Below are 144179 nucleotides of genomic sequence, written 5' to 3'. Positions count from 1 at the left end.
CACGTCTGCGTTCGGGTTATGCGTGCACTAATATCAAGTGAATCACGTACCGACACTGATTATGCGGTTGATCTCAGGTTGCGCGCGCACTCTGCCGCACCGCGCTGGCACCTAATTAGTTTTATTAAAAGCTCCAGCTACTCTGCCAAATACCTAAATATATCTAAAAAGCTACAGCTACTCTGCCAAACACCTAAATATATCTAAAAAGCTACAGCTAACAGCTACCAGCGTCCAACTTCTAGCTACCAGCTACCAGCTTCCAGCTTTCAGCTTCCAGTTTTCAGCTTCCGGCTAGTTTTGCCAAACATACCCTAAAATTAAGTAATAAATATTATAACCTATATTTTTCCTAAAAATAAAATAAATTGACTATAAATCAAGTAATTAACCTTTTTCGCTTATAAAATAGAATAAATCATATTTTAACAAACTTTTCGTTTAAGAATTTATAAACCGAACATGGCGGCCATCTTTTCTCATTCTTCCTGAACCTCATTTTAATCCTAGTTATTTTGTTATATAAGGTCGCTCGTTGAACTGAACCTTGTCGGTTCACTCGTTTAAGGCATCTTCGCTTATATACTCATTTCTCGCTACTTTACAAGTGAGTTTCTCACACCCCGTTTTTACTCTTTTAAATGTTTTGGGGTAGCATATATATTCTAGCAAAACACTTAGTTTTATTTAGCCTCATTGCTTCAAACTACAATTCACATCATGGACTTGTGTGTTATTACTTGCTTTTATGAATTATGCCTCATGTATGATTTGTGTTTATTATTGTTTCATAGCCGCAGTATCCTCAATATGTATGATCATACACTCCCTTACTATTTAGACTTTATGTCAAATAGAAAAGGGCCTCATCGATATTTTACATATTTCATTACTTGCTTGTTAATATGTATGTTCATGGAATTGTATGGTTTTTTATTCATATAATATTATATAACAAATTGTGGGAAATTCACTAACTATTTTTAGTTGACTTTTATTTTATAAATATGCTACGTACATGTATGAATGTGTGATGAAATTATCAAGATCAAAGACATTAGATTGCCTTAGGTTATTTTAAATTAAATGATTTAATAGTTAGTTTGCTTTGTTATGATGTTATTTCCATTTCAAACTTGTGTACTTGATATATAATATGATAATGATAATATGCTGCTTTAATAGTTGTCACATGTGTTTTGAGCAATCTATACATTACGCCCTGACATTTCGCCTCCGGTCGAGGCGTGACAAAATTAATCCTCGGTTGTTGCACGCAACCTTTGCAATGACGGGCTTTATACTCATTAATCATCTTGTCGGCAATTCGTTTGATCTTAAATACCCACTTTAGCCCAATAATTTTGCACCGTTTGGCGGATCGACAAGAGACCACGTTTTATTTTTCTCAATTGACTCGATCTCTTATTTCATGGCCCGTTTTGAGCGGGTGTTTCCTCTCGCTTTGGAATATGGCCTTGGCTCTCCGTTGGTAGTTATTACTTCATTGCCTCTTACTACCCCATCTTCTATCTGTTAACCGTTTAATCATAATGGAATCACACCTGTTCTGGTGGACATGCGGATCAGATTTGCAGTTCTGCTTTGAGCCGACCTTGGGCTCGTTTGGGATGTAGACGAGCTGTTCTGAAGCTGGTAAAATCTGTTGCGCATTCCGTAACTTCTTCATGAGATGAATAGGCTGGACCAGCTGTATTTACAGCTTCATTAGCTACAGTCGAGCTGCCAAACGGGCTAAAGACTGCCCACTTTCTATTTCAAAGCCTGTTGCTGCAGTTGGTTTAATATTTGGGCCTAATGACCGAGTCACCTCGGTGTTAAAACCCAATCCAAATTCAATTATAAATTCTTTTGGTTCGGGCTCGGTTTGTATTTTAACCTACTCCCAGCCTTGTTTTTTATTGAAACGAATTTCCCGACATCCATAAATTTTCCGGTGATTCGGGTCATATATTCGATAGCTTTTGTGCCCGATTTGGCTCCAAAGTGAACCATCGGTCGACTACGATCATCCAACTTCTTCTGATTAAATTTGGGTTCCTTGACAAACCCAACATCCAAATACCCTTAAGTGCTCGATTGTGGGTTTCCGAGTGAGCAAAGCTTTATACGGCGTCATAGCTTTAAACGCTCTTGTTGGAACCCGATTTAGGATGTAAACCACATGTCTTGCGGATTCTCCCCAAAATATTTGTGACACATGCATTGTTTTTAGCAAACACCGAACAACCCCGTTATGTTGTGGAGAATACATGGCTGTTAGATGTCTCCAGACTGCACTCATTTCACACCAGCTATTGAAGTCTTTTGATGTACATTCACCTTCGCAGTCTGTTCGGAAGACACCTCTTTTGAAGCCAACTTCGGCTTCCACCTCAACTTAAAATTTCTTGAAGGTCTCGAATGCTTGATCCTTCGTATATAATAAAGAGCACCACAAATAGCGGGATAGGTCATTAACAGTTAGGAACATATACCTATTCTCAACGGGTGTCGGTGGTGTTATCGGGCCACATAAATCACCATGAATCAACTCGAGTGGCTTTGTTGCCTTATACTTGGCTTGGTCCAGTTACGGTTTGCTCGTTTGTTTTCCTACTAAACAAGAATCACAAACATCAATAGTATGGGAAATTAATGGAATTCCATGCACAATGTTTTTCGTTCCTAAAGTCTACATCGCCTCAAAGTTTAGATGGCCCATTCTGGCATGCCATAGCCATGCCGGATCATCTAATTTTAACAATAAACAAACCTACGGTTAGTTCACGCTATCGAGCTATTTTATTTCGTGTTTTGATTACTGCTATCGTCGTCACCCATGGTGTTCGAACTTCTTTGTCTACTGTACCTGACTTGAAACCTTTGATCTTGTTCCAGCCCCACTCTTCTTGACCGAAAAGCAAAAATACAACCAGACCTTTGCCAATAATCAATTGGAGCTAGTGTAGTAAATTATCAAACCCCTCTATATCAACATAGCCGGACTTTTTTGTGTAGATATTGCTCAGTCATTTAATCGAGATGATTTGAATCTTGATCACAATCTTGAATAGGTCCGTCAGGTTTCTTGAACTCCTCCTGATGTGTAACAATTGCCATTTTCCAAACCCCAAAACCTTACCCGTTTAAAATTTTGGGTTTCATTTTTTGTTGTTTTACATTAAGAATTATTAATTTATGATTTTAACGAAGTCATGTAACGTCCAACTTTTCATTAAATGATGAATGATGGAAAGTTTTGTTATTTAACTATGTGTCGTTAAGTTAGTCTTGTGTTAAGTGTTTCGGAGTAGAATTTGGGAATGGGTGGTGGGACCCGTGAAACCCCCTCTATATAAGCCCAACCACTTCTTCTGTTCCTTTCTTTTTCTCATCCAAACACACACACTCAAGAAACACACACATACTTTCTCTCTAGCACTCGGATTTAAAATCCAAGCCAAAGAAGGGAAGAATCTCGTGTGTAGACATCATCAAACAACAAGAACACGTCTAGATCTACGTATTGTCCGGATCTGAACTTGAACCCGAAGCAAAAGGTAGGTTTCGGTTTAAATGGTTAAGTTTTATGGTTATAATCATCATGCAAACAGATATAATGATAGATCAGGTTGTAAAATGTAAGAAAAATATAAACTTGGTAAGTTATAACCTCTCGGGTGCACTTTGTGATAAAAAGGTGGGGTTTGGACTTTGAGAGATGGGTTCAGGATCAGGTGCATGGGGTCAGAATTTGTCAAAAGTTAGGAAAGAGTAAAAATCAGGTCCTGAGGAAGAGCCACAAAGTAAAATGGCTTAAAAATGGTAAAAGCGAAGAAAGGCAGGCATTTCGCTTCGCTCAGCCATGAGAAGCGAAACAGGCATTTCGCTTCGCTTAGCCATGCGAAGCGAAACGCTTCCATGCGAAGCGAAACAGTTTCATGCGAAGCGAAACGCCTCCATGCGAAACGAAACAGTTTCATACGAAGCGAAACGCTTCCATGCGAAGCGAAACAGTTTCATGCGAAACGAAACATCCCCAGCTCAACCCCAGCCAGGGGCGTTGCCCCTTGGACCTGCTAGGGGCTGCCGCCCCTAGACCCCGCTACCAGGGGTGCTGCCCTCGGACCCCTGTTAGTTGAGGGTGTCATTGACTTAGATATAAGAAGTAGTAGTAATTGATATTTGACACTCTTAATGCGTTATACAGTTAGCCGTGCACAGCTAAAGAAGGGCATTACTATTAACGGCGAGAGAAACCGACTTCAGGTAAGTTTCTAGCCCCTTTATCTGTTATGTTTTTGGGGCTGTGTGCATACTCCTTTGTGATAAGTTGTTAACACACTTAACTTAAATGGTAAGTGTATGATATGTGTATGTTATATGTACGACAAAGTATTGAATGTTATTATGGAATGTTTATACGAATGAATATGTACATATACGTATATCCATGACCGGAAGATATGTAAAGTATGCATGAATGAAAATGAATGTATGAACGAGTGACATGACAGGTATGGTTATTAGAGGCAAATGGATCAGACCCTAAAAATATCTGAGACAGAAGGGACAAGACCCTGATAATATCTAAGACAGAAGGAACCAGACCCTAATAATATCTGAGACAGAAGGGACCAGACCCTAATAATATCTGTGATGGTAGAGATAGAATAGCCTATGGTAAATTACAAGGCTTTATGAAAGAAAGTAGGTAAGCGTGTGTGCATGTATATAAAGTTGTATGAAAGAAGTAAGAGTAGATAAGGTATGAATACGTATCTTCGGATGCGTATGAGTAAGGATATGAATGTATTGTACGTTAAATGATTAACTAGAACTCACTCAGCGTAGCTGACTTTTAGTATGCATGCAGGCAAATAGATTGAGGCAGCTGGCTTGAGGAGGGACACATGGCATGGACGGAAGAGATTGGCATCTACGAAGAAGCATCAAGACTGTTTTAATTAATTAGTTATGAAAAGACAATTGTATGTTAAGACAAGAATGAATGTTTTGTAATGTGATGTTTGAAGTTTTTAATTATTCCGCAAAGTTTTAATTTACTCTGATTTTAGAATTGTGTTTGTGAGTAAATCCAACACCAAAGTAGGGTTACCGGGAACGGGGCCTTAGAAGTCACGAACTCCATTTCATGCATTTCGGTGTTTAAAAACACATATAAACAAGTCCATGGGTCGAATTTTCTAAAGCAACAAACTTGCAAGAACCCACGCGGACGACACCATTTGAAGGACCCACTTCAGCAAGCCGCACCGCGCGGTGGACCAATCTGCATACTAAAACATTTCGTTTTTCGTTTATCGGTGGTTTTGCTTATTTTTGGTAACCCGATTGGAATATGCCTTGGCATCATGCCTAAGCATATTCCATCGATTCCTTGGAATAGGGAACAAGAATTGTTCTAATTTCGTTAATTGGTGATTTTATTCCATTTTGGTCATTCTGCAATTAATTCATAATCAAACGTTTTTCTTGTTCCCTAAGGCCAATTGAGTAGTTAATGCAAAGCGTTTACCCTGAATCAATTTTACACTCAATTCGTGTTCTTTATGTTTAATTGATCAATTGCTGAACTGTTGACATTTAAAAGTCCAAGTTGTTCATCTTTCTAGGTTTGCCTGTTTCGTCGATTTTCCGTGTAAGTTGTAAATATGAAAGTTGTTTGTTTTATCATTTAAACAAAAGCCCTCAATAAATTTCAATGATTGATGGGGTTTAGTTGGTTAATTTCAATTTGGCCCGTTTAGGGTTTATGTTAGTCTGATATTGGGTTTTTCAAATTAACAATGAACCGACCCGAATTAGCTTCTGACTCTTGTATGTCGTATTCTTATCCATCTTTTCAGACATGTTAGACCCGAATCCGGTCCTATAACGACATTCGGGTGAGACACGAATCGACACTCGTTTACCTCTAGCTTTTTAAATAACTAGAGTTAAATGTTGAATCTTAATAGTTCTTGTTCAATTCTGTTTGATTTTAATGTTACTGTCACACCCCGACCAATGAAGGCGGAAACATCGAGGCGCGACATGATTGCTCATTGCACAATGACACTATAAAGTTACAATATTTAAACAACTTATTTAAATCCATATCATCATAAATAACACAACAATTGTTCATACAAAATGCCAAATAGATAGATAAACAAATAACTTGTTCTTTTATTTTCTAATATCCTAAAGCCAAGATAATAAGTTTCTTCAAGTAATCCAATCAAGCTAACATCAAACCTGTAACATTGCATAAAATAAAGTTTGTCAACACGAAGGTTGGTGAGCAATTTTCATAGTTTTGGACAATAAGTATATAGTATGAAATCCACAACTAGTATATGAAAACAATAAATAATAGCAACAATTTAGATAATAAAACCGTCAATAAGAATACATTGACGAACCGTCAATAAGAATACATTGACGACAATAATGAAATCGTCAATAAGAATACATTGACGACACATTTCTATATGGGGATACCATATATACTCGGAATTAACGTATGATCATACTTTGATGAGGCTACCCGCCTTAGCATTCAAGAGGCTACCTGCCTTAGCATTCAAGAATTTGCACATAATCATGTAAAGCATATAACACCAAATCGAGCATTTATTTAAGTAAACATATACAATACGTGTTGTGGTTTAAGACTCAAGTATAAATCCTTTGAATTTGAATAAGTATGCAATGCCACCCCCAAAACGAAAGATGGAAAACGGGGGGATGAAAAAGTACTCACATTAACAAGTAACTTGAAAGATAGTGTCGTGAATAATCGGAGAGATCGGTTTAACGAGCAAGACCTATATTAAACGGGTCTTGTGTTAGTAGGTAGTCTTGGAAGGGTTTAAAATAAAATACATGACAAATAAAGAAAATAAATAAAGTTTAGGATTTAAAATGTAAATATTTGAGAAATTAAAGAAACGAGTTTTGTAAAATAAGTTTACTCGAAACCGGGTCTCGGTATTCTATTCATTAGTTTTTTTCTTTTTTTTACTCAACCTGTATTAAGTAATAATGTGGGTTAAAATGCGATATTGCAAAACCCTTGGTTATAAGAATACCAAAACGAGGTTTAAACGAGTGTTCGGGTTTGTCGGTTCGAGACTTGATAATTGACCAAGCTCACAGTTAACTTCCCAAAATAATAAATGTTATGAGATAACTCAATAAAATCAAAATAGACTTAACCAAGTATGTAGTTCTATTGTGAAGAACCTTAACGTTCGTTAAGCGAGTATACGACCTTATCGGTTCGAACTTGTTATAAGATCAAGTTGGTTACCAACATGCCAAGTATGTTTAGAAATTAACTAAAATTGATTTAAAATATAATCTTGAAGAAAAATATGAGTTTTGGTGGCTAAAAACACACTTGTGTGTCTTAAGCGAGTGAACTTGGTTTAGTTCGGTTTTTGGTTCGGTCCTTGACTCGGAATAAGACCGAGGATGGTTACCCATACCCAATTACCATGGAACTTGTAAAATAACTTATAAATAATAATACTCAAGTTTTACATTCAAAAAGTTAACAATAAAGCTTTTAAACAAAAGTTCGGTTTTTGGTTCGGTCCTTGACTCGGAATAAGACCGAGGATGGTTACCACATACCCAATTACCATGGAACTTGTAAAATAACTTATAAATAATAATACTCAAGTTTTACATTCAAGAGTTAACAATAATGCTTTTAAACAAAAGTTCGGTTTTTGGTTCGGTTCTCAACTCGGGATGAAACCGAGGCTAGTCACCACATACCCAATACCATGGAACTTGACAAATATGAACAATAAACTAAAATATGTAGAAGTTAAGCAAGTATAACAAGTTATATGGTTAGATTTGTTAAATATATAAACAAGGACTACAAAGTCCTCCATGTAACCTTGCCTTACTAGCCCGACATTTCAACCGGCCGAGACCGGAGAAATGAAAGACCGAAGGTAAACAAGGAGTGTATATTACATATATGTTGTAACATCAAGCTTTAAGTATTGAGAAGTTAGTTAAAATGAAAGATTAGCTTATGAAGAACAACCTTAGAATTCAAGAATTTGAGAGAGAAATGAAGAAATGAGCAAGCACAAATGAAGAAGATGGGTGTGTATATATAGGGTAAGTTGAATGGGTCTTTCATAAAGGGTGTTTCATGAAAATGGGTTGGTTATAGACCCAAGAAAGCACAAACTACAAATGGGTCCTTCAAGTCTCCATTTTGGTAGTTTTAGTCCCTGGAGTTCGTTTTGAGCGTTTTCGGGGAATTTTAAGAACCGAAAAGGGTGTTTTTTTTTTATCCAACAACTATAAAACAAATATTTAACATACAATTCATCATTTTGATAATATCGAAAGGTTCGGGATACAAAACGGGTCGGGTTTACATTAAGAATATAAGTATAAAATAACCCAAAATTGACAAATGTCACAGTTACTACTTGTATTTAAAATTTTAGAATATTTTCATGAAAAGTCAGTTAGCTCGCTTATCTTTTGTTTTACTTATAACTTGAGTTGTACAACGTACTTTTTAGTAATTTTAGTTCATTTCATCTTAGTTTTAACTAAAGTTTATTATTTTGGGTTTTTAGGATTTTTCATATAAATTTGTCAGCTCGCTTATTTCTTGCACATTTACTTAATTTCTTACGCTCGCCTCATTCTAAGGTGAGTAATCAAACCCCTTTTTCATACTTTTATTTTGGGTGTTACATGCATACCACTATATTAAAATGTTTATGTAAAATGAGTCCTCAGCCACAAGTCTATTATTATGCGCTTACATGCATTTCTCAATTGATCGATTATATGACATTTGTCTATGTGTTTATTTATTTGTTGTTTGGCAGTTGGGCCAGCTCATCCTAATTTACTATAGTCATACGCCATCAGAGTAACCATACTAGCTTTAAGGCCAAAAGACACATTATTTGTTTAGTCAATTGGTTATTCAATTGTTGTGATACCACACCGCATATGAATTGTATTTTTATTACTATATCATATCAAATCTTATGCTTGCTCACTCAACAATTATGTTAACAAAAATCATAATTTTACGCATGTTGCCGGTAACTTTATTGGATATTTGAAGTTGAAGCTTGTAGAAAATATGCCTTAGGTTATCAACTGTAAGGCCCCGTTCCCGGGAACCCTACTTTCACGCTGGTTGGATTTACTCAATCAAATAATTCGGAAATTAGAGTTAATTTAAACATTTCGCGGAAATAAAAGTCAACCATTCATACATTACATAAATACTTTATCTTAAACAGAAATAACATAAGTCGTAAACATAAACATAAATAACACGTGACTATTCTTTTCTTCGATGCCAGTCTTCGTTTATTTGCCACGTGTCTCCCTCATGCAACCTGTCTCATCCTACTCACCTCATGCATACTAAGAGTCAGCTACGCTGAGTGAGTTCTAGTTAATGAATTAACATGCAATACATTCACGTCCATACTTATACGCGTCCAAAGATACGTAATTCGTACTTTACTTGTTATTACTCATTCATATATACTTTACGTACATACATACGTATTTACACACTTTCTTTCCTACTTTCCTAAGGTATACCGTAAACTATCCTACTTCTACTATCTCGGATATTAATAGGGTCTGCTCCCTCAATCTCAGATATTTGTAAGGGTCTGGTCCCTTCTATCCTAGATATTAATAGGGTCCGGTCCCTCTAATCTCAGATATATTATTAGGGTCTGGTCCCTACTACATCAGATATTATTAGGCTCTGGTCCCTTCTATCACAATCTCAGATATTATTAGGGTCTGGTCCCTTTGTCTCGCTTAACCATACAACCATACATGTCCCGTCAATCGTCCATACGTTTACTTCATATGTTTCCTATCATGCGTGCATAATTTACACTTCTTTCAATTGCATATATAATGATTATATTATATAAGCACATTCATACAATAATTAATAATAACATTCAATAAATAATCATACACATATCATACACTTATCACTTAGGATAAGTGTATTAATTATCACATAGGAGTATGCACACAGCCCCGAAAAACGTCACAGAGAAAGGGGCTAGAACTCACCTGTAGACGATTCCTCTCTGAATTAATAGTAATGTCTTTCTTTAACTGTGCCCGACTAACTGTTAATAACGGACATATATTAATCCTCTATATTTGTTTGCTATTTATTTTCAAAAGTTAACGGGTTTAACTTTTAAGTTAACTGAACCGGCGTGTAACCTTCTTTAACCGTTTATATTAATTTAATATACTTGGTATTATCTTATTAATGAACCGTCTTAATTAGTTTGCATTCTTAACGACATTTGTTATTATCGTATTTAAATTTTTTATTATATTATTTCATTACTATTTTAGTTCACATTCTTAACTCGTCGTAAGTCCTCGTCTTCACACTTTGCATTTTATATATATATATATATATATATATATATATATATATATATATATATATATATAAAATATTTCATAATTTATCTTCCGTCCGTGCGTTTCTTTCAATTCCTCCATTGATATGACGGGCTTTTATGTTCAAGTGTTACTGAACGGATCCCATCAATCCTCGGTCCTAGCATAAGGTGGGTTGCAGGTTCTAAACGAGTCGGGTCTCAAGTTCGAGTCTCATTTAGTTTCTTAACATAAGCTTATTATTATTTATTACTTTTACTTTTATTACTATTTATTATTATTATTATCATTATAAGTTTATCATTATTATTATTATTATTATTATTATTATTATTATACCAAACACCCAACCCCCCTAACCCTTACCCACCCCATCACCATCCTCCCTCCTCCTCTTTGCTTTCTTTTTTTCTTTCATAACCACGGCCACCGCACCTCCGTTGCCACTTCCGATTCCGGCAAGACTAAGGGGAACAGGGAATATACATCAGTTGTGTGGGTTTTATTTGAGTCGCATCAATCTCCATCGCACGAGGATCTCAGACAAGTCGCACGCAAGGGATTCGCGTGAAACAAGTCGCACCCAAACGATTCGCATACCAGAATTCGCATCTCAAAAAGGTTCGCATCCAGATGATAGCGCGAATGGGTTGGATCGATTCGCATCGGAGAATTCGCACGTCAGATGATTCGATAACTAAAATAAAATTCGCGACATTTTATTTGTTTATTTATTACCGAAACGAGGACGTTACATCAACGAAATGAAGACTATTGTTTAAACTTACATAGTTGTTTGGTATTTGTTATTGAACATTTGTACGATATACTTAGATTTTATTCCAATAAAATAATTAGATATTGATATTTATTTAATAATGTCTTATGAGCTACCGAGCAATCAGTCATTCCCCGGCATAGTCCGCCGTGGGTTAGGGTGTGACATGATGATCTATGATTCCAATTCCTCGTGTTTGCTTGATCGACTTCTGTTCTTCATATCAACCCATTAATTAATCAGACCCAGAATCTTGGATCGATTAAAGAATTCTTGGTGGCTGAATTGTTGTGATCAATTGATCGCTACCTGGAACAAATTCTTCCTGGTTCTTGAGGTTTGCTCTCCTACGACGACGACGATGATGATGATGATGATGATGATGGATTGACCGGATCTTATGCTCTGATACCAATTCACGTAGGTGACTTGATAATTAGTTATTAATGAAAGATGTTTGGACTCAACTGTCTAATATTTTATTATTTCAAGAAAACTAACTCAAAAACTTGAATTACAATCCATACTCTAACTCGGTATTTATAAGCTAACCTCTACTCGTTAGACTATAACTAGGATTGCTAATAAAATAATAAATTCAGATAACTAATCCAAACTTAATAATTATCTTTAATCCTTAACTAACTTTACTTGCACTTCGAGACTCATTCCTTGCACCACGAGTCACATATAATTAAGACTCACTCCTTGCACCACGAGTCACATATAATTAAGGACGGTTTAGTAATTAATTCCAACAATATTTCTTTAGTTTTAAATACCTCCTACATTGATTTGAAATTTTCAATGCACAACACTTGAAGCGTTTGCATTTTTCCAACATGGAGTCACACTTGATAAAGCATCACATCGAGATATATTAAACTCTCTAAAGGCTAACATTTGTAAATGGGTCAAAATGGGATGGATTGAGCTGACACGCGCATTTTTTATTCTAGCTTCAATTTGACAAGTAGTCAATGCATTATTAATTATACAAAATCAAAATATTATCCCAAAATTACAAAGTACAGGATTAAAAACAAAACATAACTAAAACCTAGAAAATGCATTGTTAATAATCAAGACACCTGATGTACTACACTTTGATTTTCAAGACTACACTCGTAACTCGGTGCATTCTTTCATTTTTCAGTTTCATGACCAGGCCGGGACTCATTTTTGTACACACTGTTAGAAATATTTATGTGGCTTTTGACCATTTGACATTTATATGGACTAAATGTGTGTAGCCCCATAATAAAGGTATCTAATTTGATGAGAGTTAATACTTTAAGGGGTTAATATGTAAATATGGTGGTTAAAAGGATTGTTGAGTCGTTGCCCTAATTAACTGTCATCATCATACGATCGTTCAATCATCCATTCATACGATCACTCTAACAAAACTCTATAACACCATAATTCAATCCATCTTAATTCAAGGGCAATTAGACTCTTAATCTTGATCATCATCATGGCATCATCTTCATCAAACACTCAAAGGAATCAATCGTCTCCATCAAGTAAGTATTACAACCCATTATTTATGATAGATTAATTTGGGACTTGTAGAATTGGTATCATATATTGAAATTGATTCAACATGTGGTATCAGAGCCAAGGTTAAAGAATTTAATCAATTAAAGCCAAACTTGATTATAGCATGTGACTGAAATTAAAATATGTTCTAATTTCTGTTTTGGTTACATACGGTTTTATGGAATATAAAGTTGAAATTGGTTCATGATTTTGTGAACTTATATTTTAATACTTAAATCAGACTTATGTTTCAAGAATCGAATGTTTTGATATTCAAAAGGTTGAATTAATTCCTAAATTATGAGAAGTGGGAACGGAGGATGGCTTTCTAGAAACTGAATTAAAACAATTCATGATTTTCTGTGAACATACAAAAATTAATCTCAATCTAGTGGCTATTAAAATTGTTGATGAATTATATCATTATTAATTTGAAAGTGGCAGGTAGACACATAATGGTACTGTTGTACTGATAGCATATTTCAAGCGTGACTTACAAGAGTTTGAAGTGCTCCGTGGCAGTATTTCATCTGCCTTCATTATCAATTGCAATTGCATGTCGGTACTTTTTGGTGCTTGGTTTCCGGTTTCGTTGTGCTTTTGCATAATAAAATAACATCTTCCTCAATTGTTGCACCATTTTCTTCACACTGCTGACATTTGTTTGGTTTTTTCAGGTTCAATTGCATTTGGTTTGGGGTTTTGTGTCTGCTCCGGTGAGTACTTTCTGGTTATCTGTTCTCTTTCTTACTTAATTGAGTAAAGTAGGAGTAAAGTAGGCTGTCATTTGTTGTACTCTTGTTAATTTTTATTTAACAAGTAGCCATGGATAATTAACAATTATTTAATAATCTATGTATTTTGGGACGCTGCAAATTTCAAAGAAATCAATTATGTACAGTGAGTTGATTTATTTCTTTTTCGTGAGATTTGCAAAAAAAAAAATTTTTTTTGTTTCTTCAGTTTTCGTTCCAACTAAAATTATTTAATGATTCTTGGAATACAAATTAATGGAAGATTGATTTTATTCAAATATATTGTTTCCATTTAAAATGGCATGTACTTTAGTTGATTTGAGTGATCAAACCAATGGGAGATTACTCAAGTCAATATAAGCACTAATATTAAGCCATTTAATATACATTGTTTAAATTGTCATTCCATGAACCCAACGTGAATTGGTTTAACAATTTAAATGATGGAAATAAAAATATTTGTTTCATCTTACCCAACGGTATTTTGAAATAAATATGTTTAAGAAATGATTTAATATAGCATTTTAAGTTCAACTGTTAACAAAACCAACGAGATGTTAATAGTTGAACATGATGTGTATTTTTATTTTATTTTTTTACCTATTATTTGGTGTTAGTAATAGGTCATTATTTTACATCTGATATGTTTTATTTTGTATCCTAATTATGTTTCGTATAGTCATAACTGAGCATAATAATTATTCTTTTCATGCATCAGCATCTACCTTACAATCAGGTTCTGGTTATTTGCACGGAATAGAACCTTTGAACAGAAATAACTTTGGTACTTGGATAGAACAAGTTAAGTTGGCATTGGGATTCATGGACCTTGATTATTCTTTAAGGCATGATGCTCCTGCTCCTCTTGCCGATAATTCGACGGCAGAAGAAAAGAAAATTCATGATTGGTGGGAGCGTTCTAACAGAATGTCTCTTATGGTAATAAAGAACTCAATCTCTCCTACCATTAGAGGAGCCATTCCTGATTCGGAAAATGCTAAGGACTACTTAGACTTGGTTGGAGGATCAATTCAAAGGTACCTCAAAAACTAATGTTGGTATCTTAATTCTTAGAATGTTAACTACCAAATATAACGGGATTAGTGGTGTGCGTGAGCATATCATGATGATGAATGACATGGCTAACCAATTGAAAACTCTAGACATGGAAATTAGTGAAGGTTTCTTAGTTCACTTCATTATGACATCTCTCCCTTCTCAGTTTGATCTTTTTAAGATCAACTATAATACTCAAAAGGAGAAATGGAAGATGAGCTAATTGATTGCCATGTGCATTCAGGAAGAAGAATGCTTAAAGCTAGAAAAACATGATGTTGCTCACCTAACCACTGTTGACTCCAAGAAGAAAAAGAGCACATTCAAAGGCAAGGGTGAAATGGGAAATAAGTCAAAACCCAAAAAATTCTCTACCCCTGGAGCAAGTACTAGCAAAGCTAAAGGCACTCCTAAATGCCGTTTCTGTCACAAGATAGGACATTATCAAAGGGATTGCCCAAAGTTTATGGAATGGCTAGCGAAAAAAGGTATTGCCCCAAATCTTATGATTCATGAATCATTTAATATTAATGTTCCCTGTAATACATGGTGGTTTGACTCTGGTTACACTGTACACATTTCTAATTCTTTACAGGGATTTCATACAATAAGGAAGTCGGGAAGAAACCAGCGGATGGTTAAAGTGGGAAATGGCTTGGTTTCTGAAGTGGAAGGCGTGGGGACTCTTTCTTTAGTTCTAGAAGGAGGCTTCATTTTAAATTTACCTGAAACTTTATATGTACCAACTATTACTAGAAACTTAATTTCTGTTCCTAAACTAGATCGTGACGGATATGTATTTACATTAGGAAATGGTAAATGTATTATTGGTTTCAATTCCCGCAATGTTGGTTATGGTCTATTAGAAGATGGTGATCTTTATAAATTACGTTTAGATCATAATTTTTTAGAATCCCTATTGTCTTATAATGTAGAAGAAAACTTCGTATGTAAAAAGAGGAAAAGAATTATGGAGTTCATCTAAATTGTGGCACCAAAGATTAGGCCATATTTCACGAGAAAGAATGAATCGTCTCGTGAAAAATGAAGTACTACCAAAACTAGACTTTTCCGATTTTGAAGAAAAATGTGTTAAATGTATTAAAGGAAAAATGACCAAGAAAAATAAGAAAGGTTCCACTAGAAGTACAGGATTACTTGATTATATCCATACCGACATATGTGGTCCTTTTCTTACGGGTATTGGAGGGCATAAGTCGTTTATTACTTTTATTGATGACTATTCGCGTTATATGTACTTGTATTTAATCCATGAGAAATCTAAAAGTTTAGAAACTTTTAAAACCTTTATGGCTGAAGTTGAGAATCAACTAGACCGGAAAATAAAGGTTGTAAGATCAGATAGGGGTGGGGAATACTACGGCCGACACACCGATGTTGGACAAAGCCCGGGGCCTTTTTATGAATTTTGTAAGAATCATGGTATAATAAATCACTATACCATGCCCGGGACTGCTCAACAAAATGGTGTAGCTGAAAGGCGTAATCGTACTCTTATGGATATGGTACGAAGCATGTTGGCTAATTGTGATCTCCCTTTATTTCTTTGGACTGAAGCATTAAAAACAGCCGTCCACATACTTAATCGGGTTCCTTCTAAGTCTGTCCCCAAAACTCCATTTGAACTATGGACAGGAAGGAAACCTAATTTAAATTATTTTAAGGTGTGGGGATGCCGGGTGAAGCTAAACTATATAATCCTCATTCCAATAAGTTAGATATGAAAATTGTTAGGTGTTCTTATATTGGATATCCCGAACGTTCAAAAGGATACCGATTTTATTGTCCTTCTCATTCTACCAGAATTGTTGAGACTAGACATGCTGAATTTCTTGAGTTTACAAACTTGAGTGGGAGTAATGGTGGTAGGCAAATAAATCTTCAAGTAGAAAATGAAGAGGCACCATTCAATGACATACCGGTGCCCATTAGTTAGCCACTTGAACCACCTAATGATTTGCCGGTTTCTCATAATAATAATGTTACTAACACTGAGAATCCATCTACATCAAATCCATTAACATCTCAAGAGGTAAATGAAAAAGAGACTCAAGAACCGCCATTAAGAAGGTCTTCTCGGCCTAGGCGACCCATAGTTTATGATGACTTTGTGACTTACCTTCATGAGACTGTCTTTGAGTTGGGTAAAATAGATGATCCAACTACTTTCAAAGAAGCCATGAATTGCGACCAATCAGCTAAATGGTTGAGTGCCATGGAAGATGAGTTGAACTCAATGAAAATAAATAATGTTTGGGAACTTACTGAATTGCCAAAAGGTTCTAAGCCTGTAGGTTGTAAGTGGGTCTATAAAACTAAATAAACCCTAATGGAAACATTGAACATTATAAAGCACGTTTGGTTGCAAAAGGATATACTCAAAGAGAGGGAATTGACTATCAGGAGACTTTTTCTCCTATGTCAAGAAAGGACTCTCTAAGAATAGTTATGGCCTTGGTAGCACATTTTGACTTAGAATTACATCAAATGGATGTTAAAATTGCATTCTTAAATGGAGATTTGCATGAAGATGTGTTTATGAAACGACCTGAAGGTTTTGAGCCTAAAGGAAAAGAACACTTGGTATGCAAATTAAATAAGTCAATTTATGGGTTAAAACAAGCGTCTCAACAATGGTACATCAAATTTGATGAAGTAATGAAAAGACATCATTTCATTAAAAACCAAGTAGATCAGTGTGTTTATATTAAGATGAATGGGAGTAGATTCATCATATTTGTGTTGTATGTTGATGACATATTGCTAACAAGTAATAACTTAGACATGTTGCATGAATCCAAAAGATTATTATCTGCTAATTTTGACATGAAAGATCTCGGTGAAGCCTCTTATGTGATTGGCATAGAAATCCATCGAAATCGATGCATTGGGACATTAGGACTTTCTCAAAAGGCATACATTGAGCGGGTACTTAAAAGATTTAATATGGAACATTGCACTCCCACTGTAGCGCCGGTGATAGTTTTGGGTCTTATCGGTGCCCTAAATCAGAGGCAGAACTCGAACAAATGAGACTCCTACCATATGCTTTTGTTGTAGGAAGCTTAATGTATGCTCAAGTTTGTACTCGTCCCGATATCGCATACATAACTGGCATGCTAGGTAGGTATCAAACAAATCCTGGCCTAGATCACTGGAAAGCTACTAAAAAGGTGTTGCGATATTTACAAGGGACAAAAGAGTATAAGTTAACTTATAGAAGGTCAGATGATCTTGAACTCATAGGCTATACCGAATCTGATTTTGCGAAGTGTAAGGATGACAAAAAGTCTACTTCGGGATACATTTTTATGCTATCAGGTGGGCCCATTTCATGGAAGAGTCAAAAACAACAATTGACCACTACATCGACAATGATGGCAGAATATATTGCGTGTTATAATGCCACGTGCCAAGCGATGATTCTAAGAAATCTTATTAAGGGACTCAAAATTGTTACTTCCATACAGAGGCCTATAAGAATGTATTGTGATAATAGTGCAGTCGTGAGTTTTTCAAACAGTAATAGCTCAAGTGGTGCTGGACTATATCTCGACACAAAGTATTTGTTTGTGCGAGAGAAAGTGGAAGACCAAAGTGTTATTTGTTGAATATATTAGCACACATGACATGTTAGCGGATCCACTTACTAAAGGTCTACCGCCCAAAATATTCAATGATCATGTAATTAATATGGGCTTTAGGCGAGACCTTTTATGAATGTCATGTAAACAATGTAAACACGTTTAGGATACTATCTTCTTAATTCACTCAAATGTAAAGTTTGTCTATATTTCTTAATATATGTGCACTATAATGTTTATTTTAGACAAACGTATTCTTTACCACATAACCTATAAATTTGAAGATGATATCATTATCATAATTGATAGGGGTCTTTGTATTAATAAGAATGCAACTGACTGTATCGGTTTGTTTTGATGTTATCATAAGAAGGTTTAACGAAATTACCTAATTTTATTACTTGGCCATTATTAGTATTAATTTACATGTGTATATAGTACACGCATATATAAATGTTTAGTAAAAATGGTCCAGCAGCCAAGTGGGAGAATGTTAGAAATATTTATGTGGCTTTTGACCATTTGACATTTATATGGACTAAATGTGTGTAGCCCCATAATAAAGGTATCTAATTTGATGGGAGTTAATACTTTAAGGGGTTAATATGTAAATATGGTGGTTAAAAGGATTGTTGAGTCGTTGCCCTAGTTAACTGTCATCATCATACGATCGTTCAATCATCCATTCATACGATCACTCTGACAAAACTCTATAACACCATAATTCAATCCATCTTAATTCAAGGGCAATTAGACTCTTAATCTTGATCATCATCATGGCATCATCTTCATCAAACACTCAAAGGAATCAATCGTCTCCATCAAGTAAGTATTACAACCCATTATTTATGATAGATTAATTTGGGACTTGTAGAATTGGTATCATATGTTGAAATTGATTCAACACACACTCTTGTTTTGACTGTGGCATCAGCATTCTGCAGTTCGGAAGCTTTTAAAACCATCCATGTTTCGTGGTATCCTGTCCAGATCCGTCATCAGCAAACATACGTACCCGGGTCCAACTGGTTCAACCGAAGCATAACAGACCAGTGTGGTTTAACCAGCCTGCTCTGGTTTAAAAGACCATGGTCCTATCTAACTATCCTTCCAAATTTAAATCCCTGTAAAATATCAAATAAAAAAGTGAAAATTGGAGAAGTATTATCTTCCAAGAATAATTAACATATATGAAAACTTTTCAAATGTATATTTCAAAAGATTACCTCTTGTATTTTTGTTGTTATAAAGGAATTAATGCCTTCCCCAACATTAAACGACCCAAAATCTGTCTCTACTGTTGTTAGCTTTGGTGCAATTGAACGACCCTCGGTGAAAACTCTTATTTTTAGGCAATTCATGATTACCAATCTATCTAGTGATGGGAATGTAAAATCCGGATTCCCTAAGCAAAATCCCGTGAGACTTGAAAGATTTTCAAGTTTTAAGGACTTTAGACAAGGAAACTTAATCTCACTCACTTTGCCATCACAATCTTCTTCTTCTTCTGCGTTGACAATGGCCTTCATATTCCAGCAGTATTCTATATGTAGCTCTTGGAGTTGCATGACACAACCAACCATGGAACATGTAAAAACATATTCTAAACCATGGCGACTTCTAAGAGAGAGTTTTGTTAGGCTTGGAAACTCCAATATTCTCCACTGGTTGCTCTTCCATATGTACTTCAGGTTACGCAGAAGATATAAATCAACTTCTCTTAGCTTAGGAAACCTGACAATAGTTTGTGATTCATTGTTTGTGTCTTCCAATGCTACTTGAAATACCCCCTTCACATGCCAACAAGCATATGCATGAATTGTTTCAAGCTTTTGTAGTTGTTGCAACACATTGCATGGAAAAATATATCTACGCATGTACATGGCATTCAAATTGCATTGGGTCAGATTATGAAAAGACCAAGTTCTCCCTTCTGAAATAATAGGAGTTGAGTTTGTGCCATCTAAACATGGGGATGGTGTCTGCAAAGCCAAAAAAGAAACAGAGAAATTCATGTATGATTCAATTTCATAAGTAGAAATAATTTGTTGGATGATGAAGAAGACTGCATTGATGGCAATCCACTCCAACTAGATGTTTTTGTTGTATTGTGTTTTTTCCTCTCATAAAAATAACTTTTATACGTAAGGGATGATAAAGCAAATTAAAATTCTGGTTCAATGTATTATCCATTTATTTCACAAGACATTCTATGCTTACACAGAAACGTACTACTATATATCCTTGTGTCTCATACTTTTACTTCGGTGATTTCTTATTTAGAAAATGCGAAAAGAATAAAAACCACTTATACCTAATTTATTATTAGATGGTGTAAAAGAAACAGAAAGAAAGAAAAGAGAGAGAGCATACCTGATGCAACATGGGTGTCACATGAAAGTTAAGACCACTTTCAAGATTATGTTTGCCTAGCTCTGAGTGTATGTACTTAAGCCTAGGTGTTGTCGACTGACCTGACGTGAATGCCATGATTTTGGGGCAATTTTTGATCATAACATAATCCAATAATGGCCATTGGAAGTCAATATTAACCCCCAAGAAAAAACCTGCAAATTTTGGTAGATGGTCTAGTTCCATTGATTTCATATGAGGAATGACAACGTCCTTAGATGATGTTGATGTCTGCTCTCCATGGTCTTCCCTCACAATCACTTTGATTGCCTCACAATTAGTTATCGACAACTTTTCGAGTTTCTTGAGGCTTTCAAGTGTGGAAAATGTGCATATGTATTCCAAGCGCTCACAACCATCAATATTAAGTATCTTTAGGTTTGGAAGTTTATGCATAATAATATTTCTTGGTATTGGATTTGCAATTGTAGTATCAGCGCTTACTTCAGAACTACTAGGACAACCAACAATTCTGTTAGTGTTGATATCTTTAGTTTCAAATACCTCCTCCATTGATTTGCATCCTTTTATACTTAGTACTTGAAGGTTTTGCATTCGTCCAGATACATAAGATGGAATCACACTTGACAAAGCATCACATCCAATTATAAGAATCTCTCTAGAGTATTGGCATAAAGACCAAGAAACAACATCCACTTGAGAAATCTGTTGAAAAATCAATACAAAATTATTTAATTAACAAAGTTAGTTTAACAAACCACTACCCACTGCTTCATAATGTGGGTATTTTTCGGGTTAGTATTGGATATCAAGGGTGTTTTGCTTTCATAACTGATCATTTTGTTTTAATTAGCTTAGTTGGTGTTGGAAGAAAAATGATCCATTTAATGCAATTTGTGTGAATACAAATATGCATGTGGTTCATATGTTTATGGAACTACAAACAATAAAAAAATTAATGATCGTATCTATTTTGCCGATTAAATACAAAGGATTGGCTAACAAAATGTCATAAAATAACGAGTGAAGGGCAAGGAAATAAAAGAATGAAACGAATATATGTTTAAAAAAAACTTAGTTGAAAAACTAGAAAACATACCTTAGATTGACCACCACCAATATGCTTGAGATTGTGCAAGCAAAAAAGCTCCAAAATATCAAGATGAGGGAACAAAATGGTATATGTGTGGGCAGACGTAGAAGTCGTCATTTCTTCACTTATATCTAAAACAACTTCATTCATGCCATCACAAAAGCTTATGTCGACCTTTTTTAGGTTGGAAAGAAGTTTAACCATGAGAGATGTAAGCAAGTACTTAATGTTTTTACATTTCTTCAAACAAATGGTTGTTAGGTTTTGGAATAAGGATGATTGTATGCGAAGAATAAAGGTTTCATTCCAATTGCTACATTTCCATACATGAGCCATGTTTTGTTCAAGGTAGGGAAGTAACATTAATGGTGGTTGAGTTGTTACAGATTGATCTTCATTACTCGGACCCTCAATCTCAAACACCACCTCCATCCCTTGAAAGCTGCTACACACAATCTTACGAAGGTTATGGAAATTGGGTGTGATCTCATAGGATGGTAATGCAACTATAGAGACAAGAGCACCCACTTTTGATATATCTTCCTTTGGCAATATGATAATCTGCATTGCATGTGATTAGCAATTTCCCTCATTAATAGATCTTTTCTTTTTTATATGTATATACAGTTTTGAATTTTACAAAGATTATTCTGATTTGGGCGAGAGATAGTAAAAGACCTAAAATTTCTAATTATTTCCATATTTTCTTATTTTGGTCTCAATGTTTGCTCAGATGCCCTTGCTTGTGAAAACACGTACATGAATTCTAGTAAACAATCATAGGGTTTTCGTAAAAAATCACCGTCATGTATATAATATTTATTCTGTCATGCATTATCTCAAAATTAGTATTAAGTTTGTAACATATCCAAAAGTTACACTATACGAGCAAAATTTAAAACTGTAATAAAATGATGAGATGAGTTTGGCGAAACGAGAAATCCATAGAAAAAATACGAAGTTAAGATATGATTAATAAGCAACATTTAGTTAAATAAATGCACAGAATTTGAGTCATACCTCTTGCTCTTTCGTAGTCTTGACCGACATATTCTGCACATCCAAAAATACGGATGTACTTAAGTGCTCTCATCTCAAAATTGGCAGTCGTAGGTGTGAGTATATTTCGAAACTTCTCACAATGTTGGATACATATGGATTCAACAGCTTGAAAACCATGGGCGAGGTTACCGGAGTTGTTATTTTTAGCATTTTTTATCCTCCATGCCTCTCTAAGGCTCTCACAATTCATCACAACAATTTTGCTCAGGCTTTCGTTGCTGCTAAGTTGCTCATTTTTACCCAAGTCTATGTTGAATAACACTTCAATGAAACCACAACTTTGAATGATAAGCCGTTCTAAATGACCAAGTAATCACATTGGATTGCTCGGAAAAACATTTACCAGACTATTACAGTCACTCACATTAATCACTCTTAACATGGAAATGTAGTTAACCTCCTCCTTGCACGGCCATATCTCCTTTAGATGGTTCATTCTACTAATATGTAGTTTCTCCAACACTGGTACCTGCATAAAAAAGCATTCATTGGTCGATATTGACTTTCATCACAAGAAAATTATAATAATATACCGACTTATAGCACCTAATCAATTTATAATATCAAAATAAAACACATTTACCGCTACGTTAAATAGTGGTTGTTCCGCAGAAATATTAATATTACTCCCTGGAAAGATGCCAGTAACATGCTGAAGGTTTTCAAGATCCAACTCCATTAGTTTCGGGAACTCCACAACATTAGCATGGTCACACAAACATACAAGCTCTGGTAGATTCTTCAAAGACAGAAACTTTAACTTGTCGAATTTGATCACCTCTGCTCCCCTGTTCTCATCATGTATCACTGCTTTCAAAACACCGCACCACCAAATTCCGAGGCTCTCAAGGTTCATCAAACCTTTTGCCACGGGAATTGTAAATAGGTATGTCAACTCTACACAGTTCGAAATACGAAGTTCTTTTAAATTGCAAAAGGAACTTTGAGGCGGATTCGTTAAAATATCTTCAAGATAACTCATATCATTCACTTGCAAATAGAGTATCTCTGTTCTACCAAACAACTCATTAATTTTGCATTCAAGAAGTTCCCTGCTGCTACTCGCAAGTACCAATGTATTTTCTAACGAATATACGTCTTTTAGTAGACAACCCATAGATATCCTGAATCTTTCAAGTTTCTCAAATGACACATATGTCTGTTGGGCACAATTCTCGGAAAATTCGACCTCTAATGTAGAAAGTTTCTTTGAAAGCATAATCAATTCATCCCAATTGGCATCTGTGAATCTAATAGCAGGCCCTTTAGAAACTCTCATATAAAGCTCTTCAAGTTTTTCCAAGTTTTGAAAGACACCATCTTCAATACAAAGGTCAACACATCCCATCAAATCAAGTAACTTTAGCCTTTTCAGCTTACCTAATTTGGACGGTAGCCTTTTGATGCCACAATCAGCAAGGACTAGTACTTCTAAACTAGTAAGATCTCCAAGAAAAGAGATATCAGCATCCATCGACGGGCATGAACGAAGAGATAGTGCTCGAAGGTTGGTCGAGTATTGCGGAAGAAACGGACAACGCAAATTTATATAAGCCACAACCTCAAGCTTTTCCATCCTTGTATAAAAATCTTTCGGGAAATTGAGTTGCTTATTCTCACCCATTAGCATTTAAGAGTTTAAGGTTTGGGTGGTTAAAATCTTCAATAAACTCAAGCATACCTCCACACTTTAATAGAATTCTCTCATAAGACTCGTCTTTTTTAAGTTGCTCATAAATACTATCACCATGATTCACAATCAAAGCTTGCTTAACTTCTGAAAATTTGCATAAAGTAAAATCACGCACGAGATCATGCATTTTCACAAATCCTTCGTAGTCTTTAATCAGTAAGTTTGAACATATGAGGTTGTCAACACAAGTTTTTACCCGACTTCTTGCTTTTGCTATAGTATGTACATTCTTAAATTGCTTCAATCCCCATCCATATCTCAACAAGTCCTCTATATTAATATTATAGTCCTCCGGGAATAAGCCACTAAGAAGAAAAGTTGCTTTATCATCCTCTTTGAGATTCTTGTAGCTAATCTCAAAAATGTTATCAAGGATACGAAACTCTTTGTTCTGTAAACGATAAACTGTATCTTCCCATGCATACTTTTCCTTATTTCTTAGAGCACATGCAATGGTAGTTATAGAAATAGGCAAACCACCACATCTCTTTATGATATCTTCTCCAATTGATTCAAAATCACCATGTGGTACTAGCCCTACAGTTTCCCAGAACAATGTTTTTGCTTCTTGTTCTTTTAAAATCTCAATCCTGAAAATCGAAGAAGCTTCAATGCCCATACGACTGCAAACAGTTTCATCTCGCGACGTTAATAGCATGTTGAAGCCACTTGGCAAAGGAATTGATAGTCCAATATCCTTAAGGTTGAACTCCTCCCAAACATCATCCAAAATTACCAAAATCTTCTTTTTACCCTCCTGCGACACCCCCTCAAATATTTTCCGGAGACGCTCGGCCCTTGCATCTATAGTTTCTTTAGTTAAAGTATGACTCATGTAATCTGAAATAGTTTTTTGAATGAGAATTGGATTGAGATCTTTCCCAACAACCACCTTCACAATCCAATTAAACATTTTTCTATCCTCGGCATCTTTCTTCAATTGTTCCATCATTATGGTCTTGCCTACACCGCCCATTCCACATAGAGCCATCATTCGTGCCTTATTATCATTTGATTCAAGAAACTTTAATGCATCATTGAATATCAAATCTCTGCTTGACTTGCTTCTTTTTTGGGTGCCATCGTCATCAAGAACTGGTGCAGAGGTGGATGTCCTTTTGGAACTAACCTTACCAAGAGGTATTTGTTCATTAGTCCACTCGATTTTAGATTCTTCATACATGAGACGGTCTATATCCTTGAGAATATTGTATGATCTTTTTCCAGCTTTGTATCTCATCTTCATTTTAAAGCATCCAACCCCAACAATTGGAATTTTCTCCGTCATCTCAACTTTAAGTTTTTCAACTTGTGCCAACCATTTTGGTACATGATGAGGCACCACTAGGCGCTTCGCATTATTTTCCATTTGTCTAGTACGCATATCGCTTGCTTTGTCATCCAATAGTGTCATTTTTGCATGCATGTCTCTAACATAATTTGATGAAGAAACCAGGAACCCTAAGTGTCTCTTAACAGGGACAAGCAAAGAATTAAAAATGGGAGTAACAATTGCAGTTACAAAGTCCATTTTCCAGAATTGTATCTGCAGTTCTATTTATAGAACAATGAAGTAAATGAATTGTTGGTTAAAGTAGGTGGTAATGATATATAAATTTATAAAAGGTAACTTTGTGTTCTATAAATGAAATCTGCAAATATTTATCAAGAGAATCTAGTAGAGGTTATTGGTGCTGATTCAAGAATTGTGTGACCGTTATGTTGGAGTTGTTAGCTGTTGAATAAAGGTCTGGTCTTGGGGCTATTTTATCTCTAAGTTTTGCAGTTTATATTTACTATTTGATAGGCTAGTTTGTTATTTGATTAAGTCTTTGTTTACGTTATGTATTTTGCCTATTTAAGGCCCTTTGCTTATTCAGTAATATCATGAATCCATTCGATAAACACTGTGCCTTATCTATTTTGTTATCATCTTTGTTTCAGCAGATTGGCATCAGAGCTAGTCCAGGTTTTGATATCAACTTGATCGTTCCCTTTAATCTCACAGTCAACTACCTCACTATCATCACTTAAAACCTAACCCTAATTACTCTAATGGCCGTCAACACAAGTTTACCCTCTGCCCCTCTTCCAATCTTCAAAGGAGTTGGTTATGAATTTTGGAAGATCAGAATGAAGACTATCCTGATATCTCAAGATCTTTGGAATTTTGTGGGTACCGGATATAATGAAGCAGATGGTGATCGCCCTAGGTTACGAGGGAATAAGAAGAAGTATGCAAAAGCCTTGTCCCTAATCCAATCCGCTGTGCATGATGAAATTTTCTCTCGTATTGCAGGAGCCTCAACGTCCAAACAGGCATGGACACTCCTGCAAAACGAATATCAAGGTGATTCTAAAGTTCAAATGGTGAAGTTGCAGGGGCTTAGAAGGGAGTTTGAAACTATTCAGATGAAGGAAGGAGAACCAGTGGATGATTTCTTGTCCAAAGTTATAAAGATATTTAATCAAAAACGGTCTTATGGTGAGGCGGTAACGGATCAAACAGTTGTTGAAAAGGTGCTTCGTAGTTTACCGGTGAGATGGGATCATGTTGTGGCTGTAATTGAAGAGTCCAAAGATCTAAGCAGACTCTCGTATGATCAATTGATGGGATCATTGCAAGCCCATGAAGCTAGAGTTAATAGAGGGGTTCTAGCTCAAGCTCCTGTTGAGGAGCAGGCATTTCAAGCAAAAGAAGAAGAAAATGTTGGATTGTTTGTACGAGGAAGAGGTAAAGCACCATTCAGAAGCCGAGGAAGAGGCCGTGGAAGAGGTGCTGGACGAGGAAGAGGACCGGTCCAATGTTATAATTGTGGTAGGATTGGTCATCTGATTAGAGATTGCTGGAGTGAACCCCAAGCAAGTGCTGCTGTTGAGGGAGAAGGAGATGATGATGAAGGCCAGTTAAACATGGCAATTGAATGCCCTAATGATGATAAGGAAAATAGTGTGTTTATGGCTCATGATGAAGTAAGTCGAGCAACCAAAGATGTGTGGTTCTTGGATAGTGGTTGTTCAAACCACATGACAGGACAAAAGTCCTTGTTTGACTCAATTGATCTCTCGAAGAAGGTGAAGGTTCGTATGGGAAATGGTAAGAAGATCCAGGTCGAGGGAAAAGTTGTTGTGAAACTCGAAGCTATGGCTGCAAATTAAAAAATGATAAGTGATGTTCAATTTGCTCCTGAGTTGGACTACAATCTTTTGAGTGTAGGACAACTAATGACAGCCGGTCATAAGTTATTGTTTGATGAAGGGGTATGTATAATCACTAATAAGAAGATTGGGAAAGTTGTTTGCACCATTCCTATGTCAAGTAATAACACCTTCCCACTTGATGTTAAGAAAACAAATAGTGTTGGGCTTTCATCTATCAGTGATGAAACGCTCACATGGCATTTAAGATATGGTCATTTGAATGAAAGGAGTTTACATGATTTAAGTACAAAAGTCATGGTGCATGGGCTGCCAAAAGTGGGGCGCTGGAATGTGTGTGAAGGGTGTGTTGAAGGGAAGCAGACACGTGAAGAGTTTCCTCAACATGCTTCCAGAACCAAAAACTTCTTGATCTTATCCATGCTGATATTTGTGGACCCATGCCTGTTGAATCATTAGGAGGTAACAAGTACTTTCTTTTGTCCACTGATGACCTTAGTCGGATGACTTGGGTTTATTTCTTGCATGAAAAGGCTGAAGTCTTTGCCAAGTTTAAGGTGTTTAGGGCAAAGGTTGAAACAGAAACTGGTTTGAAAATTAAAGCACTAAGATCAGATTGTTAGGTTGCAGGCATAAGAAGGGATCTAACCGCCCCTTATACTCCACACAAAATGGAGTATCTAAAAGAAAGAACAGAACTCTTGTTGACATGGCCACAAGTATGTTGCAAGAAAAGAACCTTGGCAAAGTATTATGGGGAGAAGCAATAGCTGTACATCAGAAATATGTCCCCAACACGTGCAGTAGATGACAAAACTCCACATAAGGTATGGTATGGTCGTAAGACCTCTGTTCATCATCTCAAAATATTTGGTTGTGTAACCTATGGTTTAAAACCTAAACAAATGAGAAAGAAGTTTGATTCGAAGACACGAAAGTGCATTTTTATTGTCTACTCACCAAATTCAAAGGCTTATAGACTATATGATTCTATTGCTAGAAGTGTTGTGATTAGTAGAGATGTCACTTTTGATGAATTGGCCAGATGGAATTCCAAAGGTGAAGGCAAGCACGAGTTAACTGATGATCTTATAATAAGTATTGGTGGAACAAGTAAGAGTTCAAAAGTTGATGAGATTCCTTCAATGCTTGACACAGAAGATGATGAACCGGCCAGTGGTCAACTCAGTCCCAAGTCACCTATTCCAAGTTGTGTGAATGAAGATTCAAGTGCTACCCCTGAAAGCAAAACTCCTAAGGTACGGTCACTAAATGAACTCTGTGATTGTACAAGTCCCATGCTAGATTATCAAGCCTGTCAATTTGCCCTTTCTTCTATGGAACCAAGTTCTTTTGAAGAAGCTGTTGGTCACAAAGATTGGGTGCAAGCTATGAAAGTTGAGCTACAAGCCTTGAAAAAACACAACACTTGGTCCTTAACCGAGTTACCTGAAGGGAAGAAAGTGTCACACCCCAACCTAAGGCGGAAATGCCGGGGCATGATCCGATTGCTCACAGCTCGAAATACTATCATAAATATAAATGACAATATCTAATTAATTATTTCGTTCAAATAATACACACAATAATCAAATACAACCAAACAATTCAAATAAATAAATACAACAAGTCTAAATCCATGTATGTCTTCATTATAATCCTAAGGTCTTTCTAAGTGTTCATCCTTCGACTCAGGCAACCTGCATATGCGTAGAAAATGGAGTTTTGTCAACAAACATGTTGAGTGAGTTTACCACCAAGTTTTGACACCCAAAATAATGTTAATATAATAAATAAGAAAAACATAATAAATGCGGTAATGAAATCAAACCATAAGCAAATAAGTTGTCGACTAAACCATTGCCAAGCGAATCGGGCGCTGGTAAATCAACCATGAGCAAATAAGAATAAGACCGTTGTCAAGCGAATCGGGAGGTGGTCAATAGAATGAGAACCCAATACATGGGAATATGCGGGACCTCTCCGAACACGAATGCGCACATAAACAAGTAAGCACATAACAAGTAGATTTGATTAATCACACACAATTACACGTTTACTATTTTTTATATGTATGTATAAATAGATATGTATGGATAGTATGATATACGCATATGTCCCCAAAACGTTTGTGAAAATTGAGTAAAATAGGGGAATGATAAAACTCACCTTAGATTAAAGGCAAGTGAGTATAATTAAGAATAAACGAGTCAACGGATAAGCGAGTCGTCCAATACGCGTCAAACGCGATAACTGATCAGAACCTGAAACTTTTTGATATGAAACTATAAATAAAAACGAACTTAATTCCGCTGGAATCAATCCAAATGGATGAGTAGAACGCTAGTTATGTTGAATTAAACGTTTAAGCGAGCTGGTACTGACCAGAATCCGAACAGCGAGTCGGAAGTCGGGTTTTGGGTAGTAGCCTTAAATTAAGTTACGAGAATAAAAGTCTTCTGGACCGAACGTTGAATCTGACCAGAAGTTTGAGAAAAGGCAACGTCAAACTTGTTGACTGTTTACCCTTTATTGGGTTTTAAAGCAATTTACCAGTCAACACCCTTCAATCACCGAAATTGATTGAAGGTTATTGACTAGGGAATATGTATGAACGATTTTACAGTTTACAACTTACCCGGGAAGTGAAAGGATTGACGAGAAACGGAAGTCAGAGGTCCTAAAGCAAGCAAAGTCAACGATCAAGTCTTGTATCTTTAACGAATATGCAAAAACCGAAGTGTTTGCGAGATGGAAGAGGCTAGTGACGGCTAGAGGAAGTGGATTAGGGTTAGATTAAAGTTTACAGCAGGGAATTATGATGGGTTTATATAGGAAAACATAAACCGAACTAAATATGGGCTTTTTGGCCCGTTTAAGCAAGTAAATACGATTTAAGGAAAGAATCATTGAAATATCCATAACGATCTGATCTTGGGCAAGGGAAAACGAACTAGGAGTTGTATTTTAGTTATATGATGTTTACTTGGTCCTTAATTCACTCAAACATGCTTAAAATAAACGATTTATACCATAAACGAACTAGAAAACGAAATCAAGTTTAAACGATCTGTGCAGAGGGTTCAAGGCGGCGCGCGGAGGTGAGGGAAAGGCCCACCGCGCGGCGATCCGGGGATGAGGAGGAGAAGTTTCATTTTTTACAAGTTTAGTCCCTATACTTTGTTAAATGAGCATTCCTTGAACTAGTTTTTGGTATAATTTGGTCTTGAATATTGATTGAAGTACAAGGGCCTGAAGTGAACATTAGGAAACTTATTTACTTATAAATATTTGATTTTGATTAATGTTAAAGATAAAAAAAATGATTCGGGTCGGGTTAATCGTAAACGAATATGGGTTTGAAAAATCCGAGATGTTACAGAAAGCAATTGGGCTGAAATGGGTGTACAAGGTAAAATTAGCAGCCGATGGTGAAGTACAAAAGTATAAAGCACGTCTTGTTGTAAAGGGGTATGCTCAAGAGTATGGAATAGATTATGAAGAAACATTCTCACCTGTAGCGAGGTTTGAAACAATTTGTGTGATAGTGTCTCTAGCTGCTCAACAGGGCTGGGAACTCTATCAATTTGATGTAAAGTCGGCCTTTTTGAATGAGCCCTTGAATGAAGAAGTCTATGTCATGCAGCCTCCCGGTTTTGAACAAATTGGGGAAGAGAATAAAGTATATATGCTACATAAGGCTTTGTATGGGCTAAAGCAGGCCCCTAGGGCTTGGTATGAAAGAATTGACAGCTATCTTCAAAAACAAGCATATGTCAGAATTCAAAGTGAGCCAACGGTGTATGTTAAGAAGGTTAGTAATGTTGATCTTATCATTGTGTGCTTGTATATTGATGACATTATTTACACGAGTTCTTCTAAGAGTCTAGTGAATGAATTTAAAGAAAAGATGATTATTGAATTTGAAATGTCTGATTTGGGTAAGCTTGCTTACTTTCTTGGGTTGGAGATTATTCAAAGAAAGGATGGAGTGTTTATATCACAGAAAAAATATGCAAATGATTTGTTGAGAAAGTTTGGCATGGGAAAGTGTAACACAGCTCTTACTCCTATGAATAGTGGGGAGAAGTTGCAAGTAAATGATGACTAGGTTCAACATGTTGATGAAAGAATGTTTAGAAGTCTAGTTGGTGGGCTGCTGTACTTAACTCACACAAGACCTGAGTTAACCTATTCTGTTGGCTATATTTCAAGGTACATGCAACCTCCATCAGCATGTCATCTTGGTGCTGCCAGGCGGGTTTTAAGGTATGTTGCGGGGACCTCAGATTATGGGATTTGGTATGAAAGAGGTAAGAAGATACAACTAGAAGGATATACAGATAGTGATTGGGCAACCTCTATTGAAGATAGGAAGAGTATATCTGGTAATATGTTCTTTATGGGATCAGGTGTTGCATCTTGGAGTTCAAAGAAACAAACAATTGTTGCATTATCATCTACTGAAGCGGAATATGTAGCAGCTACTGCGGCTGCTTGTCAAGCGGTGTGGCTGAGACAATTGGTAAATGAGTTGGGATTCAAACAAGAAGACGCAACGGGTATTTATTGTGATAATGTGTCTGCCATTTTCTTATCCAGAAATGCAGCTATGCATAGTAGAAGTAAGCATATTGATATCAAGTATCATTACATTAAAAGTCTGGTGGCTAATAATCAAGTGGTGCTAAAGTCATGTTATACTCGAGAACAAACTGCTGATATGTTAACAAAGGCACTAGCAATGGATCAGTTTTGTTATCTGCGTGAACGTTTGGGAGTTCGAAAGCTTGAATCAAGGGAGGATATTGGAGCTGATTCAAGAATTGTGTGACCGTTATGTTGGAGTTGTTAGCTGTTGAATAAAGGCCTGGTCTTGGGGCTATTTTATCTCTAAGTTTTGCAGTTTATATTTACTGTTTGATAGGCTATTGTAGGTCCCGAAACCGGATCCGACAACGAACGGCTTTGTTCTTGATAAACTCTCGAGACGGGTGCGGTGAAACAAACGACCGAACATAAATAATATAACGATAAAATAAAGAAACGATCTCGTAACCGGTACAAAATATTCATAATATTAAACCGAACCGATCCCACCCAAGGTGAGCTCCCCTTGGGTGGGTGAAAACACCATACAAAACACACACAAGAACTAACTACAAAGTCCCTATTTATAGCTAAACTAAAAACATTCTAGAAGCATTCTCGTTAAACTTGAACGCGTGTCGAAGTTCTCATCTCATGGTCCGGATTTCTCTCCGACATTAATTATTATCTTGACCGTAAATATATAACGGGTTTTGTCATTTGATATCGCAAGTCACTTAAATTGGCCTTGCAATCACCCCTTGACTTGTGATCTCAAAACTTTGTCTCACCGTGTCTCGCATCTTCACAAATCACCCGATAAATCGATGCCTCTTCATTTCAATTTACCCCCTCAAGGTATGATCCACCTATATTTAATCTTGAAGTAGTTCTCGCTTCTTCGGATCTTAAGTTATATATAGGCGTGAGATGAGCTTGAATATCCACAAATCGATCTCGAATTACCGGATTCAATGATCAAATGAACAAAACTTATTAATTCGTTCAAAGTTCACCTTTCGGATCCAACTTCTCGAACGCCTTAGAAATAACAAGGTTTGAACACGGTTAAACAAGACGAAACCCGAACAAATTTGACTTACTTCAGTTTGTCAATCGGACAAAAACTCAGCCAAAAATAATTGTTGGCAGCCCAAAGCATGACAAGCCCAGCATCTATTTTAATCAGGCCCAACCAAATTTGATGAAAATAACATCCACTCAGAACTTGACAAGCCCAAATCCAACAGCCCATCTGACCCAAAATAGAAAACCTTAGCAGCCCACATGTAAATGTCATTTTAATCAGAGACCATAGCTTCCATATGGTCAGCCGCCACCTTCAAGAAATCACCGGTCACCTTCCGCCGGAAAACCCACCGGAGATGTCACCGGATTCCGGTTCTCATCCACCGTACACCACCACCCTTTCAAATGCTACATTCTCTACAGCCACGCCACCACCACCACGGCCTCTGCGGCCGCCTCTACCACCACTTCTTTCGCCACCACCACTACGTTCTAACGCCACTGCTACCATCTTCTACCACTCATCTGTCACCGGAAATCTACTGCCGGAAAACCAGAGCGCGGTCACTTCTTAAACACCATCATCAACACCAACCACCTGTGAGTAAAAGTTGTTGGCCAAAGAAAATGGTGCAACGGCTGACTTACCGGAAGCATCACAGCCACGCTACCGAGTCCGACCATCAGATCCGGTATCCACCACAAACTCCAAGGTCTCACCATTAAATATACATATCGTTGTTTTCAACCATATCGTTGTTTTCAACCATTATATTTATTATAGTTTATATAAACTAGTATATAATTTGTGTTTTTTTTATATAATTTTGGATTTGTTTTTTCTTTTTACTTATAAAACTAGTATATCATTTTTATATTTGTTATAAAAAATTATCTATTAATATATATTCTTGTTTCAAATTTAAAAAAAAACAGAAAATTCGCTGAAGCCACCGTTTGCTTGAACCACTGCAGGCTCAGGCGGCTTCAGCGAACATCTAGTCGGCACCGCATGTCTCAATATTATGGGATGAATTCGAAGCAAAGCCGGCTTCGAGAACTAAAAAAAAATTGAGGCCGAAGACGAAAAAATTTTTGGCCTTAAGTAAAAGAAGTTTTTGTTGGGTTTAAAAATCAAATTTTTTTAATGAGTTTACTTAGTTATAATTTGGGTTGTGTAAAATTTTTGTATAAAAATAGACTTAAATGTCTCAAATAAGATTAGAACTCACAACCTTTTGGTTGGGAGTTATACCCTCTTGCCACTAGACCAAGCTAATTGTTATGTTATTGAGCTTGAACTTTAAATATACATATCGTTTTTCATAAAAAAAACATATATTTTTTTATTTAAAAAAAATTGGGCCTAGCGGGGTGTCGGGCCTTGGGTCATCGACCACCCAGCCCCATCCTAAAACTTTATTTTATACCTTGATCCCACCAAGTCTAGGAAAGAAATTGTAGTCATCATCATCATTGGATGTCCTTAACAACCAGTCTCACAATCAACATAAAAAGGATAAATATAGCAGCATGTTTCAAAATAAATCAAGTGATGGAGGTTTGATCTTCACCCCACCCCACCCCACCCCACCCATTTTACTCTGAGGCGACCACTAGACTTTTAGAGGCCTTGGGTGAACGAAGATTTATTGCGTACAAAAAAAAGTTGATATAAAACAATTTAAAAGTAATTAAAATATAAAAAGAAATTGAGAATGATTATAAGACCCAAGAACGTAGATGTCATTTTACTTACCATTTTATAGTGACATTAGCACCATATAATACTCATTTCACTCTCTTTCATAATATCATGAAAATAATCACCAATTTATCATTTGTCTCCTTCTTCAAATTAAATAATAATTTTATATATTTAAAATATTAAATAAAAATATAATAAAATATAATATTACTTTTAAAAAACATTAAGTTACATTTAAAATATTAGATGAAAAAACAGAAAATTTATTAAATTTAAAAACATTAATTTACATTTTAAAATATTAAATAAAAACCATCATATAAATTTAAAAACATAATATTTAACAAAATGTTTTTCCTGTAAGCCCACTCACCATCATCATCTTCCCTAAAACCCACCCATCGCCACCATCAGTTCGCCACCAACGGTCTTACACCACCACTAGGGGTGAACAACTTAACTGCCATAAGTTTAACCGAACCATAATCGACATAACCAAACCGATTTAACCGATAACCGACATAATCGATGGGTCAGTTTAATAAATTTTTAAAACCGCCAAATAAGGGTCGGTTTTGGTTAAAGATAATTTCAAAACTATCATAACCGAACCGACCCATATATTTAACCAACAATATGTTTGGGATTAACTTACACCAAGCATGTTGTTGGATTATATCATTTTGATGTTTTTGGTTCAACATTTGTTATCAAATCAAGTTGAATTTCATTGTTGGATTATATAATGTTATTATTTTTTTGAATATTTGGTATTACTATTAATGATTATATACTTTGGTATATCATGTCGTTTTTTGTAATAATTAGTACCAAACTTTTAAGCCCAATTATATTTTATTGGTTACGGTTAACCGACTCACTATAACCTACAAAACCGATTAACCATAGCCGCCATAATGGGTCGGTTATAGTTATGGTTATCTATTAACCGACATATCGGTTGTAGTTATGGGTTTAACTCAAAACCGTCCTAAACTGACCCATACACACCCCTAACCACCACTACTTGAACAGTCTTTAAAAATCCTTGTCTCCGTTTAATTCCTCAATTACGTTGCCGGAATTCACCATTTTTCAATTTCTTATGTCATCAAAAGTTCAACAGTTTTTTGACAGTTAAAGATGAATTGGTGGTAATTGAACTTAGGTTTGAAAATAATAATTAAAAAATTAAGGGGGCTGGAGAATTTGAATAGTGATTTCATTGTTGAAATTTCCACAAAAATTTCTTGTCGACACCGTCCGTTACCTCAGCTCTTCAACGATAAAACGATGTACACACCCTCTAGTTTAAAGTAATAAATATAATTTAAAATTCATAAAAGTTATGTATATTGGCTTGTCTTAATCATGACTAGTGTGGATCGTTGCCAGCTGTTTTTTACAGCGTTGTTGTTGCCACATGTGGGATAATTTTGTTCGGTTCGATCTTGATGACGTGTCTAGGACAGACACGGGGGGCGTTGCCCCTCTTCCGGTTCATGGAATAAGTAAAATAACGTTAAAAGTTGTGGTATTTCACTTTCGCCCCGAGGGCTCCCACTTATACTACACCTCTCAGGGACATAGTTAACGCGAGCTAATGACTCTCGCTTACTAGGAATTCCTCGTTTAACACCAACAATTGCAATGATCTATCTCTATCATGATGAAATTTCGTATAGATAAAAAAGCAAATAATTTTGTTACGTAAGAAATTAGAAACAAGAGTTTTAAATTAATAAAGATTTGTTAGGAAATTGTAGATTAAAGAAAACAGAAAATTCGGAATACAAAGTTTTGACCTGGTCAAAACATGAGTGAATCCGGTCCTTTCTTTCTCCATTCGTGAACCTTGGTTGACCGTTTTGACCCTCGGTAAAAGCCTTTACGATATCGCAAGTGTTAACCGCCTCCCACCTACAGACCATGATGAGACTCCGACGGCACTGATTCGGCTCAATCCGGCGACTGTTGGTGTTTTCCGATTAGATCCCAGGATATTTTTTTTTTTGTATTAAACTAATCTAACTTCCTGCATACTTATTTCTTATATATCAATAATTTTGTTAACAGCTTTATAATGACAGAAAACTAAATTTTCTTGTAAAATTATCATTAAGAGCACCCACAACGGGTCCGGGCGAGCCTTGTCCGGTTGATGAGGTCCGAGAAAGCGGACGCAGAAGTAAGCCACTTAAATACTTCTAATAACGGTTGCCGATAAAAAAACACTTCCTACATATTTCAAACTTACGCAAACAATATTTCTCTTATACACTAAACACTTCTACACACTTCAAACATTAGCTCTAGTATTACTATTACTCCTACTTTTGAAATGCAATTTATGCAACTAGCTTCAAAGCAGTTACCGGAATTGATGTCCGATGAATATGTACTTAACAGTCAAGCAGCAGTTTTTTGCCAAAGCAGGGTCAAGTTTTAAGCGTGCAATGGGGAAACACAAAGAAATAAACAAGGGTCGTGAATATGGCGACTATCATCTATGGAATGACTGCTTGTCTCAAATCTGGCATTCCCTGATAACTACGTTAGACATCAGTTCGGAATGCGTTGACACTATGTGAAGAAACACTAATCGACCCCGGGCAGATTACGGATAATCTGGGGGTTAAGTAGATGTTTCCCACGAGGGTTAGGTCCGGCAAAGATGGCTGTTCTTCCGATGACCTGCAAAACAGACACCGTGAGCTCGTCACTGAGAAGGGGGGGTACCTCCTTGTGACCACCCTCCGGCGTGAGAATCAGACTAGATTGCTCTTGAATATAAGTGTATATTAAGAGAAATAGCTAGAGAGAAGATATCAGATAATATATGAAGATATAAGATAATGATACCGTTCCAAGGTGTTGGAGTATTTATAGCCGAAGGTAGGTTTCCAAGCAGGTACAGCCGGCTGAATAGTATTCCTTTTCGACCAACTGTGGGCTACGCACATGCCATGCTAGTGGTTGGTGGGTAGGCAGCGGCTGATAGTGACATGGCCGGCTGTGTACTATTCCTTTTCCACCAACTGCAGGCTATGCACGTGCCACGACAGGGGTTGGTGAGTAGGCAGCGGCTGATAGTGACATTAAGTACTAGAGCGTGCTGCTCGTCGTACTGTTGTCAGTGAGCTGTCGCAGCTTTGGTCAGATCTTTTGTCCATACCTTGGCAGGTATAGTACAAAAGATCCTCCAGTAGCGTACGGACTGGCTCATTTGGGCGGGAGTTTTCCCGGCTTTGGGCGGGAGTATTCCCGGCTTGCTCATTCCTTCTTCAGGTGACATTACTGAATTATTTGAGAGTTAGTGCCTTGTGCATGTAGCCTTGCTGTGCGGGTAGCCTTCCCTGATGGCTAGTATCCATAGCTGCGGGAACAGGCGGAGTACGTCACCATTGGGAGGCTTTTCCTGCGGGAACAGCTTGCGTACTGCGCGTAAGGACGTCGCGTCTCTGAGCGTGGTGGGTCATGCGGATCCAGTTGGTCTTTGCGCAGACGTCCCTCTTCAAGGTGAGTCTTGCGAGTTTGGTCTTTGCGCAGACGTCCCTCTTGAAGGTGAGTCTTGCGGGTCCAACTGCGCAGACGTCTCTCTTTGAGGTGAGTCTTGCGGGTCCAACTGGGCTCTGCTGGGACCTACCTCTTCAAGTCCCCCCAGTCCAATGTTCTTCTCATGAATTGTTAATAAGTAAGGTGAACTTTTGGACTTAAGCAAAGGGTTTTGAAAAGGGTTTGGTTTTAAGGTCTCCGCGGGGATTCTTCCCGCGGGTTTCCTAATGTCACGTGCAGAATTTCCCACTGTTCTGCTTGATCTTTGGGTATGATGCGGGTAGGTGTGTAACCTCCTCGCAAGTCGGGAGCGTTGAGTTTCACTTGTGTAGATTCTCCATGGGGTTTTGGTAGTTTTAAACATAGTGATCAATTATGTTAAACAACCAATTCCATCTTGGAGCTTCCAACAATCTAGTTCTCAACGTTCCCGCTATGCGGGGATGTTATATCCCTTTCCGCAAGCATGGCCCAGAAGATCCTTCTTGGTTTCAATTCCCTGCGGAGTGCTAAGTATGTGAAGGGTTTCGCCTTGACACTGTACCCGCACTCGTCTTATAGTTACTTTACTTCCAAGGTATTCCTGGCTTCAATTCCCTGCGGGTGCTAAGTATGTGAAGGGTTTTGCCTTGACACTGTACCCGCACCCGTCTTATAGTTGGTTGCCGAGGTATTCTTGGCTTCAATTCCCTGCGGGTGCTAGATATGTGAAGGGTTTTGCCTTAACACTGTACCCGCACCTGTCTTACGGTTACTTGGTTACCAAGGTAAGGGGGTATAGTCCCGCTTACTTTTGAATCTTTTTGAATCTTTGAATCTTTTTGAATCTTTTTGAAATTCGAAGAGTTGGTGAAGGATAAGAACAGTCCAAACTGTTGAAGGGACGGTTGCGTCGTCCGACGGTTTCTTCTGACAGTTTCAGGACGTGCAGGAAGTTATGGCGACGTGACAGTATATGGTCATTCCAGACGCTCTTTCAGGCGCGTGGGCGCGAGTTTTCGGGCGCGTGGCCGCGAAGTTTACGGCGCACGTCCTGTCGACAGCTGTTGTCAGCTTGCTTTTTCCACGTGTCATAGTTTCATTGCACCTGCGCTTTTCCGTCTCTCCCGCATTAAATTCATCGCATTCATTGCGATGAGTATATAAAGGGAGGAGAGGATGCATCTCAATTCACAGTTTCACTTCATCTTCTAAGCGATTTCCGGCGAATACTCTAACTTTTGTCGAGCATTCTCCTGAAATCGTTCCTTTCCATCCTCCGAAACATGTCTTCCATTCGTGATCCTGAGGCTATTGCCGAGGAGTCCGACGTGTACATCGAGAACCCGACGTCTGACAAGGACGATAAGAGTACTGCTGGGGAGTGCCAGTGTGCTCTTTCCGTCGACGTTTATCAGTACATCGTTAGGAAGTTCATGCTCGAGCCCTTCGAGCCTGAGTTTCCTGAGCCTCACCAGACGGTGTACGATGCCCCCAAGGGCAAGATAGTGGTGTATGCTGCATTCTTCATCTATGGGAATCTCAGGTTCCCATTGACGAAGTTTGTGTACCGTGTTTTGGAGAGACACGGTGTACACCTAACGGAGGTGCACCCGATGGCGATCGCAAAGGTTCGCCATTTTGAATGGGAGTGCCATATTCTGGGCGTTGAGCCCCGCGTCGACCGCCTGATGACCTTCTACTCCTGGAGGTGCATCCAGGGCTGGTATACCTTGGTCAATCGGATCAAGGGTTTGAAAATCTGCGCTACCGAGCGCAGTCTTCGTTCTTGGAAGCGGGAGTTTTTCTATGTCTCCGCTCGCGTCGTCCCCATTGCGATGACGTTCAAGAACGGGAGGGCGCTCCCTAGCCTTCACGCCTCCAATTACCAAGATGCGGAATGGTTCGCCAAGATCTCCCAGATCCAGACTCCGGTTTACCGCTTTGCGGAGTCTGGGATGGTGATGCTTGGGATGAGCCGGGTATGGAAGGATGCTTGGGATGAGCCGGGTATGGAAGGATGCTGGGGCAGAGGCGCCACAGATTCCTATCGTCCTCGAATACGGTTTGAACTCTATCCCTTACGGTATGCTTCATATCTTTTTGCTGATTTAGGGTTTTTCTTCTAACTGCTTTTCTGTTTATTTTCAGAGGGGAACAATTTGCAGTCGCTTCTGCAACCGCGTGAGAGCGGTGGTCCCGCTCGGCTGGGTACTCGTGCTCTCGACGAGAACGAGTTGCCCATCTTGGAGCAAACGGCGGATAGGTTCGTGGAGGTCTACCCGCCGGGCCACGAGATTCTGAGTGCCACGCGGCCAGGTAAGGGTTTCATTAACCTCGCCCTCTTCATGCTCAAACCTCTGCTGGAGTTTCTCTAATTTTGTCATCTTCTGATGAGGAATCCGCAGACGGTCCTTTCTTCGTGAGGAAGAAGAAAGCTGCCGGCGTGAAGGGCAAGGCGAAGGTTGCCTCCACTGCCGATCAGGGGAACCGGTCTGAGTCGACCGAAAGTGAGGAGGCGGCGGGGAACCCTGGTGGTGGTGAGACAACTGTGTCGGAGGTTGAGACAGCTGCCACCTCCGCGCGACCAAGTTCTACGACGGTGACTGGCGTGAAGAGGCCAGTTCCATCGGGTTCGTCCCCGCCCGTCAGAACCTTCAAGATTAAGAAAACTTGTAAGTACTTTTTATTTATCTTACCCGCAATTGTTTTCGCCATTGTTTTTAATATCTTGTCTTCATGCAGGCGTGGATGTAACCGCATTCCAAAGTGATGCGGGAAGGAGCAGTTCTGGACCCACGACGGTAGGTTTGGTCAACCTACCCGAGGCGATGACCCAGGCAGCTGCGCCTATTTGCAGCATTGGTTCAGTTGCTCATCCCGTTGAGGCAACTGTTCCAACTGTAACGTCCTCTCCGCCGGCTGTCAGTGCCATATTCACTGCATCCTTCACTGAGCCGGCGGTGATTGTTTCTGCGGGCTCCGCAGCGGCGGCCACGGTTGTGAGTTCACCTCCAGTGAGTTCACCTCCGGTGGTCTGTACCGCGGCGGCTTCAACCGTGCCTCCGGCACCGGCGACTACCTCGTCCCCTGCCGGTTCAGCAGGTATGTTTGGGGCTTCTAGCCAATCTCTGCCTCCTTCCAATCTGCCTGACCTCTTGGATGGATATCCCTTAGGTTCGGGTGATGGGTTCGGCGGCTACCGGCCTGTTGTCGACCCTACAGGTGCGTAGGGTTATTTTGGCCTCTTTTTTTTTTTTATATCATCTTTTCCTAACTGTTTTTTGTTTTTACAGTGTCGGATTCCAATGAGGTGTATGTTCCACGGTGGAACATCCGCCGGGGAACAACCCTTCGGACGGCTGTGGACTGCGTCGAGTGGGCGCGTCACGCGGCCCCAAGTGGCGCGTTGGGAGAAGCCACGTCTAGCTACCAGGAGGGTAGGCTGACAAATGAGCTTCGGATTCTCCTCGCCCGGATGCAGCCGCTCGTCGAGTTGCTTTGTGAAAACGACAAGTTAAAGGCGGCGCGTATCCAAGAAGTGGCTCAGGCGCGGGTTATCCGGGAAGAGAATAGGAGACTTTCCGCCGTTGCTGCGGAGAAGGAAAAGGCCTTCAAGGCCCTCGAGGTTGAAGTTCAGGCCCGTCTCGAGGCCCGTTCCAAGGCTGTCCAAGCTGTTAACGAACAGCTTCGGTTGGCTAAGGAAACTGCGCGGAACGCGACCGAGAGGGCCACCAAGGCTGAAGCTGTTGCTGAGCCTCTGCGCGCCGAGAATGAGGAGCTTAAAGCCAAACTAGAGAGACTCCAGCAGGCTCATGATGCCTTGGCCATGGAAGACACCAAGAAGCTTCAAGAGATCTTGGACCAGAGGGGTATGCTTGACCATACTGAGCGTAAGCTAAAGGGCGTTGAAGAGGCTGCTGCTAAGGAAGTGTTGCTTGCCAACCTTAACAAAAGTGAAGCCGAACGCGCCCGTAACCAAGCTCAAGCTGCCCTCCAAGAGGCTCTGATCACCAAGGAATGGCTTCTACGAGAAGCGTTGTCGCAGGTATGCGTAGCTTCATAATATCTTTACGCTTTTCTTTGTACTTAGAAAAGGTTTTGATACTTTGTATTTTTTCTTGTTGTAGGTTGTGCATCGGATCTTCACGAACACATCTTATGACGATGCCATGAGCGCAGCCCTCAACGCTTCCCATGAGGATGGGGAAAAGGCTGGTTTCTTGCTTGGTCTGGGGTTTGTTGAGAAGGGCATCCCGCCTTCCAACTTCCCTCTTTATGACGTAGACACTGAAGCTGCCTATGACCAAGCAGTGAACCAGTATGCTGCCTTCCCGCATCCGGTGGTGGAGAAGGTGAACGAAATTGCTGTTGCTGATGATGGGCTAACCATTCTCAAGACTTTCCTTGAACCGCCACAGCCAACTGATGGTGCGGGTACAAGTGGGTTTGGAGGGAGTGGTCCTGAAGTTTGAACCTTGAGATCCCTTCCCACCGTTAGGATAGATTTATATTTCTGTAGGCGGGTAAATACCCGGCCATTCTTGTAATGTTTGAATTTTTTATAAAATATAAATGTTTGTGCTGGTAGGACCGCCAATTTCACTTGATGACTTGCTTTATAAACGTTATATGACTTGCTCATGCATATTATAGCTTAATTTGGCACTTGTTTTGCCGCATAAACAATATATGATTCGCTCGTGCATACTTTAGTTTAACTTAGCAATTTTCCAAGTGTTTTGAATAAGTTAACCGTTTGACGCGCGGTTGTCAATAGGTTAGTGTTCAGTTTCCTCTATCATGATTGTGCGGGTAGGACCGTCACTTTCATTTAGTGGGATGACCAATCTTCACCTATAACTGACCTGCGTGAAGGTTTGCCGTTTTTTGTGTTTATGCGGGTTTTGCTGCCGTCCACACGCAACGACTTCCCCACTTATTTATGCGGTGAATACCGGCATATCAGTGTTTTGAATAAGTTAAACCTTTCGACGCGCGGTTGTCAATAGGTTAATGTTCAGTTTCCTCTATCATGATTGTGCGGGTAGGACCGTCACTTTCACTTAGTGGGATGACCAAACTTTACCTATAACTGACCTGCGTGAAGGTTTGCCGTTTTTTGTGTTTATGCGGGTTTTGCCGCCGTCCACACGCAACGACTTTCACACTTATTTATGCGGTGAATACCGGCATATCAGTGTGGAAAGTTCATAAGTATACATGTAAGACCATCAGCGTCAATGTGATAAGTAGAATCATTTCCATTAGAAGTGGCTCTGGGCCTTTTCTTTACAAGTTTGGAATTGATCTACATGCAACCTGTGTAATTGAACTCCCTTCCATGTTCTTAAGATGGGGGTGTCATCGAGCCTTTCGAGCCGATATTCACCTGGTTCGGAATCTCGTTGTTTACGCAGTATGTAGTCTCCAACATTGAAGCTGCAGTTTCATTCGTGTTTTCCCCAACTGGGGTTCTACACGCATTAGCCTGCTCAGCGTTCATTACGCCACGAGGTGCGTGAGTTTCCTCCCGCGTTCCTTGGTTTGAAGGTTTCTTCGAAATTCCTCGGTTGGAAGTCCGTTTCCTTACGCTTCCCTTTCGCCCTATGGCGAGGGTTTGCGTCGGTGTCGGATTCCTCCCGATCATCGTCCGAGTACTCGCACTCAGTGCTCATGTTGAGCTGTTGTCGAGTGCTTCCAAATTCGTCAGCCTGTTGGATGGAACGTAAGCGTTCGCCCAACTCAGCTTGGAATTCCTTCTGACATGCTTCCGCCCACGCTTTAACTTGTTCAAGTGTTTGGCGGGGGAGCCTCGTCTGTTGTCTTTCTGCCTGGGTATTAATGAATCCCAGGGGATGATTGTTTACTGCACTTGCCCCGGCTTGGGTACCCGGGGTAGTGTTCGTAAAATTTACTGCACTTGCCCCGGCTTGAGTAACCGGGGAAGTGTTCGTAAAATCTGTGTACTCGCCGGTGTTTCTCCCAGTAGCTGGGGTTGTGATTACCGGGGTTTCTTGGTTACTCGCTGGCCTTGGGACCGGAGTAACGTTAACCATCTTTCCAGAAGTTTTGAAAAAACTGAAAAAGAATAAGTTCTAGCTTTTATGCACGGATGGCGCTAATGAAGAAACGCTAATCGACCCCGGGCAGATTACGGATAATCTGGGGGTTAAGTAGATGTTTCCCACGAGGGTTAGGTCCGGCAAAGATGGCTGTTCTTCCGATGACCTGCAAAACAGACACCGTGAGCTCGTCACTGAGAAGGGGGGGTACCTCCTTGTGACCACCCTCCGGCGTGAGAATCAGACTAGATTGCTCTTGAATATAAGTGTATATTAAGAGAAATAGCTAGAGAGAAGATATCAGATAATATATGAAGATATAAGATAATGATACCGTTCCAAGGTGTTGGAGTATTTATAGCCGAAGGTAGGTTTCCAAGCAGGTACAGCCGGCTGAATAGTATTCCTTTTCGACCAACTGTGGGCTACGCACATGCCATGCTAGTGGTTGGTGGGTAGGCAGCGGCTGATAGTGACATGGCCGGCTGTGTACTATTCCTTTTCCACCAACTGTAGGCTATGCACGTGCCACGACAGGGGTTGGTGAGTAGGCAGCGGCTGATAGTGACATTAAGTACTAGAGCGTGCTGCTCGTCGTACTGTTGTCAGTGAGCTGTCGCAGCTTTGGTCAGATCTTTTGTCCATACCTTGGCAGGTATAGTACAAAAGATCCTCCAGTAGCGTACGGACTGGCTCATTTGGGCGGGAGTTTTCCCGGCTTTGGGCGGGAGTATTCACGGCTTGCTCATTCCTTCTTCAGGTGACGTTACTTAATTATTTGAGAGTTAGTGCCTTGTGCGTGTAGCCTTGCTGTGCGGGTAGCCTTCCCTGATGGCTAGTATCCGTAGCTGCGGGAACAGGCGGAGTACGTCACCATTGGGAGGCTTTTCCTGCGGGAACAGCTTGCGTACTGCGCGTAAGGACGTCGCGTCTCTGAGCGTGGTGAGTCCTGCGGATCCAGTTGGTCTTTGCGCAGACGTCCCTCTTCAAGGTGAGTCTTGCGAGTTTGGTCTTTGTGCAGACGTCCCTCTTCAAGGTGAGTCTTGCGAGTTTGGTCTTTGCGCAGACGTCCCTCTTGAAGGTGAGTCTTGCGGGTCCAACTGCGCAGACGTCTCTCTTTGAGGTGAGTCTTGCAGTTTTTTGCCAAAGCAGGGTCAAGTTTTAAGCGTGCAATGGGGAAACACAAAGAAATAAACAAGGGTCGTGAATATGGCGACTATCATCTATGGAATGACTGCTTGTCTCAAATCTGGCATTCCCTAATAACTACGTTAGACATCAGTTCGGAATGCGTTGACACTATGATAATCAAAGAAATAGCACACACACACACAAACTGTGTGAAAGATAAATTGAGAATTAATCTCTTGTTGTTTATTCAATAAAACGGAATAATGAAAACTGTATTTACAAGGAAAATAAATAGGAAAACAAAGCTGAAAACTAGGGTCACTAGTCCATTACTCCAACGTTCTATTGCCTATGGAATCGCTAAACCTTGAACTAATACTAACATCCTTCATACTTGGATAAGATAAAAACAATTAAAATAAAAATATCAAATAATTTAGATAAGGCCCCAAATGAACACGGGCAACAACTCTTGATCAGAAGCACAATAGTGGAAGATTGCAAATTTAACACTCCCTCTCAATCTTCACTTGAATTAACCCCAACTTGCTACAGAACTTCAAAAGCTTGGTACTTGAAAGGCTTTTAGTAAACACATCTGTAACTTGGTTTTCGGTATCAACCCACTCCATACGATATAGGCTGGTTCAGATCCTTGAATAACCAAGACAACCACATGCACTCTTGGGCAGCCATGGCTACTGCCCTATACTCCGCCTCCGTGGTCTAAAGAAACACGGTTGGCTGTCGTTTGCTACATGATGCGTACGTGATGAGTATGAAAAGTTTGTTAGTTTTCAAAAGATAGCTTCACACAATGTCTAGTTTTAAAATTATAAAAATGATTTTATCTTAACTAAATCACACACAAATAGGCAAGTGTACATATATACCGTATATGTAGAATAGTATAGGTAAGAACCAAGTATCAATCCACGGACACACCTGTTTGATTTTTACTACTAAATCGTTGTAATTATTTTAGCTAGAAGCTTGGTTTTAAAAAGCGAGATGCGAAAAAAAACGACGTAGTTTAAAACAGAAGCGTGAAGCGTCAGGCGCAAAAGCGAGAGCTTTTCGTACTCGAGGCGAACACATTTATATAATTTTTATATGTGTATATATCATGGTTATTTAGCATCTTGACACATGATGTAGCTATATTTAAGCATTATATATGATTTAATATATAAACTACCTATACATACGACCTAAAATAGCATATTGTACAACATTTAGATGCTTAAAAACCACTTGTGTACGAAAGGCGAGCGCCTTACCTTAGCTTTAGGTCGCTTTTTGCCTAAAAAGCTCGCCTTAGGCTCGCCTTTTGAACATTGTTAGCCTTGACTAGCCTAAAGCGAAGAGACCCTCGCCTTAGGTCGCCTCTCGCCTCGGCTCGCCTCAGGCGCGCTTTTTTAAACCAAGGCTGGAAGTAAACATTATAGTAATCTTGGTTTGACAAGTAAGTTTTAAAAGAAATTTAAAACCATAAATTAAAAACAATATTTTTGGGTTTTTATATTTTTAAAGAGATGATCAAGGATAAAAGTGTATCATCATGGTTTAAACTCCTCTTAACTTGGTTTTACAATTAGTTAGTAAGCAAGGGATATGAGCTTGCTTAGGTGATTAAATGTGAGAATAACTTTTTATTTCTAAATCATGTTATTCCATGATAATTAAAAAAAGAGATATGTATAACTTCATGATCTCCACTAAAACATCATTTTATGTAAGCAATTGGTTTATATTAAATATTTATAAGATAGCTTACTTTTAAGATGAGACAACCCCTTAAATTACTAAGTGAATTGTCCTTGGTATTTTAGTAAAATAATCTTTGTATTATACTTAAAATACGAATTAAGATTAGTTAAGTTGTAAAGGATCAACCTTGAGTTATCAAGTATTAACCCACACAACCCTTGGGCAATTATAGAACTCATGTAATAACCATCCAAGAGTTGTTTAAAATAGGTTGTGTTGTACACTCACTTGACAAGTAATCAAACCGAACCGCATGTCTTTTTCCCACCATATTCATGATACTTATTCTTATAACCATACCGATTTCCACCTTTTTGCTTGTAGCCTGAATTGAATTTGGTCGTGCCGCTTTCAACATACAAAGCCTCATCTTCTGTTTTGTTATAGATGTCTTCAATTGCTTAGCTAGGGCTTCTTGGCTTGCCAAGAGATTCTCGAATTCACCCAACAACGGTTGATTAGGCTATCCTTGGGTAACACCCCGACCTTCGGCGCAATATGCTGGGGCGGAATATGTCAGGGCGGTACGTACAGATTGCTCACAAGCTCATGACACTATTAATGTGATAAATACAATTACTTCATTTCATTAAATCACAAGTACACAATTTGGCACTAATCAAATAACAATACAATAACTTTGTATTTCATTATGATATGTTTCTAATAACCTAATGGTCCAACTATCTAGTCTTCAATCCTCAAATTAAACTTTAACTTACATCACGTTTAAAATAATATATTTTGTCAACAATAATGTTGGTGAGAATTCATAAAGTTTTGCATATGTATGTAATACGTAATGTGTAAAATTCACAAGTCAAGATGTAATGCATCAATCATAAAGTAAAAGAAAAGTAAATACATGATATTCCCGTTCGCTTGACATAAGTCAAATCTATTAAGGAAGCCCCGTTCACCGAGCTACTTGGAGTATAGATAGTGATAATCATACCGCCATTTATAAACAAAGGGTGAAAAATGGGCGGCGCATGTACGTCCCGTCGGACCCTCCCACTTTGCGTTTGAGTATGTGTATGAGTCTTTTCCACTAACAAAAACAGTAAACAACTAGCATGTAATCACATAATTTACAAGCATTATGATATTAAACAAATACATACGAGACACATATGTGAATTTTGGTTTACGACATGAAACATGAAATAACAATAAAAATTTATAACGTACTACACCCCAAAATATTAAAAGACGAAAAAGGGGTTATAAAAACTCACCCATTAAATAAGCGAGACGAGCAAATAAGTGAAAATGGCTTTGAATGAGTGAACCGATAAAGTTTGATTCAACGAGCGACCTTAGATAAATAAATAACTAGGATCAAAATGAGGTTGAAGAAAATAAGAAAAAGGTGGCCGACATATTCGGTTTATAATTCTTAGACGAAAAGGTTTGTTAAAAAAATATTTTTTTATTTTATTTTTATTTTATTAGTTGAAAGAAAAAAAGAGTTAATTCTTTGGTTTTAAGTTGATTTATTTTAGCCATAGGAAAAGAGTAGTTTATAATAATTATTAGTTAATTTAAATGGGTTCAGTTCGTTTCTGAACTGAACATTATTCAAGAAAACGATTTGAACGAGTGGTTCGTTTTTGGTCAGATACAAACTTGGTTTGAGTCGGGTTTATGTGTAACATGTTTGAAATGGTAAGTTGAGGTGAGATGATAGAAAAGTTTAGTCTTGTTTATTAGTTTGCAAAAGTTAATTTTTTTTAACATAAAGTTTTTATAACTGAACATTAGATGGGCTGACTAACAAACTCACGAATATAAATTGGGTTTGACAATAAGATTATGACCAATTTGTGTTTCAAAATAAAGACAAACATTACCGATGATTGATTAACGAAAGAGCAAGACTTAAACAATTTGACTTTTAATAATCAAGCCATAGACTTGAACACCAAAAGAGAGCTAGAGCATGAGTGAGAGTTAATTGGGTTGTGGTAAATGATTTGAAAAGGTAGGATATGAATTTATAGTGCAAGAGTCGTTAATAACAATGTTTGACCAGATTAATTGGTCAAGCTAGTCTTAAGCAAGAGTTAATGATAAAATTAAATGGTTTGACCAAAAATTGATGAAAGGTAAATATGCTATATATTTGAATATAGTTTAGGTGAATTAAATGTCTTCTAAACCAAGTCAAAAGGCAAATCTTATAGACAAAAGTCATGGAATTGGTCAAAATAAATAAATATAGTTGAATGTCATTCAAAATATCAATTAATCATAATTGGTGAAAGAATAATAGTTGAAAATGTAATAAAAACATAAATGAATTGAATTGATCTTGACTTAAATTTAATACTTGAGATAACAATATTAATAAAGCATCGTGATAAATCATAAACAAAATAATGATCATATTCAATAAATTAACCGTCTTTAATAATAACCGAAAGTCCAAATTACATCAAACAGTTTAACCGGGTTGCATTTCGGGTTTGAAAATTAACGAATCTTACACCTTGCACCACGGCTGCGAAGCTCATGTATTCAGCCCTCAACCCATGAATAATGATGCGCTTCATTCGAGCATCACCAATCACAGATTGCTGGTCAAGTTCAGCTATCTCCCTTCAAAGGGTCTTGACCCGGTGAAAATATTATGCAATCGATAGGTCTTTTTTGTGAACTTGACAACAATTCATTCTCCAAAAATTGAAGACGGGCATCATTCTTCTTAGACAAGACTCTTGCTAACGTATCCTAGGCTACTTTGGGGCTCGTTGCATCTTTGATATGATCAATGATTTCTTTCTCTACCGTTGTCTTGAGAATAAACATAGCTTTGCCGTCACTTTCTTAGAACTCCTTCTGGTGTTTCACGGGAAGGCTGAACGGTGTCATTCCCTTGTACCACTTCCCAAAGATCTTGTCCCACGAAGAAAGATATGTAGCTCAGGTCTTGTAATTCTGATTATTTAGTTTCTTCACACCACCGATTAATTGCATGTTTGACATCTTGAACGGAAGCTCTGGTACCACTTATAAACAAAGTAAGTTGAATCAAAGCTGTAGGTCCCGAAACCTCGAACGGCTTTGTTCTTGATAGGTGCTCGAGACGGGTGCGATGAAAACAAACGACCGAACAAAATATAAAGATAATATAAAGTATAGGAACAATTTCGTTATCGGTTAAATATTGATATATAAAACACGAACCGACCCACCCAAGGTGAGCTTCCCTTGGGTGGTTGTTTACACCATAGAAACACACACATAAAACTAAACAAGTGCTCTACTTATAACCAAACTAAAAACATTCTAAAAGCTCTCCTCCATTGAAGCTAAACGTGCATCCCGAAGCTCTCGTTTCGTGTCCGGTTTTGCTCGCTGACATTAAATATTATCTTGACCATAAATATATAACCGGTTTCGTAATTTGATATCGCAAGTCACATTTTGGCCTTACAATCACCCCCTTGACTTGTGATATCAAAACTTTGTCAAACCGTGTCTCGCATCTTCACAAGTCACCCGATAAATCGAAGCCTCTTCGTTTCAATTCACCCCCTCAAGGTATGACCCACCTATATTTAATGTTGAAGTAGTTCTCGCTTGTATATACGCATGAGATGAGCTCGAATTTCCACAAATCAATCTCGAATTACCGGCTTCATTGTTCAAATGAACAAAACTTATTATTTCGTTCGAAGTTCACGTACCTTTCGGATCCAACTTCTCAAACGCCTTAGAAATAACAAGCTTTGAACACGGTTAAACAAGACGAAACCCGAACAAATTTGACTTTCTTCAATTTGGTCAACCCGAAAATAAGTAAACGACTTACTCGGCTAAAAAAATTAATCCTCGTAACTGGCCTAATTAACCTTATCCAGCAGCCCAAAACAATTAGTAATGGGCTTTCCATTTCTTGATATACTTAAAGCTCAAACATTAGGCCCAATTAGCCCAAGCCCACAACAATTAGAACAAAAAGAAATTATCCAGGACACTTACCCAAACCCTAGCATCACGTGTCAGCCGTCACCAAGCTATGGCCGGCCGGAAAACTCACCGGAGTTCAACGCCGCCTGAAAATCTGACATGCAGAGTTCATCTCCATTTGTTGCCCGACATCTTGCCACTGGCTACCACCCTTAGACTGTGAAATAGTGGTTTGATCTTCGGCGCCACCGGGAACCCAGATTCCGGCCACCAAAAAAACTCCACAGCCATCGTCATGACTCCCACCATAATTACGGCTTCCTCGCCGCCTACTAACAACCGCCGGCCTCCACCTTTTACCTCTCCATCTTACACCATTTGCCGCTGCCACCTTAATGACCGCCTTAAACACCGGAAAATCGTTCACCAAAAAAAATTCCAGTTCTCAACATCTCCAAAAGTCGGAAACCCGGATTCCGGCCACCGGCCACTGTCTTCATCCCACAGTTGCAACAAATTAGAGACAACTGACATTCACCAAATCTCGGAGTTTGATATACATCTTCAATCTCTAGAATCGTCGCCGGAGAAGAACCCGGCTCGCCGGATTTTCGATGTATGACGAAACGGTTCCCGAAACGCCCGGATCGGGCACTTATAGATCCCGAACAACCGGATCTACAAGGAGAATGCTTTAAACACGCTTATTTCCCACTTTATTTCCAACTTTGTTTCTAGATCTAGAAACTTTATTTTCTAACATCAGCGGGTTTAACGTCTCGGTTCGGGTAATAGCGGAAATAGAACCCGAATATCAGGAACAAAGTTGAATCATAAGATTCGACCCGCTCTGATACCAATTGTAGGTCCCGAAACCTCGAACGGCTTTGTTCTTGATAGGTGCTCGAGACGGGTGCGATGAAAACAAACGACCGAACAAAATATAAAGATAATATAAAGTATAGGAACGATTTTGTTATCGGTTAAAGATTGATATATTAAACACGAACCGACCCACCCAAGGTGAGCTTCCCTTGGGTGGTTGTTTACACCATAGAAACACACACATAAAACTAAACAAGTGCTCTACTTATAACCAAACTAAAAACATTTTAAAAGCTCTCCTCTGTTGAAGCTAAACGTGCATCCCGAAGCTCTCGTTTCGTGTCCGGTTTTGCTCGCTGACATTAAATATTATCTTGACCATAAATACATAACCGGTTTCGTAATTTGATATCGCAAGTCACATTTTGACCTTACAAAAGCAATAGCACACAAACACGAACTGTGAGAAAGATAAATTAAGAACTAATCTCTTGTTGTTTATTCAATAATATGGAATAATGAAAACTGCATTTACAAGGAAAATAAATAGGAAAACAGAGCTGAAAACTGGGACCACAAGCCCATTACTCCAACGTTCTATTGCCTATGGAATCGCTAAACCTTGAACTAATACTCACAGCCTCCTTCATACTTGCATAAGATAATAAACAATTAAAATAAAAATATCAAATAATTTAGATAAGGCCCCAAATGAACACGTGCAACAACTCTTGACCAGAAACACAATAGTGGAAGATTGCAAATTAAACACACTATTCTTTAAAATTCTTAAGGATTTGCCAGCAAATTATACATACTTTCAACAAAGAGTAGATGTGGTTGGTAGAAAGGGTCTTTCCTCCATCCAGAAATGTACACATGCTATTCGTTAGTTGGCATATAGCACGATAGCTAAGCTAACTAAACTGATGAATGCATTGGTGAAAGTATGTCCATGAGTGTTCGAAATTTTTGCATGTATGTTATCAAACTATATTCAAAAGAATATCTTAGAAGGCCTAACTAGAGTAATAAGATTCTGGGTTTTGAAGTTGTTAGCGATTAGGGTAAATGTTCTTGTAACCGTTAGATATCACTAGCGTAAGGGTTTGGTTTCTTACATATTTGTTTGATAAAAAAAAAAAAGCCTTCAATAAAACATCATTCATTAGTACAGTATACTTCAAACATCATTCATCATGCAAGAAAAACCATTATTACATATGTTTATGTATCTCTAGCATATATAAATATATAGATAGCAATCAAGAAATATATCTAAGATTTCAACCCTTCCATGGTAGTTAACAAGAAAACCAGATCATGAGGATTAACAACAAACAATCTTTCAAAATTCTGAAAAATCAGTAGCCCATTTCAGATCATCATCATCATCATCTTCATCTGGTAGCATGAATCTTACCCTTGGCCCATGTTGTAACCGCGTTTTATCAGGCCGGTTCTTTTTCAAGCAAGGTTTCAAACAGCCATCTCTACTAGCACTAGCATCATTGCTAACTTCCCCTAACCCGCACCCTTTTTTTCGTGTAGGAAAACAACCAGAACCAGCAGCCGCAAGAGCTTGATCATCAGAATCATAACCACCATCTTTGATTTCAGCGTGTCGATTATTTTGTTTCTTGTGTTTAATATTATCAACTGGGACAATCTGGTGGATCAAGAAAGAAGTGTTCACATTCTCCGTCTGATGAATATTATCAAGTGTTAGTTTATTGACAGCTTTGTTGTGATCTGGTGTGTTGTGACGGCTGCAACGGGGGCCTTTAGATAATTTAACCAAACGATAGACTGTATGGTAAGGAACTATGAAAAAGACTTTGCCCGGTCTCAGAACTGACTCGGGCTTTACCACAATGGACGGGTTCCTGAAAAAGTCTGGTCGAGTTACGCAGTGTCTTGGGTATCTTTCCATGATTTGAGATGCTTTTATCGGGTGTTTGTAGAGTTCAACTCTACCGCCAGCGCGTATAAGTTTTAGCGCTTCGGTTTCTTTAGTAGCTTTCCCCATATCTTTAGGTGTGAAAGTAGAAAGGGGGAGAAAGAGGAAAAGAGGAAGAATGGGAGTGATTTGATATCCTTGTATGGTGAAGTTGTCTTATTAAGACAAACTTGGGTGGCTGATTTTACTATGTTAATGATCATTGAACCAATCAAAGGTTTTTTTTGTCTAGTAAACATTGGTTCTAGTGATATCTTTAAACGTTTGGTTATTATTAAATGAATGTAAAATCGGTGATAATATTAAAAGGGTAAGGATTTTTTTGGAAGTGATTAGTCAAAATGGTGACATTATTTTAAAATATTTTAGTGGGTAATTTGTTACTTAGAAATATTGATCCTCTATGCTGAAGTTCTCTTATTAAGACAAGGTTACTGATTTTACTATGTTGATGAATCATTGAACCGATCCAAGGATGTTTTGTAAACCTTGATTTTAGTGTTGCCTTTTTTTTAACGACCAATACTTCTAATCATGTAATGACGAAATTACTCTTTCAGGACTTGAATCCATGACCTCCTGATGAAGGAAGACCTCCATGACCACCCGACCAAAGTGATGATGGATAGTGTTGTCTTCTAAATGTTGGTTCAAGATAACTTATGATATTCAACTTTGAACGAAACTGTGGCATACACGCCTTATTTTGAATTGCATCGACTCAGTTTTTCAATCGAAGATACCATGAGCGCTTGTGGCATTGTGTGGTCGCATTTATAATTTTCAAACTAAGCGAACACAAATATTTGAATTCAAACTACTTAGTTTACTTATGTTATTTACTATTTATTTATTTATTTTTCTCATAATTCTACTAATATAAACTAGCCCCAACTTAAACCGAGTTCGAAACAGTATCTTGAGCGCTAATTCAAATTTGAATTCATTTTCAAAAAACCTTAATTCGAGAATTACCCGATCAGACACGTCCCAAATAATTACCCACTCTGATATGTTACCCAACCTGCCTATTTTACCACATCTAGTTCCATGCAAGAATAAAAATAGAACTCAAAGTCCTTGAAACCAGAAGCCCAGAAAACTGGATTTGTAAACTAGCAATACTCGGATTCACACTGAATTTGTCAGCTTGTTTGTCTTCTAAACAAATGTGAAATGATTCTTCCAACAATCTTGATGTCGCAAACTAATAATACTTTCAGTTAAACTTATTTGGAAGCGGTCTAACTGCCATGAACGCGTCAATCATCTGCAATACAACAAAACGGTACACAACAATTTTATTAAAAAATATTATTAAAAAAAAAGTAACACAAGTTCATGTACAGATACCTCATCGGTCACGGCTGCCCTTGCTGCCTGGTGTCTTTCCACCAATACTGTTAAAACATCGATTAGTTTCTTCTTAACTTCACCTGTAAGCATGCGTCCCGAACCATATTCCTAAATAGTAAACAAAATAGTATTATTTTAAAGGTGAGCAAACCTTGCACATATATAAAAACTTAAAAGCATTGATAAATAGTTGTTTTACCTTCCTAATATGTTCAAGTTCATCATCGTCCTCCAAGAAGAAACTAAGGTATTTGAAAGGTATATCCACCTACACAAAATATTAAATTATAAATGTTAAATAAATAAATTTACAAAATGCTTAAAAGTTATAATAAATGTTTAAAATCTTTTATAATAATTTTACAAAAACTTGTGTTACTGTAATGATATACTTTTTGTAATCCTCACATTAATTATTTTTATAAAATCAAAGCCCAACCCGACACGCGTTAATAAATAACCCATACCGACTAGACTCATTGATATTACCTCGAGATTTGCTCCATACTTCCTATGATTCTCAACAGAATCTTGCCCGCCCGAAAAAGCAAACTTGTTTACCTGTAAAAGTACATTTATATAGTCACGTCACCATTACTAAATATACGTGTGTGTAGAGATTCACTACAAACACTAAACTATTGTGAGAACAATAAAACAAACCTATATCATTTATTCTTTTATTAATGATTCATATTTTTGAATATTTTACTTCTTACATACAAATGTCTAAACCATTAAATTAACCTATCCATGCATTTTTTACTTTTAAAACATTTATGACTTTCACATGTGTAGGTTCTATAAATAAACATAAACTGTTAATAACCATTTTCTTATATTTTAAAATTTCCTAAAACTGAAAAAATGAATGATCTGTTTTGTCTTCCTGTTCTCACAAAAGAAATTGTGTTCTGCATGGAACCCTCCTTCAAATAAATGATAAAGCTACCCTCATATAAAATTAAATATATACAAATGATAAATTATATGATTGGTTGTTAAAAGTTGTTAAAGTATTTGAGAGTTGTGAAATGAACCTCATCCTATATATTTAATATTTAATATAAAGTAAGATAAAGAGAAAGTAATTTCAGACACCTTGTCCTTAATCTTCTTTGGAGAGTCGGTCACATATATTGCAGAATTTGGATCACCAGCATTCATTTTGCCTGACACTCCCTGAAACATTTAGCAAAAAGTAATCATATTAACTCACTGACCGCCGTTAGCAATTACAAGCTTTTTAAATCTATGCGAATTGCAAATATAAAAGCTACAATATTAACTAAGGGTATGTTTGGTTGGAGGTAATGGAATGAAGGGGGAATGGAATGGGAGAAGGAATGGAATGGACTATGGAATGAAATGGATCATTACATTCCTTTGTCTTGTTTGGTTAACATATGAGAATAAAATGAATTATTACCTTATGTTGTTTGGTATCCAAAAAAAATTGTGGGAATGAAATAGAAATAATAAAAACACTTATATCTCAAAATACTTTTTACAAATAAAAAATAAAAAAAAACCCTACAAGGCGATGGTGGTAGCTCCGGCAATGAAAATGGTGGTGGTGGTCAGGCGGCAGGGTTGGCGGTGGTAGAATTGGTAGTGATGGCAATGGCAGTATAATTTGGTGGTGGTGGTGGTGGTCAGGCAACGACATTGGTGGTGGCGGTGATGGTTAGGCAGCGGCGGTGACAATGGTTGCGATGGTTACGACGACGTTGTTGGCAGCGGCCCGTAACGCTGGTGGTAAGGTAGGGTGGCGGTGGCGGTGGCGGTGGCGGAGGTAGTAGTGGTGCCGATGGTAGTTGTGGTAGTTGCTGTTAGGTGGTGGTGTTGTTGAGAAAGTATGGTGAAGGAGGAATGGAATGAAAAAAAAGAAGGGGGGTGGGAAGGAATGGTTTTGATGGAATGGGATTCCATGTGTAATGGATGATTCCATTCCCTTGAGCAACCAAACACCACTTTTTTATTCCCACGCAATGAATCATTCCATTCCCCCTGTCATTCCTGCATACCAAACGCTACCTAAATGTACCTGAAGAGCTGGAAAGAATGATGACTCAATTAAAGCAGGCTTGTTATAACCTAACCGGGGAGCAACATCGCGTGTCATCCTGAAATAAGGATCCTGAAGCAATCACCAAGCCAAACTCAATTAGACTATTAAATTGATGGTATAAAAGTTTTCCTTCTTTTAAAACAACTTTAACTGAGTTAAATGATAACTCCGATGTTTATATATAATTCATCAATAACATAATCAACTAAAGGTAGCAAATTTTGACAGCGGGGGGGTTGAGGTTTGAACCTGATCAATTGCACATGGAATCAAGCAGCGAAGATTATCTTTGCCAGAAAACAAGTGTGGAAATGAACTGGGAAATGATGGAACAGCCTGCAGAAAAAGCATGTTAACAAACCTTTCAAAAAAAACAACTTGAATACTTTTTCAACAAGTTAAAGAATGAAAAAATATAGTTGACTGACGTATAAGCCAAAAATTGGAAATACTGACCTGGACTGGTGGAAAACTGATCTTCCCAATATGATCTTCACCGGTGAAACCGAATATACCAACAACCTGCATAACTCCATCAAAGAACCTTGTTAATATCAAAAGCCTCCAAAATGACATCTTAGATACATTAAAATAGCGGAATTATAATTGTTTCACTAGAAATAATCACCTTATTGTATGTGACACATTTTGCAACCCTCACCATGTTCTCATAGAAGGCACTGCACAAAAGATCCTCACATCATAAACTTATAATATATTATCATATACAGCATCATGCAACTATAGAAGATTGAGATGGTTTTCGATAAAGATAAAAGAGTATTGAGTTATATGCAAAGTATATATAAATCATATCTATGAATAAGTAAACTTAACTTGTAACTAAAAATCATGATGTATACTACTTACCCTCCAACAAAATCAAAATCTGAGAAGATGAAGGTCCTTGAAACATCAAACCCGCAAGCAATAATATCTTTTGCATTCTCACGAGCAAGTCTCTTGCTTTCTTCAACTGTAAGATTCTTCCACATGCATTTTTCATCATCTGTTAGTTGTATCACAAGTGGGACCTTAAAAGCCTCCTGCAGATATCTGCAAAGTATAACAGTACATTTCACTTTATTCTCATTTGCCTATGATTCAAAGATTTGGAATATTATTTAGGTTAAACGTACTTGGTGAACATGAAAGGAATAAGATGCCCCAAATGCAAGGCTTCAGAAGACGGGCCTCTGCCCGTGTAAAGATAGAACTTTTCACCGCGTTCATAAGCATCCAGAATCTCATTGAAGTCCCTGTTGATGCATACATGAATAAATCCATCAGTTGTTAAATTTTTAGATTCGTATATTAGGGCTGGATAGCTTGAGCATTCGCATAATCATATCTTATTTCATCAATTATCAGCAAATACAGAAAAGGTGGATAGTTTTCACTATACCAACACTATACTCAATTCTAGCTCGGGCTTGTTTATTATTTGTTGATTCATTTTAATTATTTTAATACTTTAAGAAAAACCTTTACAAGCCTAAGCTTGGCTCGTTTTGAGCTCTTTTCTAAATGTCTCGTTCATTATTTGTTATTAATTAAACTATACACATTTTAAATAATTTGTTAAGACCACTATTAACCTAATTATTAACACAATACACAAATATCTAACTTTACAAACTTATGTTAAACATGTTGAATGCAAACTTTGATATATGATAAACCTACCTAACCTAATCATTAGTAACTTCCTAAAGCTGATACAGTGAAAGAAAATTAATAATAATAATAATAATACCTGTGAGCAAAGAATACGTTACGGCGGAGAAAGATGTGAGGAGAGCGTGAAGTGAGGCGAAAAACTCGATCAACGAAAGACTGATCGAGCCTTTGGCAGCCGAACTGGTCGATCAGTTTCTCGTAATCGATCTTGCTTTTGGAGGATACTTCCCATGGATTCACCACTTGTTCTTCTTCATGCTCTGTTTTCCTACCATTCTCCATTGATTTTGAATAATAATAATATTTGGGTGTGGTAAAAAAACCCAATTACGACTTTTAACTCTATTTATGTTGATGTCTAACCATGAGACGGTTAATCTTTAAATGCTCAGTAGATGAAAGGTAAAACCCTAAGCGTAACTTTTAACTCTATTTGTTGATGGGTCTGGTCTAACCATGAGGCAGTTAATCTTTACATGCTCAGTCTTTTGTTAGTTGTCTCCTGCTCAACAAACAAAATCCAATATATAATTTGAATTTGGGGTTAATCCTAACCAAATTTCAAATTCAAATATATGAACTTGGAGCAGAACCGACCCGGCCCAATTCTTCGCACTTGAATTATACAATTCTTTATTATTTAAAAATGCATATTTATTTATTTTTTTTGTTTAACTGTTTTGGTGAATTTGAATCGTTAACTATTTGAATTAAAATTTAGTTTAAAAAAACTTGAATAATTCAATCCAAATAAACAAAAAGGTATCAAGTCAATGAGCAGCTATGGTCGGACTAATATTATATATATCAAAAATTAACTTTAGCTTCTCTCATAAATTTCACTATTTATGAAATCATTTCTTCTACAACTTATACGTTGTATGCCGACTAACCACTATTTGTTCTTATCATAGCTTTGTTATTATCACTCTATGATTTGTCCCTTATTTGCCAACTTCCCCGGCTATTTATCTCCCTATATACCCTTTTTCTCTTTTTTCACCAACCTTCACCGGCTGTTTCTCTCTATGCATACTGGTTTTTACCATTGTTGAACAATATTTAGTATACCATAAAGTTTGAACAAGAGGAAAATGAACATGTAAACTCATGTGTAATAGTAAATACTTTATAAAGATAGCATATTGAGAGGCCCTTTTATTTCTGAAACAAAATGAATACCAGGTTTTTGTTGTGTGCATTCATGTCGCATTTGGTTAGCGGAGAGATAGATGGCATTTATATTGTCATAGTAGATTAAGTAAATAAGCTTGAAGTTTAAGGAGTAGCAAGTGTCAGAACTCAGAAACCATGATAGAAGGTAATCTAGTCTATTATATATTTTTTAAACTTACCAATTCCTTTACCAAATTTACAATTAAACAGTAAACACCACGTCAATATACAAAGGATTTCAATAAAATTCCAATTCAAATTTCATTTTCAATTCCTCCAATGAAAATATGAATCAAACAGCCCCTTTGTGAACAAACATTAGATTCTCATGTCATAAAGATCACTTCATGGACCGTCCTCGATTCATCACTTACAAATTTCAACATCAGGATCATGATGCTTTCACAATTCACATAACCAAACAACAATATAAGGATTACCATGAGGCAAACTGAGTATATAATGGTTCAAAACATCCAAGTATAATTCAACAGTAACAACAAAGCAAAATAATAAAAGTACACTATTTATTCATAGACCCTGCTTATCAACTTTCAGACACAAAACAGACAAACCGAATCAAACCGTAGCCTGAGAACCAACTTCCTTCCAAATCTTCACCCACTCAACCATATTACCCGCAGCATTAGCAAGCTCGGGATGCGACCCCTTCTTAATAGCTGCAGCCATTTCCACCACGCACGCCTCAACTGTAACCGCATCTTCTGACAGCTTCAATGTCTGAAAAAACGGAACCAATTCCTCCATCAGCTTAACCCCTTCCCACTCTTTCTTCAAACTATCAATCGCACTCCCTCGTTCATTCCTCCAAACATACGGGACCCCAGTTTTCACACCCAACTTCAAATGATCGCACACCACTTTCACCACAAGCCCACACCACACATCCTCCATTGTCTCCCACCTAACCTTCCCTTCTTTCGCAAGCTTCAAAGCCGGCACAATCGCGGGCCCCACCGCTTCACGGTCAAAAGCTATGTTGACCCCACTCATGGGCATCAATGACCCCTTGGGTACAGTCAGAACCGCATCAACGTATCTGTCATTTCTCAACTCGGGCTTTAAAGATTGAGTCGGTGCATCAAGGTCCGCCAAATTAAGCCAAAGCCCGCATGAAAGAACACATGGGACCCCAGTTCGTAGGCTAAAAGGGTAACCACGAACAAAGTCGGATCCTTTCCTATACGGGTCATAAAGGGTGTTAAAAAAGAAAGGTGTTGCGGGTGTTTTAAGGTTAATAATGTGTTGGGTGACTAAATCTACTAAATCACCATTGTTGTCTTTAGCGGGAGTGCAATCGTCATCAATCGATATTATGTACTTTTTCTTGGATACAAGGTAGCCAAAATACCTACAAGCGTATCCAGAAAACATGGACATGTTAGAAGGAGGTATTACCTTCTCTATGTCGGATTTGGTGTAGGTGTCAAAATGAAAGCCCTTTGGGATCTTGAGTTCATCTTTGAGGCCAGGATCTTGCACGATTATTAAATGGAATCGGGAGAAAACAGGCCTCCAAGATTCCAAGAAAGAGGTGAGGTCGGAATTGAACGCAGCTATCACAATATCGACCTCATTTTTATCAATGGTAACTTGAGACATATTGTGATGTACAGAAATTAACAAGCTTTTAGTCGAGTCAAAGAATGAGATCCAACAGTGTTCGGTTTTAAAATTTGTCGGAGCACCCTGTCATACGTGTTTCAAATGTTAAAAAGAGTAAATTTGTTTAAAAAAATGTAGGCTTGTAAGCATACCAAACGAATTCGTCCGTTTAACTTTAACCAAACAAACGATTGAACATGAACAATTAAACGAACAAGGTTTTCCTGTTCCTTTTCGTTCGTTAAGAAAATGTACATGTTTGTGTCTGTATATGTTCATTTGCTAACAATATAAACAAATGGTTCACGGACGTAAACAAATAAGCATAACCAAACATAGACGAACATAACCAAGCAAAAACCAGCTTTAAGTAATTTGTAAAACAATGTATTATGTCTAAAAAGTTATAAAAACTAAATACGCTGTAACAGGCCAAACAATTTAAAAAGAATATGTTAACGAACGAACTTAAACAAACATTAACGAACATGAATGCACGAACATCAACAATCTTAAATGAACAAACGAAAATCAACAAACTTACATGAACAAACGTAATAAAAATTTCACGAACATAAATGAAAAAACAAGACATACATTCACGTTCGTTTGTTTAGCTGTTCATGTTCGTTGGGTTATTAAGTAAACAAACACAAACAAACTCCCCGCAGAACAGTTGGCCTAAAAGAATGCAAACTAGATTGGAGTAGGACTTACTAGTGGGGAGAACAGGGGTCAAAGTAAGCTTGATATTAAGTGCTTGGATCAAAGAAATAATTTCTTCCTTCCCGGTTGCAATAAAAATCTTCACAATCCTCTCGGTTAGTTTCCCAGCCTTGAGGGTTCTCTGGAAACAATAAGTCATATGCTTTAGGGGTACGGTTCCATCTAAATCATACTTTAAATGCCAGTTGAAAACTGTAGCATTGACACTTATTTCTTGGCAAACTTTTGTATACAATTTATTAACATTAAAATAAATTGATGGCAGTGTGTTCAGTCAACAGGTTTCTTAAACCTTGTATTTATTAAAAAGTACACTTTAAAAACTGTGAACACAGGTGCATAGTATTCAAGTTAACCAAAATTAGATTTGATCTTATTTCGTCTACATTGTATTTAATTGATATGGATCAGAAAATATGATCATAGAGAAAGGCTGTTGTGTTCCATGAATCAAGAATTAGATAAGACAATCTTAAATGCGATATTAGTGTCTGGTTAAGTGATTCATATGAATTGTAGGGTTTATGATAAGCAGAGGGTGTAGCATATAGACATATTGAATGTTAAACTTAAGGTGAAGTTTATTGAGGAAAACAAACGGATGCTTGCGTCTATGACTTGAGAATTGATCATAAAACTAGGGCAATTTTACAAATTCCACTATAATAGCATCCAAACGACAATAAAGTGGCAGGTAAACGAGCAACTAGCAAACGCAATCATAGTTTAGAAATGGCGATGAATTCATCAAATACCTTGCAATTAATAATATTATGCATAAACACAATCCCCCAAAATCGGTGTTGGCAGGCATATTGGGTTTTAGGTCAATAATTCATCTGTTTAATACAACACAAAATCCTTTTTCTATATCAATACTGTATTTTATTCTGATTAATTTCAATTAAATACAACAATTAGATAGTTGATAACAAGTAACAGATAAGCATAACGAACATAAAAATAATAATATCAAATAGTTAGAAAACAAGGTCAACAGTAATGGATTAAGTTGATCGGAAAGAAGCGATGATTACTACGAGATCTATAATAACGGAATGATATAAAAAAAATACCAGGAATAGATCGATGAGGATGTGTTCAGGAAGAAAGGAGAGATCTGAGATGTTGTGGAGATTGGAAACAGCAGCGTCAATGGCCAGTGAAAGCAGAGAAGGTGGATTCATTCATTCAATAATATTATTATTTCTCGTAATCCCCAATCTTAGATTCTATATTTCTATTTCTATTTTACGTTTCTTTTCCCCAATTACAAGAAATGAAATTCATTACTAGCCGACTTTTCCATGACCGGGTGGCTTTTCGGTTTCGATAAACTCGCTGTATAGTAAACGAAAGAGAAAACCTTTAAAATATAGTCGTAATGTAACTAGAAAATATGTTTTATCACTGTTTTTTATGTAATGTCTAAACTCGCACTACCAAGTCTGTGTGTTGTGACAGATACCAAATAAAAGACATAACCCAACAGATATAACATGTTTGACTAATTGGTTGGGTAAATATGTGATTTTGTAAGCTAATTAAATCAAAAACTAATAAAAAAGGAGAGAGAAAAAAGGAAGCAAAAATACACCAATAAAAATAGAAAAGAGTTCGAGTGGGTTTAATTTTATTTTTTTAAATGGTTATGTATTATAAACAAGACTTTCAAGCTAACCTAAAAAGAATTCAAGTGGTATCGTTAGTATATATAATGTGGCATTCGTGATAAAATCAGGCTTACCTTAGTATTTACACACCTTATTCGTTTATTGCATAACAAACAAACGAATAACCAAACGAGACTGGTTATGACCCGGATATCCCGGTGGAGCCATCTATAAGTGATACACGTGTATAAGAAGGTAACATATTCATTTTATGGCCTTAGTACATAGCAAACCAGTTAAATGAAAAGATATTCATTTAACAATACGCTATGACCTTAAACGCTAAAGTTAGTTCCAAAACAAGCATTGTATCATCCGTTAAGCCGAAAAGGACTTACAAAACACTTATTTGGGATGTTTTAAGTGATTCGTGAAAGTATTTTGGATTTTTACAACCAAATAGTATTTTTTCTAAATTTACAAAAATTTAGCCGAAAAACACTTGTTTTCGCGCTGTTTGTCGTACCAGATATATTTTTCTTGCCAAAAACCAAACCCGAAATAAATTTAGACTCGGATTTCACGTTCGGAGCACATAAAACGAGGCAAATGGCCCAAAGTGGGGCCCAAGAGGGGCCATAAAAGTTCCGCCCGCCAATGTTGAAGCCCACCCCATTTGTTATATCTTTCACCCTAAGCTTCTAAACAAGATATTTTGGCACAAAAACCACTCCTTAGCAACTGCTTGATCTTTTCTTCAAACCCTCCAAAAAAAACTTTAAGGTAAACATCAATTTTAATCACTTTAAAGCTTGATTTAAACATGGTTTTCACATAAAATTGGAACTTTGATTATCAAAAATTATATCTAACCATGCAAAAACCCAAAAAGCGATCTATAAATATATTTCGATCCTAAACATAGTTAGAAATCATAATCAAACATTTTTTGGCCATAAACACGGATTATGAGGTTTAAATCGTGTTTTTACGGCTCAAAAACTCGGTTTGAAACCCTAACCGAAACCCTATGTTTCAAGGCTGGATTATTGATGATACATGCTTGGTTTTGTGATATAGGACCTGTATTTACTCTGGCTAGAAGTCTAAGAACCCGGACAAGCAAGTAAAGGGTCAAAACAGTCGAAAACCGCAAAGGTATTACCGAAACCCTCGTTTAGGGGCTGTTTAGGATTAGATTGTGACGTGCTTGTTGTTGGCCTATGCAATTTTTCAGGGAAATCAAGGACCATATGAATGAGTCCTTGCCAAAATTTGGTAATTTTTCGATGATTCGAGAATATTTGGCGAATTTATTACCGTTTGTTAGAGTTTATTTGGGAAAAATACTTAAACTACTTGAAAAATTATAAAATTTTGTGGATAACTCAGTAAATGAACCAAATGATCACATAAAATTTGGGGTCCATTGGAGAACCTTAGCTATGTATTATGGATTCGCGTTTATTCGAGTTTTAACGATCGTTTTTTGCTCAAAAATATAATTTGGCAAATTTATTAAGTTCTAGAAATTTTACAGGGTATTTTGGAAGTCATTTTGATCACTCAAAAAATTTATCGAATTTTTAGGAAATCGTTTGGTATAAACGGACGATTTACCGGTTAAAAATAACATATAAAATGAATTTTTATAAATTAATAAATCAGTAAATATAGCCAAAAATATTTTTATAAAAATATACATATATTAATTAGTAAGTTTATAAATTGTCGTAATTTAACGATAAACGGATAATTAATTATGTTAATTTTAAAGTTAAATAAATTCAATTCTGATAAAAACTGACAGATTTGGGATTAACGAACCTGTTGAACTATCAGAACATCAAGAGTGGTCAAATATCATATTTTTTTGTTAACTGAAATTAAACCGAACATTTTGTGAAAAATCCAGACAATTCGGATGAATTATGCACGTTTTTTTCCAAACTGGACTGAATAAACAGAATTAAGCCCTGTAGCGAATCCAGACATCTAAACTATGATTTTTCTTTATAAATTTAATCATTTTATCAACCGAAACTTTTACCCGAGTGTATGTGGTCATACCTGTTTTCTAAACGCGTAAACGATCAACTTGGCCCAGCACGTGAAACGGTGAAACTGAGCCAAGTTCGATTTTAAACAATAGACATTGAAAAACGTCACAATCTAAGACTACTGACATGTTCTGGACGTGACAGCTATACCCAGACTAGATATACAGCTCGGTTTAGTATGGAGACTATAATAATAATAATAATAATAAAATATTAATATTATTATAATACTGATTTTAGGAACTGAGCAATAACAAGTGAGACGAACAGCGAACTGATACCATGCTGAGTACATAATATACAATGAGTTTCATGACCCCTCTTTTAAACTGTTTTACGAACTTTTAGGGTGAAAAACATATTTATACACACCTATCTATCTGAAAACAATTCATGATATGAATTATCTAAGTGTTAATACACGAGAAGTCCCCATAAACACAATGATTGACTACGAGCTGGTAAAATGTGAATAGTATTGTTGATTGATAAGTTAGATTGAGATGGTACGAATGCCGAAACATTATGAAATAAAACATGACTACATGTTTACACAAATACGCGATGTAGTGTTATGCATAGAAAATTGGAGAATAACATGGTCTGTAATCGCCATGGGAATAACGTGGTCTGTGAAGGCAATGGGAATAACGTGGTCCGTGATGGCCATGGGAATAACGTGGACTGTGGAGGCCACGAGATTGACGTGGGCAGTGGAGGCCACGTGGTACAAACGAACAGCCGAGGTTTCACCTGTGGCTTAGCATAAATTCATCGCATGCATACAAACGTACATACATACATGCGTATATACAAACTATGATTTTTATAGTTACGCATAATTGATTTACTGAAACTCGTGAAACTCACCAACTATTTATAATTGACCAGTTTAACATGCTTTTCAGGTGTACGAAAATTGGAATTTGATTGATGATGTGCTACATGTTTTGGACTGTGGTTGATGCTGAGTAAATAGATGTAAGGGTATTAGTAAGAAGTAAACAGTTTAGCAGACTGATTTTGATTGTATCACCTAGTTTGTAAACAATTTTAGAACAATGTAATATATTGTAAATTAGTTTTTAATATTTGTTTAGGGTTAGGCTCAAATAAGAAGCTTGATTTTCTTAAGAAGGCTAGAAAGGAGGGTATTTTAGTCTACTACTTTAATATTAAAACTCACGTACTTTAATCTCAAAACCCATTTACATTAATCTCAAAAACCCACTTACATAAAACCCACTTATATCTTCACTCATCTCCTACAACCACCACCACTTCACCGCCCACTGCCACAACAACCGTCACCTACCGCCACCACCTCGACGAAAAAATCTCTGAAAAATTCACCGGAAAAGTCGTCGGAAAGTCACTGGAAAACAATCTCCGGGAAATTTCGCCGGAAAATCGCCAAAAAATTAACCGAAAAGTCGTCGGAAAACAGTCACAGGAAAAGATCACTGGAAAACGCCCGCCGAAAAAACAATATAGAAAACACTAGGAAAAAAAACACAATGTAAAAAACACAATGGAGAAAACACTATGAAAAAAAAAATACAATGACAAAAACACAATTGTATGACACAATGTAAAAAACACAATGGAAAAAAACACAATAAAAAATACAACTTTATAACACAATTTTGTAAAACACAATTTCGGTAAACCACAATTTGTAAAAAACCCACTATTTTTTTTTAATTTTATATAACAATATGGTACTCATATAAAAGATAAAAAAACACCCGTTATTATGGTGAATTTGTTTTTCAATAAAAATGTAGTTAAAAAAAGTTATGAAAATTTTAAAATGATATGGGTATTTGACATGTGTCTTGTATGTGGAAAGAGAAAGTCAACAAATGTATTATTCCTTTTATGCCTTTCCCCGTATTTCACACTTGATTCCCCCTAAACTAATCTCAACTATCCATGTTTAAAATCAATGAACTAGATTACTTCTAATCCTTCATATGAAAACCATATTTCCTGTTATAACCTAACCCTATTTCTTTATAAACAATGTGGTTGATACCAGATGTGCTTGTTATATTACCGTTTTACGCTTCCGCATTTGCTAGTCGGGGTGTGACATATAATTATTCTATTTATATAATTGAGCAATATATGGTTGTTTTTCTTTATTAATTTTAGGTTTTATAAACATAATAATCCCCAGTTGCATTATTTTTTATCATCACTATTTTACGATTGTGATTCGTGATTGTTAATTCTAGTGTTACCAAAACCAAAATATATAATTGCACCTTTCATGGTTATTAACCGTGAATGTGAAATAAAAAGGGTGAGATCGCATACGTTGCTAAAGTAGTTGTGACATGTTCACTACTCCTTCATTATAACTTTCTTTATTTTCCTCTTAGTTCAATGACCCAATAACATTATCCTTTCTTTTCTTCGTGTTTTCCAGGCAAACTTCCCTTAGGCTGTTCATTATGGAGGGGTTTTAAAGCCCCTCCACGTCATCGTCACGTAGGAAACAGGGCTTTGAGTCCATAATGCCTCGCTATGGTTTAAAGTCCATTTACTGCCCCATTACACACACACATGTGTGTGTGAGAGAGAAAGTGAGGCCACCCCTCTTGAGCACTGGTCTTCGTGATCCCCCCCCCCCCCCCCCCCGCAGGAGCGCGCCCCCCTAACGTGTACAATGATGTGACAAAAATAGTAACGTGGACTGCTTATGTGGTAAAAATTTATTTTTAAATTAAAATTAAAATTTTCTAACCAAAAGAAACGAATCGAACCACTTTTTTTAAACAAAAATAAATTAACCAAACTATTTTGTTAACAAAAATAAATGAATCGAACAACTTAACAAAAATAAATGATCCAAAATGCTTTTCTAACAAAAATTAAATGAACCAAACCACTTAACAAAAATAAATGAACCAAAATACTTTTATAACAAAAATAAACGAATCGAACCACTTCTCTTAACAAAAATAAACGAACCAAACTACTTTTGAAGAAAGTCAAATCAATGAAATGAATCACCCATTTTAACAAAAATAAACAAGCCGATTTTTAAGAAAAATAAACAAACCCAACCACTTCTGTTTACAAAAATAAATGAACTGAACCACTTTTTTTTTAACAAAAACAAATGAACCGTACTATTTTTTAACAAAACTAAACGAACTAAACTATTTTTTTAACAAAAATAAACGAACCGAACCACCACCATCGCCGTCGTTCTAACATGAACCACTTCCATCCCAAAACGCATTCTGACCCGAACTCTGTTGACCTGAGTTTATTTTTAATTGAAAAGTAGTATGGTTCTTTGATTTTTTTATTAAAAAAGTGGCTTGGTTTGTTGATTTTGTTAAAAAAGTGGTTCGACTTGGTTCTTTTTGTTAAAAAAATGGTTCAACCCAAATTACTTAATGTGATTGGTTGATAAATGAATTCAAACCAAAATTGAAATTACTTCCCTTGTAATTTTCCTGTGTCAAGAAATTGAACAATCCTTAAAAAAGTACAAATTTCATCACATTTCAATCACCCCCCCCCCCACATTGTTCCTCTCGGACAACCTATGTCCCGCCACCCCAACCACCTAGTCACGTCTCCCTCTCTACCATATCCATGATGTTAACTTCCCCACCCTCTGTGCCCCCATCTACGGAGGCAATCGCAGTCGTGGTGTCCAAGGCGACATTGGTAATAAGACTATGTGTTGTTGTTGAAGCCGACGTGTGAATTCATCCAATCATATTGTGTCACGTGGCGCTGACTAGACCCAACCCTTCAACCCTTGTTGGTAGCGCCACCAGTGAATTCACCATATTGTCGTTCGCGCCAGCTAAATTCATCCATTCGCGAGCCAATCCATCAATTTTCTTCCTTTAACCTAAGCGAGCACCGTCGCCTAGGGTCGCGGCGCCTGCTCGCGGCGAGTGGTGAAGCGAGGGTGCTGTGGTGTTCGTGGCCGATGTGGCTCACGCCACTTGTTGAATCCGGTCGCTGTTTAGTCTGTTCGTATATACTTCGGTTGGTTAATTTAGTTGTTTTAATCGTTTATTATTGGAACTTTGGTACTTCATACGTGTTTATTGTATTTCAGGTCACATGTGCTTAAAGTGATTAATTTGGGTATGTACGAGCATGGGATGAAGATCTGGGATGTCCAACATGCAAAACGAGATGGAAAATGGTTCAGCTGGTGAAGCCACCCATCGCGTATCGCGATGGGGTGTGAAGACAAGGCTTCGCGATACGCAGTGCCATTAAAATAATTTAAGTCCGCTGACTTTTGGTCCATCTGGTATCACGATGGACCAGGAGGGATACCCATCGCGATATGCGATGGGTCCCACAGACGGGAAAACTTAGGGTTTTAATTATAATACATTTTGACGACCCTAATCGTGATTAAGGCGCTATCCATGATCTATATAATCAAAATCGAAGACCGAGAGATGACGAATCACGGCTAGTTCCTTCGAGTCATACCCGGGATGTATAGTTTATAATCTTTCAGTATTTTTCTCATGTACTAAAACAACTAATTGTAAATTTTTTTTAGTTAATCTATGAGTATTGATGTTTAGTATGTCCGTGCATTCAGTCGGTTTAGGTTTTTGTCGATCAGAACGATTAGTTTGTCGGCTGCTATAATAATTGCTAATAGAGTTGTGTTGACTAGTTAATTGCAAGAAAGCATACAATTGCCCTTAGTTAAGTCATACTGGCAGGGACCGTTTGATAACCAGTGCCATGTGTTAGTGATTATGGATGCCTAAGGTTTAGCTCGCTAATCAATCTTTAGTTGACTTAGGATAATTAACTTGTTAGGTTGCATGAGAATACTGTTAATTGCTTATTTGGATTACCGGGTGTGATTTGCTTTGTTTATTGATTGAATCTTTGCTTAATTACTTGTTTACTATTAACCCAAATCAATTGCTAGTGTGATCAGGACTGTTGATAGTTTACTTCACATGTCAGGAATTGTTTTCACATTGCACTAACCAGATACTCCTCGTGGCTCGACACCCTACTTACCCTGACTAGTTTAAGGTGATTAGGACACTGATTATTATCGTTTTTGACTAGATAGCGACATTCTAGTATCAGTCGCTCGCTAACCACAACACATAGTCTAAAGATGAAAATTTTATAAAACCAATCGAATGATTTCTCAATATAGAAGTTGGTCCAATAAATATGTTTTATCCTTCATCTATTAGCCAACTAGACCTGAACCAAAAAAGTTAATTTTTAACAATAGACAATCAACCATAAAAAACTTTTATGCCCAATCAAAAAGATTCTTAAGTCCATCACTAGCTAAACCATCCGATGCAATCAACTTATCCAACACGAACTATTAACCATGTCATGAAACTCTAGTTAGCAGTCCAGCTTTCCCGTGCATAGTTTCTTTTATGGGTGTGCGTGGTGTGGTTTGATGTGGTTTTGGGCTACAATCTGTCACACCCCAATCCAGGGCCTAGAAGTGTGACCATCAGTTGGTACCTGTTTTGTAAATATATCAGAGTAGCGGGTTTATTTTAGCGGGAGTCTTTAAATATTATAATATTAACTTACATTATCAAAACTACTCAAAAATTAAACAACCGAGTTTCAGTTTTAGAAAACCGTGATATTAATTATACAAGGATTTGTAATATTAAAAAACGAGCCATCTCGAGCGATCTTCTATAACTCCAATCCTTGTATATCATCTATTATCAACTAGTTACCTGTAAGGGTGGGAAAAACACGTCAGCTATATGCTGGTGAAACGTTGACTCGATAAATCATTTATAACAGTCGTTAAATACAAATATAGTTTTCTGTTCACAATCTCAGCAGGAATGCCTGTCCATTCCCGGGATTTGTACCACTGCCCTACACACACAATTCAAAGGTTCCCCGAGTACATAGCCCCTGTTCGGAGACAACCTTCCCCTAGGCTATGTAACCCTGTTGGAGAACCGGTTATGACTGACTTGGTTTTGTATGCCAATTATCAGTTATGCTTGGATCCAGACACATGTGTATTCGGTCTGAGTTGCCTTTTATTATCTATTTTGTATTATAACGGTTTTAGAGATTATATCTCATGCAAACATTTATCAGACTCTTTGTAATAAACAACCTGTCTATTACAAGAGTAAAATCAGTTCAGACAGTAAAAGGTTAACGTGTTCACCTTATGTTATCAGTAAGAAATATCAACCTCCTTGACTTCAGTATGCTATTAACCTATATTCATAATAGGTATGCATAAGTACCTAGTTGGTATAATTCAGCAGACTTTAAGTCTGTTACAGTTTCAGCAAACCCGAGGTATGATCAGCAGACTTGAAGTCTAATTCAGTTTCAGCAGACTCTTAGGTCTGTCCTAACCTTAGTATCGTTATAGTCGTTTTATGAAAATACTTTGAATTTACATATGACGTTTGGAATAGCACGCTTTGGCCTATTAAAGGATATCACGTTGGCAAACTTCTCCAGGTAAGCAAACGGGTCCCGCGGTTGATTGGGGTTTGTACGAATTGCTTTCCTTAGGCAAGAAGAGTCTACTAATGATACCCCCCTTCCAGTTACTACATGCCCGTCAAAATAATAGTTTTGATAACATTACTTCACGCGGAAGCAACGTCTTTGCTTTATAAAACATCACTTGGAAAATAATTATAGTTTAACGACTATACCCTTAACTAAGCTATATCTTATGTATTTAAAGTAACTTAGTAAAGTAACTTAACCTTAATCCTACCTTAATCGGCTTGATGGAACTTAAGAGCTAAGAAATCAGCAGCGGTTCGGCTTGTACTTCGTTTATATGATCGACAGCTCGTTAAACAGCGTAACGACACCTCGTCTCTTCGCAAAAACAGCCCACGGCACCTCAGAACTCTCTTGTACGCTTACCAAGGTTAACTATGTGAAATCTAAGGTGAAAATGGGATGAAATGGCTTGAACCCGTAGCTGCCCTTTTATAGGTGAGTTTTGCAGACCATCGCGTAACGCGATGGCCTTTTCCCCAAGGCCGTCGCGTAGCGCGACGCCGCAATTTACCAGAGGCTGGGGTTACTTAACCTGGTCATCGCGTAGCGCGATGAGACCAGTGAGTTTCTTCGTCGCGTAGCGCGACACCTACATTTTTCTTGAATTGTGTGATTCTCTGTCACGTAGCGCGATGGAGTTAGTCAGGAGATCATCGCGTAGCGCGATTGATCTCAAAACTCAAATTTTCATTTTCAGTCCTTTAACTTTCAGAATTTACACTTTTAGTCCTTTAACTTATAATTTTGACATTTTTAGCCCAAAACTAGATGGGATATTTTCAAGGTGTTACATAATCAAACCGAAAACCAAAACTTCGGTTTTTAGATTTTTTGAAACCGTTCGGTTTCGGTTTTCATTTTCGTTTCGGTTCGGTTTCAGTTTTTTCCCATTTGAGTTTGAAAATTTTAAGCCATAAAAAAGTTGGCAAAAGATTGAAAAATAATTTTGTTAATTGTTAACTAATAGACTATTATACATTTGACCAAAAATATTTGAGTTACATGTATTTATTAAATTCTTATAAATTACTTAAATAAAAAATTAGAAAATATAAAAATTTAGGAATTTGGTTTGGTTTTTTTCAGTTTTTATTACATGTAAAACCAAACCGTTAGTTCAGTTTTTACAAAAATATAAAACTAAACCATCGGTTTTGTTTCAGTTTAGATTTTTTGGTTTTTTCTAGTTTTGAATCGGTTTTTTCAATTTATTGCACATCCCTATTTTTTTTTAATCCAAACTAGCGTACTAAAAAATGTACTACTTTTAGTTATAAAAAATATTAATTTATTTTATAATGTTTTTAGCATTTAGGGTCCATTAAAAGAGGACAAGGGGCAAAGACCCCATCACACGCCCCAAATTCACCCACCCTCCGGCGACGTAGACGGAGACCAAATCACCACCAACATGGACGACGGCAAGCCACCAATCACTCCGGATCAACACAAGCTCCTCAACCTCAAACAACAACAACAGTTCCTAGACACACAACCCCACCACCTCCAACAACGCATGCTTCTGCTTCAACAAATGCAACAGCAGCAGAAGCTACAGCAAGCCATCTCTCGCTTCCCCTCAAACATCGACGCCCATCTCCGTCCGTTACAACGTCCTACTATTAACCAACAACAGCAACCTAATAATAACCCTAATTTACAAAACCCTAACCCTAACCCTAACCCCATGTCGTTGAATTCGCAAATTAGACCGGCGAATCGGACGCAGACGCAGACGCAGACGCCTCCGGCCAACCAGACGGAGATGCAGATGGCGTATCAGGATGCGTGGCGGGTTTGCCATCCGGATTTTAAACGCCCGTTTGCTTCGCTTGAAGATGCGTGTGAGAGGTATGTTTGTGTTGTGATTAATTGGGGGTTTTGGGTATGATGGTTGAATTTAGGAGATTGGGGTTAAATTTGGATATATATTGATTGTGATTTGATGGTTTTTATTAATTTTTATTACAATATAATTCATGGGTTTAAATATTTACGGTTTGCTTTGTATTCTATGCTGTAAAGTTTATGGCTTTATGTATGTCTAGTGAGTTATGAGTAGTGTCAGGGGCTGTTTATAATTGGTTTATTGTTCGTTTATTTTTTGTTTGTTTTCAGTTGTTCGTTGACGGTCGATAGGTGTCTCTATGTTGTGTGTGTGTGTGTGCGTATACATATATACAACTCAATGTGTAAGTTGTCACAAAATGCTATTTTTAGACTATACGATTGAGTTTTGCAGGAGTTGTTGAAGTTGTTTGAAAACTGTAATGTTAAAGGATTCCGAGTCTCTTTCTTTTCTCTTTCTAGTTTTTTGCACGTCACGCTCAACACACCTGACACAGTGACACACAAATGCTGATTGATTCAGAGTCACATTATATTCAATGCTATCGTCATATTTTCCAGGAAATGAGATTTAAAGACTTTCATCATTTTGAGTCTACATTCAGTTTTCAGACTTCCAGTTTTTACTAAGCAGGATTATTGATTGATTATTACATCATAATCAATTTCAGTCATTTAATTCTGCTCGAGTTACTTGTGTCAGTCACATGGTTCATATTTCTCTTTTCATGGTTCTGTCTGAAATATTATTCTCTGTTGAAATGATAATTATTTCTCAATCATTTAAATTCTTGTTTTTATTATTCTTATCTTTTTTTTAAATAATGTTATCACTTTAACTTCTGGCTACCGTGAATGTGCTTTAAGTCAATTAAATTGGTGTTTTCTTTCAAAGTCACATCTCCTTCCTGCAATTTGTGATTTGTCTGAAACCTTTCTGAGTTACTCACTTCAGCAACTCCTCTTCACAGAGACACAAACATTATTTTTGTTGTTTTTTGGTTTAATAAATATTCGTAACCTCTAGGCTTAGTTTAGATGCATGTGATATAAAATTTTAAGTTGGGTGTGGGAATTAGATGTTATAATTGTTAACTGTGAAAGACCTCAGCTAATCTGATTTATGAGCAAATTGATCTCCATCTGATTTTTATGCATGAAACCGAATCAGCAACATTTGTGTTTTGTTTATAAGTATTTTGTTCTTTTATTGCATAGCTATGACAGATTGTATTGAAGCATAATTATGTGCAGTTAAACTTGAATATTGCCCTTGTAGGAATAGCTGGTGAAGTATTTAGTAGAAAAAAACATTCCCTCAAAGTCTATTTAAGTTTGTCAATTTGTTTATTGTATAAAAGCCACGAGAGTACACACAAAAAATAAAGTCAGCATTAAATCTTATGCAACAGTCTAAGTCAACAGAACTAAGTGTTTAGGGCCTGTATATGCAACTGGATTAGGATATAAAAACTGTGTTGTACACTAAAAACCTGTAATTTGCTGTTTCTATGCATGTTGAATATTAAATGAGCGTTAACGAACTTTTTCCTTAAAAGGTTCTCCAACAATCATATCACATCAGGCAGTATATGTAACTAGGTTCTAGGTCTAGGAATGCAGTTAAAGGGCCCTTCTGTTTTATTTTGGGATGTGAACACCCGTGGGCCAGAAATGGCTGATGATCGGTCAGCAGAATGAACTCTGTTTCGTTAGATGTACTAGACATCTCTGTTTGCATATGTCCATAGATTTTCAACTATCTCTGATGGTGTAACATATTTGGTTTATCGTCAGCTGCTAAACTGTTTTCAGTGAGAACCGGTTTGGTTTTTAAGGTTTGGAAAACCGGGATCATGGTTTGGTTTACGGTTTGGAACTGGCCGGGTAAACCAAACAAGCTGAAAATCTAAAATATATATATATATATTTTTCAATCTGTTTGATTTGAATAAAAAATAGGATAATTTTTTATGCATAGGAATCTAACAATTAGAATACATATAAATACCTTTAATTATAGCATGTATATGCTATTAATTTAACCAATTTCGTGTTAATAAATTTTTTCACTTTTCTTTGTTAACTCCTTAATACGCAAAAGGTAAAATGTTTAATCTTTTTTAAACCTACTATTTTACTGAACCTTCGAAGATCTAATGGCCTGATTCATGCTAAATAAAGGTGGCCCAAACTGGCAAACTGCCAAACCCAACCCGACTAGCTTTGATTCGTATTGAATTTGCACATTCTGCGAGTTATTTATTTACATAATAAAGATCTTTGGTCTAAAACGGTGAGGTCAACTTAACTTGCTTTGACCTGTACCAAGTTCACACATTCTGCAAGTTATAGTTATGTGCAAATCAATAGACGGTTCACCTTTTTACTGCCTAAAACTTATTTGTATCTTTTCATATCCCTCCAGGTTGTTACCATACCATGTAGTAGCAGACTATGAAGCCGAGGAAGATGATCGAATCCTTGATTCTGACACCACGGGCCAAGTTTTATCGCGCACACAACAATGGGACCAAAGCATTGCCAACAAAGTCTCAGAATTCACAGCTACTTTCGAAAAACAAGTACTTGCGTTCAACATCATTTCAAGAAAACGGGCCATCGGGGAGTTCCGTTCAGAAGAAAGATTATTAATCGAGCAAGCTCTCGTTCAAGAGGAAAGACGATCCTTACTCGAGGCAAGGGCAGAAATGGAAAAACAACAAAAGGCAGGCCGAGAAGCTAATATGAGGATGGCAGCCATGGCTCAAGCAGAACAGGCTCGTGCTGAGATGATGGCTAGGGGACCAATACGGGCCAGTGCAATGGGGTCAATGGGTGAGCAAGAACCGGAAGTGAATGCTGAAGATGCGATGGAAGGATGGAATAATAACGGGAATGGTAATAATAATCAGAGAGACGAGAAAGAGCCGTCTGAGGATTTCTTGAATGACGAGGAAAGGGAGAATGGAGACGTAGGGATTCAAAGTGATTGGCGTGAAGGAGATGAGTTTGACTTGAATACAAGATAAAAGACTTGTATTATTATGCTTCTATGCTATAAAGTTTTATTAGATTGTTTTATGCTTATGTAAGTCTTAGTGATATACTCCATATTGAAATTCTTAAATGCTATGCCATATATCCGTGTTGCATTAGTTGGTGTTTGGATTTGTATTTTGAAAACTAATTGTAGTTTTCTATGTTTATTTATTAAGTTTGTTACTAGCTTATTATTTTATATTAGGGATTTTTACATATTTTCCCTTCCTAAACATTTGAAATTACATATTTTCTTAAAATACAAGTTTTTAACGCACAATATACAATGTTTTTTAAGCATGGTTTGGGAAAATATGTAATTTCAAAGTTTAGAGAGAGGAAATATGTAAATGCCCATTTATATTAAAAATGTACCGGTAGTTTATTATATTTGTTTACATTATTATTTGGTTAAGTGGTGGGACCGATGGTTACTTAATTGCATTGATGTGTGTTGATTTCTTTGTTCCAACAGTTTTGAACAAACATGGAAAGATAACAAAGGCACATATTATTGATAACTCAAGTGCTGAAATATATTAATTGGAATAAAATTTCTGTTATGCATACTATATGTTGTGTGAAAAATCTGGATTGGATAGTATAAAAAGTTTGATGGAATGAGAAAACCTCAAAAATTGAATTAAAAATGAGTCAAGAAATAATTAAAGGGAAATCCCAATATGATTGGTCAAACTTTGAAAACTAAACATTGACACGTTGAGCTTTCAAAAACAAAAATGATAAGTGTAAAATAAAAGGTGACTTTTGTGCAAAAAAGTATGGACAAGCTAAGATTTGAAACCCGGCTTCAAAGAGCCACATGCCAATTCTCTGGTGTGTACACATGAAATGCACTTTTATAGAAAATTTTTTTCACATGACCGACATTTTCGCACTAAGAGTACATGTTTAATTTTGGGATTTGAAAAGTTAATGTTTATTTTGAAAACTTTAACTGATCATATGTTTATGTTTGGGATTTTCCCTTAATTAATCAAATGCTTACAACATGACTTACCCGTGTTCAGCGGGTCATGCATAGTAATGTTATGACTCCAAGATCAGCAAATATGGTTTTTAAAAGATTGGGTTTTGCGATTCAAAAAGGGGTAGCGGCGCAGCTTGTTGCCCGCTTGCCTTCTGTTTCGATGTAATCCAATAAACAATTAATACGGCAATTATTGTTTAAAAAAAAAATTATTTTACTTTAAATAACACATTCATTACAAAATTTAGAATACACAATATTGACAGGAAAACAACAAATTATAGAACTTTTTGCAACAATTCTTAACTGTGGCATTTTAATTATTATTAAATTGTGCTTAGGATACAAACATTTGATGATGGTACAATCTGGCACAAAATTATTGAAAGTACAACCTATAATCCTCAAATAAGCTGCATAGAAAATCACTCAATGAAATAAACTGTAAAAGTAAGAACATACACAAACAATATATCATTTCAAAACAGATGCAAGGTGCAGAAACTTAGAATCACACATTAGCTGCAGCATCCAAAGCCAAGATGGTGCTAAGATTCATCGGTGACATGTAGTCGGTTGAGCCCGTTAGAATTTGTCGAACAATGATCCTGTTCGCTTTCTCTGATGGATGGAAAGCATCCCAAAACGCATATATATCTCTATTGGGACACACGTTTGATAGCGCGGTGCATAGACCAATCCCGTTGTATGGTCCTTGTCCACAACATGCCACCTTTGATGTAACAAACCCTGCTCAACAAAATAAATATTATCTTGATTGATGCTTTAAGACATGTTTTTAGTGAATAATTAATATGTAGAAGAGCTCAGCTGAGTCTATACTCCTCTCATTTATTATTTATTAATTATATAACTATTATTTATATATTCTTATATGATTATAATTGTAATTTTTATATATAATAAAATATATATTACTTAATTATTTTTATCATAACTTTATATATAATCTTAATTATTTTGTAAACATATTTAATACATTAAATAAATATTATATAAATAAAAGGCTCGTTTAGGTCTCCAAGCTGGCTCTAGATATGTGAAACTTGGGCTAAAGCTCGTCTATTATACAAGCTTCAATAAAATCTTGAGCTCGGGTTCAAGCTCTTTTAAATTCGGATATATTTAATTTTTTCAGCAAGCTAATATCGTGTATCTCACGGCCATCTTGGCTCGTTTACACCCTAAAGGCGAAACCAGACTTACCATATCGTCCGGGGTTATTAATGAAATCGATGTTGGATTGTCGAATATTGGCGCCAATAAACACAGTGCTCCCAATCTCACTATTGAGGCTGTCAAGCATTTGTTGGAGTTGAGGGTTAAACAAACTTGCTGCTCTTTGCAACTCGGGTGCACAGTTACCATCTCGGCTGCGTTGGGCTAGTTCTGCTGGCACACATCCCAATGGTCCGGTTCCGGTCACCAAAACCCTTCTTAATCCCAATTCATAAAGTCTCTGAATTCATTAATAGCAAGATTAATATATTTTCAACAATTTAGTTGATTAGAAAAAAAAAATATTAACATTGACAAGATTGTAGCACATGGAGAGTTGCATATATGCTACTAAAAGTCCTTAGCAATGAAGTATGATATTGACATACACAACTACCCCTAACAGATTTTTGCAAATTTATATCAATACCATGGATGAATTATAATATAAAGTACTCAAAGTTGACCTATAAATGGGACCATAACACTTCATTTCAAGAAATTAAGATAACATATTTATCAACATGCATGGGCAGTAATTATTATGAGCCCATACATAACATGTCACAAAAGAAAATATATTTATTAGAATGTTATCTAACTTTTATGAAATAAAAACTGAACTGAATGACTATAGGCGAAAATAACTGTATTTACGTACCGTCAAAACTTTGCGGTATTCAGAGATCAAGTAGACAACATAATCTGGAAGAGAAAACTGTCTAGATCTTGCTGAGAATGGGACTAAATAGTAGTTGTTTACAAAGTCATTGCCTCCCAATGTGATAAGTGTCAAAGCTTGATTCACAAGCTGAAGAAACACTAAGTGACCCGGTACAGATTATAGATAATCTGAGGGTTAAGTAATGTTTCCCACGAATGAGGTCTAACTGAGAAGGCTGTCCTTCAGGAGACCTGCAAAACAAACACCGTAAGCTCGTCACTGAGAAGGGGGGGGGGTTCCTCCTTGTGACCACCCTCCGGCGTGAGAATCAGACTAGGTTGCTCTGAATATAAGTGTATATTAAGAGATTGCTAGATAACTGGATAGCAGATGATCTTACCATTCCAAGATGTTGGAGTATTTATAGCCGAAGGTAGGTTTTCTAGAAGGTACAGCCGGCTGAATAGTATTCCTGTTCAACCAACAGTGGACTATGCACAGGCCATACTGGTTGGTGGGTAGGTTACGGCCAACAGTAACAAAGTCGGCTGCACTATTCCACCAACTGTAGATTATGCACGTCCTACTTACTGTGGATTGTACGCAGGCCATGCTGGTTGGTGAATAGGTTACGGCCAACAGTAACACTATTCCACCAACTGTAGGCCGCGCATGCTCCTCAGTAAGGGTTGGTGAGTAGGCAGCGGCTAATAGTGACAAACAGTACTAGAGGGTGCTCCTCCTCGTCCTGTTGTCGATGAGCTGTCACCCTGTGATTGGCTCATGGGCTGTTCTGGTCAGATCGTCTGTCCTATCCATACTTTGGTAGGTATGGTACAAGAGATCTTTCAGAATCAGACTGGCTCATTTAGGCGGGATTGTTCCCGTCTTGCTCATCCCTTCATGTGACTACTGAAGTAGCTAATGTCTTGTGCGTGTAGCCCTGCTGTCTGCGGGTAGCCTTTCCTGATGGCTTGTATCCGCAACTGCGGGAACAGGCGGGGTACTTCACCATTGGGAGGCTTTCCCTGCGTGTTCAGCTTGTGTACTGCGCGTAAGATCCTATGAGCATGGTGGGTCCTGCGGGAGCAGATGGCCTTTGCGCAGACGTCCCTGCTCCAGGTGAGTCTTGCGGGACCAACTGGTCTCTGCTGGGACCTACCTCTTCAAGTCCCCCCAGTCCAATGTTCTTCTCATGAATGTTTAATAAAGTGAGGTGAACTTTTGGACTTTGAGCAAGGGGTTTTGAAAAGGGTTTCTAGTTTTAAGGTTCTCCGTGGGGATTCTTCCCGCGGGTTTCCTAATGTCACTTGCAAAAATTCCCGATTTTTTTGCTTGATCTTTGGGTATGATGCGGGTAGGTATGTAACCTTCTCGCAAGTCAGGAGCGTTGAGTCTCACTTGTGTGGATTCTCCTTGAGGTTTTAGTGGTTTTGAACATAGTGATCAATTATGTTTAAACCACCAATTCCATCCTGGAGCCTCAAACAATGTAGTTCTCGACGTTCCCGCTATGCGGGGATGTTATTTCCGTTTCCACAAGCATTGCCCAGAAGATCCTTCCTGGTTTCAATTCCCTGCCGAGCGCTAGGTATGTGAAGGGTTTTGCCTTAACACTGTACCCGCGCTCGTCTTACGGTTACTTTACTTTCAAGGTACTCCTGGCGTCAATTCAATGCGGGTGCTAGGTACGTGAAGGGTTTTGCCTTAACACTGTATCCGCACCCGTCTTATAGTTACTTTGTTGCCGGGGTATTCTTGGCTTCAATTCCCTGCGGGTGCTAGGTATGTGGAAGGTTGACCATAACACTGTACCCGCATCCGTCTTATGGTTACTTGGTTGCCAAGGTAAGGGGTATTTTCCCGCTTACTTTTGAATCTTTTTGAATTTTGAATTTTGAAATTCGAAAGGTTGGTGAGGATAAGAACAATCCAAACATCTGAAACGTCGTGTGACGGTTTCTTCTGACTGTGTCAGGACGTGCAGGAAGTTATGGTGACGTGACAGAACATGGTCATTCCAGTCGCTTTTTCAGGCGCGTGGGCGTGTTTTTTCGGGCGCGTGGCCGCGAAGTTACTGGCACGTCCTTTCAACAGCTGTTGCCAGCTTGCTTTTTGCCACGTGTCATAGTTTCATTGCACTGTCGATTTCTCTCTCCTCCGCATTAAATTCACCGCATTAATTGCGATTACTATATAAAGGGGAAGAGGGTTATTTGCAATTCACACTTTCACCTCTCTTCTTCTTCTTAGTGATTTCCGGCAAATACTCCCCTTTTTCAGGCAAGCATTTTCCCGAAATCACTTCTTTCTGCAAAAATGTCTTCTCATGATGCTGAAGCTGTAGCCGACGATAGGAGTACTGCTGGCGAGTGCCAGTGTGCTCTACCTGTCGATCAGTACCAGTACATCGTCAGGAAGTTCATGCTCGAGTCTCTCGAGCCTGAGTTTCCTGAATCTCACCAGACTGTGTACGATGCCCCCAGTGGCAAGATCGGGGTATATGCTGCATTCTTTGTTTATGGAAACCTTAGGTTCCCATTGACAAAGTTTATGTACCGTGTCCTGGAGAGGCACGGGGTGCACCTGACCGAGGTGCATCCGATGGCGATTGCCAAGGTCCGGCACTTCGAGTGGGTGTGCCGGATTCTGGGTATTGAGCCCTACGTGGACCGCCTGATGACCTTCTATACTTGGAGGTGCGTCCAAGGGTGGTACACCCTGACAACCCGTATAAAGGGTTTAAAGATCTGCTTGACCGAGCGCAGTCTCCGATCGTGGAAGCGGGAGTTCTTCTACATCTCTGCCCGCGCCATCCCCATTGCTATGAAGTTCAAGAAGGGTCAAGCGCTTCCGAGCCTTCATGCTTCCAGCTACCAGGAGGCGGAATGGTTCGCGAAGATATCCCGGGTCCAATCTCCGGTTTACCGGTTTGCGGAGTCCGGGATGGTGCTGCTGGGGATGAGCCGGGTATGGAAGGATGCGTCTCGGTTTCCTATCCTTCTCGAATACGGTTTGAACTCTATTCCTTATGGTATGTCTTGTCTTTCTTGCTGATATTAGTTTATTTTTCTAACTGTTTCTTTTCTTTTAGAGGGGAATAATTTGGAGTCGCTCCTGTTCCCGCGGGAGGCTGACCGTCCCGTGCGGGTGGGCACTCGTGCTCTGGACGACAATGAGTTGCCCATCCTGGAGCAAACGGCGGATAGGTTTGTGGAGGTCTATCCGTCAGGCCAAGAGATCCTGAGCCACCGGCGGCCAGGTAAGGAGATATTTTATCCCGAACCCCTCAATGCTGTACCCGCTGTTGGAAATCCTTACATCCTATCTTCTTCTGAGGAATCCGCAGATGGTCCTCCCCTTGTGCGGAAGAAGAAGACTGCTGCCGGCGTGAAGGGGAAGGAGAAGGCCACAGCTGATCCAGTGGTTCTATCTGACACGGAGTCAGATAGTGAAGAGGTGGCGGGGAAGCCCGGTGGTGAGAAGACCACTGCTCCGGAGGCTACGACCGTTACCTCCGGAGAACCAACGAAGACGACGGTGACCGGTACCAAGAGGCCGGCTCCATCGGGTTCCTCCCCGCCCGTCCGTACGTTCAGGGTCAAGAAAACCCGTAAGTATAATCATAATGCCTTTGTAGATTTGTCACTTCATAATTTTCTTTTAACACTTTCTTCTTTGTGCAGGCGTGGATGTTGACGCAATCCTGGGTGAAACGCAGGGGAGTACCTCCTCGCCAATGACGGTAGGCTCGGTCAGCCTTCCTGAGGCGTCGACCCAGTCGCCTGCGCCTGCATCCGCTGGTCCAGTTGCTCGTTCCATCGAGCCAACTGTTCCGGCCGAGATGACGTCACCGCCGGCCGTGAGTGCGATTTTTACAGCATCCTTCACGGAACCGGCGGTTACTGCTGCTTTTAAGGAGGCGGCGACCGCGGCGGAGACCACGACGGCGACCACGGCGCCACCATGCCCGCGCCACCGGCACCGACAGCCGGACCATCAGGTACGCGCAGGGCTTCCCGCCGATCTTTGCCACCTTCCCATCTGCCTGACCTGTTGGATGGATTTCCTTTAGGTTCAGGTGATGGGTTTGGCGGATATCGGCCTGTCATTGACCCTACAGGTGCGTAGGGTTCCTTTGTTTTTCCCCCTTTTTTTATCATCTTTTCCTTACTGTCTTTGTTTCTTTTGCAGTGTCGGATTCCAATGAAGTGTATGTTCCACGATGGAACATACGCCGAGGAACAACCCTTCGTACCCCTGTGGAGTGCGTGGACTGGGCTCGCCACGCTGCTCCTCATGGTGCGTTGGGGGAAGCCATGGCTAGCTACCAGGAGGGTAGGCTAACCAATGAGCTTCGGGTTCTCCAGGCCTGGATGCAGCCGCGCATCGAGCTGCTTTGTCGTGAAAACGACAAGTTGAAAGCAGCTCGCGCCAAAGACGTATCTGAAGCGCGTGCTCTCCGGGAGGAGAACCAACAGCTGGCGGCAGCTGCCGCCACCAAGGAGAAGGCCTTCAAGGCCCTCGAGGTTGAAGTTCAGGCGCGACTCGAGGCCCGTTCCAAGGCTGCCCAAGCTGTGAATGAACAGCTTCGGCTGGCCAGGGAAACTGCGCGAAACGCAACCGAGAGGGCTGCCCAGGCTGAAGCCGTTGCTGAGCCTCTGCGTTTGGAGAATGAGGAGCTGAAAGGCAAATTAGAGGCTCTCCAACGCGCTCATGATGCCTTGGCAATGGAAGATGCCAAGAAACTCCAGGAAATCCTGGACCAGAGGGGGGTGCTTGACCAAACCGAGCGGAAGCTTAAGGGCGTCGAAGAGGCTGCCGCTAAGGAAGTTTTACTTGCCAACCTTAACAAGAGCGAAGCCGAACGCGCCCATACCGAAGCTCAAGCTGCCCTCCGATGGCTTCTTCGAGAAGCGTTGCCTCAGGTATGTTTAGATTTATCTTCACGCATTTCTTTTGTAAGAAAAGGTTCTAATACTTTGTATTTTTTTCTGTAGGTTGTGCGTCGGGTCTTTTCAGAGACCTCCTACGATGATGCTATGACCGCAGCCCTCAACGCTTCTCATGATGATGGGGAAAAGGCCGGCTTCATGCTTGGTCTAGGGTTTGTTGAGAAAGGCGTCCCGCCTTCCAACTTCCCTTTGTTCGATGTGGATACCGAAGCCATTTACGACCAAGCATTGAACCAATACGCCGCCTTCCCGCATCCAGTGGTGGAAAAGGTGGATGAAGTAGCTGTTGCTGATGATGGGTTAGCTGTCCTCAAAGCTTTCCTCGAACCACCCCGTTCTTCTGACGGAGCGGGTCCTAGTGGAGGCGGCCCTGAAGCTTGACCCCGAAGATCCCTTTCCATTGCTTAAACTTGTATAGATTCTCTTCTAGGCGGGTAGTAACCCGGCCATTCTTGTAATATATTATTGAAATATAAATCTTTTTTGCGTATAAGATTGTTATTTCCTTCTTTGGATTCCTTGCTTTATAAACTCATGACTTGCATACTTAGTTTAACTTAGCAATTTTCCAAGTGTTCTAGAATAAGTTAACCTCTTGAACGTGGTTGATGATGGGTTAAAGTTTCGCTTCCTCTTTCGTGATTGTGCGGGTAGAACCGTCACTTGCACTTGGTAGGATGGCTAAACTTTAACCTTTATCTGACCTGCGTGCAGGTTTTCCTCATTTCTAAGTATTTAGGATAAGTTAACCTTTGAACGTGGTTGATAGTGGGTTAAAGTTTCACTTCCTCCTTCGTGATTGTGCGGATAGAACCGTCACTTGCACTTGGTAGGATGGCTAAACTTTACCCATACCTGACCTGCGTGTAGGGTTTCCTTTTTTCCTTGTATTTTTTTTTTTTTTTTTTTTTTTTTAGGATAACCTTTGAACGTGGTAAATGATAGTTTAAAGTTTTGCTTCCTTATTTGTGATTGTGCGGATAAGACCGTCACTTGCACTTACAAGGATGGCTAAACTTTACTTACATCCTACCTGCGTGTAGGTTTCCCTTATTTTTAACGTTGTGTTTATGCGGGTTTTGCCGCCTTCCACACGTAACGACTTCTCCCCCTTTATGGTAAACACCGGCACCAGTAGGGAGTTCATAAGAATAAAGGTAAACACATTATGAAAGGAGAATCATTTCCATTAGAAGTGGCTCTTGGCCTTTTCTTTACAAGTATTGGAATTGATCTACATATAACATTTGCGTAATTGAGCTCCATTCCATGTTCTTGGGATGGGAGTGCCATCGAGCCTTTCGAGCCAGTATGCGCCCTTTCCCAGAACTTGTTTGATAACATATGGCCCTTCCCAGACTGGGGCCAACTTTCCTGGGCGTTCTTGGTTCGAAGCCTCGTTGTTACGCAGTATGTAGTCTCCTTCCTTGAAGTTGCAGAGTTTTACCCGCGTGTTGTAGTACTTTTGCATTTGTCGTTTGTAATTCTCTTCACGCACTGCGGCTAAATCTCTGCGTTCCTCGGTTAGCATAAGATCCAACCGTCTTTCCGCATCATTGTCTTCTGCCTGACTCAAGACCCTTGGTGAGGGTAGACCAATTTCGACCGGGACCATGGCTTCCGTGCCATAAGTGAGGCTGAACGGGGTTTCCCCCGTACTGGCCTTCTTCAGCGTTCTGTTTGCCCAAAGGACGTGCGGAAGCTCGTCCACCCAGCCGGATCTGTGTTTCAAAAGTCTTTTCTTGATGCCTTCGACGATGCTCTTGTTTGCTCTCTCCACCTCACCATTACCTTGCGGGTGTGCCACTGAGGTAAAGGTGTGGGTGATTTGAAGTTCTTTCAGCCACTGTTGTAGCTTCTTGTCAGCAAAGTTGGTGCCGTTATCGCTCACCAAATTCTGTGGAAGTCCAAAACGACAAATTATAAATTCCCAAATAAATTTTTTGATATGCTTTGCGGTTGTTTGGGCTAAAGGTTTTGCTTCTATCCACTTGGTGAAGTAGTCGATGGCTACCACTAGGAACTGAACATTTCCTGCTGCTGTAGGAAATGGGCCTGTCACATCGATGGCCCACTTCTGAAATGGCCACGAAGAAGTGACTGGAACCAGTTCGTTTTTTGGGCGATGCGTGTTAGGTGCGTAAAGCTGGCAAGACCTGCATTTTCTGATGTATGCCAGTGCATCCGTATGCATCCCCGGCCAAAAGTATCCCGCGTTGTTTAGCTTGGCTACAACAGCGCGGGGGCCTGCGTGTACCCCACAGATGCCTTCGTGTACTTCCCTTAGGAGGTAGTCGGCATCTTGGTTGTCCACGCATCTCAAGAGTGGGCCAAGAAAGTTACGTCTGTAAAGGATGTCATTGACGAGTTGATAATTCAGTGCTTTACAGCGTAGTTTTCTTGCCTGTGTTTTTGACTCTGGTAGTATTCCTGCTGCAAGGTAATTTATTATTGGTGTCATCCATGTTTCTGTATTGTTCTGGATGACACAAATTTCCTTGTGCGGGACTGATGGTGCTTTGAGGAGTTCAATGCGGATGTCCTTTCCCAAGTGGGTGAAGGCTAGTGATGCAAGCTTGCTTAACGCATCCGCAGATTTGTTTTCACTGCGCTTGACGTGTATGACTTTACAATCACTAAAATCACGCATAAGGGTTTTTGCCTGGGCGAGGTACAGGGCCATGGTGTCATTCACAGCCGTGTATGTTCCATTTATTTGGTTGGCCACCAGCATGGAATCCACGTGGGCTTCTAAGTTTTTCACTCCCATCTTACGCGCAATTCTCAAACCGGCCAAGAATGCTTCATATTCGGCTTCGTTATTCGTACTTGGAAAGTCCAGCCGAATAGCGTAAGTATATTCTTGGCCTGCTGGGTTGGTTAATTTTAACCCTGCGCCTGAACCCTCGTTACTGGCTGCTCCATCAGTGTAGAGTCGCCAGACATCATTGACGTCCTGTGCTGGGGAGGGTTGAGCCTCCTCCTGGCACTCTTTTTCCCGCGAAACGGGGACTTCTGCAATAAAATCGGCCAAGACCTGGCCTTTTATGGCTGGTCTTGGCTTGTACTTAATTGCATATTCTCCCAATTCAATTGCCCATTTGGCTAGACGTCCCGATAATTCGGGTTTGCCTAGAACATTTGAGAGTTTGAAGTTGGTGAGAATGGTGATTGGGTGGCCCTGGAAATATCGTCTTAACCTGCGTGAAGCGTGTATAAGTGCTAAGACCAATTTTTCGAGGGTAGAGTACCGGGTTTCTACGTCTGTTAGTACACGGCTAACATAATAGATTGGCATCTGGATGCCCTTTCGTTCTACTAGCAAGACTGCCCCGGTTGCTCTATCTGTTGCGGAAAGGTATAGGATTAACTCCTCTCCCGCTTGTGGTGCTGTAAGCGTTGGAAGTTCGATCAGGCGTGACCGAATCTCCTGAAAAGCTGTTTCCGCTTCTGGTGTCCAGCGGAAGTGCGTTTTCTTCAGGCAGTTTCTCAGTGTTGACACGAAAGGAAACGACTTATCCGCATGGTTTGCCAAGAAGCGATTAAGTGCGACTAGTCGCCCATTCAGTGTCTGAGCCTGTTTGATGGTGGTAGGTGATTCCATTTTAACAATGGCTTCGACCTTTTCAGGGTTCGCTCTAAAGCCATCTTTAGTAACAATGACTCCCAAGAACTTCCCTTCTTCCATCCCAAATGAACACTTGCTCGGGTTGAGCTTCATGTTTATCTTTCGGAGCGTGTTGAAAGTTTCTTCAATGTCTTTCAACATCGCCTCAGGCTCGAGGCTTTTGATGACCAAATCATCCATATAGACTTCCAAGTTTCTCCCGATTTGGGCATGAAACTCTTTGTCCATTAGTCGTTGGTACGTGGACCCTGCATTCTTAAGTCCGAATGGCATCATTTTATAACAAAATGTACCATCGGGCGTCCGAAATGCGGTTTTGTCCTGGTCATCAATGGCCATGTGGATTTGGTGGTACCCCTTATACGCATCCAAGAAGCATTTAAGGCGAAATGGCGCCAACGAATCCACTTTGAGATCAATTTCTGGTAACGGATAACAATCTTTGGGGCATGCTTTGTTCAAATCTTTGAAATCTATGCACATGAGCCATTGTTTGTCATTCTTCGGTACCATTACGGGATTTGCAACCCATGTTTGATATCTACTAACGCGTACGATGCCTGCGTCAAGGAGTTCCTTGACTTGGGTTCTACACGCGTTAGTTTGTTCAGGCCCCATTACCCTGCGCTTTTGTACGATTGGCGTAACAGCCGGATCGCATTTGAGCTTATGCTCCGCCTTACTTCGGGGTACACCAGTCATGTCAGCTGGTGTCCACGCAAAGATGTCAGCGTTTTTCTGCAGTAAGCGCTTGAGTAAGGTGCGGGTGGGATCAACAATTGTTGGTCCAATGGTAACGGCCTGGTCGGGGTATTTGCCATTGAAGGCCCATTTTTCCGGTTCAGTGATGGTTGGTTTAGCCTTCTTCGGTTTGGGTTTAGATGAGACAGATGCAATGCATACCTGGGGAATGCCAGAGATCATTGCTACACCCTCAGCTGTTGGCCATCCCATCATGCCGTGGACTGAAGATACCACGGCGTTGAATCTTGCCATCCCATCTCTTCCGAATAGGATGTCGTATGTGTGGTGTGGCTTTTTCATCACGACAAAATCCACGTCTTCTGTGCGTGAATGATTCCCATCAGTAAGAGTAACGGGGAAAGATAGGATACCCAGGGGTGTTTCTGTACTGCCATCAAACCCTTCCATTGAAGCGTAGACCGTTTCCAAGCGTTCCTTGTCTTCATCATCCAGCTTATCAAAGAACTGCCTGTACATCACTGTCGACGAAGCGCCGTTGTCAGCAAGAGTGCGGGAGGTGATGTAGTGCCCCAGCTGGCTTCTGATGACGATGGGGCCTTCTTTGCTGGGGCCTCCTGGCACTCGCGGGAAGCGCACCTCAGCTTCCTTCCACGCGCATGGTTCTATCACCTGTCTTTTTCTTCCTCTGACCTTGCCATGAACCATGTTGATGCTGATGTCGACGGGCTTTCGTCCGTTACCTCTGTACCGGTTGTCATTCCTTCCTCCCTTCCTGATCGATGCCACGAGATGTGCAAGCCTTCCATCCTTAACAAATGTTTCAATAATATCCTTCAAGGATGTGCACTCTTCAGTACCATGACCCTTTGTTCCGTGGAAATCACAGGATTTGCTTTGATCCGCATTAGGTTTCTGCCGGATCGATGGGGCTTTGGGCCATGGCAATTTTTCCGTGGCAAATATCTCCGTGACGCTCTTTGTGAGTGGCGTCCACCGGTGTTTTCGATTTGAAGGGTGTGTGTTGTCCCTTCCGCCAACAAGAGGGCGAGAGCTGGATGAGGTGTCAAAGTTTACCCTTGACTGCCAAATACCTAGCCTCCTCTTTTTGTTCTGCCGGGCGATCCGGACATTGTTCTCTCTTGTCCTCTGCGTGTAGAGGTGCGTACTCTGGGGAAGGTCCCTTCCCAGTTGCTTTTCCGTCTCGGCAAAGCGCTTTGCCGCCGTCATGATGGCATCCCATGTGGATGGCATGCCATCCTTACCCGTCAACGTGCGGATAAGTTCTGGGTATTCGGCGCCTTGGATGAAGGCGGCGCGAACCAGATCCTCACTTATGTTGCCGAGACTAAGCTTTTTAGAGTTGAAGCGAGTGATGAAGTCTAGTAAAGATTCATCCTCCTCTCTCACGCAGTTGAGGATCGTCCACTGCTCTTCAGTGTACTTCCTCTGTTGGCTGAAGTGCTGGCTGAACTTGTTCTGAAAGTCCGCCCAGTCATATATGTGGTGGATCGGTAAACGATCGAACCATGCCCTGGCTGCTCCGACCAGAGTCATCTGGAACATGTAGCACCACGTGGGTTCCGTCCAGTTGCTGACGGTAGCCCCCGCAATGAACCTGTTCAGATGGTCGTCTGGGTCGGATAGACCATCATAAGTGCCAATGTTTGACATTTGTTTGGCACTTCTCGGGGCGATTGCCTCCGCAATGTCTCTTGCGAATTTTGACCTTCCTGCATTTGTGGCAGTTGGTCTAAAGGTTTTGGAGAAGTCACGCGGGTTTCTCTCCGCGATTGGTTTAAAAGCTTCCCCAAAATTCCTTTTTGGTTGGACGTCCGTGTCCTTACGCTTCCCTTTCGCCTTATGGCGAGGGTTCGCGTCGGTATCAGACTCCAACTCGTCTTCTGAGTACTCGCAGTCACTGCTCATATTGAGGTGTTGGCGAGTACTGGTGAATTCGTCAGCCTGTTGAGCTGAACGCAAGCGTTCATCCAATTCGGCTTGGAATTCTCTTTGCCGTGCTTCGGCCCACGCCTTCACTTGATCTAGTGTTTGGCGAGGGACCTTCGTTCGTTTTTCCAGTTGGGTATCGGTGAACCCCAATGGAATATTTACTCCACTTGCCCCGGCTTGGGTAGTCGGGGTAGTGTTCGTAAGGATTGTATAACCGCCGGTGTTCCCCCCAGTTGCTGGGGTGGTTACCGGGGTTTCTTGGTCAGTTACAGGCCTTTGGACCGGAGTAACGTTAACCATTTCTTCAGAAATTGTGAAAACTAAAATAGTTCTAGCTTTTATGCACGGATGGCGCCAATGAAGAAACACTAAGTGACCCGGTACAGATTATAGATAATCTGAGGGTTAAGTAATGTTTCCCACGAATGAGGTCTAACTGAGAAGGCTGTCCTTCAGGAGACCTGCAAAACAAACACCGTAAGCTCGTCACTGAGAAGGGGGGGGGTTCCTCCTTGTGACCACCCTCCGGCGTGAGAATCAGACTAGGTTGCTCTGAATATAAGTGTATATTAAGAGATTGCTAGATAACTGGATAGCAGATGATCTTACCATTCCAAGATGTTGGAGTATTTATAGCCGAAGGTAGGTTTTCTAGAAGGTACAGCCGGCTGAATAGTATTCCTGTTCAACCAACAGTGGACTATGCACAGGCCATACTGGTTGGTGGGTAGGTTACGGCCAACAGTAACAAAGTCGGCTGCACTATTCCACCAACTGTAGATTATGCACGTCCTACTTACTGTGGATTGTACGCAGGCCATGCTGGTTGGTGAATAGGTTACGGCCAACAGTAACACTATTCCACCAACTGTAGGCCGCGCATGCTCCTCAGTAAGGGTTGGTGAGTAGGCAGCGGCTAATAGTGACAAACAGTACTAGAGGGTGCTCCTCCTCGTCCTGTTGTCGATGAGCTGTCACCCTGTGATTGGCTCATGGGCTGTTCTGGTCAGATCGTCTGTCCTATCCATACTTTGGTAGGTATGGTACAAGAGATCTTTCAGAATCAGACTGGCTCATTTAGGCGGGATTGTTCCCGCCTTGCTCATCCCTTCATGTGACTACTGAAGTAGCTAATGTCTTGTGCGTGTAGCCCTGCTGTCTGCGGGTAGCCTTTCCTGATGGCTTGTATCCGCAACTGCGGGAACAGGCGGGGTACTTCACCATTGGGAGGCTTTCCCTGCGTGTTCAGCTTGTGTACTGCGCGTAAGATCCTATGAGCATGGTGGGTCCTGCGGGAGCAGATGGCCTTTGCGCAGACGTCCCTGCTCCAGGTGAGTCTTGCGGGACCAACTGGTCTCTGCTGGGACCTACCTCTTCACAAGCCTTTGAGTTTCTGCAGGGCCAACTATGTCACTCACCCTTTGTTGATACTGTTCAAAGTATTCCATTTGCAATGTAATCCTTATTATGTTGGCCTGCATATAAAAACACACACACACACATATATGCCCCATCAAAATTACTAATACTTTTATTGAATATAAAACCAATAAATCTCCAGTACTAGCAGTCTATTAGTTCTTAGCATTATTATCTTTTTTACAATATTTTCTGACCCTACATTATATATGCATGCCTTGGAAAACCTTTTGTAATGTAAAACAAACAATAAATCTTTTCACAGGAATTGTATTTCCAATACATTTTAAAATAAATCTTGGTGTATTGTATTTTCTACACAAATTAAAATAAAGCTTGGTATATTTAAATATGTATACAATTTTCCAAATTGCTTTTTAAGTAGGATGAGAGATTACAAACTGAATTCCTGTGTCATTAAGAATCCCAACACCAGCAGAAGCAAAATTGGCACCATTAAGCAACTTTTGACCAGTAAGAAATGGACTCAAGTATGGCAATGTTGATTCTTCACCAATGGCTTGACCTGATTATGAATAAAAAAAATATTCAATATTTATCCATAAAACCATGATGTATAGTTATTCCATACAACAAAGAATTAAAAGTAATAACTCAACTGATAAGGTCAGGAATATTAAATCCATTGGAGAATCGACCCGTAGGGTGATGAGTGGGATAATCAATCCCATAAGGAGGTGCGTCGGCTCGTGCCGAGGTAGCCAAGTAATTATTATTGCCATTATCAACTAACGAGTCACCGAACACAAAGAAAGCTCTAGCCTCAACTTCAAGACTAACATTACTTAAAACTGCTAGTGTCACACACAACAATATGGCAAGTGATGATTTTGAGCTAGCCATTATTGTGTATATGACTTTAAGTGGTAATGTAGAAACAAACACACAGAAAGGTGTGTTTTCGGTTGTTTTCGATCTGAGAAACAAGCAAGGGATATGAGGCCTATAAATAGACAACTTGGGACTGCAGTCAGTGTACAGCCAATCCAACTGCACAAGATTGTAGTAGCTCTGGTGTATTAAATTGGACAGTTATTTGCAAGCTATTAAATATTACACAAATACAGGCACTGATTAGTCAGCCCCTACTAACCAGTCTTACCATCAACTCTAGATTCTTGACTATGTTACCATAATTTCTTTACATAGTTACCACTGCTATATTGTACCAGTTAATTAAACATCAGGTGAATGTTCTTACTATCTGCACGCTTTTTATTAACCGTTTGTTATTAAATTTGCACATAAGGTATTCCTGGATACAATATTTTCTTTATCAAACCAGCAAACATGTATACAGTTTAATTTGCACAAAATTTAAACTAACATATCATTATTGCATAAAAATATAAGAAAAGCAAATATGAAGATTATGCAATATAATGGTTTAGTTACAAAGAAAGGGAGTCAAATTAGTTTAATGAATAAAAGCAAATACTTTTTCATTAAGAAAATAAACTTAAAACTAAACTTATATGGACTTTAATGGATTTAAGCTTTTGTCTAAATTACATAGTAATCTAGACCGTACGTAGTCCATATGCTTACTTTAGAAATTCATCATATATTCATATGTGTTAAAGAAAAAATATCCTTCATCGATGAAGGATATAGTCTCAGCGGTAACGTGATTGAGACCGCATATTCACCACAATCACATTATGTAATAATGTACATGTTGGTGATTTTAGTGTCATTTGGGTAACTTGTAATTGGTAATTTACTAGCATATTAAATGAGAATTCACAATAAATTGGTACAAGTTATGAGTTATGGAGTACACACTTATCCAAAATTATTGTGACTTTGGTACTAAGAAACCTTCATATATTATGAGAGAGTTCGAAGGGGAAGGGGCATCGCCCCTTGGTGGGTCCGGGCAACAACTTTGCTATGATCAAGGGGCTGGCACTCCATGCGTTTAATTGGAAAGACACATTCGAAAAGAAGAGTCCCATAGGGCTCAAGAAGGTGATAAGCCCAAGGACAAGAGTGTGGCTGGACAATCCTCTTGATTGGCGTTGAGGTACCAAATAAATATAAAGATCGAGAATTTGTGTTTCTAGATACCTTAGTTAGTAAGGGCAAATAGGGGTCGAAGTCGAACCATAAGGAGATAAGACCAGTGTTAGCTTCATAGAAATAATGTAAATTAAAATGCTGACTGGATTGTTATAATTACTAAATTACCGAAGTAAGAAACAAATTGACTAGTTAAGATTGCAAATATGTAAAAGTGATCACACCAAATTTCGTGTCCTTTACATTCAACACTAACAGGACTAATATAGTATACTTATCACTGCATAGCCATATCTTAGTTCACCATATTCATGTATTTGTACGTATTGGATAGTTAGTAAACTCTCTAATCGAGCAATCACTTTTCTAGCAATTCAAGACTGAATAGTTTATATTGTGTGATGAGATTTTATCAATTATCAAACTATTATCTAATACTAACAATTATATTACTTTGTGTTCTAAAAATTCCTTGTTAATATTATCTCCAAATAACAGATTGCTAATTGATTAACCCAACGTTCATAACTCGGGAATTATGTCCAACAAACACACCCAAAATCATTGAAATACATTAACTGCTATGGAGCATGATTGTCTTTGAGCTTGCTAAACTTCAGTTGATTTATTCACTCACTCAAACACCTTAAACAATACTCAACGACTTCAAAACATCAAATACAGATAGCAGATGCATACATAATACATAAATGACAACCCAAGAATGGCATCATTGAACAAACCTAAATACATGGAATCGTACTTGTAGGAAAGCAATAACTATATAAAAGCTAAAAATCAAGGTTTGGAATCCATGGATAAGATGGTGCTGAGGTTCATTGGGCTCATGTAGTTTGGAGTGCCGCTAATCATCTGTTGCACAATAATTTTGTTGGCTCTCTCTGTAGGGTGGAAAGCGTCCCAAAATGCGTATACGTCTCTGTTTGGGCACAAGTTTGACACTGGGGTGCATAATCCTAGTCCATTGTATGGACCTTGCCCACAACAAGCTACTTTTGATGTTATAAACCCTGTAGGATCATAATAAAATGAGCATCAAGTTTTTATGTCTTTTTGTTTATTTATTTATTTTAAATATGGTCTCACAAAATTATTGAACACATGTGGATTTAGAAATATTTTCAGTTATATCATATTAAGGAGTGAGACGTCAAAAAGTGTCAACTATCAGTAAAGATCAATTTGATGCACCTTATTTACTCTAGAAAATGCAGACAAAAGATAGCTACACGATTATTAATCTTCTTGTTTATCATGTTTAAAGAAATTTATACGCATGTTTATACATTAATTTCTTGTAGTTTTCAATTTAAAATTGGCTAATAATGAACGTCGCATAAGCACGTGCAACCACATATACCCGTGTGTAATAGCGCCTTTAAATGTTTAATACATGATCAATTTGAATTATTGATATATGATGAGTATCATATAAATATTGAAGTCATGACAAAAACTCTATATATGTATGTATTTATGCACGCTGTTAAGTAAACGTACACGCAATATATGAATGACTTAAAATATGATTAAAGAAAAACTATAAATTATTTTAGCAGAAGAAAAATGATATTTGTACCATAGGCTCGAGGATTGGATACGAAATCCATGTGCATTTTCATCGTATTAGCGGCTACGAAAACATGATCTCCCTTTTCGTCATTAAGACTATTCAACATATCGTTAAGTTGAGGGTTGAACAAGTCAGTTGCTCGTTGCAACTCTGTTGAGCATTGCCCGGCTCTACTATGTTGAGCCAACTCTGCAGGCACACATCCCATCGGGCCCGTCCCCATCACCAATACCCTCCTAGCTCCGATGTCATACATTCTCTACATTTTTATAACACTACATAGATTCAACATGTATAATAATTCAAAAATTATAATACTGAAATTTGCATTATAAAACCAAATGTTTGTAACGTGTTAACCAAAAAACATTCAGTCAAGCTATGAAAGGCAATGATAATTGATGTATAAGCAAAAGCATTAACATCCACATGAAGAAATGTAGCCAATACTAGACCTTCCCACCAACCATAACACACCTTCCATTATGGCTATTGTAAGGCACCATACTCATTAAAAGCCATCCTCCATAAATATATATTATATTAAAAAGCAATATCATATGGATATTTTTGTAATATATATACCATTTAATGATTATATAATAAAAACATAATAAGTATGTCATTTTCATTTCTTTAATCAGATTGATCATTAGATTTAAAATATAAGCATTGTAAATTACATGATTATAAGAATATAAATATATACTCACTGCCCGACCATTAATTAAACAGAGATAATAGCACGTTAATACGCGTGCATATAAGCAGTAAGACAAGAATTACCGAAAGAACTTTTCTATATTCAGAAACTAGATAGCCAACATAATCTGGTAGAGAGTATTCCCGAGATCTAGCAGAGAAAGGAATCAGGTAATAGTTGTTCACGAAGTCGTTTCCACCAAGTGATATGAGTATCATCCCATTGTTGACGACTTGACGAGTTTGATCAGGTCCAATGATGTCTGCCAATCGAACTTTGTATTGTTCGAAATACTCTAATTGTTTCCATATTCTTATTATGTTTAACTGTAAGGTACCAACACGTTTATTAGTGATAATGCATAATTGCATATCAGAGCATTGTCTATTATTGACAAAAAAAATAAAAATAAAAGTGTTCTTCGTAGTGAATTCAAAAGTTTACAATCTCCAAAAACCAGTTCAATTCACCAATAAAAAGCATCATAATACTTGCTATATATCAATTACTATAATTAATTAATACATAATTGACAAACCCTCTTGAGTCAGACCTGACTCACCCAGGAATACCATTAATAGAAATCCATTAATGTGGGAATACCACCTTGAGTCAGGTTTCGAACTTGAGACCTTTAGATCCCATGCCTTAACCATCACCTCTATGTCATCGGACCAAAAGGCCAACTACGACAAATAACGTGCTAGTGGGTTATCCTGATCTCGGCCTTGAAGTTTGGACAATTGGACCAATATTAAAGGATTTTAAATAGACGATTAAAAGGCATGTGGGGACATACAAATTGAATTCCAGTGTCATTTAGGATTCCAATTCCAGCAGAAGCAAAGTTGGCACCATGTAGAAGCTTGTTACCTTTTAGCAGTGGATTCAGGCATGGCAATGGGGATTTCATTCCCATATGTTCGCCTAAATAAAAAAAAAAGAAAAAAGATTTTATGCCGACAGATCTATAAATTGTGATTTTAAATGTAATAATATTTTTCATCCACATGTAGTGTACAAAAGATATATGCAACTTGGTTTTTATCAAAACTATTAATGTTGTACACTTGTAGTCATCTTAAACACAATTTTGTGCCAACATTAGTAGTATTTTGCAATATGAGTGCATGTATGATCTTATTATCTATATATTTTTTCTGTAGAAGAAATATAACATAAATATAATATGAAATGGATTTTCAATGATGAACACGTAACTGATAAGGTCTGGGATGTTAAGGCCATTTGAGAAGCGACCAGTAGGACGATGAGTGGGAAAGTCAATGCCATAGGGTGGCGAGTCGGCTCTAGCAGTGGTTTCTAAGAAGTCATTGTAGCCATTGTCAACTAGTGAGTCGCCAAAGACAAAGAAAGCCCGAGCCTCGGCGTCAAGAGGGACATTGACAAATGCCACCACTATGGACACTAAGATCACTAAATTACACAATGAAAATGATCTTTCCATAGATCAACACAATCTAAAAACTTTGAACAGATTTTTTTGACAAGTGTGCTGATCAACCTTAGAGGATCACCAGTTATATAAGGGTTACAGTGATGCATCATGGTACAAAATAAATGGGCAGTTCTTAGTGAACATGAATCTGGATAAGTAATAGGCATACTTTTGAGAATGGAGTACATTGTTTTCACTTTTTAGGCATTGTGTAATACACTTGCAATGTTGGTGAAAATGTGAAAGAGCTACAGTTGTTCATGAGGAATTGGTTTAATTGATAGGGTAAACGTAGTTTAATAATCCTCATATTCATGGTGGTGTAGGTCCAACTATTTGGCCGGTACGGGTGTAATGACGGAGGTTCTTGTCCTGTTTTTGCTTCTGAAATACATAAAATGGTCATCAATGTACGTATGTACATATCATTATTTTTAACTGATTTAAGTATGATACAATATTAAGTTAATTATTAAATTTCTCGTTTCTATCCATGATAATTGCTTCCTTTTGATTTCCTATTTGGCATGACATACGGAATAGCTAGGATTGTGACTGATGAACTACCAATACATCTATTGTGTCTTAAATTATTATATGGCCCATGAAGGACCGATGATAACAAATTTTCTGGTGGCTTAGGATGTTCGATCTCGGCCGGTGGTGACTTTAACTTATATATTGTGCGACTAGCCATGTATACATGTTGCATTCTAGGAGTACGGTTCACAACGTACTTAAAAACAAAATACAAAAGAAAAGGAAAACAAACGAAACATGAAAGCAACTTACAATACAACTGAAATAAAATAAATGTGAATAATGGTTAGCTAATAGTTGATGAGGCTATGTGTTGGACATGGTCTCCTAAAATCTATTTGTGTGTCCCCCTTGGGAATGCATTCGTGCAGGGTTGACAATTGAGCACACGTTTAAGAGATTTGTTAATTAGAAAAGCGTGGTATGTGATTTTTTAGTTTTCTTATGTAACTGAAATTTGTAGGCTAGAACTCCACAATTTCCCAACTGTCTTATAATCATGACATCTAAAGTAGTTAAACGAGTCGTATTCATGTTTGTTACTTGTGTTAAACGTGTCGTTTCTAACCTGTTAAGACACAAATTGCCAGCCTTTGATTCACCTACTAAGTACAACAAGAGAAGCAATTTATACGGCTAGAAATGACTACTAAGCCTAATATTCACTGGAAAAGAGCATTTCTTTTGTTGCCAAAACCTTGCAGTTGTGTGCATTTGTTGTGTATGAAAATATTTGGGAGCATGTAAAGTCTCTGAATGTTTTCAAGAAGCTTTTCAAAAGTTCTTTCAACTAAGGTAACACCTTAATTGTTGTAACACTTCAAAACTCAAGCAACCATTTTGTTAAATTTACACGGGGTATACATATGTAAGCCTTTAAAACCATTCAGTCCATTACACAACTGTTGACAACAATTTAAGACATCTCAATTTTCCAAACTTTAAAACTAACTTTATGTTTACTATCCTTGTCGGATAGACTAATATTTTACATCACTGTCCATCTAACCCACGCTGATATTATACATACTACAACGGCCACATTACAATTTACATGATCAATTCATCATAAAAATGGTAGGATACAAGTGCTCTATACAATAGTTCCTAATTTTCCCTCATTTATAAACTTTAATATTTTATTTAATGCGCATGTGATTGTTAGTTCACTATATGTAAGTACTATCTTATTTATTATACTTTAAATTAAGATTTACATTTGCGTTTACCATTTTTTTAAAATGATGACTTTGTTGTATTTAGGCTATCGTGATCTTTAAATTTGGAGAACCCAGTTGCCTCACTCTAGCCAGACTATCTTGTCTTAATCGGGTTCACGTTGGCTTCAGAGTTTGACTTATATTTTTATAACTAAATACTATTTAAATTAAGTATTATTATAATAATACTTTAAAATAAGTATTATCTTTAAAATAATTATTGTCATTTAAATACTTAAGAATATAATTACTAATATTTACATCATAATAATAATAATAATAATAATAATATAATCAGTATTAAGGCATGTCGAACCACCATATATAAGTTGATTTCGGGCAAGCCGACCCGAGTCGATCAGTTCAGACTCAACTCAGCTTGCTTCAAACTGGTCGATTGTTTCAAAGGTAACTTGTCACACCCCGACCAAAAGACAGCAGAACATGTCGGGGCAAGATGCTTGATTGAACATGAACACAATGGCACTATTAAGTGACAATGATTAATCAACTCATTTCATTTATTCAACATCAAGTACAAATTGTTCAAAAATATCAAATACAATAATCTAAGAACAACAACACAATCCTTTATTTATTTAAAACACCCTAAAGGCCGGTATAACTAAGCATGCATTCAAGTTTTCCTAATCAACCTATAATAATTCATATAGCATGCATAAAAATAACTTTGATCAACACAAATGTTGGTGATCAATACACTAGTTTTGATATACTTATATAATGAAGCAAAGTCACAATTCACATGTGTAAACAGAACATCGCAACAACCACTATATATATAATGTAAATAAATGGGGCTCATTTCTAATAGATAACAATCATATTACAAGGAGGATATAAATGAGGCCCTATTCTACTTGACACAAAGCCGCAATAGTTAGGGGGAATACCATCATACTTATTAAGGATTAGGCACAATAACAACATTTAAACACTTAAGCATGTAATCACATCGAGGCATAGATAATAATAGTATAAATTCATATGAACACATATCGAGGAATTGTGGTTTTAGTATTGAGGTCTTTAAAACGTGTAAGTTTGAATATGGTACATATGCTACCTCCAAAAGTATAAAATGTAAAAAGGAGAGTGTGATTACTCACTTGGAAAGGGTGAGGTTTGATGAAGAAAAACTTAAAATAAATCCTCACGTAAGCGAGCCCAACGGTTCGGTTTTAACGTGCGTGACATAGATTGAAAGACCTTGAGCTAATATTGAGACTTGAAGATGGAAAATAAATGGTATAATAGTTTATAACAACAAGGCTTGGGCTTTTGGGTTTTTAAGTTATATTTTACAAAATGCGGTTAATTATAAAGTAAGGATATAATGAAATGAGATTTACATGAAACCGGTCTTGGATGTTTAGTTTTATTCAACCTTTGTTAAGTTTTAATATGGGAGTTGGTTTGCTACAAGTGTGCACGATCCCGCTGATGTAAGAATCAAGATCCGAGTTTTAACTGTTTGTTCGGTTTAGTTGGTTCGAGACTTAATAAAGTACCAAGTCTAAATCCAACTTAACGTAATATTAAAATATATGAATATCTTCAATAAAATCAGTAACTTAAACAAGTTTGAGAATCTTTATTAGTTAAAGCCCCAAACCCGGGTTTAAACGAGTGTTTGGTGTAAATCGGCCCGATCTTGGTATAAGACCAAGTTTGATTCCAACACACCAAAACCTTAGAAATATAAATAATGTAAAACAAAACATAAGTTAAAAAGGTTAGGAAATATTTTTGGTGGTTTGAACGGTGCTAGCTCGTTAAAACGAGTAGTTCGACTTTTACTTGGTTTTTACCCGAAACTTGGTTTAAGCCAAGATTTGTTTCAACACTTCCAAAATCCTAATTAATATGAGTAATATAAAGTAAAAAAGTAACTAAAAAGATAGGTTGAACTTTTGGTGATTTGAACGTTGACTAACTCGTTAAGAAGAGTGTTCGGTTTTAGTAGGTTTTTATCCGAAACTTGGGTTCAAACTAAGATTTGTTCTAACACTTCCATATCAACCATATAATAACTAAAATACAAAGGAAAATTCGGATCTAAAGTGTTACATACAACATCTTTGTTCAAAAGTTAAATAAAGTGTTTAAACGAGCATTCGATTTTGGTTTGGTCCTTGACTCGATATGAGACCGAGGATGTGATGCGCTAAAAGTAGTCTATTAGTTTATTAACTAAAATACGCTAATCTAGACATTAAGTAATAATTCTAGATTCTTAAACATAAATAAAACTACTAACTGACAAATGTACCGGTTGACTCTAGTACAATTTAGTAAATCAGGATATCGAACCCACAGACTCTTCAAATTATGCAAACTAGCTAATTAGACTCAACTGACTGACCAACTATTTATATTATTTGGGGGGGGGGGGAGTTACTAAAATACTAATTTTAAACTAATTAATAAAACTAGGCACGGCTTAACTTATGACTCGGATTTAACTCAGATAATGAGAAGCAACCACCTATTCAAGAATCCCTAATGTATTAATTATCAATTAGTTGGAAAATGCATGTTATGGAACCGGGATCATAAAATAGTCACTTAAAGAAAACCAGAATAGGACCCATGGCCCTTCTCAAGAAGACACATACGGATTTCTATTAAGTTCTTAAAAACACCAGTTTAATTAGACTCGCTTATGGTCGCTAATTTATTTTTATGACAAGTAGCTCTATATTAAATCGTACCTTAGAGCACGGAAATCAAAGATAGTCTAAAGAATTCACTCGACTAGATAGACAAGGCAAATAAAACAAACATAGACGGCCTCCTTACAGAGAACTAAATCTAGCAATTTATCAACCAAGACCTATCATATAATCTATTACCTTACAACTATTTAGATTAGCAACACACATAAGTCTACTTGATTAATTATTATCGTTTCTATGGTTTTAACGCATATCAACCACAAACTAGTCAAAAACATACAGTAGATGACCTAGCATAATCCTATTATATGAAACAATCACCAAGGACTCTATAAAACAACAAAACTCACCAAACAGTCCTAAGCACACATATGCATCGATTGAATATCAAGAAACCTCTTACTTAATCATAAACCATAAACAAAACGCATAATCCAAACTAAAATCCAATGTCAACAAATATTCATCATAAACCTAGGTGGTTTATGGGTTTAGCCAACAACCATACTCAAGAACAAACCGAAATAAATAAGTTCAAATAATGAACTCATAACGAAAACAATAAAATCAACCCGAGTAATAATAATGTTTGGCTGAGTAGATGTTAAGCTCGAGCTTGCTCCCTTCTTTTTTTCTTACGTCTTCCCTCCCCATGACAGCCTATTAAAAATCAATAATAATAATAATATTTCTGACTCCTTTCTGTTTCTGTTCGTAGGGTTCTCCACGTTTTTAATATTGGTGATCAACGATTTAATTAAAGTCCAAGCCATATTTTTCACCTAGCCAACTATTACTATAGCCCATAGATATTTATCTTTATTCCAACGTGGGTCATACTCACAAATATCCTGATTTAATACAAAACATAAATTAATTAATTCATGCATTCAATCAATTAGTTCAAACATTAAAGATCACATTATTTTATTTATTAATTCGGTTACTAAGTTTGAATAATATTGTATTTTAGTAGTAACCACAATACAAATAATAACATTATTAATGATAATAGTAATAAATCTATTCGACTATTAACTTGTTGGTCTCAAATTTAATAAAAAATATTTTAATTTAACTCGTTGTATCACTTGAAACCATAAAATAAACATATGAACCACTTATGATAATTATTTAATATAAATAGCCTTAAACTTACTCAAAAGTGTAGGAAATATTTATTTAATACTATTTATAATTTAGATCACATCAAATATCACCACACTTAAACATTTTTCCATCCCTAAAAAGGGTTTTTGCAATGAAATCATAATTAGAAACATGGTCTTAAAAATATATAGGTTATTTTAAAGCTCAGATAAATGCAAAAACCACGATTGCCGATATTGTCGTATACTTAAACTCAGCCACCAGCCTATCAAGCCCCTATGCACATTAACCATTCAAGTTCATGTGATATCCCAAAACCTATGGGTCTCACACCTTTAGAGTTATAGATTCACTTAACCCATCTTAAGCATAATAAAGAGAATTTAAAACCGGGTTAAAGCAAACTGGTTCAACCTGTCACCATAAGCTAATGATACAAAGAAAATACACTTAGATGGAATTATGAATGTTAGGTCAAATGAGGTCGTACAAGCATGCTCTAACAGTGGCGGATCTAGGAAATTTTTTCAGAGGGTTCACTGTTCGGGTCGGTATTACGGTTCGGGTCTTTCCGACTGTTCGGATCGCTTCGATGGTTCGAGACGGTTAGACGGTTCGGGTCATTTATGTATCAAGATTGAGATTTTACTAAGATCATCTTTGTTTTCTTAAAATAATGATCAAAACTTCTTTTAGAAAGGCTAGCATATATCACTTTCTTAACTTATGGCATGTAATGTATAGTAATCAGACTATTCATATAATTGCATTCATATAAGTATGAGTTGCTACATATAGCAATTATTCAAATTGTGGTGATTATTTTGTGCAAAGTAAACATATTATAGCTAATCAAATGAATATCACAGTCATAATAACAAAATAAAAGAAACTGCTAGAAGTGGGAATTAACCTGGGTAAAAAATAAAAGGAACTGCTAGAAGTGGGAATTGAACCTGGGTTCTTACAATGACAAAGCAAGATGTTTACCATTAGACCATGGTTCAACTTTGCTTATGGGTTCACTCACAATTTATATGTGGGTTCACTCTCATATTTTATATAGACATTTTATATAAATCAAAAACTCAGTGGGTTCCCATGAACCCGTACCCGACAACCTAGATTCGCCCCTACTCTAACTATTATTAGACTTTGTCATATTTATTCCCTAAGAAAACATTTATTGACTAAAAACCTTGAGCCCCAATAGTGTATCCTCAGAGTTACCATCCCCTTGGTAACACGTAAGCTCTCAGCCACATCTAATATGTGCAATTTGGCCTTCTTTTCTATTTTGAGAATGCTTCTTTGGCATTTTTCACTACAATGTCACCCAAAAGAAAACCTTTTACACTAAAAGATTCATGAATTTTCGCAAGCCTTAATTCAGGACTTTCATTCATCATAAAAAAATAAGTTTGACTTAAAAAGCTTCACGTTTTTGCAAGGGATTTTCACAAAATAAAATGAATCTCAAAAATTATTTTTTCCTCTTTCGTAAACATCAACGAGTTTCGGTTAAGAACTCAAGTAACCGCCCCCACACTAGCCTTCATACCACATACCCCACTTACCTTCGAGAAGACAAGCATCGCAAGCTGCGTTTTATTTTCTTTTATCTTCATGTTTTTTCCCTTTTTTCATTTGGATGCAATTGTTTTGGTTATTTTACATGCACATGTTGATTTCATATTTACTTTACATGAATTGTTTTGGTTATTTTTTTAGTTCTTTTTCCACTCAATATTTCATCGATTCGTCTTGTTATTCTCAACGTTACATCTATTTTGAGTCCAACGTTTTAACTTTTTATTCTTAATCTCGATATTTGTACTATTTACTTTGTTATTCTGAATCTCAATGATTCCTTTATTCATGTTGATAATCAATTTTCGTTTGTTTAGCATGTTATTATTGACACCAAGAACCTGATCTATATTAATATTTTGACATCAAAAGTTTCGTCTATCTATTTTTAGATTCTTGAACCAAATACTTTATCGACTTACTCGTTTATATTTTGTTAGCTCAAATCACCATGTTATTCTCGACCCAATATTTCATTTATTTAATGTGATGTTCATGACCTTAATGTTTTCATTTATTATTTGTACAATTTTGTGTTACTCTAGAGTTTCGCTCATTTCGTTTTAACTTCAATAACATTGTTTATTTCTTTTTAACTTTAATAATTTTGTTCATTTATTTTGACCCACTATTTTCGCGTCATCATTGACCTTAAGGGCTCGCTTATATGTTAGTTCTGACTATGATAGTTCATTGTTCTTGAGTTCTAAGTTTTCATATATTTATCATGATATATAAGAGTTTATTTTATTTATTGTTTTTATCTTAAAACCGGTACAATAGGACGGATTATGTGGGCCATCCGACGACAAAGGTAGTTATGGGTCGACACATAATTATTGGAGTCCTCGTATGAAAATCATGGTAAGTATGGTTATGTGCAATAACTTGGAACTTAAAATTATTTTTGAAAAACGGGACAAATGCAGTATATTAAGGGCATGGTGGATACACCGCCGGTATATCCTATATATAAGTGTCCTTGTTATATATCTCATTTGTGGCATTTTTCGGGTCATTCAAAGATCAGTGCTATTTACTTATTTATTTTTCACATATATATAAAATTTGTTAAAACTTTTAACAACTCTATGTAGTAGTTGTTTTCTTTTTAAAATTTTATTTTTATTTTAATTTGAGGATGAAATTTCTAAAAGTTGTAAATCCTATAACAGTTGTTAAGTTCAATCCTGAAAACCTGATCCGTTTTAAATTTTCAGGTTTTGTTTGTGTGTGTGTGTGTATGATGAGATTCATTTCAAAAGTGATTGTTAATGCGAGAAGTGTGAGAAAATGTTCTAACCAATCATATCATTTCTTTTTATTTATAAATTATTTAAATATAAGGGTATTATAGTAAAATGATAAATTTCTATTTGTTAATTAAACCATTCAACATAAGTTACATTTCAAAATTAATTTTAAGAATTAAATGATATTATGTATTCTTTAATTACATTAACCTAGTATAGCATTTTTAAACAAGTCTAACAATATATTAAAATAAGATGATGTGAAATTAGTTTTGGTTTATATATATTTCTTTTTACTTGTTTTCTTGTTTAACTTTTAGTCCTTTTTTAAATTATTTTTTTATTAATTTGTTTTGACATGTTTACTTCACAACATGGGAAACGATATCATGGTCATTTGGGGTTACAATATCTACATCAACAGCCAGTCGCTAACCAAATGAGCAACATATTGTTAAATTCTATCTTATTTATACTCATAATACGATTTTGTCGATTATTAAATTACATGCCCCTACACAACCATCATATCCCTCCACAAATCGTACTCATACACAACCAACATGCTTGAAGAACGGTTAACTGACAAATCACTACACAACCAACATATATCTATATAATTTTTTTAATAGCCTAAACAATGTTTTTTTTTCTTTCAATCAACTAATGTAGTGTAGGATTATCTTAGTAACGCAGATATAATTATGTAATGTTGTGTAAGGATACTTTCAAATGTTGTGTAGTGATAACTAATGTAATTTAGACATATCAAATGTGGTGTAGACAAAACAAATGTAGTGTAGGCACCCTTTCAAATATTGTGTAGGCATAACTAATGTAGTATCTAATGTAATGTAGGTAAAACTAATATTGTGTAGGAATCGGTGTAGGCAAAACAAATGAAATGCAGACTTACCTAAATATATTGTATAAAACTATATGAAAAAGGATCATATCAATAATATACATAATTTTAATGAAGAAAATCAAATCGTATTAACCATCTAATGAGTATTGATTAGTCATTAAAAGTAACCACTAAACACATTAAAGTTTGGTTTAATGAGGCCTACACCACAATAGACATATATACCCTTTTTAATTAAATAAATTTCATAAATATATGTTTTTAAATATTGTGACATTTGAGCCAAAACAAGGTACACCTCAGTACGTATTTACCGATTAAGCAAATAAACGCCTTTTGCGTAACAAACGAACGATTAACCGAACGGGTCGGGTTATGACCCAGATATCTCGGGGGGCCATCTATAAGTGATATACGATCTATGCAAGCTAAAATATTAGAAATATGGTCTTAGTTTGATAGCGAACAAGTTAAACGAAAACATGCTCGTTTAACTACCCGCTATAGATTTAAACGCAAAAGATAGTTACAAACCAAGCATTGTATCATCCGTTAAGCCGAAAAAGACTTACCAAACACTTATTTGAAATGTTTTAAGTGATCCGTGAAAATATTTTTAATTTTTACAAACATATAGTATGCTTTTATAATTTTACACAAAACTAGCCGAAAAACACTCGTATTCGCGCTGTTTAACGCACCCGATAAGTTTTTCGCGCCAAAAACCGAACCCGAACTAAATTTGGACCGGTATTTTCGTGTTTGGGCTTGAGAAATCAGAAACTTGGGCCAAAATGGGCCCAAGGTGGGCCCAAATAAATCCTGATCGCAGCAGCAGCCCCCCCCCCCTTTATTCTTTCACATTTAAACTAGATACAAGATATTTTCAACATTATTTCTTGAAAATTCTGGACATAAACTTCTTCTCCAGCCAAAAACTCAAGAAACCCTAAGGTAAAGGGCTTAAATAAGTAGCTTTTGAACTTGTTTAATACCATAAAAACATGTCTTGGTTACTAAAAATAATTCCTAACCGTGTAAAAATCCAAAAAATAGTCCATAAACATTTTTTGATCATACACATGGTAAAGAACCTGTTTTGATAGTTTTTTTGGCCATAAACACGGATTAAAGGGTTGAAACGACGTTTTTACGGTTCAAAAGTTCGTTTTTGTACACTAGCCGAAACCCTAACTTAAGGGTTGTTATGTTGATGAAATATTGCTTGGTTTGTAATATAGGATTTGTACCTATCTTTCTTTGAAGCACAAGAACCTGAAAACTTGATTAAAAAGTCGGAAACGAGCCAAACCCGCTAAGGTAATGCCGAAACATTCGCTTACGGGCTATTTAGGTTAAGGTTATGATGTGCATATTTTTAGGACTTGAAATTTTCAGGAACATCAGAGACCATGTCAATAAGTCCCTGTTCAAATTTGGTAATTTTTCGACCATCCGAGATTATTTGGCAAATTTATTACCGAATTGGGACGTTTATTTGGGAAAAATAGCTAAAATACTTCAAAAATTATGAAATTTTTCTGGGAACTCAGATTTGATGTATTTTGATCACATATGAGTTTTGGGATCATTTGGAGAAGTTTTAAGGTATTTTGTTTATTTGCGTTCGTGTGAGTTTTTACAGCCGAATTTGGGCCGAAAAGAATATTGCACGAGGTTTTTACATTCTGGAATTGATACAGGTTGTTTTGGGACATGATTTGAGTATTCAAGAATTTTTGTGGAATTTTTGGAAATTGTTTGGGGTAAACGGACGATTTTCAGGCGAAATATAGCTGATAAAATGAATTTTTATAAATTAATAAATCAGTAAATAAATTTCAGAAATATTTTTATAAAAATCTACATATTTTAATTGATAAGTGATTAAATATTCATAATTTAATGATTAACGGTTAATTAATTATGCTAATCTGAATATTAAACAAATTCAGTTTTTATAAAAACCGGCAAGTTCGCGACTAGTGAATCTGCGGGAATATCAAAACCCCAAAAGTGATCAAAAATCATATTTTTGGGCTAATTAAGTAAAAATGAACTTTTCTATGAGAAACCTGGACAATCCGGGTGAATTGTGCACGTTTCTTCTCAAATCAAACTGTATAAACGGAAACGGGCCCCGTGGCTAATCCGGGACCCCAGTATGTGATCTTTCTTTATAACTTAATCATTTTATTAACCAATACATTTACCCAAGCTTATTTTCCCATAACTGTTTTCTGAACGCGTAAACGAACAACTTGGCCCAGCTGGGAAAACGGGAATCTGAGCCAAGTTCAGTTTTAAGTATTAGACATTGAACAACATCACAACCTAAGCCTATTGCCACTTTCTGGGCGTTCCAGCTACACCCAGATTAGTTATACAGCCCAGTTTAGTATTGAGATTATAATAATATTAAAATATTAATATTATTATAATATTAATTATATGAACTACTGATAGCGGACCAAACGAACCACGAGCTGATACAACACTGATTATCGACTAAACCGTGAGTTTCATGACCCCACTTTTAAACTGTTTTACGAACTTTTGGGGTGAAAAGCATGTTTGCTTATATCTATACACACCTGAAACATGTACTGATGTGAATTATCTAAGTGCTAACACACGAAAGTCCCCACAATCACAGTGATTAACTTCGAGCCGGTGGCTTGTGAATAGTACTATTGGTTTGACAAACCCAAACGGAATCGGCCTGGTTGCCGTGTCACATAGCGCCGTTTGCACATGACCATAATACAAACAGGCTATGTAGTGTTAGACATAGCTACCGGGGCATGTTGTGGGCGGAAAGGGGCCACAGTGGTTGATGGAGCGTGGGAAATGGATGAACGTAGCACATACAGTCAAGGCTTCACTGTAGCTTAGCATAATTACATCACATACATCATTTACATACATACTTATTTCATGATTACAAGTGTTGACTTGTGAACATTCATTACTATTTTCTTGAAACTCGTGAAACTCACCAACTCTAGTAGTTGACCCGTTTTAAACTGCTTTTCAGGTGTACCTAAATCGAAGTAATTTAGTGATCTGTTACTTGCCTGAGGTGTGTGGTTGATACTACGTGAATAGAAGCAAGGGCGATAGTAGTAAGAATGTATAGTTAACGAACTAGTTTTGTTTGTATCGCCTAGATTGTAAAACAATGATAGAACGAAAAAATGTAATATATTGTAAATTAGTTTCCAATGTTTCTTTATAAACAATGTGTTGATATCAGAGGTGTCTGTTACATTCCCGTTTTACGCTTCCGCATTGTGCTAGTCGGGGTGTGACAAATATGAATTTGCAATTTTAATTGTAGACCATTGATTAGAAACAATCAATGGTTTAAATTCATTTCTCGCACTTCTCGCTATAATATCACTTCTCGCATGATCCATATATATATATATATATATATATATATATATATATGGGTTCTAGTGAAAACTCCTTTTAAAGAGAAAACTTAAAAACTCCTAAAAACTTCTAAAAAACTATTTTTAACTTTTTTTTTAAATTTTTTTTGAAGTTTCTTTTTTTTTCCATTATTCTTATATGTTGTTATTGGTTCAAAAAAAAAATTGTCGGTAACCTCGTCGGTATAGTGTGTATGTGTAATAGTGTGCATTGCATATATGCAAAAGTGTTTGTATTGCATATAATACAACACTATTGCACATATTTGATACACACTATTGTATATATGCATTATAAGACTAATACACGCATCAAATACACATTAGTACGTATGTGTAATACAACATTAACGCACATGTGCACCACATCGACTTTTATTTTATTATTATTTTTTTTCCATATGTTACAACACTACTACACATATACAATACACAAATATTGAATATATGCAATAAAACACTATTAAACTAAAAAATACAAAGTAATACACATGTGTAATACAACGGTATCGCACAGTAATACGTATGTGCATTACAACAGTTTTTTTTTATTTTTTTTTATATTTTTCGAGTGAAATATAAGAAAATATAAGAATAATGGCTAAAACAGAATTTTAAAAATATATTTTTTTTATTTTTAATTAAAAATAACTCTTTAAGAGTTTTTAAGAGTTTTTTAGTTTTATCTCTAAAGGTGAGTTTTCTCTTGATCCTCTCCCTATATATATATATATATATATATAAATATATATATAGGGGAAGGTTAACGTACATTAGGTACGTGAGCTTTTTGAACGTCGATTTCAATTTCATGTGGTGGCATAATTGTAAATAACTTAAATTTAATTCTATGATCTAATTTATCAATTGATTCATCGAGCGTCCATCCATATCAATATAATTCAATCGTCGATCAGTATTAAACTAATTTGCAGATTAATATCAAACTAATTGAGTTAATTATCTAACCCTAAAAATGTTCGTTACCTGCAAATAAAACAGAACGTTTTATCAAAACGTATAAGAAGAATCACAATTTAAGGCAGAGTTTCAACCTAGAATCACAAATAAAACGTATAAACCTAGAATGTATTAATAGAACGTTTAAAGGTTTAAAACGTATAAGGAAGAATCACAAATAAAACATTTCAACCTAGAATGTATTAATAGAATGTTTAAAGGTTTAAAACGTATTAACAGAATGTTTAAAGGTTTAAAGATAATACGTTCTGTTAATTCGCTTTAAACCTTTAAACCTTTAAACGTTCAGCTAAAACGTTTTTAGCTTTAAACGTTCAATGTCAAAAACCTATCATCAAGAATTCAAAATTGATCGATTGAAGCTTCAAATTAATGATAAATTGAATCGATTTCAAAGATTAACCGATCAATTGGTTTCAATTTCAATTCAACTAAACAAACCTGTGACGAGTTTTGCGTTTTTCCGATGAGTTCGTTGTCGACGACGATGATGGTGACAAAGAGTGTTGATGGCACCGGCAAGCGGAGGTGAAGGAGGTGTGCTGATGTCGGCGACTGGTGGTGGAGACGGAATGAGGGAGAAGGACGAGCATATGAGTGTAATTGTGATTTTGGGTTTTGAAAATCTAAAGGTTGGAAATGTCGTGTACGTAATGTACGATAAATGATTATTGTATTTTATCCTTTATCTATATATATATATATAATGTTATTAATTAATCTCGAGTTTCATTTCCTGTATTTTATGCATTTATTACATTTAAATCAAGTCCATGGGTGCAATGTGTCGAATCCAAAAAGTCTGTTTAAACCCAACCATCGTGCTACGCGAGTGGCTTCTCCTCAACTCATCGCACTATGCGACAAGCTCTAGGTCTGCGCGTACCAGGAGATGGTCACGCTACCCGACCAACATGCCCTACGGCCGTCGCGTAGCGCGACACAGCATGTTGTTATAACTTTTTGTGTTGATCTAACATTTAATCTTTTCAAGACCTATTCAAACGATTTTAAAAGCTGTTCAACTCATTTTTACTAAACTTTAACACATAACTTTTAACTTATATTTCAACTTAAATTGATGAGTCAACGGTCAATTCAAAGGCTTAAAGACCCATTAGCACTCTTGACTATAAATCTTTTGCAAACTTTCTAGCCATGTTTATCTATAAATACTACACCATTCTACTTCTCTCAACTTTGTAACACTTTAATTTACAAAACTTCTCTACTCTTGATTGTTAATTTGATTTATTCCCAAGGTTGGCTTTCCTAAGTAAAACCGTGAAGTTCAAGGCTTCTTCTTTTATTATCTAAGTTCTTCCGGGTATGTCATGTTTGTATTTTCTGCATGTTCGGGTCATTTAGAAACTTAATGCTATGTTAAAATTAATTTAACATTAGTATTAGTTCATCAAAAATGAACTTGACACGCTTATTTATTTATTCGGTTCAGTTAGTTATTTTATATATCCAGCAACTAAAAACTAATTCTTTTTATCTCATTTTCTCTGAAGTAATATTTTTAACAAGTTGGAAACATACCCAACATAAAAGCTGAGTTCGGGTACGACCAGAAACGAATCACTCGCTTAAACTCATTTTGGGTCATTTGAGATTTTTCTTGAAACGAGCCCGACTTAATAACATGATTAAGAAATATTACAACCCAACTTTTTATAAATAACTAATATTAACATACTTATAAACTTTACGACAAAAACTCTAAAAAAATACAATTATAGAGTAAATATATATTTTTGTCTTTAAAGGTTTCAAGCACTAACCACGAACGAATCCTTTTAGGTCTTTCATTTTTGTCTATTTTCTTGAATCATATATTGAATCCAGAAATATTTTATAAGAACGCTCGTTGAACCGAACTTGTCCGGTTCAACTCGCTTAAACACTTAACTTGTCTTTCACGCGCTTAACGTTACCATGTGAGTTTTCATAACCCGTTTTCATATTCTAACATTCTTGGGTGTAGAAAGTTACAAATTTTTATTATTATTCCATGTTTTGTGTTATAAACCAAAATTCACATATGTGTCTCGCATGTATTTCTTCCATATCATAATGCTTGTAAAATATGTGATTACGTGCTAGTTGTTTATTGTTGTTGTTATTGGAAGTGACTCCACACATACTCATTGTGTGTGTGTGTGGGAGGGGGGGGGGGGGTTCCGACGGGGCGTACCTGCGCCACCTAATTCTTCAACTTATGTTAGACACATGGTGGTTCTCATTGTAACATTCATTACTTTTCAAACCCGAAAAATCGACCCATTTTAAAGTTTTTTTTTGTTAAAATATATAAATATGTATATCTCAAGTTCGTTTCGTGTGTTTTATTCGTCAATATTTTATTTTCATAATTTTATTGTTCGTATTTGTTAAGCCAACCCGTTTTGTTTTTCATTTCATTTTTAACGTTCATCGTTACTATAATAATTACAAGGATTTAAGTTCATCGTTTAGTCACTTATATTATATTCGATCAATTGTCAAAACTCTGAGATTTAGAGTTGTTATTTTAACGATCTTCAAATTATGCGTGTTAATACTTAAAGTATCCAAGCTTTATAATTCAAGTATTATTACATCTCTAAAAAGTCCAAGGGCTACTTGTAAATATATTTTATTTTCTGATTTAAAGTAAACTGAAACTTGGAGGGCCATAGTTGTAAATTTAAATTCAAATTCTGTTTAAATAATATCTAAAACTACAGGGGCTGATATTGTAAATATATTTAAATTATATTATACGCGTTTTTTATAAATTAAATATGAATTATATCTCATCATTTTTCCGCTTAAAACCCAAACTTTCGTAATCGTAACCTGATAATTTACTCCGTTCGTTATCGTAAACCGTTAAACTTTAATTATTTGGTTATTTACGTTAAACCGTTAAAAATTAGTTTTAACTCATAAACGGTAAACCGAGTCTTACAAATATCATTTTTCATATTCTTGATATATTATAAATTAAAATTAAAATAACATTTAAATCATTAAAATCCGTTAAAACATAAAATATTATTAAAATAATCAAATGCCTTAAAATTAGTAAAATTATAATAAAAATAATAATTAATTCCCAATAAATGTATACAATAAATAACTTTAATAATTCCCTTAGTAGTCGTTAAATTTTTGTATTATTTTGTTTATAGCTCGTGAGATTCAACCGTTTCGTATTCTTTGACGCATTTTTCGGCCTTTTTCTTTATTTACGCTTTATATCTAAGGTGAGTTTCTCACACCCCATTTTCAAAGCTTTTATACATTTTGGGGTAGCATATATATCTTAGCTACTCCATGGTTTATCGTGTCATTTACAAAACTGCGATTCATATCATGGACTTGGGTGTTTACTTGCTTTCTTGCTTACGTGCGTTGATTTCTATTTCAAGTGGTTGCCTCAATAAGTATGATTATACGCCCCCTTGCACTCAGGACCATTGTTTCGAGTGGAAAAGGGATCCCTGATCCGAGTACGTTGGTTGTTACAGAATGGAAAGGACATTGCATGCAGAGTAGTTATAATTTCACAAGTTTCATGGGATTGCATGATTTTATGTACTTATATAAAACTTGTGTGAACTCACCAACTATTCAATTAGTTTTCAATTAGTTGACCTTATTTTATATATATGCTACAGGTACCGTTAGTAGAAGATGACACACGGAGAATATACTCGACTTAGGTTATTTAAACCAATTAGCAACTACTTAGTTGTATCTATTTTCCTTGTATTTCTTGTTTCCAAACTTGTGTACTTGACCTGTAAATTAATTAATGATAATATTTTCACTTAATAGTGTCACATGTGTTTTGAACAATCTGTAGGTCACACTCAGGCGTTTCCGCTTTAGCCGGGGTGTTACACTCATCTAATACTCCTAATAGCGTGGCGAACAGGGGCTCCCTAGTAGATTTGGCTTATGTCAAGAGAACGAGAATATCATGTATTTTTTTTTATTTTTACTTTATGATTGAGACATTACATCTTTACTTGTGAATTTTCGACTTTTTCATATTATATAAATATGCAAAACTTTATGGATTCTCACCATCATTATTGTTGACAAAGTATATTAATTTAATCGTGCTGCAGGTTAAAGTTTAATTTAAGGATTGAAGACCAGATAATTTACCATTAGGTTATTAGAAATATATCATAATGAAATTCAAAGTTCTTGTATTGTTATTTGATGCGTGTCAAATTGTGTACTTGTGATTTAATGAAATGAAATAATTATATTTGTCACATTAATAGTGTCATGAGCTTCTGAGCAATCTGTACGTATCACTCCGGCATATTCCGCTCCAGCATATTACGCCCAAGGTCGGGGTGTTACAGGTAAAATCCCTTCGCGATGCACGACCGGTGTTGCTGTGCGCTGCAAGTTTTGTAAAATGGAGATTTCACCAAATCTCTTCCTAAATCCGTTTTTGTTTCGAATTTGCTGACTCTAGAATGTTCCTAGACCATATTCTAATGCAAATTAATTATTTTTTTTTTCTATGTTTTGAGATTTGATCTCTATTTGAGTTTATCTCATTCCTGATAACATCCGTCTTTTGAAAATAATAAATAAAGAAAGTTTTATTATTAAAATGTGTGTTGTTATTTAAGTATGTTAAATAATAATGAGATTGGGTGGTCGGCTTAGAAATAATACATGGACTTGGAGATAGTTACGGGCCTAAGGTCCATGGGCTTGGAGTATTTAAATTCCTTAAACCTCCCTAAAACCTTAACTTTCTCATTTCTACCACCTAGCCTCCATACACACTCAAAAACACACACAAACACAACACTCTCATTCCGGATTTAGATCTAGGGTAAAGGAGATTTCGTGTTCAAGCATCACCAAACAACAAGAAACCCATCTAGATCACGTGTTAACTCAGTCCGAACCAAACCGGAACCCGAAAGGTGTGTTGTTTTTTACAAATGTTAGGTTTTAGACATCGTTTGTCTTAAGATTTGATATGAAGGTAAATCGGGCCTTACAGTGTAAAAAAAACATAAACTTTTTAGTAAACATGTTGTTTGGGTTGAGTTGGGACAAACTAGTGACATTCGGACCTTGTTAAAGCAAGAAAATGAAGTTATTACGCCCAGAACTCGTTGCAATAGTAAAACGGGCCTTCAAGAAATGCAAGAAAACAAAAAGAGATTAAAGGCATGAAAAACAAGTTTTAAATCGAATCGGCGACACGACTGGAAGCGAATCGAAATTCGACTCGACTGGAATCGAATCAAGTCGAATCGGAATTCAACTCGACTAGAAACGAGTCAAGTCGAATGAGAATTCAACTTGAATGGAAATGAATCGAGTCCATTGGGAATTCGACTCGACTGGAAACGAGTCGAGTCGAATTCATGGGAATTCAACTCGACATGTAACGAATCGACTCGGTTGAGACTCGACTCGATAAGAAGAACGGACTTGATTCGACCCCAGCCAGGGGCGCTGCCCCTTGGACCATGCTAGGAGTTGCCGCCCCTAGACCCCGCTGCCAGGGGCGCTGCCCCCAAACCCCCGTTCATTAGGGACTTCACTAACCTAGAATATGATTTAATTAGATGTAGTTAAGTGACACTTGTAACTTGTTAAACAGTTAGCTGTGCCTAGTTGAAGATAGGTGTGACCATAAACTCCGAGATGAACAGGATTCAGGTGAGTTTCTAGCCCTTTTCTCTGTTTTGTTTTTGGGGCTGTGTGCATACTCCTATGTTGGTAGCCAATACACTTACCTTAAGTGGTAAGTGTATGTTATATGAACGTTTTATGAATGATATAGTAATGTGGAATGTATGAAGGAAATGTTAGGAGTGTGTATGTATGTAGATATATATACATGTGTAAAAGAAAGGCATGCATGTTTGTATGTATGAATGAAGGGAACTGACCCTAATAATATCTGCGAATGTAGGGAACAGACCCTAATAATATTTGCGAATGTAGGGGACATGCCCTAATAATATCTGCAAATGTAGGAATCAGACCCTAATAATATCTATGAGGTTATAGGTCAAAATGCTCTTAAAAAAGTAGAGATAGTTATGTATGTAATATGAAAGTTAAACTAAGAAAGTATGTGAGAATGAAAGTACGAATGTATGAAAGTAAGAATGGGTAATATGTATGAATGAAAGGTAAGCAGGTTAGGTATGTAATATGCATCTTCGTATGCGTATATGTAAGTATGTGAATGTAATGTATGTCGCCTGATTAACTAGAACTCACTCAGTGTAGCTAACTTTTAGTATGCACGTAGGCAAATAGAATGAAGGAGCTGGCTTGAGGAGGGACACATTGTACTGGGTGAAGACGGGCATCTGTAGAGAAGAATGGGAAGTTAATGATATTATGTTTTGATGTTTAATATTGAGACAAATAGAATGATGTTTTAAACAAGAATTTATGTTTTGTAATATTATGTTTGAAGTTTTATTATTCCACGAAAAAGTTTTAATTCACTCTTATATTCTGCCTGTGTTTATGAGTAAATCCAACACCAAAGTATGGCACCCAGGCTCGGGGCCTTACATTCCTAGTTTAATTTTTAAACAAATCTTATCCATTATTTGTTTGAACCTAAGCCCTAATACAATGCTTATATAATTTATACTCCATTGCTACAACTCCGAACTCCCCCTCAATTTTGTGTTTTAGTGGTGTAATTCAAGAGTTCTTCATAGTTTGACTTTAAAAGCCAACTTTTTCGAGTGTTCTTCATCTTCTAATCACTTTTCGGGTAAGATTGTTATTTAAAGCCATTGAATCGAAAGCCGTCACTCAATTCCAATGAATTGAGGGATTTTCACATTCAATTGAATCAAACCCAATTAGGATTTATGTTAGGATAAATATGGGGCTTTTCGATTAATCAATGATATGACCCGAATCGACTTATGACTTTTCATGATTTTATCTTAATTTTTATCTTTTGTTAATCTCGGACCTGAATCCGATCTCATATCGACATTCAAACCAAATACGAACCGAACACTCATTTAAACTTACTTTTTCTTGATTTGTATGATAGAACTTCAAGTTTTAGTTAGTTTTTGTTCCATCTATCATATAATTGATGTTAGTATTGTATTTTAATAATTTAGGATATTTTGGTTGAGTTCGGTTGGTTAGCTCGTTTAATTCAAGTGTACTTCACGCCCCTTTTTATTTTACCCTTTTTTTTATTTTGGAGGTAATATGCGTACCACAACCTCATTTATCTACATCATCGAGTCCTCAACCACAATTCATATATAAGCGTTTACCTGTATTTTCTTGTTTAATTGTTATATGCTTGATTGAATATGTGTTTAAATATTGTATTGGTGGCCTCATCCCCATCCTCATACTCAACCTTATTAGTATGATCTACGCTTGTATTAGTAGTTTGACATTTGTCATATTGAATGGACTTAATGGTTACATATTACATTTAAATGTTGATTTATTGATCCGCATGGAATTATGTAATTTTGTCATACTGTACATTATTAAAACTTGTGTTTTGCTTACCAATATATTGCTGACAAAATATATTATTTTTGCGCATGTTAGAGGTGTGCTTATTGGATGATTGCATGATTGAAGAACTTAGTATTACCTTTTTAAGTTATTTAATGAGACTCTTGTCATTTTTTATTAGGTTATGGTTATCCACACACCTTTGACTTATCCACACATCCTTTAACGTGGGGTTCCATACGATCGTATAGCCTCTATACTATCGTATGTAGGATGTGTGGATAACCAAATGGTGTATAAATATCACATCCCTTTTATTAATGTTGGATATTTGTTTTAGTTTGTGTGTTTTGATTAGACATGTGTACTTGAATGATATTTTTGAAATAAATTAATGATTATTTTCACTATTTATATTAGTGTCTCGAGCTATTGAACAATCTAAGTTACGTCAAGACATTTTTTGCTGTTGGTCGGGTTATGACATCCGTCCTCCTGCTCTGTGATGTAGATTTACCCGTTTTCGTTTGAAAATTTTGAGTTTTATTGTTCTTAATGCATTCCATTTATGCATATACGTATTGAACTACATTGTCTACTAGACTACTAATATAAACCATATGTTATGGTTAGTTTATAAGAATTGACTTTATATAGGAAGAAAAAAAACCTTTTATTAAGTATAATCAAACTACAATCAATGATTATTAGAGTTATCTAATTTATCATACAAAAAACAAAATCTCCATAACAACCCTACCACCATAACACATATTTGCGTGCGCATGTGATTTTGAAACATCATTTTCGTTACATCAACTAATTAATTAATCAAAACATTACAAAGATTTTCCAACCAAGATATATATATGATTATAATAAAGGCTAAGATTTCCATCATTTTCATTCATAAATAATTAAAGTTGTGATAAGTTTGGGTTATGGCCAACATTTCATGGGAAAACATTATTCCAGACACCTTATCAAATTGGGCATTATAAAGACATTTAGATTTGGACTTTTGATTTTGACTAATTGGCATTATATATAATATGTGGCAAAGATTTCCATCATTTTCATTTCATATAAATAATTAAAGTGTTTGATCATTAAGGTTATGGCCGACATATATTCCCAAAAAGGCTATATTCCAAATTCTTTTGAGAATGCATGGACATAATAACATTTAGACATTAATTTTTCAATTTAAATATGAGGAAATAATTTGAATAATTTCCCCCTTTTTTTTCTTAAATTTTATTTGGTGTTTTTATAAGCGTCGACTCACACCCTCTCTAATTCAAGTTCTAAATTACATTTTTTACAACTACGAGACTTATACTCTCACAATATACAAAGATAAAGGTTTATTCAACACTTCAATACCGTTAGTCCAAAGACTCTTAGAAATGACTTTTTTTTTCAAAACCTTGAATCCTATTAAGACGACTAATTTTCTTACATTTTCAGTTATTTATTTTTTATATTTTGGTCCACCTTTTCAAGTACGATGATTATAGGTTGTCAAATTGATTTGCTTGACATGTCTTATACATGTACTTGTACATTAACACCACCGACAACATTGAATCAAACATGAAAAAGTAGTTGTAACGCTATAGTTTAGGCTCACTATGCGTTATACATTATAACCCTTTAGAAGTGTTAGTGCTTTAATTGTTAAACCTTTAAAAGTGTTTGATATGCTAAGTCGTTATAAATATGTTAAAAGTTTCCCGTGCTGCTTATATAGAACTTTATATCTCAAATTGTTTTCTACACACTTTTGTAATTATGAGTTTGACGAAAAAAATCTATATATATATATTAAAAAAATTCATTCTCCTTCATTCTTATTGGTCCATTACCATAATTTCCTAAAATACTAAGTCATATTAGAATTTCTTGATAATAAAATAAATCAAAAATAAATTAAATTGCATTCAATTACCATGATATCAATTTGTCCGTTTCATTCTTCAGCACCTTCATTTTTGTTCAATTCTCTCGTCGTTACAAACATAAAATCCGCCATTTCTACAAACATCAAATGATCATCTAAGATTTCATACAATCTATATGATAATTGATTGTAACCCAATTCACAGTTGATCTCTTTTCATCAACTATTCATGGTCGATTTTGGTATGTTCTCATTATTATTATTATTATTATTATTATTATTATTATTATTATTTATTTTCATTCATGGGTTATTCATCTCTGCTTTAATCTCTCGCACCCTCTGTTGATGTTTATGTCATCGTTGGTATCTTGCTTCTAGGGCTTCATTATTTGATTTTATATGAATTAGGTTTTATTTATTTTTTTGTGATTTTACTCTCATAATATTGTCTGTTAAAAAACAGAGATTGAATGGTGAATGGAGTAAAATCAGAAACATTTTCTTCTTGTGATGTTGATGTAGATTCGAAGAACAAATATAAGAAGTTACAAAAACTTCATCACGTGTATGCTAATTGCTTTGTAACCTTGAACAACTTTTTTCCTTCAATTAACTATATTGACAAATTTACTAATTTTGTTGTTTGAAGGAAATATGAAGAACCATTCTACCAAGTGTTGAGGAATTTTGTTTCATCACAAATCATATTTACATAAAATCAGAGGTTTAATTTCTATAATTACTTCACCTTTTTTTAGCTAATCATTAGGGTATTTTAGTTATGCAGTTTTGAAGGTTGTAAAAATTGATTGACATGAATCATGTCAAATATGAAGGCCATATATATATATATATATATATATATATATATATATACATATATACATATGGCTAATCATTTTAATTATGTCAAATAAATGGCTCAAAACGGGTCATTTGTGTAAAAAAAAATATCGGTTTGGTTCGAGTAAAAATGAGTCATTTTAAAAAATTATTTGTTTGGTTCGGCTCAAAACGGGCCACTTTATAATGGTATCACTTCTGTAGCACTGTTTGATCTAGCCAATGTAAGGCCCCGAACCCGGTAGCCTTACTTTAGCGTCGAATTTACTCATAAACACAGTTCTTACAATTCAGAGTTCATTATAACTTTCGCGGAAACGTTTACTTGAAGCATTCGTTACAAGACATTAAATCTTTTCTTTGATACCATAACACAAAACTTTATATTTAAAACATCTTTTCTTCTTTTTTCAGATGCCAGCCGTTCAATCTATGCCATGTGCCATCATCATGCTAACTCTATAATCAGCTCACCTGCGTGCATACTAAAAGTCAGCTACGCTGAGTGAGTTCTAGTTAATCATACACTATACAATACACATAAACTTATATTCTTTCAGTCATACTTTCATACTTTCTTTACATACATAATCATATGTTTTAAAGAGCCTTTCGCCCTATAACCTCACAGATATTATAAGGGTCTGGTCCCTAACATCACAGATATTATAAGGGTCTGGTCCCTAACATCACAGATATTATAAGGGTCTGGTCCCTAACATCACAGATATTATAAGGGTCTGGTCCCTAGTTCTCGAATATTAGTAGGGTTCGATTCCCTCTTCGTTACCATACAACCATACATCATACTTCGAGTATTATTAGGGCTCGGTACCCTTTTCGTAACCATACAACCATACAACCATCATTTCATTCTTTTATTAACTTTATCATGTTCATACACATAAGCATACATATCATACTTACCTTATACATAGCGTTACAACCTGACAGTACGTGCAATATCCGAAGATCGTTCACGTACCATCAAGCAATCATTCATACATATCACATATATCACATATGGCATACACTTATCACTTAGGATAAATGTATTAACAACACATCGAGTATGCACACAGCCCCGAAAACATAACAAGGAATGGGGCTAGAAACTCACCTGAACTCTGCCTCTTCCTCCGATAGTTGTAAATCCATTCTTTAACTGAGCTCGGCTGACTGTATAAGTTACACGTATCAATACTCGCCTGATCTAATCTGGTGGCCTAGTATTAGATTACTTTTACTTATCGTTTTAATTTATTTTCTAATCGAACTCGACTTTAGGCGAAGTTAAACCTTAGGCGAACTTAGCTTTAGGCGAAGTTAACCCTTAAGCGAACTTAGCTTTAGGCGAAGTTAACCCTTAGGCGAACTTAGCTTTTAGGCGAAGTTGTCATCAGGCGAACTTAGCTTTTAGGCGAAGTTGTCATCAGGCGAACTTAGCTTTTAGGCGAAGTTGTCATCAGGCGAACTTAGCTTGCAGGCGAAGTTCATCAGGCGAACTTAGCTTGCAGGCGAAGTTGTCGGCTGCAGCTACTGTTCGTCCTTAATCATCTTCGTTTCTTAACCAAATAACTCGATTTAGGTATCCACGTAATCGTCTGACCAGCGCCTACAAACCCCAACCATCCAATCGGCCTAACATCGATGTTTAAAGGGTGCGATTTAGGCATATAGGTTACGGGTTCTTTTAGGTTAACAATTAACCTATCAAATGCTAATCAATTCCAGTAATATTTGTTGTTTAAGGTTCGTTTATAACAAACTAACACAGATCTATGATTTCCCAAATCAAACCGAACCTATACGAACGATTTCTAACTATAAACGTACCTTGAACGAGTCGAACTACGAACCCGGTTAAGCCTTGATGTTGTTTTGGTCCGTCACGACGTTCCAGCACTAACAAGCTCGGGTTTTCGCCTTCGTATCTTGGTTCGGGTTATAAGATGGTGTTGTGTGTGTTTTGGTGGTGTATGGAATATGTGAGAATGAGGATTAAATGGTGATTAATGGTATTTATATTTAGGGATCATGGGCTTAAGCCCATGGACTCTCCTTCCTTCTTTCATAATCCAAGTCCATAACCCATATCCATTACCCAACACTAGCCCGACCCATACCAACTCCTACTCTATTTATTTATTTCCCGATAACCCGAGTAAACTTTCCCTCTATTATTAAGTAATACAATATTATTTTGGAAATTTCGGGATGTTACAGCCAAAAATAAAAGTAGCATTGTCAACACCCTGATAATTTATAAAATTATTATAATATTCATTATGTATATGCTTTGTGTTCTTTCAGGAGATAACAAGTAGCATACACTACAGTCAAAATCTCAATACCCTTTATAATAAGCATAAACATGTTTATATTGACATTACTAATTGTAGTTAGTTCCTTTGTGTTTGCTTTTTTTTATTATTCTAAAATGTTACTTATTAGTAGTTGTTCCGATTTAGTAAGAGAAAGTAAAGGAAGGAATCTACCTAATATTATTAAACTAACATCTTTTTTAGGCACTTGGCATGTTCCTTTTGCTACATTGTTAGAGTTTCCATATATACTAAGCCATATTATAATATCATAATAATTAAATAATTTAAAACTAAATAATTATATTTTCTGGACGACCTGCATCTCTTTTTAGTAACCCGGATCATCGATTCAAGTTAATCGAATCTACCTTTTAAATTTAAAAAAATGTTCGACTATTAATAACAATAATAATTACATAAATTATAGATTTCAACTCTCCTATTTTTGTTGCGTCTTTATGAAATCATTTTTACATTAAAAACCGTTTGACTATTAGTAACAATATTAACTAGATTAACTTTCAAATTTCAAATTTATGTGTCAACTGATTACCTTAAATGAAATTGAAAATAACTTTCATTTTTAAATTAACTAACAAAAAATATTTATGTTACCACTCCTCTTTATATACTTTCAGTTTTACACAATAAATTTCATACCACATCTTTTCATCTATCAAATTTTGTAATTTCGCATTTCTCTATATACTTTCAGTTCATTTGTATTACTCAAATTATTTCATTCATTCATATTATTGATATCGTTCATATATTTTAATTATTACCAATTTAATACTTTGTTTGCGTTCTTATTATTTTATTACAAACAACGCAATGGAGCCAAAAAAAAAAGACAACCATGTTTAATAAGTTGGATACACTTAAGAATGATTGTTTTCTCAAAGTCCGTATATTGAAATTATTGCGTCTAAAGGCCAATAACAAACCCGATGAATGTTGATGAAGGAGCGATCTTTGGCACCTTAAAGGTTGATATGTGATGGACGTTGGAGGCTCAAAACAAATGCAACACTTAAAGACCTTTTTTTTTGCGTTTCAGTTTTAGTGTGTTTTGTTTTCTAAGACAATTTATTCATGTTTCCAATTTGGTTTTATTTGTGTTGGATTTTTATATATCGTCTAAATTTATGGTTTGCTTTATAATTTAGTTATTTTATATTCTAAGGTAATATGTCAAAATCTAAGTCTTTAACATACCCAGTGTTTGAAAAAGTAATGTTTTAAATTTGTTACACTTAATTGTTTTAATTATCTTACTTTTCAAAACATACTTTTATAACATTTGCATTTTGTTGTCTTTTTTTTGTGTTAAAAATTAGATTACCCATGGTATATGATTTTCCAAATCATTAATAATATTAAACATTTTATTGAAGTCAATATAATGATCACCTTGATAATTTGTACTCAACATGTTATCTACCATTTGTTAATCAACAAAAAAATTTTTATACTCACAAAAACCATGAGTAATGAAAATGGATTATTTATCAACTACAAGGTGTGATGTTTATAACAAATTTTTAATTCATGTTGGTTAAATATGTAGTCCTTGAGCCTTAGTCAATTTTTTTTATCAAACGTCTCTTTGATTTCCTGGTTGAATATGAATATAAACCCATGGTAGACACATGCCTTGCTTTACGCTTACTACACACTTATTAGTTTATGAATTTTAAATTTTTAACTTTTAATTGTGTTTCTAAACATTGTACTTCGTATCTTATTTTGGTTTATCTTTATGTCTGACAATAATTTCCTTTCGTACCACTATTATTTACAACTAAATATCATGTTGTCGTCCTAGAAAACATATTACAAATTACAATATAATATAAAATATATATGTTTGTTAGACGATTTTTATACGTCCACCCGTGTCGTGCACGGGTCAATAACCTAGTACATCTTATATATATGACATCAAAGCTAAAAAACTAGAGTTGCCATGTATGTGGCGTGCTATTATAAACTCCTGGGGCAAAGCACATTAGTATCGTGCGTTAGTTAATTTTACGCCATGTTATGATGGTTACGAGCAGTGTTAAATACATGTTCATTGCAAACCATTTTGGTTCCTGGGTGCTAACTCTTCACCGTAGCTTTTAACCGGCTAGCGGGACCTGGAAGGAGTGTCATTCCTTAACTGCTAGTTAATCCTTACAACTGGACACGAACCACGTTAATCCAATTTAATTTGAAAAAACTTGTGTTAATACAAATTAATTATGCCAATTTAAACAAGGGTTAGGCCAAACGTACCCCCCTTGTGTACTTATCATACCCCCTCCTCTACACTTTCAGTTCATTTAATAATTTTATTTGACATATTACTACACTCTAATATTTTTAGTCACTTCAAGTCTCCTAAATCAAATACTATAAAGTTTATTTTTTTTTCGTTTTCTCTATTTTTATGTTTATTGTTCTTTATCGTAATACTAATATTTATTATCATTATAAAATGTATTTAAAGAATTAATGATATAACGCCCTTTATAAATCATTTAAATTTTTTGATAGGTTCGGATGCATGAACAAAATGCAACATAAGAAAAGAACCTAGTTGTTGATCAAATCGTATGTTGTTTAATCTCTTTTATTGATGAAAAAAATGTGTTTTTTAAAGTAAGTTATCTCTAAAAATTATTTAAAAGTAAAAACACACCCTAAAAGTAATAAAACACTTATAGAAATTTTTTTATTCTTTTTATTTAAAAACACGTTTTTTATGTAAACAATTTTTTTTCTTATTTGAAAAAACATAAAAATGTTCTATAATATGAAAAAAAAAGAAAAACTCTTTAAATAATAAATAAAACTTTTTTAAAACAATAATGATCATAAAAGATAACAAAATGACAACGAACAAAATAAAAAGGTTTAAATCGTTTTAATGTAAAACTTGAGGGAGGGAGTAGTTTAGTAAAAATGAAGGGGGCACCCTTTAAACAACTCTAGTGGTATAATTGTCTTAACACAAGTTTTTCAAATTAAATTGGCATAATAACAATTGGTATATTGAAACACTTAAAATTATTTTACATTTTTTTATATATTTTTATAAAATATGACATAAAAATAAGATCATAAAAAATAAGGGACATAACATAATAATTTTATAAACAATAACATAAAAATAAGGGATCACAAAAAAATATGGGACATGACATAATAATTTTTATAAAAGATGATATAAAAATAAGGGATCACAAAAAATAGAGTGTATGACATAATAATTTTTATGAAAAATGATATTAAAAGAGAGAATCACATAAAATAAGGACATGGCATAATAATTTTTTTTTTTAAATGGCATAAAAATAAGGGATACATAATATTTTTAAATAAACTGGATTACTGCTAAAACGAGAAGCCACTAGTAGATTGTAAGATCAAACTAGTCGTGACGATTTAGCTGGTAATACACTACTAGTATAGGAAATGTATACCGGAAGAACTAGTCTTTGACCAAGATCTATTCGTAGTGACTAATTGAGCTTTCAAACTAACTGGTTCAGTTAGTTTCTTGTAAAACTAATTGGTTCGATGTATTTGGTAAACAAAACAACTCATCATGGTTAGTTTAGTAAACTACTTGTGTCTCGAAAAGTTGTAATCTACTCGTTGCGACTAAATGATTTATGCAGTACTTGTGGGTCAGTTAGTTTCTTGTAAAACTAATTGGTTCGATGTATTTGGTAAACAAAACAACTCATCATGGTTAGTTTAGTAAACTACTCGTGTCTCGAAAAGTTGTAATCTACTTGTTGCGACTAAATGATTTATGCAGTACTCGTGGGCGTTGATTACGAGGCATGCAACTTCTTTAGTCGTGGCGACTAAATGATTAGTGAGCGTGCCTGTCACGATTATTTTATGGCCGCGTGGACAGTGGCATGTTTTAATTGGCTCTGCAAACTATTCGTGTGTTAACATAATCTACTTGTCACGACTAGTTACAATACCTATTTCTAAAATTCTTTGAAAATGATACCTACAACTTGAAATTTGTTTTAATAAATAGCTATTTTAAGAATTTTCTCTATCTTCTTTGCTCTTGTGAGGTAGCCTCAGATGTCATGTCACCAATCACCTAACTCATCGAAAAACACATACTAGAACGGGTCATCTTTTGCTCGTGAGCTCATAACATAATCTTTGCTCTTGTCAGATAGCTAGCCCAAAATGCCCAACATATTTCTTAACCATTGTCTATTCAAACACCCTTTTTGCTATTCGTACACCCTTTTTACATATAATTTTTCTTTTAAACACGCCCTCTCTAAAACCCTTGTGGGTGTATGAATAGCAGCTCCTTATTTCTTATTCTGTTACCTACACCAGGTTTAGGTGTGTCTCCCTATGATGTGATACTAGCCTACTAGGTTTAGATGCGTCTCCCTAGTATCATAAATAAGACTTCCTTTCCGATGCCTACACTAGATTTAGGTCCGTCTCTATAGTGTCATAAACAGAACATTTTTTATTTGTTAGCAGGTAAATATATTGCATGTCTCTATCACTATCATATGCGCATAACAATCAAGAAGTAGTCTGTGATAAAAGCCCTAAGGCAGCATACAACCATTATCATACATAAAAGCTTACTTTTTAAAACCAGTTTCTTGCAAGCATACATCCTATGGGTCTAGAACTCACTTAACTTACATTAGACCAAAATCGAAAAATATACAACTAACACAAACGGTGATCGGTGCATGTATTCACAATTTCATGCTGTTATCGCAACAACTAAACCATATACAGCTGCAATGAGATGGTTGACCACATTGATTGATTTCTATATATAGTGTGTTTTAAATCACATGGATCATGGATCAAGTTCGTATTTATGTTCAGTGTGTTTTAGTTTTTGAATGTTGTGTGTACTTTATAGTTCGTTGTGTTTAGTTTATCTTCACTATATTTTAGTTTAAAGTTTAGATGTGATGTTTGCTTAAATCTTACAATTTAGTTTTGGTTCAATAAATCATGCTATATTGTTTTTCTGAAATAAAAGCAATGATCATTAGAGGTCTTCAAGTTCTAATAAAACAATGACGTTTTCATACCTGCCGATTATGATCGTTTGAAAGTTTCTCATATATATAGCAATATTCACACCTCCCAATAAACTTACTTCGAAATCTACACAAACGCCCATCACAGACTAGAGCCGTTAACCCTTGAGAAGAAACACATTTACCACACTCTTTAATACCGTTAAGCTACAAATCATTTACAAAGATATTTCAAATAATATATATATTATTATTAAAATAAAGGCTGAGATTTCCATCGTTATCATTCATAAATAACTAAAAGTGTGTGTAGTTTGGGTGATGAAAATATTTCATGGAAAAACAATTTTCCAAAAACTTGATATGAAGGCATTTAGACATGGATTTTTGATTTTGACTAATTGACATTATTGTGCGTGGCAAAGATTTCCATCATTTTCCTTTCATATATAATTAAAAGTGTTTATGGCCAACATTTCTAAAGAAGGCCATATTTCAGATACGTACTTTAGTGAATACATTTAGATTTTTGTTTATTTAAATAAGAAGAAATAATATTTTTTGTCTTTTCTTCTTTTCACTTTTCTCACCTCGGGCATTTCTCTCGACTAAGATAAATATCATTTTCCTTATCATAACTGCAATCCGAAAAATACAATAATTCTAGGCTGTCAAATTCATCTTATTGATGTGTCTATTTTTTCATGTTTTACGCAATTATCCATGAAAAATAAAACTAACTCTTATTTTAGCTAGCACATATCGTTCTACTAATCTACACCAATATAAATAAATATCAGTCCATGCTAATCTTCATACATATTTCTACTAACCTACAGTTTTTAAAATAAAATAAAATACTTATGTGATAATTATATACCCAGATAATCTATGCTATTTACATACCAAATAATCGTTTTAGCTAACAGAGAACGAATCACTAACCTACACTGATATAACAAAATATATACCAAATTAACAACTACACAACCGACACATTACAAAATATTTAACTACATAAGTAATCGTATTAATCTACACATAGCATGCTACTAAACTATATCTGTAAATAATCCCAATGTAAGAAAACATTCATAAACTTTCATAAGCCACATGTAAGCATCGACAAAATAAAATTTATAAGGCCATGAGGTATACATTCAAGTTTCTTAACTTCACATAGGCATTATATCACCTATTTTACCCAATTTCACTCCATCTCATCATAAGAAAATTGTTTAACCCCCATTTACCTCCCTTTATTTAATGCTAAATTGATTCTAAAATTATTGTGGTTTTGTGTGAAGAGGATTTTAAGGCCCATTAACATTTTAACACACCTTACATTTAAAACCCCTTAACCCATGAAGAGAATGGTATGCCACTCGTTAACCTTACCAACTCAGCTTTAACGCCCTTAGACGTTAAGGTATACCCATAGGCCTAATAATTAAACAAAACATTTTATATAAATATGTTTGCTTCTATACACATATAAAATATTCAAACCTCCAAACCTGTAACAAAAGATTAATTAATTGTAGGAAAGGCATTCAACAAACGTCCATAAACAATCTTGGGTGATTTTAGAAGTAAAATGAGGTTTTGTTTATGAAACAAACGTTTCCAAACTACCATTTTGCTACAGAAAATCATTTTAAATTATGATATTAATAATTACAATTTTTTCGTTTTAAATATCAGTCATTGATTAGAGAATAAGATTTTACACAATAAAATGACCTAGTCTTAGGTCAATTTTTTTGTAGTCATTTAATAAGGACTAAATAGAGTTGGACGGCTTTTGTGAAAAAAAATCTAGGTGGCTAACTAATTTATAACAACTCGTGGAAAAGAAAATTTCACAACCTAAATAATATGACTTTCATAAAATGCAGAGGTGACAAAATGATGAATCAGATTTTCTACTACAACAATTCATAGATTATCTACACTACTAGAAAACTAGACAATTGCTATCAAAATTGCAACCTAAAAAACGATGACAAATGTCTAGTTTTCTAATAGTGTTTGGAGAAATACATTATAACCTATATTTAAATGACAAGTGAAATAATCTTTTTGAGGATAAATGAATGAATCAGATTGGCTAACGTTCTAAGGTTTTAAATGACAAGTGAAATAATCTTTTTGAGGATAAATGAATGAATCAGATTGGCTATCGTTCTAAGGTTGTTCTTTTGTGACTACAAGTTGAAATTACAAATTTTGGATTTAAAACAACGGGTATTGCAAATAAGCTTAAACGCCATTAGATCCGGAAAATTTTATATTTCTCAGATTTTTTCTGCCATAATGTGTAAAGGTTTGCTTGTTATTTTTTTTTAGTTCAAGCTTATACGCAAACATTTTTATAAACTTTAATATGTTCATAAATCATAAGTACAATACCGAGAAATACACAAAGTCAGTATTTTATGAGTGTGAAAAAACGTAGTTCATAGAATTACTTTTTTTTTGTAACGAGTATAGCCGATACTTGAAAAAAGAACATCGTCACCTGTCATTTTTGTCAAAATTGGGTGGTTAAAATCGGGTTAAACTACCCGATGTATATAGCCATTGGCGTGACCATTGGAAACAATAAACAATGATTAGAGTTCACCAATGTGGGGGTGTTTTTGCTATGTTTTTTTTATGTCTTCACCGAAGGTTTAAGTGTGGTGATGTGAAAAGCTTTTAAAAAAGTGGGTAATGGTTATATAATTTACTTCATTAAAAAGTAGGTTTTTGACTAATTTTTTTATTGGTTAATATAATTTACATAAATAAAAAAAAGGTTTTGTTTATAATTTACTGAAAGCGTAGATTTATTTATATTTTTAAATGTTTAGTTTACTTAAAAAGAAAGAGAAGATGAAAAATGATTTTAGGGTACTCTAGATAATGTGATTAACGTGTTTTATAGGATAGTTGAAAGTGTAAATGGCATGACAGTCCAAAATTAGTGAAACTAAGATACATTATTGGAGCGCCCCTTCGGCCATTCTTGTAGTACAAATACACGAAGACCTTTTTTCTTTATTTAATCTTTTATTTTATATAGTGGACAAAGTGACGATATATATAAATTTGCAATGACATGTGCTTTGATTCATTGGCATTCATAAATATGTAGGGTAAGAGGGTTATAATGTTTTGATCACTAAAACGGCTTTGAAAGAATCTTTAAATCAGTTAGGGTCTCCTCTTTAAACATTTGGGTCCTATTTGCCCCAACTTAAATGACCATCGTAAATGATTGTCTACAATCTCTACTTACATACATATTTACTTCACCGATATAGACCAAAATATTCGGTCTAAATTAAAGGCAAACTTAAAATCAAGGCATAAGTAAAGAAATGTCATTTTGAATGGTACTCCAAATGAGAGAAACTTTCTATTAATAACAGCACGCAACTCTTGTACAATTTATCTATTTTGTCGGCATCTAATTCCAATATCTATTAGCATGAACTTGTTTAGGAGGGAACTTATTATATTCAGGGTTGTGTAACGAGTCGGAACTGCTAGAACTGAACTGGAACCGTTTAATAAAAAACTGAGAAATGGAAACAAGAAGGTAACACATTAGCGGTTCTAATACACCGGTCTGGTCTGGTGATGCTAGACTGTCGCTATCTAGTCAAAAACAAGTAAATCAGTGTTCCTAATCACCTAAGCAAGCTAGGGTAAGTGGGGTGTCGAACCACGAGGAGTATGTGGTCAGTGTGCAGTAAAACTGATTCCTAACATTATAAGGTAGTTCAATTAACAGTGCTGATCACACTAGCAAACAATTTGGGTTTTATAATAAACAAACAAGTAATCAAGTATTCAATCAATTAAACAAGCAAACCACACACGGAAATTCAAGTAAGCAAACTAACAGCAACTCATGCACTTAACTGAATAATTATCTTGTGTCAACTACAGACTGACTAACCGGTAAAACCTTAGGCATCCACAATGGCTAACACACGGCACTGGTTATCAAACGGTCCCTGCCAGTATGACTCAACTAAGGGCAAACGTATGCTTTCTCACAATTAACTGGTCAAAACAATCCTACGAGCAATTATTATAGCAACCGACAAACTAATCGTTCTGATCGACAAAAACCTAAACCGACTGAATGTACGGACATAATAAACATCAATACTCATAGATTAACACAAAGACAGTTACAATTAGTTGTTCTAGTACATGAGAATTAAACTGAAAAATTACAAACTATACATCCTGGGTATGACTCGAAAGGATTAGCTGCGATTCGTCATCTCTCGGTCTTCAATCTTGATGTTATAGATCATGTAAGTGAAGTAGAGATTATTGGAATTGATGGTTTTCTCCTTTGCTGCTCACAAAATGGTCTGGCAACTGCTTCCAGAGATCTCTATTCTCAAACCCTAACTTTTCCTTATATAGGGTTTTTTTTATTTAAAATGCGAATCCCGTGGTTTTATTTTGGCTCAGCATGTGATACTCTAGTTTCAGCAAATGGTACTCTACTCAGCACATGGTACTCTAACTTTAGAGTATGACACTCTAATTCAACAAACCATACTTTAAAAACTCCTGATGCACGCTCCTCTTATGCTTAGCATATGATACTCTGTTTTCAGCAAATGATATGCTAAATCAACTGATGTGCTTGAAGTAGTTTAATATTTATTAACTAAATTAACTAAAAATAAACACTAAGTAATACTCTAGACTCTCTAAAACTCGACTAAACTACTAACCGGCAAGTGAACCGATCGACTCTAGTAAAGCTAAGTAAGTCCAGATATCGAACCCACGAGACTCTTTAAATTACGTTTATTAGCTAATTAGACTCGACTACAAAACACGACTTATTAATTATATTTATTTGGGGGATTTTTATTTAAAATACTAATTTAATACTATAATTAAAAACTGATTAAGAAAACAAGTAATTTAACTAAAACGAAGTTTGTTATGAAAATAAGATGATGATGAGAAAACTACCTAGGCTAGACTCCCATAATTTTCAGTAATGAATTGACTCAGGAAAATATTTAGTTATGAACTGGGATCGTAAAATATACACTTATTAGAAAACCCGAGCAGGACCCCGAACCCTTCTCAAAAGAAACCTATGGATTTCTAACAAGTTTTAACGCACACCAGTATAAAAATCAAGTTCGCTTACGGTCACCCAATTGTTTATAATTTAGTTCCTTTATACAAAATCCTACCTTACAGCGCGGAAATCAAAGGCAATTTACTATACATAATTGATTTGATAAACAATAATAAATAATCAACCCTAGATGGACTCCTTACGAAGAACTAAATCTAGCAAGATTAAATAGTAAAGACTTATCAATAACCTAGCACTTTACAGATTTTAGGTTAGCAGCACACTTAGATTTATTTGACAATATTATTCCTATGATCTTATCATGACATCAATCATAAAATAATAAAAAACACAAAGTAATTGACCTAATAGCAATCCTATCATATGACAAACAATAATTAAGGAAAACTATGGAACAAAACTCATCAAACAATCCTAAGTATCCATATGCATCATTTAATTATAGATAAATCTTTTACTAAATCATAAAAACCATAACGATAAATAATCCCAAGTCAAATCAAAACATCCAAGTAGGTTCATCATAAGCCTAGATAGTTCATGCAATTTAGCCTAGCATCTTAGGTTTAAGGAAAACAAACAAATAAGAATTCATGGCGATAAAATAATGAAAACGAAAGAAACAAAAGATAAAACCCGTGTTCTTCGTCTTCAACCAATACGTGCAACACCAGCTGATTCTTCGACTCCAAAGCTGCCCGAAACTGCTCTCGGTCGCCTCAGAACTCACCAAATTCGTCTGGACTTCAAGGTATGGTTAATGGTGAGTTTAGGGCTCTTTATATAGGCAACAGGAGTCCAAAAATAAGTTAATTCGGCCAACAAACGAACAATCTGGAACGTGCACCCGCCGCACTGCGCGGCGGGCTCTTCCCTCCCCGTCGCGCAGCGCTCAGGCCTAGCGAAGGGGGGGGGGGGTCTGGTTCATCCTGGTTGGTCCAGTTTACTCCTGGTTCGGTCCAGTTCATTTCCTGATTCGTCGGTTCTCCGGTTTGGCTTGTTTTTGCTCGTTTTTCGCCCTATTTTCACTGGAATTAAAACCCGAAACCTAAAACATAAAACCATGTTAGTAGTATACAAATCTTACGAGAAACCGAACATAAACTAATAAAATATTAAATAAATGTACACGGGATTAAGTATAATAAACGTTATATCACCAACTTTTACCCAGATTCTCTAGTTTTTGATCATACACTATCACACATCATCCCGGGTCTTCATTCCGTGCTCGTACAGGTCCATATTAACTGCTTTAATCACCTGTGACCCGAAATATAACAACCACGTATGAAGTACCAAAGTTCATGAAATAAACAACTAAAACAAGTAAAATAAACACACGAACAATGTACAAATTGACCGAACATCACATTCCCACACTTATCTTTTGCTTGCCCTCAAGCAAAACTCTATAGCAAACATTAACCGCCATCATAGGTCAATCAGTTATCACCAGACTGACACTTTCTAGATTGACAACCCACAAATACAGTTAACGCTACAATAAAACTATAGAACCGCATAGACAAGTGTACTTTGTTTCCGGTTAAGGCATGCATGTTCATACCCCTCACACTATCAACACTCCAATCGGTTCAAATATCTGGACTAGCAAAATATGTGCTAGTATATGTCTCTGCCCTTCAAATACTTAACATAAATTATAACTTAATATGCTTGCAACTCAGTCTTATCTCCATCCATTACCCACCGGTTGCATAAAGACTCGGACTAAAGGTTTTGCTGAGGCTTAGGTTTGGGTGCGGATTAGGCATATTTAGTGACTAAAGTGAATGAAATCCAGTTATACAACCCAATAAACAGGCAAACTTAAAAACAAACGAACTGCTATTTACAACTAAATGAAATAAATTGATAACTTCTTTTTTTTTCCTTTCTTTTTTTTGCTGCTTTTTTACACCATTTTTTTTTCTTTTTTTTTTCATTTTTTTAATACCAAACAAATAAACAATACACTGAAAAATAATTACAACTCTAACATGAAAATATTTACATACTCTTCTGACTATATACAACTCGATAACGAACTGGATTTCATCACACAGGTGAAAATAAAATAAAGGCCAAGGCTGAATCGGTGTGTAATGTAGGTTTAGTAAATGAAAAGGTAAAAGGTCCAAATGGGCTTCTAAAGGATAATGTCGGTTAAGGAATTTATTTAGTAGGGAATTATGTACGGAACGGGTTTTCTAAATTCCTAATCTCCATACAGGTGGTGGTATTAAGATCTCGATAAGCATGTAACAAGCAGGTTCTAATTCTATAAAACATACCGGTTTCCCTCAAATAATGACAAGACATGTTTTATATCTATTATATAATATGTGTATTAAGTATATGGGCTAATCTCACAATATGTATGGAAATAAGGGCTGTTGATATGAAATATGTATACTCGTCCCCTTGACTCGTTATCCCCGCCTAAACGATTCCATTTTCAACTTCTCAATTTAAAAACATTTGTCGGGAAAACTATTGAGAAGCTGAAAAACCAACCGACCAAAAACCTCTAACTTGGCGTTAATAGCAATAATTAACAGTTAATAACTTAGGTTTCTGAATACTCTTCGAGGTACTATCAGGCTAAATTTTCAATTTTCCTCCATCCCCACACTTGAGGTTGGCATTGTCCTCAATGTTAAAATTTTAAAATTTTAGAAAAATTAACGAACATTTGAGGGACGGGGTTGAAATTGACTGTTAAATCATTTGAAAACTTGGGGCTCTAATGTCATGGTTCTGACACTAAAAATCTACAATTACACTTCTAACACTCAAACTAAAATAACGAAATACATTATGAAACTGAAATCACCTGATATAAATGATAATGCAATGCTCAACGTGGCTCGTAAACTCTCGTGGACACTCGTGCAGACTCGTCTCCTCCAAATACCAAAACAGACTAATCGCATCTGCAAAATCTCGAGATGTGTAGAAGCTAGCTTCTCACAAGTGTAAGACATAGGTCTTTTAGGAGTTAAAAAAATGATTTTTTATTTAATTTTATAAAAACAATTAACGAGCCAAATTAGTTAATTTCATAATATATTTTGTTAAAGAAGTTAAAAATGTTAAAAGACCTAACTCACTTTCGTAGGAATCACGGTTGCATTTAGCGTATGCAACAAGCCCTTTAAACCCCCCGGTAGCCCGGGTGGACGAGTGAGGTCTCGTAAGGGTTTATAGTGAACTACACCCACAAAGTTCCAATACAACAAAATATACACGTACCGGGACTAACCAAAAAAAAAACACGAAAGCACTCTGGGTAGTTTAACTGAAATCTCATTTTCTGACATAAACTTTACCGAACACATCAAAATCCCAACTTTTCCCGTGCGATATCCCCACACTTAGCTTTTGCTATTTTGGCACACTTGAAATACAATTAGTAGTAATATAAAAACAAAAAAAAAATGCAAACTAAAAATATACAAAAATGTACAATTACTGCCATTTTGAAAATTTTATGACATTCAAGGTGGGCGGCTGGCCCGCTCCCGTGCGGCCTTCTCATTACTTACATGGTCCTCCTCAAGAGGTTGCTTCCAACCATTTGGCACACCATAATCCGGCCCAAACATTTCCAACCTCCATTTTACATCACATTCAGGTGGTTTCTTTACCTCTTTCTTTTTCGTCTTCTTTTCCTTTCTTGTTGTTGTTTCCTCATCATCTCTAACTCCATGCAATATATCATTATGTTCTTTCACCTCCATGCTACCCTTTAGCTCGTTCCTATCAGTTAAAAAACATTCCTTTTTTGTATGATCCTTGCTTAAGGATGCACACTTGTCAACATGAGGGTTAGTAGCATTTTCAAACAATGATAACCGTTTATCACGGTTCCTACACTTAATTCCCAAAACTCCCTTAGCACAATCAATTACCGCATGTGATGTGGTAAGGAATGACCTACCCAGTATGACTCAGCTTGTGTAATATTTCCTTTAGCATAATCAAGTACAAGGAAGTCAACTGGGTAGCTAAATTCATCCACCTGAACCATTACATTAGTAACCATGCATCGAGGGAGTGTATGAGTTTGATTCGCCAACACCACAGTGGTTTTTACACTTTCTAACGGGCCAAACTCATACTGATCATATAAACTGCCGGGATGATAATAACACATGCACCAAGATCTAGAAGTGCCCGATCAGTTTTAAACTCCCCAATTTGAATTGATAAAAATGGCACTCTTGGGTCTTGGAGTTTACACGAAGTGGTATTATCCTTCACCTCCTCATCTCCTGTATTAGTCAATTTGCTATTTGAACATTTTTCACAAGTGCAATTTTCACAAAAAGACAATTCATCTATTTTTAATTTCAATTCATTTTTGAAAATTGTTTCCTTTTGACCAACACAATCGTCCTCGTCACTAACATCTTATATCACCGCCTCAACATACGGTCGCGGTGAATCAACTTCAGGACAAGTAATTTCAAAATGCGGTAAAAGACTTACCGCGTTGATGTTCACACTATTACTTTTCTTAGAGCTTGAACTGGCATGCTGCGGGTTTACTGTGGTATCACTCGGTAACTGACCCGCGTTTTTCTGAATCTCGCTACATCTGCTGCGAGCTGACCAATATGCTTCGACATCGCCTCTGAAGACTTATCCCTCAAATCGAACTATTTCTGCGTTTCCTTCTGATTATCTGACACAAGCTTCAACAACGCATCAAGTTTTGAATGTATCGACTCATCCGTATTACCCGAATTACCTGAATTACCCTTCTGCTGGTCCTAATTCTGATCACCCGACGAACTGTTACCCCGGTAACCATCTCTGTTATATCCCCGACTGTTGTAACAACTCGGGTTTTCCATGTAACATACGCTTTTCTGAGAATTATAAATAACAAAAAGTTCTATAATTAACTGTGTGTCGTTAACTTAATTGGGTGTGTTAATGTTTGGATAATAAATGGAATTAGAAGTGTGAGTGGGTTGTGGGGCCCATAGTCCCCTATATAAACCCAACCCCTCCTTCCTTTCACCACTTTCTTCCCTTTCACCACACACACACACACTTAAGAACATACACATTTTCTCTCAAAACCCGAATCCAAGTCCTGGCTAAAACTAAGGAAGACCTTGGTGTACAAGTATCTCAAACATCAAGAAAACGTCTAGATCTTCGGGGTTGTCCAGATCTGAACCGAACCCGGAGCAAAAAGGTAAGCTTCGGCCAAAGGGTTAAGTTTTATGGTTAGAATCGACAAGCAAACCGATATAATGATAGATCAGGTTGTGAAATGTAAGAAAAACATGAACTTGGTGTCACACCCCGCCTTCGGGCCTAGGCGTGTGACTCACAGTTGGAACCACTTTCTGTCAATTCATCAAAATTTGCAGCGGAAAATGTCAATTTGAAAATATTTACTTTCATAACATAGGGAATTAAATACCCTTGTTTGTTATACAAAATTACTTGTTTAAAAAAAAACAAGTTTAATATATATATATGCCTCAATACAAAAATTAGCTGAGCCACCAGCTGCATTCTATGCCTAGTGATCTTCTATCTTCACTGCATATTCTTCTCTATACCTTACTCTTGGTTACCTGAAAACAGTTTGAAAATACGTCAGCTATAGGCTGGTGAATACGCTGACTCAATAAAACATTTTCACCATTCGTAATGACACAACACCAATAGTGTTCAACGACTCAGTGGGTCTCAATCCCATCTCATTGGAACTAACATACGCACAAACCACATAATCGGACTTCACTCGCCCTAGAGACAGTCACTTGCCTCATGGTCAGTATGTCTGTAGTGTGCCCACTACAGTACATATATGTAAGGATCTAGACACATGTGTATTTTATTCTGAGTGTTTAGTACTACCTTGTATCAAAACTTTTTAGAGGATCTGAACCAACCCTCATGCAAATATTTCCATAACTCTTTTACATATGGATAACAGTCCATAGTTTTAATGAGTAAATATCTTTTCAAAATATACAGTACATAGACGTATTCACGTCATAAAACATTTCACACTATAAAAAGGTTTGGACGTATTCACCTTTTGTTGATTTCAAGATTTCTCACCAACAGATGTCTGATCTTTATCTCGAACCTATAGTACGAGAACAACATTCTATAAATAACTAGATCTATGATCTAGCTTTAGACCTTAAGTCTATTTGCATAACCTTTACCTTGATATTCATTTCATATTATAAAACATTTATATACTACGTTTCTTTATCATGAAAAAACGTATATTTATTTCTTCATTCATAAGATATATCTTTATAATAAAGAATAATATTTTATTCATAACCTTGTCTTATGAAAGCTATATTTCACTTATTAACTGATCAAGGTATACTATACCCTCGACTAGGGTCTAAGCCATATATAATAAAATAATTGGGCAGAACCCCTACCTTGTATGGCTTATCTATGAAATGCTTAAACTTCACGTGGGCAGCGCTCCTACTTGCACGTACTTCTAGACAACGAGTGTGTCGGGAATGACGGAACTTTGGCACGACAACCGAGGTAAAGTGTGGTATGAGATGTGAGGTGATGTGATAGGAAATTTATCCCATGGCCGGCTATTTATAGGCAAAATTCGTGCATCTTCGCGTATCGCGAAGGATCTTCGCGTATCGCAAAGGACAAATGTAGCCGCAATTAATATTATATTCCTTCGCGTATCGCGAAGTTGCTCAATAGCTTGGCTGAGTCAACTCGTAGACCTACCACGTGTCAGCACCAGGTGAGATTACTTCATGCATCTTCGCATATCGCGAAGATGCTTCGCGTATCGCGAAGGTGCTAAATTTATCGGGTAATTACCCATCGGGTCTCGGGTATACCCACGGGTTTCGGGTATACCCGTTAGTTTATTAAAAATACCCGTAGGTTATACCCGTCAGGTTTTGACAATATGCAACTGGTCAATATGTTTTTTTTAATTGATTATTTATTGATATACATATAATATCCTTTTAATAGTCTTGAACATTACTAGAATGTAAAAAAATTAATACAACAGTTAACACAAATTAGAAATATTAGTTTTTATATTTACATATATATACATACACACACACATATATATATATATGTATATGTATATAGATATATAGTTATTGGGTATTTCGGGTATATAATCGGGTAAATAGGTCCATATTATCAGGTAATCGGGTATATTAGAAATCCCAGACCCGTCCCAAACCCTAATGGGACGGGTAAGACTCGTCCCAATTATGTCGGGTATCGGGTTTTCCCATCGGGTTCGTCATCCCTATTCGCACCCTCCGCTAGGACTAGTGGGAGTGGTTAGCCATACAAGAACATTATTATGGGAAACTCCTTTCTTATAAAGTGTTCTCATTTCTTTCCCACTTTTCATGTGGGATGGAATTTCCATACTTATTTCCTTAGCATAAACATACTTTTATTTCTTTCCTTTATTTTTCCCATTACTTCTCTCATAAATATTTTTAGTCCTTTTATTTTATAAAGTTGTCAAATTTGGATCAAAATTTTGTGGGTGTTACACTTGGTGAGTTTTAGCCTCATGGGTGTATTATAGAACAAAAAGGTGACGTCTGGACTATGAGAAACACGGGTATACAAAGTTGGTACAACCCAAAACCCATAAAAAGAGTAGAATCGGGTTCTAAGGAAGAAACAAGGAGACAAATGGCTTTAAAATGGTAAAAACGACGAAAAGCAGGAATTTCGCATCGCACAACCATGCGAAGCGAAATCAGGAATTTCGCATCGCACAGCCATGCGAAGCGAAATTCCATGCGAAGCGAAATTCTTCCATGTGAAATTTCATGAAATTCATTTTCTGATGCATTTTTGTTAAAAGACTGTTAGTGAAAATAAAATTTTTCTAATGCAGCTCAACCCCATCCAGGGGCTCTGCCCCTTGGACCCTGCTAGGGGCTGCCGCCCCTAGACCTTACTACTAGGGGCGCTGCCCCCGGACCCCCATTAGTTGAGGGTTTCCTTAACTTAGATGTAGGAAGTAGTAGTATTGGATAATTGACACGCATAATATATTGTACAGTTAGCCGTGCATAACTAAGGAAGGGCATTACCATTAACGGCGAGAGAAACCGACTCCAGGTGAGTTCTAGCCCCTTTATCTGTTATGTTACGGGGCTGTGTGCATACTCCTATGTGGTAGATAATACACTTACTTGATTGGTAAAGTGTATGATACGTGTATGATTGTGTATTGAATGTATTGTTACATAATGATTGTGTGAACGAGTATGTATATATATTTATAACTAGAAGATAGGTAAAGTATGCACGTGTGATAAAGGTATGGTTATTCGAGACAGAAGGGACCAGACCCTCATAATATCTGAGATGATAGGGATCAGACCCTCCTAATATCTGAGATGATAGGGACCAGACCCTCATAATATCTGTGATGTTAGGGCCCAGACCCTTATTATATCTGTGATGTTTAAGATAGAATAGCTTATGGTATACCATAGGGTTTTATG

General features: G+C 36.6%; 4 protein-coding genes and 3 pseudogenes across 5 annotated transcripts; 2 read left to right on the top strand and 5 right to left on the bottom strand.

Moving 5' to 3' along the window:
- Positions 1-17642: 17642 nt before the first annotated feature.
- Positions 17643-18224, top strand: LOC143621925 (secreted RxLR effector protein 161 pseudogene; annotated as a pseudogene).
- Positions 18225-19291: 1067 nt separating this feature from the next.
- LOC143621924 (uncharacterized) lies at positions 19292-25949 on the bottom strand (annotated as a pseudogene).
- Positions 25950-55323: 29374 nt separating this feature from the next.
- Positions 55324-59493, bottom strand: LOC143621851 (tryptophan--tRNA ligase, cytoplasmic-like). The gene is made up of 12 exons (XM_077093151.1): positions 59288-59493; positions 58671-58790; positions 58402-58587; positions 58160-58211; positions 57988-58053; positions 57781-57867; positions 57508-57600; positions 56562-56642; positions 55950-56021; positions 55660-55728; positions 55458-55568; positions 55324-55374 (listed from the first exon to the last, which is right to left on the bottom strand). Exons 1-12 carry the CDS (start codon positions 59491-59493, stop codon positions 55324-55326), a joined length of 1194 nt encoding a protein of 397 aa, XP_076949266.1.
- Positions 59494-60893: 1400 nt separating this feature from the next.
- Positions 60894-63979, bottom strand: LOC143621940 (putative UDP-arabinopyranose mutase 5 pseudogene; annotated as a pseudogene). Its single transcript, XR_013151616.1, has 3 exons — positions 63816-63979; positions 62731-62860; positions 60894-62097 (listed from the first exon to the last, which is right to left on the bottom strand). The product of XR_013151616.1 is annotated as a putative UDP-arabinopyranose mutase 5 pseudogene (transcript).
- Positions 63980-67010: 3031 nt separating this feature from the next.
- Positions 67011-77887, top strand: LOC143621923 (uncharacterized). Its single transcript, XM_077093199.1, has 3 exons — positions 67011-67139; positions 74277-74812; positions 77238-77887. The coding sequence occupies exons 1-3, from the start codon at positions 67011-67013 to the stop codon at positions 77839-77841; spliced, it is 1269 nt and encodes a 422-aa protein (XP_076949314.1). The 3' UTR covers positions 77842-77887.
- A 1254-nt stretch (positions 77888-79141) lies between these two features.
- On the bottom strand, positions 79142-94335 carry LOC143621922 (GDSL esterase/lipase At5g33370-like). The gene is made up of 6 exons (XM_077093198.1): positions 94023-94335; positions 93801-93928; positions 93363-93458; positions 80743-80892; positions 80070-80322; positions 79142-79592 (listed from the first exon to the last, which is right to left on the bottom strand). Exons 1-6 carry the CDS (start codon positions 94264-94266, stop codon positions 79354-79356), a joined length of 1110 nt encoding a protein of 369 aa, XP_076949313.1. The 5' UTR covers positions 94267-94335; the 3' UTR covers positions 79142-79353.
- A 1614-nt stretch (positions 94336-95949) lies between these two features.
- On the bottom strand, positions 95950-99222 carry LOC143621850 (GDSL esterase/lipase At5g33370-like). The gene is made up of 5 exons (XM_077093150.1): positions 98964-99222; positions 98542-98669; positions 97826-98068; positions 97046-97298; positions 95950-96476 (listed from the first exon to the last, which is right to left on the bottom strand). The coding sequence occupies exons 1-5, from the start codon at positions 99208-99210 to the stop codon at positions 96244-96246; spliced, it is 1104 nt and encodes a 367-aa protein (XP_076949265.1). The 5' UTR covers positions 99211-99222; the 3' UTR covers positions 95950-96243.
- Between the last annotated feature and the right edge of the window lie 44957 nt (positions 99223-144179).

The sequence above is a fragment of the Bidens hawaiensis genome, unplaced genomic scaffold, assembly GCF_021521415.1.
Source record: "Bidens hawaiensis isolate Kalapana, Puna unplaced genomic scaffold, B.hawaiensis_p1.1 tig00002977_1, whole genome shotgun sequence".
In the NCBI taxonomy this organism is placed as follows: domain Eukaryota; kingdom Viridiplantae; phylum Streptophyta; class Magnoliopsida; order Asterales; family Asteraceae; genus Bidens; species Bidens hawaiensis.
The sequence above is the reverse complement of the archived record's forward strand: the minus strand, read 5'-3'. Positions and strand labels throughout refer to the sequence as shown.

Bases quoted from the DNA above. Each gene is read 5' to 3' on its own strand.
- LOC143621851 (XM_077093151.1), bottom strand. From the start codon at position 59,493: ATGGAGAATGGTAGGAAAACAGAGCATGAAGAAGAACAAGTGGTGAAT. The intron at 58,588-58,670 runs GTACGTTTAACC...TATACTTTGCAG, and splicing joins ATTCCTTTCATGTTCACCAA to ATATCTGCAGGAGGCTTTTA. The intron at 58,212-58,401 runs GTAAGTAGTATA...TCTTTTGTGCAG, and splicing joins GATTTTGATTTTGTTGGAGG to TGCCTTCTATGAGAACATGG.
- LOC143621850 (XM_077093150.1), bottom strand. From the start codon at position 99,210: ATGGAAAGATCATTTTCATTGTGTAATTTAGTGATCTTAGTGTCCATA. The intron at 98,069-98,541 runs GTATGTCCCCAC...GGTACCTTACAG, and splicing joins ATGACACTGGAATTCAATTT to TTAAACATAATAAGAATATG. The intron at 96,477-97,045 runs GTACAAATATCA...ATGATCCTACAG, and splicing joins ATCCAATCCTCGAGCCTATG to GGTTTATAACATCAAAAGTA.
- LOC143621923 (XM_077093199.1), top strand. From the start codon at position 67,011: ATGGTCTGTAATCGCCATGGGAATAACGTGGTCTGTGAAGGCAATGGG. The intron at 67,140-74,276 runs GTACAAACGAAC...TTTAGCATTTAG, and splicing joins TGGGCAGTGGAGGCCACGTG to GGTCCATTAAAAGAGGACAA. The intron at 74,813-77,237 runs GTATGTTTGTGT...ATATCCCTCCAG, and splicing joins CTTGAAGATGCGTGTGAGAG to GTTGTTACCATACCATGTAG.
- LOC143621922 (XM_077093198.1), bottom strand. From the start codon at position 94,266: ATGGCTAGCTCAAAATCATCACTTGCCATATTGTTGTGTGTGACACTA. The intron at 93,459-93,800 runs GTAATCTCTCAT...TTTTATATGCAG, and splicing joins ATGACACAGGAATTCAGTTT to GCCAACATAATAAGGATTAC. The intron at 80,893-93,362 runs GTGAAGAGGTAG...GTGTTTCTTCAG, and splicing joins CTGCAGAAACTCAAAGGCTT to CTTGTGAATCAAGCTTTGAC.